This window comes from Chanodichthys erythropterus, chromosome 2 (genome assembly GCF_024489055.1).
Source record: "Chanodichthys erythropterus isolate Z2021 chromosome 2, ASM2448905v1, whole genome shotgun sequence".
NCBI lineage: Eukaryota > Metazoa > Chordata > Actinopteri > Cypriniformes > Xenocyprididae > Chanodichthys > Chanodichthys erythropterus.
In genome coordinates, this window is record NC_090222.1 from 22,811,984 (window position 1) to 22,943,825 (window position 131,842).

At 37.0% G+C, this 131,842-nt stretch overlaps 5 protein-coding genes across 9 annotated transcripts; 3 read left to right on the plus strand and 2 right to left on the minus strand.

Annotated features, from left to right (window-relative positions):
* The first annotated feature begins 2,304 nt into the window (after positions 1-2,304).
* pnp4b (purine nucleoside phosphorylase 4b) lies at positions 2,305-21,972 on the plus strand. The gene is made up of 6 exons (XM_067394033.1): positions 2,305-2,417; positions 3,275-3,447; positions 7,720-7,823; positions 18,416-18,591; positions 18,711-18,901; positions 20,754-21,972. Exons 1-6 carry the CDS (start codon positions 2,395-2,397, stop codon positions 20,999-21,001), a joined length of 915 nt encoding a protein of 304 aa, XP_067250134.1. The 5' UTR covers positions 2,305-2,394; the 3' UTR covers positions 21,002-21,972.
* Positions 21,973-26,729: 4,757 nt separating this feature from the next.
* Positions 26,730-47,705, plus strand: calb1 (calbindin 1). 2 transcript variants are annotated; one of them, XM_067394045.1, is made up of 11 exons: positions 26,730-26,834; positions 27,123-27,199; positions 38,776-38,850; positions 39,433-39,513; positions 41,248-41,304; positions 43,145-43,222; positions 43,304-43,359; positions 43,468-43,507; positions 43,589-43,642; positions 44,861-44,932; positions 47,016-47,705. In XM_067394045.1, exons 1-11 carry the CDS (start codon positions 26,756-26,758, stop codon positions 47,127-47,129), a joined length of 783 nt encoding a protein of 260 aa, XP_067250146.1. In that variant the 5' UTR covers positions 26,730-26,755; the 3' UTR covers positions 47,130-47,705. The 2 variants fall into 2 exon arrangements, with proteins under 2 accessions (XP_067250146.1, XP_067250155.1); XM_067394054.1 differs by lacking the exon at positions 38,776-38,850.
* Positions 47,706-49,484: 1,779 nt separating this feature from the next.
* decr1 (2,4-dienoyl CoA reductase 1, mitochondrial) lies at positions 49,485-60,169 on the minus strand. Its single transcript, XM_067405162.1, has 10 exons — positions 59,993-60,169; positions 59,418-59,614; positions 58,900-58,957; positions 58,718-58,804; positions 58,471-58,618; positions 54,370-54,469; positions 51,453-51,525; positions 51,050-51,196; positions 50,653-50,715; positions 49,485-50,554 (listed from the first exon to the last, which is right to left on the minus strand). The coding sequence occupies exons 1-10, from the start codon at positions 60,062-60,064 to the stop codon at positions 50,495-50,497; spliced, it is 1,005 nt and encodes a 334-aa protein (XP_067261263.1). The 5' UTR covers positions 60,065-60,169; the 3' UTR covers positions 49,485-50,494.
* Positions 60,170-60,252: 83 nt separating this feature from the next.
* Positions 60,253-71,901, plus strand: pik3r4 (phosphoinositide-3-kinase, regulatory subunit 4). Of its 4 annotated transcripts, none has more exons than XM_067405125.1 (21): positions 60,253-60,540; positions 60,877-61,637; positions 61,735-61,868; positions 62,505-63,114; positions 63,671-63,805; positions 63,985-64,204; positions 64,288-64,463; positions 64,550-64,695; positions 64,936-65,139; positions 65,441-65,642; positions 65,756-65,776; positions 66,876-67,096; positions 67,406-67,628; positions 68,455-68,620; positions 68,731-68,895; positions 69,037-69,248; positions 69,522-69,653; positions 70,038-70,138; positions 70,236-70,324; positions 70,902-71,022; positions 71,110-71,901. In XM_067405125.1, the coding sequence occupies exons 2-21, from the start codon at positions 60,920-60,922 to the stop codon at positions 71,278-71,280; spliced, it is 4,167 nt and encodes a 1,388-aa protein (XP_067261226.1). In that variant the 5' UTR covers positions 60,253-60,540; positions 60,877-60,919; the 3' UTR covers positions 71,281-71,901. The 4 variants fall into 4 exon arrangements, with proteins under 4 accessions (XP_067261226.1, XP_067261239.1, XP_067261232.1 ...); XM_067405138.1 differs by having other exon boundaries at positions 60,257-60,540; positions 66,876-66,973; positions 71,110-71,899; XM_067405131.1 differs by lacking the exon at positions 65,756-65,776 and having other exon boundaries at positions 60,258-60,540; positions 71,110-71,899.
* Positions 71,902-72,051: 150 nt separating this feature from the next.
* col6a4a (collagen, type VI, alpha 4a) lies at positions 72,052-112,198 on the minus strand. Its single transcript, XM_067405172.1, has 42 exons — positions 112,179-112,198; positions 111,539-111,684; positions 106,531-106,626; positions 105,069-105,659; positions 101,927-102,487; positions 100,862-101,479; positions 98,874-99,431; positions 97,627-98,181; positions 96,257-96,826; positions 95,591-96,154; positions 94,409-94,758; positions 91,471-91,549; positions 91,169-91,314; positions 90,713-90,805; positions 90,569-90,622; positions 89,865-89,936; positions 89,743-89,769; positions 89,429-89,473; positions 89,082-89,135; positions 88,532-88,594; positions 88,094-88,159; positions 87,905-87,958; positions 87,776-87,811; positions 87,623-87,685; positions 87,232-87,294; positions 84,727-84,789; positions 84,023-84,085; positions 83,188-83,238; positions 82,933-82,968; positions 82,776-82,838; positions 82,631-82,693; positions 82,520-82,555; positions 80,742-80,778; positions 80,613-80,624; positions 80,024-80,517; positions 79,112-79,208; positions 76,888-77,556; positions 76,360-76,462; positions 75,241-75,368; positions 74,884-75,054; positions 72,666-72,713; positions 72,052-72,489 (listed from the first exon to the last, which is right to left on the minus strand). Exons 3-42 carry the CDS (start codon positions 106,604-106,606, stop codon positions 72,317-72,319), a joined length of 7,665 nt encoding a protein of 2,554 aa, XP_067261273.1. The 5' UTR covers positions 106,607-106,626; positions 111,539-111,684; positions 112,179-112,198; the 3' UTR covers positions 72,052-72,316.
* Between the last annotated feature and the right edge of the window lie 19,644 nt (positions 112,199-131,842).

Genomic DNA, 131,842 nt, shown 5'->3' on the forward strand with positions numbered 1-131,842 from the left:
GAGGGTTATATTAGCTGTGTGAACTTTGTAAATGCGCTGTAATATATTCGACAGCTCATGTGGCAGGGAGCACGCGAATTAAAGGGGCGGTGCTGCCTAAATCAGTGCATTGATGCCCCAAAATAGGCAGTTAAAAAATGTAATAAAAAAAAATATATGGGGTATTTTGAGCTGAAACTTTACAGACACATTCAGGGGACACCTTAGACTTATATTACATCTTGTGAAAAAGCATTCGTGGGCACCTTTAAATAAGTTAGCGCAGCAGCTTGGCTTTCCAGGGGTAACCGCTGCATTCAGCTGTTCCATCAGCGCCCTCTGCTGTCAGAGAATGAACGTGCACTTTCATTCAGCGCATCTCCTTATCCCGTTCCGTCATGTGCTTCTCATGCACATTGGGCTTGTTTACATCTGAGTGGGCGTGTCCCTTTGACGCAGAATACAGTGGTGTTGTGCATTTTATACGGTTGATGGGGAAAGTATTCTTAAAATGCATTATAAAAATTTGAATAATTGGTAATAAATTATTATTTACAATATTTTGAAGTACCCGCGATAACAACATTGTGCATATTTATTATCGTGATATATCGTATTACCGAATATCGGCACATGTCTAATAGATACACAGATATGCTGCTGTGAACCTGTAAGATATGTTGCGGCTGCATAAGTAGACAGTAGACATACATAAATCCCATAGCAGATCCAGGCAGGTGGAGCTGGGGGAGGTGGAGGGTTTCAGAGGAACTCTGATAGCATGCTGCAGGACTAGCTTATAGCAAACAATGAAACAAACAAGACTGTTTAAATGTTGAGCAAGCAAGGATCAGCACAGGACAATCAGCTTGTGCCATGCGGTAATGATGTGACTGCTTGCAGATTGCATGTAAAGACCTATCAGCCTCTGCCCTCTGGAGTTTCACGACTGAACTATATATTCATAAAAAAAACCTTCACAAATTGAATAGTTAAACTTGTCAAATGGCAAAAATAAAGAGATCTGAGGTATTTACATGAGCTGTTAGTGAGTTGACCTATGCTAACAGAGCTAGGTTAATAGCGTATGTGTGTACAGATAGTCGTGATCTGTCCCTTTTCAGCTGAAAATATGTACTTGATAAAGGACAAGATAATCTCTGAACCATCTGAACTCAGTAAAAGTAGAATGAATGATTAATAGAATCACTTTTCTTTCACTGTTGGTCAGTTTATGCTTTGCCTGGACATATTGTAACTGTTATATAATTTAACATCTGGGTATGTTAATCATTTACAGGAACTACCTTGGACCCCTGGCACAAAAAAAGAGTCCAGATACTCTGTGAGAATAAAACTAGCTTCTTTCATTCAATAAATAATGTAAATACGTAAATAAAAAAGTCACAATTTTATGCAATTTAGTGGGAAACAATAAGTTACATATTTTGCTTAATTGTGGTTTCTCATATAATGTTCAAATTAAGTTATTTTCTTTATAATATTAAGTTCTGTCTATCTCTGGAATCAGCTTAATATCTCAGAGTAGAAATGATGTAAATGCATCAGCGTATTTAGATTTATACCTTTCCAATACTGAGTCTGCCAAACCATTTCCAAGCCACAGTATAAGGGCTTTAGAGAATTATAATGGACCCTGAATCTCTAAGATACTGTACTGTATAATGTATACAGTAATCACACAGCTCAGCAAAGTGCACAAACATGTAAACGTGCTCGCTATTTACCATAGTCTAAGTAACGCTACATCTTATGACAGTCTCATAGACTGGTGTGGGTAGACAATGTGTTTTCTCAAGCCAACGTCACTGTAGAAATGCAGCTTCTACAGAACAATACAGTATATAACAATATACTTATTTGGGGAAAAATTATTAGTATTTTAGCTGCCTTCAAGGGTCAGAACATTCCCTCTTGAAGACATAGTTCACCTGAAAAATGAAAAAATATTTTGAAAAATGAAAAACTAATTTCATTGCAGTTTAAAGTATCTTTTTTGTTTTTCCTAAAAGAAAGTCATACGATGGGAAGGGTGAGTAAATGATGACAGTATTTTTATTTCTATCCCTTTAAGACCCATTATCTAAGTGATAATTTCGATTTTTGATAAAAGTTACCAGTAGATCTAACATAAACAAAAGATATGCATTATAGCCTGTAAACTGTAGCTTTCTTCACAGTTCTCAGCATTTTGATTAAATTCTCAGCGGACAGAGTCATATAATTTCTTGGAAAGGATATGGAGATTTCCCACTCTCACCATTTATGCAGCCAATGAGATGAGACCTTATAGACCTTTGAGAGGTTATTCCCTCTCTCTATCTCTTTCTTATCGCTTCTCATAGAACAAGTACACACTATTTCCAGGTGCTGTGACTACGTGTGACTGAGATCATGCACACCAAGGAAAATTCATGGTAAATTTTAGTTTTATGTCATCAATATACTATACATACCAGAGGATATACAGTATAAATTAATATTATAGATGAAAACATATTTACATTCACTGTTTACAGAGCTAAAAGTGTTGATCATGTAATTTGGAATTGCAGCTGTTAGAGTAAGATTCTTTATGCATTTAATCAAATCGGTAAAGCCAATAAAAAATATATATCATCCCTGCCGAACACAGCTGAGTCACAATATGGTGCAGAATTGTCTTGCAAATTAAATAGAGCCTTGACAACTGCATGCTGTAAATTAGCATTTTGGACTCGTCAAAACTCCTTTTGGAAACTGCAAATGTGTCCACTGTTTGCATTTTCACTATAATTTCTACTAAGCTTTTTATCTATTCAGCTTTAACCACAATGCGCCAGCTTTATATTCTCAGCTTTTTGCTTCCAGCATGTTTTCAACTATCACGACGGTCTCTGTGGTTTCATTTATATTAGTTAATTTCCTGTGTTCTTTATATGTCATTATATTTTCATAACTGACTCTGAAATCTTGGGATGTAATAAAAATGATGTGGACTTTTACAGAGCAGTTTGATTGTTCTTACACTATGGTGGAATTTAATTTCCAAGTCTGTTCTGTATTTATATATGGTGTATTGATATCTGATCATGGACCATGATATAATGTTGATATTGCATAAAAATGTCTTGGTGATCATCAGAAGATTATCATGTTTCTTATTGTAAGCACTGGATGATAATCAGATGATTGTTTATTTTCACTTGGTGTCTTATCAGACACAATTTGAGCAGTTATCAATGTGACCTGCTCTAATGTATCTTGTCATCATTCTTTCTTTCTCCCGACTCAGCTGCTGTTCCTTTGATGACTGTAAACTGACTACAGAATGGCTGCTGAGCAGGACGAGACACCAGCCAAAGATAGCTATCGTGTGTGGCTCTGGACTGGGACTTCTTGCAGACAGTGTCTCAAATAAACAGATCATCCGCTATGAGGACATTCCCAATTTCCCAGTGAGCACAGGTACTGGATTTATGGAAGTGTATCAGAGCTGAATTAAATACAGCTTTCTTTCTTTCTTTCTTTATTATAAAAAGGTCTAGATAGATACAGGAGTTGTTGGAGTGAATCTGAAAGCACAGAGGTTTTCATTCTGTCCCTCATTGTATTGTATGGTTAACAAATTATGCCCAGCTCCTGGTAATATGAGCTACAAAATGAATAACTACTGCCTATGAATAAAATATCATGACTGGAGCAAAAATAGCCCCTAATATCTGCCACAGGGAGTTCATACTATGATATCTTGGACAGGTTTAAATATTTATATGGTGAGGTGAATAATCTTGAGAAGTGTTCAGATGCATCAAATGATATTTGCACTACCTGTAGCAGGTAGGTGTGTGTGTGTGTGTGTGTGCGCGTGTGTGTACAGATGACTGATGGCTGAGGAATAAGAGCCCTTGTAATTAAGGGAAAGTATAATAAGGGTCTTAGAATGCATTTGTGTTGTCATTCTTTCTCTAATCCGCTTCATAATTTAAATTAGCTGGTTTATGGACACTAACAGAGAAATGACTGACAGTTTGAATAATGAGAACTATGGATGCTCTGTGCTCATTTTTTAAATAATAAATTCTTCACATTGCGATTACATCATTCATATAAATCAGCAAGTGTCAAATCAAACTCACATCAATCAAAATCAAATTACATTATCATCCTTGCACCATATAGATGGATGCAAATAGTGTAAAATGATTGGGGTTGCGGTCTAAATATAAATATTTATATATAATTGTTATTATATTAATGTGTAATATATATATATATATATATATATATATATATATATATATATATATATATATATTAAAATATGCACTTCACTTATTTTTTCATTAAAACGAATTTCGATAATTAGTCATTTTTAAGCATTACTAAATTAATCTCAGAACTGTTCTCATTACACTCATTGTTTTGCCATTTTGTGTGACAATCTGATTTAAAAAAAAATAAATAAAAAAAAAATCAGGCGGCATGCTCTGAAACATTCATTTGCTCATTCATTTTTACAGTGTTGCTGGAAATACAATTCACGGTGAATGTAATAAGCCCCTCTCTGAGTGAGTTTTTTTCTCATAGCCATTCATCAATGCTCATGCAAGAAAAGAGGAATCGGCCCCTGGAAAAACAGAGCTATTATTCCAGCAGAACCTCATTACACTGCAGGTTTTAGGGCCAAACACATCTCATCAGCCAAAATTCAAGGTTATATTTACATAAGCTCCCATTCACTCGGCTTAGTTGGCCTGTTCCCATGTCAAAGTAAGTTCCTGAAGCCACAAACAAACTGTGGCCTCCTACTGGCTCATAATGTTAAAAAACAATGTTTGCTCCACCTGTTCGTACACTAATGATACACAATCAGTCTCACTAATGCCATCCTTGATGACATCAGCAGTCATCCCTAGCAGCAGATATCAACATTTTTTATGATGTTGAATGAGCAAAGTGAACATGCAAATGCAAATCAATGAACTCCCAAATACAGCCAAGCCAGCAGGATCTCTGAGACTTGGGGACAGTCATTAGTCAGTTAACGCTATATTATAGAAAAAGGATTAGATGTCATCTGTTATCAATGGCAGCATCTGACCCTTTATTTGCTCATTACAGAGAGGTTATGCATTAGATGAATAACCCCTTAGGTAGACGCAATATATTAGAAAGAGAGCAAAGAGTAAATGCTTTACAGCAGGAGGTTCTTTATCAAGTAAAGGCAGCTTTAGAGCCCAGGACACTGCATTTTATCATCAAACTGCTTCATACATCACACTATTTTAGAGTGGGGGGATTTACAGACTAAGGGCCAGATTTACTAATATCAAACCCTCTTTTCGCATTAAAAAACTACTTTCAGGATTTACTATAATTTGCTAAAATTAGAGATGGAAATGCATGGACACATTTGTAGGAGTTTCCCTTTCAGATGCAAAATCTATGGGAGGAGACTATATTAATAAATCATGCCATGTGATTTACTAAGGTTTGCTGTAGTCAATTTACTGCCACTTATTTAACAGCCAAAAACGCATGTCTGAACTATTAACCCATTTGGTGCTTGCTGTGGCTGCGCTAATTTGCCCAGTTTAGTCAATCTGGCCCTAAATGGTTTTATAGAGTTTGTCATGCTCAGTCATGTGAAATGCCTCAATTACAATTTGCAGAAACGAGGCCGCTGATGCGATTTGTTAATGAGAGACGAGCGCAACACACATCTCGAGAGCAGCGTAACTTTTATTATGCCACAGTCGCTACTTCCGTTACTTCGTTTCAAGCATATGTGGGGTAAAGCAGTGCTGTTTTATTATATTAGATACATCTGTGTGTTGAAAGTTGTTATAATGCTACTCTTTGTTCACTTAGCGGCTATATGAGACACTTGTTGCACACTGCAGTAAACTAGATCGATATTAGACATGGTAAAACATGGTACTTGCTGTAAATCAAGAAAATGAGATTTAAACAATAAGACTTACTATGTTGAGCTATAACATGATTCGTTTTGATGATGACGAATGTATCCAAACAGATGCTCACCTGTCAAATAAAACACATAATATATTAAAGTGTCTTTGGCGTTTCCATGGTTTCTACAAAATAAAACCAGAAACCGGGGGTAACGCGGGTATGATGTCATTGATAGGCGATGTTAAATTTGCTTATTTCTACATCTTGGAAACATTTGGGATAATGTAAGTACACAATTCAACAAAATATATAACATTTGTGTAGTGGTTTTTGGATATTTTAATCCAAACATCTTACATATTGTGCCTTTAAATGATGCAAAACAGTGTTGACCTACAATATGTTATATAATATTAATATACACTCACCTAAAGGATTATTAGGAACACCATACTAATACTGTGTTTGACCCCCTTTCGCCTTCAGAACTGCCTTAATTCTACGTGGCATTGATTCAACAAGGTGCTGAAAGCATTCTTTAGAAATGTTGGCCCATATTGATAGGATAGCATCTTGCAATTGATGGAGATTTGTGGGATGCACATCCAGGGCACGAAGCTCCCGTTCCACCACATCCCAAAGATGCTGATGACTGTGGGAGCCATTTTAGTACAGTGAACTCATTGTCATGTTCAAGAAACCATTTTGAAATGATTCGAGCTTTGTGACATGGTGCATTATCCTGCTGTAAGTAGCCATCAGAGGATGGATACATGGTGGTCATAAAGGGATGGACATGGTCAGAAACAATGCTCAGGTAGGCCGTGGCATTTAAACGATGCCCAATTGGCACTAAGGGGCCTAAAGTGTGCCAAGAAAACATCCCCCACACCATTACACCACCACCACCACCAGCCTGCACAGTGGTAACAAGGCATGATAGATCCATGTTCTCATTCTGTTTACGCCAAATTCTGACTCTACCATCTGAATGTCTCAACAGAAATCGAGACTCATCAGACCAGGCAACATTTTTCCAGTCTTCAACTGTCCAATTTTGGTGAGCTCGTGCAAATTGTAGCCTCTTTTTCCTATTTGTAGTGGAGATGAGCGGTACCCGGTGGGGTCTTCTGCTATTGTAGCCCATCCGCCTCAAGGTTGTGCGTGTTGTGGCTTCACAAATGCTTTGCTGCATACCTCGGTTGTAACGAGTGGTTATTTCAGTCAAAGTTGCTCTTCTATCAGCTTGAATCAGTCGGCCCATTCTCCTCTGACCTCTAGCATCAACAAGGCATTTTCGCCCACAGGACTGCCGCATACTGGATGTTTTTCCCTTTTCATACCATTCTTTGTAAACCCTAGAAATGGTTGTACGTGAAAATCTCAGTAACTGAGCAGATTGTGAAATACTCAGACCAGCCCGTCTGGCACCAACAACCATGCCACGCTCAAAATTGCTTAAATCGCCTTTCTTTCCCATTCTGACATTCAGTTTGGAGTTCAGGAGATTGTCTTGACCAGGACCACACCCCTAAATGCATTGAAGCAACTGCCATGTGATTGGCTGATTAGATAATTGCATTAATGAGAAATTGAACAGGTGTTCCTAATAATCCTTTAGGTGAGTGTATATTAATATTTTTAATTTAATATATATATATATATATATATATATATATATATATATATATATATATATATATATATATATATTTATTTATTTATTTATTTATTTATTTATTTATTTATTTATACACATTATATAATCCTAAAAACGTGTATGCATGGTTTTCACTAATATGTTTGTCTTTTTATGCATAGTTCCTGGTCATGAAGGGTGCCTAGTGTTTGGTCAAATCAAAGGCGAGTCTTGTGTCTTCATGCAAGGAAGGTTCCATCTCTACGAGGGTTACTCATTGTGTAAGGTGAGTTCAAATAAAAGGTTTGATGCCTCTTTTGCAGGTGCTGCACAGCCAACTTGTTTTTCTTGGCCTTAACTTATTTAACTTCATCTTGCCTTTCGATACAGTTCTTAGATGTATCCATTTATAATACTTAGAAGCTCAGTGGTTTCTTTACTTGAAGTAAAAGCTATATCACAAACACCATTTTTGTTAACTCAGTGGTGTCAATGTCTCGTAAAGTATTGCGGGGTGCGTTTTAAGCAGTGGCCTTGGTTCCTTTTAGCATCACCTCAAGGACAAGTGAACTCATTGTAAACAGCTCCCATTTGTAAAAACAGAGAGGAGCTGTTACCTCCAGTATGGGTCATTAACTTTATCTGTCAAAATCAGGAGCCGTACCGCATGAATACCGAGGCTGAATGCTGAGAATGCAGGTGTGGAGGAGGAACAAACGGTTCATTGACAATATTCAGCTTGCACTCGTATTCTGTTGTGACGTGAACAGGACAACAGTTTTGTTTTCCTTTATAAAGGATCTGAATACATTAGCATATTGACTATGAAAAAATATGATATTAATCATAGATTTTCACATCGGTTCAAAGTCCTTGTTAATTTAAGTTTTCCAATGTTAATTAACCCCTGAGTTCAACTAAGCAGCATGATTTGTGTGAGCTCTTGGCTTTCCCTCCATCAAAGTCTGTCCAGGGGAATAATTTATCTGTTTCACATAGGGGCCGGAGAGCCACTTTTTACTAAATTACCAAGATATCTACAACCTCTTGCCCTGGAGTGGGACTGTCACTGTAATTGCAGCCCTGACAGCATGACACAATGCATTACAATCAGTTGTCATGGCCACCATGCCCTCTACAGCCAGCCAAAAGCTTTTTACTCTTAATATGCTGCTAGGCATTAAATCCACCAGCCTCCTGTATTATCAAACCTGAGCCTTTCAAAACGCTATGTGTTAATGGCTGTGGCATATAAACACACATTGCATCCCAATTTGCATATCTGTCCTAAATAGGATGCAAAAATACAATTAGTGCATCTTAAATCAAATCAGGCAGATGTTAAAAATAGTGTGGCAAAGGTCCCTGCTTGGTGTAGTACTTTATCACACTGACATTAGCATTTCTAGCGTAACATCTAACATTCGGTTGGGGTTATAAAATATGTGTTATTTTAGTATTCATATAATATTATAGTATTTATTAATATTTTTTAGTTTTCATTCTAATTTTAGTTTATGTGCTTGTCACTTTTAGTTTTTGCTTTTATAATTAGCATAATTTTTTTTTGTTTTAGTAATTTTAATACAACTTAAACTTAATACAGTTCCCTTTCAGTCGGTCACGTTCGACGTACGTCAGTAGTGACCGACGAATTGGAATATCGCTTAGAGAGCCCTATCATCTTCGTGTAAACTAAAACAAGCCAATGGAACTCACGGCTGTGCTCTCCCGGGCCGCCTTGTGCGTCGGGCTTGAGTGGAACCCTCCACCCTGTCCCGGCCCATCTCGGTTGGACGATTGGTACTTGGCGGGGGGTCGCGCTGGTCAAATCCAGCGTCCCGCCCCAATGCCTTTCTTCCCGGAAGTACACGATGAGGTGACCAGGTCTTGGCAAGCTCCGCATGGGGCTCGTACAGGGCCTGGTCACTCGTCCGCCTTCACCTCCCTGGACGGCGGGCTAGCCAGGGGGTACGCGAAGATCCCGCCAGTCGAGCGGTCTGTTGCGACGCAGTTGTGTCCAACGGCCGCTGGCTGGCGCGGTGAGCCGCGTCTCCCGTCCCAGGCCTGTGAATTCTCAGCCGGTCTGACTGAGAAAGCTTACAGTGCCTGTGGGCAGGCTGCCTCTGCCCTGCACGCGATGGCCCTTTTGCAGGTCTATCAGGCAAAAGCGCTGTCGCAGATGCCCCAGGAAGGTCCTGACCAACAGCTGCTTGGGGAGCTGCGCGCTGCCACTGACCTTGCCCTCCGGGCAACGAAGGTGACAGCGCGTTCTGTTGGCCAGGCGATGTCTACTCTGGTAGCCCAGCAACGCCACCTCTGGCTGACCTTGGCAGACATGAGGGAGACCGACAAATATCGGTTCCTGGATTCCCCCGTGTCTCCGGTCGGCCTTTTCGGCGACGCGGCGGAGAACTGTGCCCAACAGTCCTCCGCTGCACAGAAGCAGGCTGAGGCTATCAGACATGTCATGCCACGGCGGTCCGCTGCTGCCTCCACCCAGCCGCCCGTGGCTCAGCCTCAGCCCGCTCGTCGCCGAGGGCGCCCGCCTGCGTCTTCCTCCGCCCCTGCTAAGTTGGCAAAGCAGCAGCCTACACCAGCCAAACAGCAGGGTGCCGGGCGCGGACGTGGTGCCCAGCCCTGACCTGGAGCGGAAGGTTCCTGCCCTTTGGGAGAGTATTCCATCTGCTCTCCCACCCCCGGAGGAGGGCCGGGGGGGATTTTGTGGCGGCTGTCCATCTACCGCCGCTGGCTCTCCGGAGTCCAGCGGTACCCACTTTGCCACAAAAAGAGCAGTTTCCTCAAACTCCAGGTCACAACAAGGGGTGTCTGCCAGTGTGCCAGGCTCCGCCTCGCTGCTGTCAGCTCCCTCCCCATTCGCCAGCAGGTGGCAGTGTGTTGGTGCAGACCGCGTCCCGTGCGCCGTCTCCCATGCACACTGCTGCCTCGCAGAGTCCGACCCCACTCCGGGCCGCCCTCAAGCCGTCGTAGTCGGGTCCCTCTCTGCCTTGCTGCCCTACCCCCGGTGCGTCTGTGGTGCCTTTGGTCCCGCTGGCTCAGTGTCTGGAAGCGTGGATAGCGCTCCCCAGCCTGTCCAGTTGGCTCATTCGTACTATCAGACTCGGCTATGCGATTCAGTTCGCCCGGCGTCCCCCGGTCTTCAGGGCTGTCCACTTCACTCAGGTGTCGTTGGACAGTGCTCCTGTTCTCCGGGTGGAGATTGCTGTCCTCCTGGCGAAGGGTACAATCAAGCCGGTCCCTCCAGCCGATATGAAGTCGGGGTTTTACAGCCCCTACTTCATTGTACCGTAAAAGGGCGGTGGGCTACGGCCAATCCTGGACCGTCCCCAGGATTGGTTTGCAGCAATAGACCTGAAGGACGCTACTTTCATGTCTCGATTCTGCCTCGACACAGACCCTTCCTAGGTCGGTCTGCGTTCGAGGGTCGGGCATGTCAGTACAAAGTCCTACCCGACATGGTTGTAGCTCCCAACCGGTTGGGTCTTCAGGTCAACTGGGACAAGAGCAAACTCGCCCCCGGGTAGAGGATCTCTTGTTTCGGTCTCGAGCTAGACTCGGTCGCACGGACTGCGCGTCTCACCGAGGTGCGCGTCCAGTCGGTGTTGAACTGCCTGAGCTCGCTCAAGTGCAGGACAGCGGCTCCACTGAAAGATTTTCAGAGGCTCCTGGGGCATATGGCATCTGCAGCCGCGGTACACCGCTCGGATTGCTTCATATGAGACCGCTTCAACACTGGCTCCGCGGCCGGGTCCCGAGATGGGCGTGGCAGTGCGGCACGCTCCGTGTCCCCGTGACACCGAGCTGCCGTCGCACCCTTGTCCGGTGGTTGGACCCTTCGTTCCTGTGGGCCGGAGTACCCCTCGAACGAGTGTCCAGGCACGCTGTGGTCTCCACAGATGTCTCTGCCACGGGATGGGGGGCCACGTACAACGGGCATGCAGTGACAGGTCTTTGGACGGGGCCTCAGCTGCATTGGCATACCAATTGCCTCGAGTTGCTAGCGGTTCGTCTTGCGCTGGCCCGCTTCAAGGAGCTGTTGTCAGGCAAGCACGTTGTAGTCCGCTCACTAAGCACTGCGGCCGTTGCGTACACCTACCATCAAGGTGGTCTACGCTTCCGTCGCATGTTGCAACTCGCCCGCCATCTCTTGTTGTGGAGTCAGAAGGATCTGAGGTCCCTTCGGGCCACTCGTGTCTCAGGTGTGCTCAACCGTGCAGCCGACGAGCTGTCACGGCAGCATCTACTTGCGGGCGAGTGGCGGCTCCACCCCCAGGCGGTCCAGCTGATTTGGCAGCGTTTCGGCGAGGCCCAGGTAGTCCTGCTTGCCTCCCCGGAAACTGCCCTCCGCCAGTGGTTTTATTCCCTGACCGGCGGCACGCTCGGCACGGATGCCCTGGCACACAGCTGGCCCCCGGGTCTGCGCAAACATGCGTTTCCCCCAGTGAGCCTTCTCGCACAACTCATGTGCAAGGTCAGGGAGGACGGGGAGCAGGTTCTGTTAGTGGCTCCGTACTGGCCCACTCGGACCTGATTCTCAGACCTCATTCTCCTCGTGACAGCACCTCCCTGGCCGATTCCTCTGAGGAAGGACCCCTGACTCAGAGACGGGGCACCCTGTGGCACCCGCGTCCCGATCTGTGGAACCTCCACGTGTGGTCCCTGGACGGGATGCGGAGGTTCTGAGTGATCTCCCGCAAGCGGTCGTAGACACCATCACTTCCGCTAGAGCTCCTTCCACTAGGAATCTCTACGCGCTGAAGTGGAACCTGTTCGTCGAATGGTGCGCCTCTCGCCGAGAGGACCCCCGATCATGTTCGGTCGGATCCGTGCTTTCCTTTCTGCAAGATGGGTTGGAGCGAAGGCTGTCTCCCTCCACCCTCAAGGTGTATGTTGCCGCCATTGCCGCACATCACCATGCAGTTGAGGGTAAGTCCCTGGGGAAACACGATCTGATCGTCAGATTCCTGAGGGGGCCAGGAGACTGAATCCTCCTCGCCCTTCCTCCGTACCCTCTTGGGATTGACCCTGATTCTCACAGCTCTCCGGGGTCATCCCTTCGAACCTTTGCAATCAGTCGACCTGAAACTAATGTCTCTTAAGACGGTTCTTCTGGTTGCATTGGCTTCCCTGAAGAGGGTAGGGGATCTGCATGCATTTTCGGTCGACGAAACGTGCCTAGAATTCGGGCCCGGTGCTTCTCACGTCATCCTGAGACCCCGGCCTGGATACGTGCCCAAGGTTCCTACCACTCCCTTCAGAGATCAGGTAGTGAACCTGCAAGCGCTGCCCTCGGAGGAGGCAGACCCAGCCCTAGCTTTGCTCTGTCCCGTCCGCGCTCTGCGCGTTTACGTGGACAGAACGCGAAGCTTCAGGACCTCAGATCAGCTCTTCATCTGTTACAGAGGCCAGCAGAAGGGAAAGGCTGTCTCCAAGCAGAGGATGGCCCACTGGATAGTGGATGCCATCGCCTTGGCGTACGAATCCCAGGGCGTGCCTTGCCCGCTCGGGTTGAGAGCCCACTCCACCAGAGGGGTGGCCTCTTCCTGGGCGCTGGCTCATGGCGCCTCGCTGACAGATATCTGTAGAGCTGCGGGCTGGGCGACACCAAACACGTTCGCTAGGTTTTATAGCCTACGTGTAGAGCCGGTATCCTCACGTGTACTCGCATCCACTAGTCGGTAGACGTGTTGTACCCACTCTAAGTGTCGGCTTGCAATGCCATTCCCGCCACTGGCCGGATACGTGCATACTTTCACTCCAGTCGTGTTCCCCGCTTGGCGAACCCTGTCGAGTTCCTCCGCCTCCCCCTTCGGCTCGGACATTGCGGAGTGTCTGATGCCAGGCCTACATCCGTCGCTGACGCTGTCTGTTGGCTGGGGCCCATATGTCGTGACCCCTCTACGTGAGCGGTCCCATATGTGTATTTTCCACGGTTTAAAACTCCCTACGGGCCGAGTCCGTGTCTTTCCCTTAGCAGAGCCAGCTCTGCTGTCACCTGTCAGATGAGTCTCCCCCTAACCAGGTGGAGCCATCCCAGGGACTCCATATGCGTACTGCCCCCCCGGGCCAGTCCATGTGTGTATTCCCACGTAAACTCCTCCCCCATTGGGTAGGTAGTGGTTTCCGCAGCGTCCCTTACGGGTTCGCTTCCCCAGTGTGTCTAGTTTACTTAGTGGGTAGTGGTTAGACAGCAGTAGACTCTCTCGGTGTAAGCTCGCCCCCTTCACCGCCAGCCGGTGCTATGGGCGGCTGAGCTTGTGCTGGGCACTGGAAGGGGTTTCGTAACTGTGGCGCTTTAGTTGGGATCCCAATTCGTCGGTCACTACTGACGTACGTCGAACGTGACCGACTGAAAGGGAACGTCTCGGTTACGTAAGTAACCCTCGTTCCCTGAAGGAGGGAACGGAGACGTACGTCCCGTCGCCACAGTTTCTGTACCCTCGCTGTAGTGCGGACACCAGTTGTCTCCTCAGCGAAAAACAGAGTGCGATTGCATCTGCTTCCTATTTATATACACCTGTCGGGGGCGGTGCGCATTATGCAAATATCGCACGCCAATTCCATTGGCTTGTTTTAGTTTACACGAAGATGATAGGGCTCTCTAAGCGATATCCCAATTCGTCGGTCACTACTGACGTACGTCTCCGTTCCCTCCTTCAGGGAACGAGGGTTACATACGTAACCGAGACGTTAGTTGCCAACATTTCTAATTAATTTTTTTAAGTTTTAAAATAAAATTAAAAAATAAGTTTTTCAGCCATTACCGAAAATGATATTTTATAGATTTTTAATAGGTTTAGTTAATTATACCAACACTGATGCTAATGCTAATGCAGACCAGAGGGTTTGTGATACGCAGATTCAGTTTTATGACATAAAATAAGTAGGCAAATTGGGACACAGACATGGTTAAAGGTATATGTTTCGGTACTTAACTTAATTCTGTTGTTATTTATAACAAACTGATATGCGTTGTTGTTGTTTTTTGTTTGTTTTTTGCGCTGTGGAACAAAAGCATACATTTTGAAGCCCTCGTGTAACAAGCAGGAGCTCAACCAATCTGGTTATTAAATCCTTTGTCATACTGTGACAGCTGGTTTGTAAATGCACCTTCAGTCCAGTTTTCATTTTGCTTTAGCTGACTCATATGTGTGAGTCACTGTGCAAATCTGTGCCAACTCACTGTATCCTAAAAGTGAACCCAACTCATTTCACTTACATTTTAGGATGCAAACATGCTTTCATGTTTGCCCTTGCTAACACAAACAGTTATTATGGCTTCTTTAAGTGATCTCTTTGTTGTGGAGAGATGTATGTGGAGGGTAATTGGACAGTCGAGCTTGGTTAGCCCTTCACTGACCTCTGTTTCTCTGCAGCAAGAAAAGCAGCTTTATGGTGTTCAGATGCATTTAGAGGGCTTGTCTGAAATGTAGGGGGCCATTCACACAAAATGAATTTTTGCATTCCACTGCATTGCTTTTCCATTGTTTTTATGTAAACATGAGCTAGACTGACATGTTTTGCAATGTCTCGTTTTAAAAATGCTGTGCTCAAGGTAAAAGTTCAATTTCCACTACCCTATTTCTACGTTCCTGCATTCTTTTGTTCAGAAATAAAAAGAGTGTTGACAGGTCATTATTGTGTGGCCTCGTAATATAAGGCCATTGTGCTGTTTAAGCTGTCTCATGTTTCCTAATATTTATGCTTTATGGCAGTCCATTCAATGGTAAACGTAACCGGAACGATTTTCATGTCTCTCATTTCACACCACAGACTTTCGCTCACTTGTTATATATACAAATGCAATTGCCACCATCTTGTGTCTCAGTTATTGATATAATGACAATGACCTCAAAGTATTTCAGTATTAATATTACTATAATATTGTTGCAGCAGTGTTCATCTTGTTACTATTACATTGTAATTGACTGTAATTTTTTAATGGATGTTTGAAAAAATTATACAGGCAAAATCATAAAATAATTACAACTCGCATCAATATTTCATGCACGTATTTATTTATTTGTCAATGTACAGTCGCAAATAAAAAATAAAAAAAACCCTGCTCATTATTCGCTAACCACCCACAGTCCAGTTTAAATTGGTGGTAAATACTCAATGAGTAGCCTATTTTAAAAATTCATTTTTTTTTTTTCATAAACACCTCTTTTCTATGCAGACTTATTATACATAACAGAAAACAGTTGGGTGTTGGGGAAAGTTACTTTTAAAAAGTAATGCATTACAATATTGTGTTACTCCCTAAAAAGTAACTTATTACGTTAGTTACTTTTTATGAAAAGTAATGTGCTACATTACTTTTGCAGTACCTCACCTGGGCTTGGCCCTTTTACATCGAAAGTGAGGTGAATAAGCTGACTGGCTGAAGGAAAAGCATATTTACGCCTGTACAAGTAGAGGGCGCAGCTCAAACAAACCATTCAGCTGTGCTGCCATTCTGGGTTAAAGAAGAAAAGGATACAGGAGAAGGAAGTTCAGCACTCTTATTTCTAAATCTAATCTAAAGTAATTTTTGCTTAAAGTGTTAGTTCACCCAAAAATGAAAAGTATGTCATTAATGACTCACCCTCATGTTGTTCCAAACCCGTAAGACCGTCGTTCATCTTCGGAACACAGTTTAAGATATTTTAGATTTAGTCCGAGAGCTTTCTGTCCCTCCATTGAAAATGTTTGTATGGTAGACTGTCCATGTACAGAAAGGTAATAAAAACATCATCAAAGTAGTCCATGTCACATCAGTGGGTTAGTTAGGAGTTTTTGAAGCATTGAAAATACATTTTGGTCCAAAAATAACAAAAACTATGACTTTATTCAGCATTGTATTCTCTTCCGGAATCCTTTCCATTGAATTGATTCCATTGAATCCTTTCATCTGTCGGCGTTGGTAATGCACTTTTACGTCATTGTTTTTGGCAATTAGGAAATCCGCGACATGCACACTTACGCACCATTTTAAAAAATATAGCAATACCAAAATACAAACAGTGTAGAATAGCTTGAATACAGTGTGCGTCTCCCTCAGACTGTAAACTTACATCAACAGCATCACTGCGGAGTCGTGAACCCGGATTGACAACTGACCCGGAAGAGAAGACAATGCTGAATAAAGTCGTAGTTTTTGTTATTTTTGGACCAAAATGTATTTTCGATGATTCAAAAACTTCTAACTAACCCACTGATGTCACATGGACTACTTTGATGATGTTTTTATTACCTTTCTGGACATGGACAGTATACCGTACAAACATTTTCAACGGAGGGGACAGAAAGCTCTCGGACTAAATCTAAAATATCTTAAACTGTGTTCTGAAGATGAACGGAGGTCTTACGGGTTTGGAACGACATGAGGGCGAGTCATTAATGACATAATTTTCATTTTTGGGTGAACTAACCCTTTAACAGTATGGTTGAATTAGATCACTGAAGGTCAGCATTAATTGATTAATACAGTGAGATTAAATACATAAAGTATATTTGTATAATTTAATATAGTCAATTATTACAGTTTGTGTAAAAATCTGAGATTGTATTTCACTGTTTTTATTCATTTTGAGTAATACTGAATATTTTTGTGCTAGTGAGATGAGTAAATCCATGTTTACATTTAGTCTAGAACTACAGTAATCATCATGTTCACACAGCGCCTCTGCACTTTATTTTCTCTCAACATGGAGACAGGAGAGCTGTCAGTCAATAAATGTGAAAAAGTAACTTACGTTAATTATTTGAAAAAGTCATTTAGATATTTTGTTGTAAATTGACTGTTACTTTACTAGTTACTTGAAAAAGTAATCTGATCACATAACTCAGGTTACTTGTAATGCGTTACCCCCAACACTGAAACCAGGTGTATAGAAATGTTATGATATTCTTATAATCAAATTTACATAATTACTTTAGTGAATCGGGTGCTAAAAGGACACAGACAGTGCGTGCAAATAGTCTATGATGCAATCAGCAAGTGCAATTCATTCTTAGTGAATTCCCTGAAATTGAAATATATGCCAATTCATGATACAGTGCCAAGACATACAAAATTCTCTTATAGACATATTCTCATTACTCTATAATAGTGCACATTAATCAAACCGCCAGTGACGGGTAATCAACAGACCATCTAATGCAGCACCTAGACCAATTCTCTCAGGAGAGTGAAAGACTCAAATATGAAGTGATCTGATCTCTGAGAGTTTACAATCCACAAAGAAGTCATTTTTGATTTAAAGGGTACCAAACTGTGGCGTATTTCCTGAGAATGCTGGTCCACCTTGATGACCTGTCTGTGTATAGCTGTAATGGCCATGTTGCTCGTGGCAGCCCCACACGTCCACCCTGATTCGTCAGCTGGAGAGCAGGCTGACAGACTGTGACATCCCTATTGAGCTGTGCTATACTGAGCCCGCAAGTTCATTATTCATCTCCTGCTTGCACTGACACCTCCCTTAATGGCTCCCTGCTCTACAATCCTATATTTATCCCATTTAGAATTACTAAAGCTTATTTAATACCAGCCTAAAACTGTGGTTAGGCACTGTGGGATACCATTGCACACCCATGTGGTCTTCTGAAATGAAAGGAGACTGTTTGTTAGTCCAATATAAATTTGATCAAATAAATTTAAATTACAAATAAATATATAAAAAATTTTGAGAAGGCGCACCTGCCGCATGATATTTTTATTCCATTTTATTCCATTAAATACGTCTGGCCATGGCTTAATTAACATTAAGAATCATTCATTTAATCATTTAAAAGTGAAAATAATATGTCTGAGGGTTTAGTCAGAGAGATCCCTGCTGTGTATAACAGTTTGTGTTTTCTGGGGAATTTTTCCAGGTCACGTTCCCCGTGCGGATTTTCAAGCTGATGGGTGTGGAGACCATTATCGTAACAAACGCCTCTGGAGGTCTTTGTCAGGATTTCAAAGTGGGAGACATTATGGTTATTAAGGACCATATTAACTTGCCAGGGTTTGCTGGACAGCACCCACTGTGTGGACCCAATGATGAACGGTACGCAGATAAGGGAGAGGAAAAGGCAGAATAAAGTGTGAAAGATATTAATATTATTTTACAGAACTGTTTCACATTTTATGGAAAGGATGGTGCATGTTCTCTCTTGTCTTCCTCAGATTTGGGATCCGGTTTCCTTGTATGTCTGACGCTTACAGCAAAGACCTGAGGAAATTAGTTTTGGACATCACTGCTGAGCTGGGCTACTCTAATTTTGTGCGCGAGGGGGTCTACTGTATGGTTAGTGGACCCAACTTTGAGACCATCGCAGAGGCACGCATGCTGCACATTTTGGGGAGCGACTCTGTTGGTATGGAAAGTCACAATACACAAGGGGGAAAATAGCAAAAACGCATATGAAAAATTATTGAAGACAGAGAACTTCTGGGAAAGTGCGCAAACCAAGTTGTCCAAAACATAGGAGTACTTGATATGAAACACTTAATCCTCAAGTAATCAACAGCTTAATTGATTATAATTGATTATCAAAATGACATGACATTTAATTTAATATTTAGATTTTCTGTCAGAACGTCTTTGACAATTCTAAACATGCCCAAGATTGCCATGCCACTATAGTACACTATAGATCCATTAGGTCACATTTAAAAAATAAGTCATAATCCTTTCTTAATGTATTGTTTTTCATCCTCGTAAATTACATTGTGCTGAAAAGTGCTGTTCTTACATGATTACAGTACTTTGAGGTAAAGTAAATACATCTTGTGAAATAAAATGGTTAAAAATGAAAATAAATAAATAAAAAAAACGTGAAAAAGAGATTCCACTCTTATTAAAACATCCATTAGCATATAGTTGCAGTTTTATTGCAATTGTATGTTAATAAAGTTCTAATTTTATGATTGTACTTGATACAAAATATAACACAAATAAATGCACTGACCCACTTTCAGTCTAAGTGGGAGGTTCTTGGTCAGAAAAAGCTGCAATGTTTAGCAGTGTTGTTATTATAAATTTGAAGGATTAGTTCACTTTCAAATGAAAATTAGCCCAAGCTTTACTCACCCTCAAGCCATCCTAGGTGTATTTGACTTTCTTCTTTCTGATGAACACAATCGGAGATATATTAATAAATATCCTGACGCATCCAAGCTTTATAATGGTCCATCCATCATAAACATACTTCACATGGCTCCGGGGTGGTTAACAAAGTCCTTCTGAAGCGAAGCAATTCATCTGTGTTAAAAAAAAACAAAAAACAAACAAAAAAAACCCCTGAAACTCCGCTTCACTTTGTGCCTAACAGCGCCTTTCAGCCATGACTTATTCATGATACACACAGCCCCTCGTACCTTATTGCTTACTTATGTTACTTTTAGTATTTTTAGCACTTCAACTTATTTATTTCAGTTACTTGCCAAAGCAAAATTTTAATTTTCAGAATCAAGGACAGGAACTAACCAGTTTATAATAATAAATAAAAGCTATATAGAGATATAAAAAACAAAAACTAAAATAACAGAAATCACTTAAACTGAAAACAAAAAGTGAATGCTAATTTAAAATGAAAAAAAAAACAAAACTATATAAATAGTATTATTTAGTATAAATAGTACAAAATGTGTAGTGAGTTCCTCGATGCTGCATCAGATTTCCTCTCTCTGAGGAGTTTGTGTGGTTTAACGTGCTGTTTTCTTTTGTGTGTAGTGCTTCTCCTTTAATTGGTGCTTCATGAAAATTATAGCTCGGTAATAATGGTGTGTCATATTAGCAGACCTGCCATATTAACTAATGAAGATTAGGCCCACCCAAAGGGCCAAAGTAGACCACTTTAATCAATGTGATTAGGTTAATCAGTGATCTGAATAACTCTTGTCCATATGATTGGCATAAACTATAGTCACTGCTGGTCCTCTGATGAGTTGAATGATGCCTTAGATAATTGGGCTCCGATTACCAAACGGCAGCACTGTGGGTTATGTGTTAAGTGGGCTCCTCTGGCTAGACCGGTCAGTGACTGGCTCCTGTGTGTGTTCTCCTTCCTGTGTATACAACAGGACCCCAATAGTCCTCATTAAGTATTAAGTGAGACCCAGACCCGGTCTGCTTTATTAATGAATCACCTACTGCGCCACAACGGAGATGACTGCCATTTAATTAAGAGTCTCTCTCTTTCTCTTTTCCTCCTGCTGCCCTCACAGGCATGAGCACGGTTCCTGAGGTGACAGTGGCAAAGCATTGTGGACTGCGGGTCCTGGGCCTGTCGCTCATCACCAACAAGGTTTCTCTTGACTACAGCCGTGAGGAGAAAGTGAATCATGAGGAGGTGCTGCAGATCAGCAAGATGAGAGCTGAGATGCTTCAGAACATGCTCATAACCTTCATCGCTCGCTCTCATCAAGTGGAGACCATCAACAACAACGACTGCATCTACTCAAATACTGTCTAGGGTCAATCAAACCAGTGGAATCAAGGGTGCTGTGGATGTTGTGTGATTTTGGAAGTCATGTGATATATTCAATAGATCTTAAAGGCTCCATGTTATGTTTTAGCCTTTATTTATCTGGTTGGTTAAAAATTTCCAATGTGAGACCTCACTGTGCCTTTGGAAAGGATGTATTTGATCTCCAGATTGAGATTGTTGTGTTGTAAATAAACCTCCCTATAGTTGAAATGAAGATGAGAGGATTTTTAAAACGTTTGACTTCTCAATTGGAACATGTTTCTAACCATGTTTATAAGTCAAAAACAATAAAATTCAGTTACAAAAGGTACAGTTCTTAATCTACACGCTAAGGAAATGATGGCACCCATTGACTTCCATTGTAGGAAAAAAATACTATGGAAGTCAATGGGTGCCATCTGGTTCCCAGCATTCTTTAAAATATTTTCTTTTGTGTTCAACAGAAGAAAGAAACTCTTACAGGTTTGGAACAACATGAGGGTGAGTAAATGATGACAAAATTTTCATTTTTATACCTTTAAGGGGTTAGTTCACCCAAAAATGAAAATTCTGTCATCAATTACTCATAGGTTTGGAATTGGAACAACACTATGACAAGACTTTCGTCCATCTTCGGAACACAAATGAAAATATTTAAGATATTTCAGTTTGATCAGCTAACATAAACAGAAGCTCAACCGTACTCAAGCATGTCTGAGCTTCCGTCAGAGTTTTGGGTGAATAGACTTTCAATGGAGGCACAGAAATATCTCAGATTTTATTAAAAAATATTGGTGTTCTAAAGATGAGCAAAAGTCTTCTGGATTGGAATCACATGAGGGTGTGTAAATAATGACAGAATCCTTATTTTTTGGGTGAACTAACCCTTTAATAGAAAGGATTTTTCTGTATTGAATTTTTAACAGGTGTCTTACCCATATTTTGAATAACGCATTGTCAGTGCCTTGTGTTTTAGGTTTGAAGGAAATTAAAAGGTACTGGTCATTTTCTGACATTGTCTGTTTTTCTACAGATTTTTATCTTACAGTGCAAAAGCACAGCAACAAATAGCTCTTGATATATTGTACATGTGACAGGATTAGTCTTACTTTGAACTACAAACTTAATACACCCGATGGGATTTTTAATGTAATTATGGACCAACATGTCAAAAACTGTTAGATGTAGTGTCAAACCACACTTTTCCATGCTCATTCAGATACTACTACACCAAGTGATCAATATTTAGCTGGTTTTCTCAATAGCTCCTGCTTGGAGATGCATGCAAGTAAAAAAAAAAAAGAAAAGCATCTTTCTCCATTGACACACATTCAAATCCGTAATACAACAAATCAGTGAATAATTAATCATTTTCTATGTTACTTCAGATTAGCTGAGTTTTCTTGTAATTGTAAATGTTCAGAGGAAGGTAAATTTAATTTATGAAGAATTCCTGACACATCAAAATGACTCGTGTCAGAGTGAGAGTTAAATGGCATAATTCAACACTTAAAGTATTAAACTGAATGATACAAAAGAATGTAAGCAGGCAATCATCTAAAAAGATTTTATTAATAATTAAGTGTTTACGACTTAATTATGTATTTAGCATTTTCGCATAACCATTTATTGCATCAGTGAGTTTTCTATTATTGTGAGCCTATGGACAAAGATTGATTTGTTTTCAAAGCAAAACAACTAAAAAAAAACTCAGTTTATTCATTCAAACTGATTTTGCTGACCTTTTTGACAGTCGCCTAATGTTAATCAAAAATTAATCAATCTAAATATTAATGACTATAATATTCAGATTAGCAGATTGAAATGATAAATCAGTGTTTTGGTTAGTCTTTTGAGAGCATATAGCGACCATGTTAACAAACACTTGTGAATTTGAATTTCTTGTCATACACTGTATCTCAACATCTGCAGTGTAGATTAGTTGTTTATATGCAGGATTTTATGTGATAATGTCATTTACAGTAAAAAATACTAGCTTGGGGCAAACTATTTTGAATAACTTATCATTTACAGACAAATACTTTAATTTTTGCTCTTCTAAGATGCAACTCTCAGGGTCAAAAGTTATTCATCTAATTAGCACCATCTTATAATGAGTATTCTTATCAATGAAATGGATTTTTACTTAATCAGTAGTTTTGACTGTGTTAATGTTGAGGGCACAACCTTCTTTGATTTTCCTTGAATGTCAAGTGCAGAAACCAAAAGTTCACTGGGCCCAAATTCGCATTAGTGTTTTTTTTTTGTTTTTTTTTTTGGAGTCAGCATGAAATATTGGTCCCCTCTGAACATTCTTTGGGTCTTTGAAAGTTCAGCTAGAAAGACGGATCTAAAACTCTATTCAGACTGTTAAATCGCTCACTAAACATAAGGCTGAACTTCGACCATTTAATCTCACACATACATTAGCAAGGACGAAACTGCTTATTGTGGAATAATCAGAGAAATCCAGACCTGCTACTTCCTCCCAAATGTCATTATGGATAGAAGGTGTTGCAAAATACCCAGGACAAAATGTCTGTGTGGTTGCTGATACACCTCAGCTGTCACAGATTTGATAATGCAGTAGTATTTGCTGCATCTTCAGGATCTGAAGGACAAAAAAAGTACTTTCTTTATGTTAGACGTCCAGGCTGAGGCCGGCTGTAATCTGACTTCCTAAAAATAGTTGGCAATTAATTTGGGTGCAAAGCTGAATTAGTTTGTGAGCGAGATACAAATTATTGGAAAATAGTAATGCAAGCATTTTTTTTACTCATTTCAATTAGGACATTTCTATTTTGAAAAACAAAAACAAAAAAACAGTCAAATTAGCAAGCAAGGAAGGTAATTTAAAATAGGCATATGAGTGATCATATTCCCTTTTCCCACTGGTTGCTCAATGATCTGCTTAATGGATAAATTGTTTTTCCATGAATAACATACACTGAGGCATCTTTTAGTGAGGAGAGTTTCTACAGCAATTATAAAAAGTTGTACGAACCACTAAACTGTGCAGCTGTGTTGAAAACTAGTTTTCTTATTAACGCAGTAGTGCAGTGTGAAATGGCTTCTTGAAGAAGAAAAAATGTTGGGCAGGACTTGATTTTGTCCATCGGGATTGGATCGTTGGATCATTATTGTTTGCTATTGCTTTGATATCATGTGATTGACAGGTCGTCCCACCCTCGCGTCATTAAACACATCATCAGAGAAGAGAAGAGAGCTGTGTCCGAAAAATTAGGCAAGTGTTGCCTCGCTGCCTTATCAGGCAATGACTTTGCAGGCAGCATTTTTGCACGAAGGTGAATTTCAGACAGACTTCATAAATTTCGGACAGACTTCTAAGGCAGCGTAACAGTTTAATAATCTACAGCAAAATAGAGAGCTTTGGTGAAAACTAAGCAAATATTTAATTATTACAATAGTAATTTCTCACTAGAAATGACATCAAAAGTGGAAAACGTCGGTCAAAAACGTTGGTACATTTACACACAAACTGAATTGCAACTTTCAGATGCCATCTTTCTTTTTTTAGCTTAAAGGGTTAAAGACTCACCCTCATGTCGTTCCACACCTGTAAGACCTTTGTTCATCTTCGCAACACAAATTAAGATATTTTTGATGAAATCCGAGAGCTTTCTGACCTCCAATAAGCCCAGTAAAGGCCCAGAAAGGTAGTAAAGACATTGTTAAAATAGTCCATGTGACTACAGTGGTTCAACTTTAATGTTATGAAGCGACGAGAATACTTTTTGTGTGCATGAAAACAAACAAAAATAACAAATTTATTAAATTTCTTCTCTTTCATGTCATTCTCCTAAACACAGTGCAGCGCTTCTGGGTTCAGAACGCCAGCTCCTGCGTCAGCATCACATGCATGTGTCATGGTGCTCACGTGACCAATACTGAGCCGGCTTTCTGACGTAGAATGGAAGTTTTCAACTCTGATTGCAGGTATCATATGGTGTATATCTCAGCATCTGAGGTGTAGATGAGTTGTTTTCATGTGCAGGTTTCACTGTTTACTTGCTAAGGCGTGATGTAAGCTCCTCACAACAATACTCAGCAGGAGTGTTTCATAATGGCCTAGGCTCACACTACAACTGCCAGCCAACCCATCTGTGTGTCTATACAGCAATTAGTGACCAACACCACAAACATATGCCACACTGTCCTGCTTCTCTCTCTCTCTCTAGAGTGTTATAGTAATTGTCACAACAGGTTGATCAGGAGTCTGTATACTCATTGGCTCTGTGTTGTGAACCACTAATGTTCTGAAAGCTAAGGGACCTAAGAAACAGCAGTTTTGTGACAACATCTGGATGCACCACATAGTCTAATTTAAGCCCATTTCACTCACTCTGCCAGACTACCAGGGAAGTTTATAATTGCATGAGGGTGACTGTGTGTGGTGAACTGTCTGTCTATCTGTCTGTCTGTGCCTGCCTACCTGCCAGGCAGGATGCCATGACAGAGGATCAGAGACCCAACCGTCATTTGTCTGGGCAGAGCCTCATTAATTAACATATGGAGAGCAATTATCTCATGGGTCATTGCTCATTTTAACAAATTAATGTTCTGTAAATATGAGAAAACTAACAAGACAACCAAACAAGGGGATAATTCCCACAGAGGCAAAAGAAAAATTAATTCTATAAGTTCAGCACTAAGAAAAAATACACAAAGCACATACACTGAGCACACAAAACTTCAAAGTTTTCCAACCCTGAATGGACTAGTCTGAATTGTGAAGGCCAAAGCCTTTGAACAAAAAAATTAACTCTATAATTATCCAAAGTAAAGTTCTGTAAAAAAAAAAAAAAAAAAAAAAAGAAAAAAAAGATGTACACTAGCTCACTAAACATCCAATTGGAAGCTAAGGAAGTCTAAGGACCCAACTGGCACACGATGCAATGATTAATCATTGTGACAGAACATTGACTTTCAGGGAGAAACTAGGAATTCCATCATTTTTAAAGCACTCTTAAACATTTGCCAAATTATTAAAAGCAAAATTAAAATTTCAGGGTGTAAACTCTCAAAGTTTTCGTCGCCTCACAGCAGCATATTGTATAGGTATCACTAGGACATGCCGTTAGTTAAACGTTATCTAAAATGATATTTAAATAACCCACAAAACGTTTCCTGAAATATTTATGATGTACAAATCTATAAATAATGACAATGACATTACTTGTCATGCTTTATCCTATTGCCCAAAATTGACTGCAATAGTAGCCTATCTCGCAGCACGTGTTGCAATGCTTATGTATTCAGGCGTAAAGTAGGCCTACTTAAAGGGTTAGTTCACCCAAAAATGAAAATTATGTAATTAATTACTCACCCTCATGTCGTTCCAAAACCGTAAGACACGTTTTTAGTCATTATGAGCGCATGGGTCACCGTTTCCATACAACGCATTTCATGCATGTCATGTCATGTTTTTTTTTTTTTTTTTTTTTTTTTTTTTTTGTCGACAGACGTTCCACAGTTCCTATTTTGAGTTTTATTAGTGTCAACGTGCTCTGTTGGAGTCTGTGACATCCGCGCAGAAGGAAGTCCTGATTTAAATGCATCTCACATCTGTGTAGCTCAGCACTACGTGCGCGCTACCTGCGGTGTGCGGAGACAGAGGTGTGCTGGGCGTTTGCCATCATCTGAGGGGAGGGTGAAACTTCACTTAAATACTGGAGACATCAGAGAGCCATTCTCACAGCATCGGTCTCACAGCATCAGCGCCTCACACACGGAGAGAACATGGCAAACGCGTACCTGCAAGGAGTAGAGATCTCAGCCTCTCAGTTCCTGGATATATTCCATCATTATGACAACGATGGTAATTTCTTTCCTTATTTTGTGGATTTCATGAACTGAAACATTTTTGGGGAAGACAAAAAATGGGATTATTATTGCCACCTGCTTTGCAAATGGTTTCCAAAAGTTTGGTTAAAATTATTTGCCTAATTTATCTGACATGCATTAACCTGTGGGGATGTCAAAATCTGACAAAATATAGATCGTTAGTCATTTCAGATGTTTTTGAAATATACTTTTGGGCAGACTGATGAAAGCACATCTGAATTGAAACTGTATTGTGTCTGATTTGGGGTGTAAATGCTCTCAGGTAATGGATATATCGAGGGGAAGGAGTTGCAGAATTTTATCAAAGAACTTCAACAAGCACGAAAACAAGCAGGATTGGTAAGTCACAGTTTGTTTGTTTAATCTAATGCTGTGTATTGATATCAGATGGATTTATGTGACACATCTCAAGAAAATATTGTGTTGATAACACATTACAATAATGACCGTAAAAATAATATGAATAACACTTAGTAGTAATTAATGAAAATTATGATTATTATTACCATAAATACAGCTGCCAGCATCAATTATTGGGGTCCAAGCAAAAAAAAAAAAAAAATGTATTTCTGGAGAAAATGACAAAATATAGATAATAATAGACAAATCTTTAAATAATGATCCTGTGTAAACAATTGTTTTTGTGAAAAATTTCAAATATCTTTATTGCATTTTGCACAGCTTTATTTATTTATTATTTTTCTTCACATATAACATCCCCTGACATAGGAAAATGATGAAATTTGTCATGTCCTCGTATTTTTCTGTATATAATTATATGTATGTGTATACATTTTAATTATGAGGACTCAGGAAATGTCCTCATAAACTATGCTTACATTGTAATACCAGTGTAATACCCATGTCATTATAGAAATTTGTGTCCTCGTAATTCATAAAAAACAAGCACACACACACACACACACACACACACACACACACACACACACACACACACACACACACACACACACATGTTTAAATAGTATTGACTCTTGATGGCCATTTGTTTGATTTGCAGGCAACTATCAGATTAATAGCAGATTGCAAACTTCCTCTGTTGTTTCTAATTCTGACCCCGCCAAATTATTACCCCCTAGTATTGGTAGGTTTAGGATTAGGTGTGGGGGAGGGGTTAGGATTAGGCAATAAAGTAGTGACTTCATAAATTCCTGCCGTTACTGGTTGTGCTATGTTGAATATTCTGATGAATTTTGAACCACTGAATTTGTGGAAGCAAATTTATAAAGAGAAATAAAATGGACTGGAATTTGCCTGTCAAATATTATAGGTGGTATTTTCAAACAGACTAAACTTTTATAGGTGAATTTTTAATAATGAAATTTTAGTCTCACTTTAGTTTAGGGTACAATTCTCACTATAAACTAACTATATGACTTTTGCCTCAATAAACTCCTAATTACTTCTTATTAATAGTTAAGTTTAGGTATTGGGTAGGATTAAAGGATGTAGAATATGGTCATGCAGAATAAGGAAATAATATACTTTATACTTTATAATATACTTTATTAGTACACTCTAAAAAATACTGGGTTAAAAACAACCCAAATTGGGTTGAAAATGGACAAACCAAGCGATTGGGTTGTTTTAACCCAGCGTTTGGGTTAAATGTTTGCCCAACCTGCTGGGTAGTTTTATTTAAACCAACTATTGTTTAAAAATTGCTATATGGCTAGCTTAAAATGAACCCAAAATAGTTGGGAAATTAAAAACCAGATGCAATTAGAGGCAACAATAATAGACAAAAGGTGAATGTTTATTAATAAGCTTTAATATTTTATTAATATAAATGTAATAGTTTAATAGTTTATTAATATAAATTTATTAATAAGAAATTTAATAAATGTTTATTGTTTAATAATTATTCATTGAACATTAATAAATGTTCATTTCCAACATACTTTGGGTTAATTTTAATTAAGCAATACAGTAATTTAAAAACTACCCAGCAGGTTGGGCAAACATTTAACCCTACCGCTGGGTTAAAACAACCCAATTGCTGGGTTTGTCCATTTTCAACCCAACTTGGGTTGTTTTTAACCCAGCATTTTTTAGAGTGTACTAATAAACAGCCAATATCCTAGTAAAATGCATACTAATAAGCAACTAGTTAATAGTGAGAATTGGACCCTAAACTAACTTGTGTTACCAAAATTCTGAATATTTTCAATGGAAAAATTAATAGTTTAAAAACACAAAGTTAAATTTCAGCCCCCAAAAATGCCCTGTTTTTTAGTTGTAGCTCCCCCTATGGCCAGAAGTAGACAAAATTTCATGCATTATCCTGGTGTTAGTCCAGTTTTATGAATGCTGGACTAGGCACTTAGAAAATATATGTCAGTAAGTGAAAATGGGCCACGCCCAAACATTTTACTTGTTTGTGTCTTTAAACTGCTTTGAAAAAAATCTTTTGACAACTTTTTAGAATATGATGATGCATAGCAAATGTCATGCGAGTTAGACTAACAGCCTAGAAGAAGTTTAAAACAGCTATTTTTTTTTTAGAAAATAAAAATAATGGAGAGCACATAAAGTTTCAGAATTAGAAAAACATAGAATTACATAAAATATGATTATTACGTAAAACTATTGGAGTGGGATGTACTGTATGCCTGTGTAAAGTGGTTGAAATATTGGACCATCCAACCTGGGGGGACCTATCTGGGATCTCTGTAATGTATGGCCTGTATTGGCCAAATAATAATAATAATTATAATAATAACAATGTGTAATAGTATAATATATAAGTATAATATACAATGCTTATTAAAATAAATGCTTATTATTGTATATTAAACATTATGTATACAAAGGAAAGAAAAAGATTAAAGAATTAATGAAAATTATAATAAACACAATAACAAGATAATAAAAGTAATAATACTTTTATTACACTGAAAAATAACTTCCGGCACCACAGCAAACCCAACAAGATTATATCCGTCTTTGCATTATATGAGGTTGTGAGGTGTTGGTTATGGTCACAGTCCATCTAAATGGATCTCATTTTGGTTCATCAAAATGACGCTTAAACTACATGACCTTTTTAGAAGATATTGCGGTTTTAGTTGCATACACATTGTCTCCAGGCTAGCATTTATAATAAATGATGGTGAATTCCTTTGCTGTATCATATGATGGAGTGGCTTGTTATCAGACCTGTTAAAAGCTCTGATAGAGGACAGAGACTTTGTCCCAGTTTGTCTCAGTCAGCACGTTAGAGTCAGTCTGTCTCTCCATCTGTGTCCATGCACATCTGCTGCTGGCTCCTCCCCTCATTTGCCTCATAGAGGATAAATCCTCATTTGCGTTTGTTTTACAATACCTCTGTAGTTGCAATCTGCTGGTTATGCTGTTATCTAAGAACAGCAATGCACAGTTTGTTGAAAACAAAGATAAAAGAACCAAAGCCTCATTGGAGGGAACTGCATGCAGACTTGATGTAGTGGAATGACCTTGGATGAAACTCATTACTGGTACGAATGATGGTTTGTTCTTGTCTGGAAAATGCACATGCTGAAATTGCCAAGTAAACAACATTCATAAGGGCCAAGAATGACTGAATAGATGCTGAATAATTGGTAACTGAATGACTGTAATGAATGTCATAATAATAAATGTGAAGTTTTCAGTTCTTCTATCATGAAGGTCAGAGTAGCAATTTATCAGTTAAACTACACTCACTATGGACACTCACTATACAATTCGCCCCAAGCAACCCAGATTAAGTGCCGTATTAAAGGTGTCAAGGTTTATGGGATCCGATTATAAACTACAAAGGTCCATTCACACCAAGAACAATAACTATAAAGATAACTATAATGATAACTATTGTCATGAACTGCACTGAGACACGAAGGCTGGGGATCCAAACGCAGTATTTATTTTAAGGGTAATCCACAATCTTAGTCCAAATCCAGACAACGGTCATACACAAACGAAACAATCCAAACAATAACTGAGTACAGGACTAAGGCAAAAAGAGAATTCTGAACAAACAGGCAGAGAATCAAGAGAAACAGAACATTGGAAAAACAGGATAGAAATAGTATAGACACATACAAGACTTAGCAATGAGTGACAGAATTGATCAGGCTTTTATAGGGAGCTAATGAGGCTAATGAGTAACAGCTGTAGGCAATCAGTGATGATGAAACAGGGCAGAGGATTATGGGGGGATGTAGTCTTTGATGGAATGAACAATAGGGGAGTGCCCTCTGGTGGACAACCAGGGCCCTTCAGCTGGTGATCGTGACAGGTATATTAGCTTCTACACCAGCGGACAACAACATTCTGTTTATTATATGCACGCGCTGCAATTTTGTCGTCTAGCGCTTTAAAAGTTCTACCTCTTTAAAGTCTGGTGGATACTGATTGGCTGTCATCGTTTTTATCGTTCATCAGCTAGTTATCGTTCATTGGGCCCTATAATACACCTGGCGCAATGCGACACAAGGCGCAGCACAAGTGTGTTTGCTAGTTTGCGTCCGGCGCCCTTCGCGTTTTCCCGTTCAGCGCCACATCCTTAAATTAGTAAATGCATTTGCGCCAGTTAGTGCGCCCATGCACGCCGCTGGTCTAAAAAAGAGGTGTGTTCAGGCGCATTGCCGGCGCATTGTTATTTTAAGGAGCTGAAAATAGACTGCGCCATAGACCAACTCAAACCTGGTCTAAAGTCTAAAGTCAATGGCGCAATATTTTTTTGTTAGAGCGCGTTGGTAGAAACTGCGCCTCTGGGCGTCCACAGTGTGCGTTGACTTTGCTTATTACACACAGGGATGCGCATCACACAAACATGCCAAATATTAAAAAAAAAAGGATTACAGTGTAAAAGAATATTATTGTGTAGGCTACATAAATATAAAAATGTAATGATGAATAGTCATTGCGTGTATTAGAATTAGGCTACCTATTTTGGTATTACTAAATGTACCTATACTACTTGATATTACTAAATGATGAATGAAAATGGTTAATTAATTGAACAATCGTGCCAATACACACACATATCATAGCTGCCCGATGAAACTCACGTATGTCCAAAACAGTTACTTTTCAGGAAGTGAAAAAAACACAGTATTTCAAAAGCAGTTGAATGTAGCGTTGTCATACTTGGTACGGCATCTTTACATGCAACCATATTCTTGCCAGTGTAATGATATAATCCACATTTGACCAAAACTGAGTTTAAATGGACATACGTGCATATTTTACAATAACGGTGGTCGATACGCGTTCTTCCGATCATTAATTAGAATGGCCAAGTCGCGTTTCATATTGACAGATGAATATGCTCAGTTTATTAAATAGCCTACGTCTTAGTTTATTAAATACGCTTAGTTTATTTAATATTAATTATAAATTTATTAAATGTCTCTTGCAAACTATGAAGGGACAATGAATCAATACACTGACATGGTAATGCTAGACAGATACTTTGTTTGCACAGTCCTACCATAATTTTGTCACTCCTAGACGTACGTCTGGCGTCAGGGGGGAAACGTTTACCTCGATAAAGGAAAGTCATTGTCTCACCAGGCTATGTTTATTTGGCAATGTAACCTCACAGTGTTATTCGGCTATCCAGTGCTGAGCTTCGATGAAAACTTCACGAGACCGGCGAGATGCTTCCACAGGGCGGGAGATACGCGGCGTGATTGACAGCTTTGACACCAAATGGATATACGTGAAAATCAGATGAAATGATTTGACAACTTTTCATTGACCATTTAGATATGTGAAGCATACTGTATACGGTAATGAACCTGGACATTCAATCCGTCGAAAAATCTCAAAATCGGCAAAATGGACATACGTGGTTTTTATCGGACAGCGACGATATATATTAACTGACTCAACGCGTGGAGCTATTTGAAAGCCTGCATTTGCAAGCCTGCTTTAAGAAATCCGCCATGGCGCGAGCGCATCTCACTCTTAAAGGGAATGGGAGATGACACTCTGATTGGTTTATTGAACGTTATGCCCATTACTCATTAAGAGAATAGGGACAACCCATTTCAAAAATGCACCCCGGCGCACGGACCGTTTTTCTGTTGTTAAAATAGCAAAAGTGGATTTGGACACGCCCTGCGCCGTGCGCTTTACACTTTGCGTTTAGATCGTTAAAATAGGGCCCTTGGTGTGATCGGGCCTTAAAGGTGCTACAGATGATGTTTTGTTTTACACATTTTTGCAATATTACTTGAAACTGTCTTCACTAACTGATAAAAGACTATTTATTAGGTGCACTGAAAGGAATAATATTAATATACATCATCTGTGCACGAGGTAGGGCCTTAAAAACATCAGCCAATCGTGATCATCACGTAAAGGATTGGCCCTCTGGCTTGTCAATCACTGCCATTACGTTCCATGTGAAAGACGTGCGCGCTCCAGTAACTTCCCACAGGCGTTGCATGCAATGTTTTTGTCAGGAGTAACAACTGCAGATTATGAGTTGCCTGCGGTGAGTCCGACATAATGAATCCACTAACACGACACAGCGAATGCCGGTGGTAAACACTCCTGTTCCAATACTCCTGCACGAGTTTTGGGAGGCGTTCCCTCGAAACGAGCTGTGAAGGAGAGGGGTTGTTCTTACGCATGCGCTCATTTCAAAAACTCACTAACAGTCTTTGGTTTCTCAGTCGATGAAAAGATCCTCTGTATCACCTTTAATATCTGCAGGAAGCATTTACATTCATCTCAATAGCAATTGCTCAGGTGGCTTAGGACGCTTGGAAGTAAAGGATTGGAAATGTTTGTTCAAGGGAACCACTGAATGTTTAAAAACTCATACTCAGGGGTGCCTTGCTCAAGGGCACCTCGGTTGTGGGTATTGAGGGTATGAAAGAGCACTGTTCATTCACTCTCCCACCAACATTTTCTTGTCAGTATTGAGGACCGAAACCGCAACCTTCGGTTTACAAGTGTGACTCTCTAACCATTAGGCCACGACTCCCCTCAACAACAATAAGCATAGTCTTTCTCTACCGGCTACAAAACAAAATAAAAAATAGTAGCGCACTGTTAATATAAAATTTAAATAAAACATTAATATAAATAATAAAACAAATTACTAAAGAAATGATAACAATACAAAATAATACCAATAGATGTTTCTTGCAATAAAATTCACCAGAAAACACACCTAATTTTAAATGGCCATGAATGGTGAAAGAGGACAAATCTGAACCACCAGTATATTACAGTATGACACTTTGCACAAACCTGCAACCTTCAGTTTTCCAGCAGTCCCACCATCTGTGTTTTGTAATTGCAGAATACAAATAGGTGTGCAGCTGTTCTGACATTATAAAACAGTGACTTTCTTGTCCTCCATGTTGTCCCTGAAGTGGTGTCCAGTGGTTTGCTTTATTGAGATTCCCATGTCATTGAGTTACGGCTCTATTAGGCGTAAAGAGATGGTGATGGACTGTGACAGGACTGAAGAAAAGCAGCCACTGGGTCATTTCACACTTCTAATGATATCTTGCTGTGCTTTTCTGCTCTCTAAATGTCTCTCATGGGCCTCTGCATATAACAATTTAATTTATTCAGACTTCTGTGCATGTGTCCAGGTGTCATTTGTGCCCACCTTACTTCAGGTTTTCTTGACTAACTCTCTTTGAATAAGGCCTACTTAAAATGCATTCATATGGACCTCAACACACAAACCTCGATAATGGCAAATGTCAAATGAGTAAAAATATGACCTCACCCAACAAATAGCTTACAATAATGTCAAAAACAATAACAACAGCATAAAGCATCAAAATAATAATTCTTGATCAATAACGGCATTAAGCTGACAAACACTGAACAAATCAAAAACATTTCTCAGTATGAAATTGCTTGTTCAGACTGGGATTACATTTATGGGTTTTTTTTTTTTTTTTTTGAGTAGACTCAAATTAATTCACACACCTTATATGTGTCCCATATTGTAATAAATACAATCTTTAACATTTTATTAACTTTTTTCATTCTTGTTTAATACTAAATAGAAAGAGAAGATGCAGCTGATTTATGTCAGGCCTCACTTTAAAAGTAGTCCACTACTATTACAACTAATCATTACTAAAATTGTAAACTCGCTCTGTTCGTCATCATCTGAAAGAGGAAAACTTGACCTAAACTGATTCATTTTCATTTCAATTCCTTTAAATTATGTTTTGATTTTATCCCTCCCTCACTGTCCTCACTGTCAGCAGAAGCAGAAGTTCTCCAGAATGAAACCACAGAGCACTAGAATTTCAGAATGGTTGTGCAATTAATCAATGAGCCTTTTTAGTCAATCATATGGAATTCTATATGCATTATATAGAAGAGAGTTTCACAAGTCTACCTTCATTAATCATTTAGTAGCCATTATAGATACCATCAGCAGTTCAGCAGTGTTGGGCTTATGGATAAAGAGAAAGAAAGGGTCCTGACAAAAGCATTGATAAGTAATAAGATTAATGCTTGTAAGTAAGAAATGACAAACTGCATTGTAATACAATAAATGAGTATAGATTTTTTTAAAAATAGGCCTTCATCACAGTCGCATGCGGCTTTGATTAGAAGCGTAAAGGAATTTCCACCTGTATTATTGTCAATGGACAGATGCCAGTTTTGAGAAGAAAATTACACTTGTTTCGTTTACCTTAAAAATAAACTCTAATATTAAAACAGTTTATTTAGACTTACATTATATCCTACCATGTATGTCATCTTTCATTTGAATGTGTAACATTGTTTATATTTGCAATATATATAAATTTTTATTATTGTCTATAGCATAATGCTATCCAATATTGCACTCAAGCATGGAGGATATGATTCGTTTACGATAATCAAACCTGTTATTTTTGAATAATTATTCTTATGTTTATATTCAACAGTATGGGTCACCAGTGTAATTTCATTAAAAACTAGCCATGTTTTCTGACAAAAAAATTAAAAAATAAAATTCCAGACAAATATTTCTATAATAGAAGCAAATAGACTTTAACTTTAAAAGACATTTTAACAATTTTAAATAAAAAATCTTATATATACACTGTGTGCAGAATTATTAGGCAATTTGATTTTCTGATCATATTCTTTTTCCAAGCACATTTTACCAATTCCAATCCACATCAATCTTAATAACTACTATTAATATTGTTTTTAATCATTTATAAGTGATATATAATTGTTCATGAAGGCTGGAAATAAAAAAAAAGCCTTATATTCAGGTGTGCAGATTATTAGGCAGGTTTTCTTTTACAGGCAAAATGAGCCAAAAAAGAGATTTAACTCAGACTGAAAAGTCAAAAATTATTAAAGGTGCCCTAGAACTTGTTTTTAAAAGATGTAATATAAGTCTAAGGTGTCCCCTGAATGTGTCTGTGAAGTTTCAGCTCAAAATACCCCATAGATTTTTTTTAATTCATTTTTTTAACTGGCTATTTTGGGGCATCATTAACTATGCACCGATTTAGCACATGGCCCTTTTAAATCGTGCGCTTCCTGAAAATAGCGACGGCTCTTGTCTCTGTGAATACAGTAATAAACGATGGTAACTTTAACCACATTTAACAGTACATTAGCAACATGCTAAACATTTAGAAAGACAATTCACAAATATCACTAAAAATATCATGTTATCATGGGTCATGTCAGTTATTATTGCTCCATCTGCCATTTTTCGCTATTGTTCTTGCTTGCTTACCTAGTCTGATGAATCTGCTGTGCACATCCAGATGTTTTGCCCTTGTCTAATGGCTTGAACATGGGCTGGCATATACAAATATTGGGGGCGTACATATTAATGATCCTGACTGTTACGTAACAGTCGGTGTTATGTTGAGATTCGCCTGTTCTTTGGAGGTCTTTTAAACAAATGAGATTTATATAAGAAGGAGGAAACAATGGAGTTTGAAACTCAGTGTATGTCTTTTCCATGTACTGAACTCTTGTTATTCAACTATGCCAAGGTAAATTCAATATTTAATTCTAGGGCATCTTTAAATACTCATGAGAAGGACGCAATACTAATGCAATACTAGAAATTGCAAAGTTAAAGCATGACCAAGGGACAGCAAAATGCTCATTGGGTCAGCGGGGTCATACAAAAACAAGTGGACATGTTAACTGCGAAAGAGTTAAGAATTAAGTGTGAAACCATCAGGAACCCTTTAGTCTCCAGCGCCACCATTTTCCAGAACTGCAACCTACTTGGAGTCTCCAGAAGTGCAAGGTGTCAGGATCTCAGAGACTTAGATTAGCTAAAGAATCTTAATAAGAATCACAAGCTGAAGTGTTATAAAATACATGAAGACTGGGTTTTTATAGGCCTTATAGACAGACAGATTGAGAGTGACTCTTGAAGGACCAGCACCACATCCTCTTGTACCACTGTTTGAAATATTTATCTTCCAGAATCTGGCAGTAAGTTTTGGAAGATCATTTTTAGTCCATCTCTGCAAGACAGACATTTCAGGATAAGAGATGGACTAAAAGTGAACTCCCACACCTTACTGCCAGATTCTGGAAGATAAATATTTCAAACAGTGGTACAAGAGGATGTGGTGCTGGTCCTTCAAGACTCACTCTCAATCTGTCTGTCTATAAAGCGTATTAAATAATAATAATAATAATAATAATAATAAAAACAGTATTCATGTATTTTATAACACTTCAGCTTGTGATTCTTATAAAGCCATTCTTATATAGGTCTTATTAGATTCTTTAGCTTACCTAAGTCTCTGAGATCCCGACACATTGCACTTCTGAAAAATGGTGTCACTGGAGACTAAAGGGTTCCTGATGGTTTCACACTTAATTCTTCACCTTAATTCTTAATTATTTTGGAGTGTCATGCTTTAACTTTGCAATTTCTAGTATTGCATTAGTATTGCATCTTTCTTGTGAGTATTTAATATTTTTTGACTTTTCAGTCTGAGTTAAATCTCTTTTTGGCTCATTTTTCATTTCCAGCCTTCATGAACAATTATATATCGCTTATAAATGATTAAATACAAAATGAATAGTAGTTATTAAGATTAATGTGGTTTAGAATTGGTAAAATGTGCTTGGGAAAAAATATGATCAGAAAATCAACTTGCCTAATAATTCTGCACACAGTGTATTGTATGACAGCCACACAATTTGGTATGTCATTGAATTATCACAATTAAAACAATTGTCTCCAAGCACAACTATGCAGTATGCTTTCAAAATCTTTAACCAATTTTAAACAATATTTGAATAAAGGAAGAAGATATCAATTTTCCTAGGCCGGACATCAGTTTGTTTTTTTTGTTTTTTTAATGACCCTATGTCTAATGCAATGCGAACATTTTATTTTAGTATACACTTGATTTTAAAGTCTGCAGTACACCAGTGCAATGTCCTCTCAGAGATGCGGGCTTGAGGATATGTTTTCATTTGTCTCAGCCACCCTATTGATTCTCACTGAATCTAACTCTTGGTAAACAGGCAAAAGTTTAGAAAACCTGGTGGGCTGCAGTTTATTGGCATATCAAGAACATGGAACAAACTCTGGAGTCTGGGGTCTAACTTTCATCAGAAACATCATGTGAATGAACTGAGGTGTTTCACATTATTTTACTGATTTTTGCACAGTCACCACTCTGCATCCTATGCCAAGATGGGCAGGCTTTTGTTGAGGAATGAGAACTCTGCTCGTCTGTATCAAAAGCAGTATGAAAACACAATCAGCATTGTGCAATGAGGGCTGAAGATAGCAGCATATCCCATCTGTCTGTGTGTTATTTGTTCTTACACATCAATGGCTTTTAGAAGGCAGAATAAATGTTTTGTTACAGCCGGAAGCTTGATTGTAACCACTGAAGTCTGTGGCAAACTGTATTGCATGAAAGTTCTTTGTTTTTTGTTTTTCCCAGGAACTAACAGACAAAATGAAGGCCTTTGTAGAGAAATATGAGCAAAAAACTGATGGGAAGATAGGTATCATTGAGGTAAGGAAGCTAAAACCGTATGCTATATTAAAATAATATATTTTTTTTATTTCAAGTATTTAATGAGATTTTTTGACTGTCCAAATGTCTGGCACCTGCAATATTGACTGGCAGACACAGTCTGTGGTGTTTAAGCTCCAAAAAAATGAGAAAGGTTTGTCATGTTGACATTGCAGTAAACTACACAAGCTTAACATTGCTCTGTGTTGATCTACCCGAGATCAAAAATGTTTGTTCATTTATATAATGCTTTCATCCAAGTACTGTGAGCCACATTTGACCATCAAAACACCAATTGTGAAAACAGATTTGTTTGTTCACATTGTCAGATCTGTAACCTGTTCAGAACAGTGAAATTATGTGGATTTACAGCAATCAGTGCAGCTGTCCGTGGCTCTCTGGGAGCATCATTTCAGAGATGTTATCTCTGAGCTGATATTCTCAGATCCAGCAGCCTTTGACACTTCATAAACTAACATTCCTTCATAGCTGACATGTCAACTTGTCTTTACCATAGGAATTTATGCACATTACATTAATCTGAAAGTGCAAAAATTAACTTTTTCTTTATGTCGTTCACAGCTGGTTCAAATACTACCCACAGAGGAAAACTTCTTGCTATTTTTCAGACAACAGCTGAAGTCTTGTGCAGAATTTATGGAGGTGATTCTAAAATGTACACCATTTAAAGGTCCCGTTCTTCGTTTTCCGATGTTTCAAACTTTAGTTAGTGTGTAATGTTGTTGTTAGAGTATAAATAAAATCTGTAAAATTTTAAAGCTCAAAGTTCAATGCCAAGCGAGATATTTTATTTAACAGAAGTCGCCTACATCGAACGGCCAGTTCGGACTACATCCCTCTACTTCCTTCTTTAATGACTTCACTAAAACAGTTTTTTGACTAACCTCCGCCCACAGGAATACACCAAAAAGGGGGCGTGGTCTTGTTGCGCTCCCACGGAGAAGAGCAAGAGTTGCGTTTGTAGAGTGTGTTTGTCGCCATGTCGTCGAAACGCTGCTATTTTCATCCCGTAGTCCAATCACCTTTGTTTGGCCTTCCCAGGGAAGCTGTACTTAGAGATCAATGGTTACAATTTATGTTTAACTCGGTTCCCGAAAATTATAATCCACATGTAAAACTATGTGCAGCACATTTTGCTGAGGACAGCTTCCTCAATCTCAATCAGTTTAATGCCGGATTCGCACAAAGATTATTCTTGAAAGATGGAGCAGTTCCCTCTTTGTCTGGCGAAGGCGTTGTTTATGGACCACAACCGGTAAGCTAAGCTGCTGTCGAATCACAACACAGGAACCGCTGGCACAATCAGAACTCGTTACGTATTTCTGAAGGAGGGACTTCATAGAACAAGGAAGTCATCAGCACGTTTTTATGACAGTGGAAACAGCGGTATACAGATAAGTAAATGATGTGAAAAATACTGTGTTTTTTTACACGCGAAACATGAACACATGTTATATTGCACACTATAAACACAATCAAAGCTTCAAAAAAACATGAAAAACGGGACCTTTAAACAACCTGTGCTGACTATAGGATAGATAATACCATTGTTTTTAAGTATACAAATAGTGCTTTTAAAAAACATGCAGAGCAATATATTTAGGTAAACATAATGTCTACACTACCATTTAAAAGTTTGGGGTCAGTAAGGTTTTTTTAAAGAAATCAATATTTTTATTCAGCAAGGATGCATTAAATTGATCAGGTGGCAGACATGTTCAGGTGATATTTTCTGGTGAAAATTCTTATATTGGTCATGCTTCCAAGACGTAGAATCTGTGATTCCGAAGTTCAGTATCCACACCGGCGTGGTGACTGACAGCAAAGATTAGATTCATCCGCGCTGAGGAGCCGTGCCAATGCACAACCCACGTAAAGATGATAATTCCGCAAATAACTGCAATTGCAGGTTTCAAACAGAGATGGCGACAAAGAGGCAAAACTTACAAACTGCAGCTTTAATTTACGCACCTGTTCTGTTTTCCATTGATTACTCTCTGTCTGTATTTAAGCCCTCAGTTTATTCGGTTCATTGTTCTGTCGTAAGTTTTATTTGGTTGTCAGTTATTTCTTATCTCCTATGTGCTTGTGGATTCTGCTCATTAAAAAAAATGTTTTTGTTACTCCTTGTTTTTTTACTTTTTGTTTTCTTCTTTGTGACTCTCTGCAACCAAACATTTTATTTACTGTATTTTTGATCAAATGATCAATTGGTTAGCATATAAGAGGCTTCTTTCAAATATATTACACAATCTTACAGACCCCAAACTTTTGAACAGTAGTGTAAATGTTATATGTCCTTTTTTCTTTTTTTTAAAAAGGTGGCTGAAGCTGCAGCTTTCTGTAACACATCCATGTCATTAATTTTTCTTCCAGGCCTGGAGAAATTATGATGCTGATCACAGTGGATACATTGAAGCTGATGAACTTAAGGTGAGAAGCAAACTTTTAACCTCTCAAATGATACTGTATATGCTCAGAGAGCAAACATCTCGGTTGAGGAATCTAACTATGTTCTGCTGAGATTGACTTTCTTATGCTCCTTACTGTATGTGTGAAGACCCCAATGCTGTTGGTGGAAATATAATAATAGTAATTTTAAACCTATAATTTTCTCTCCAAAACATATGTTGCTCTGACCTAACCAGGACACACTTACAGTAGCGCTTTAACCCTCTATTTTACCACAAAGTTGATATGCACTTTTCAAAAAAGTGACTCGTTATTCAGCACAGTAACATTTCTGGTTCTGTCTGAGCAAAAACACATTGTAGAAAAACACAATAAAACAAATCCAAATAAGCAATAAGCAGGAGTGTACTGCAGTCTTAATATGTAAAATGTTTTGCTGCTATTCAGTATAATCTGTTCTCATATGCTTAGAAAAAGTCATGAAGTATCACCCAGTTACTTAAAAGTTTGTTATTTAGGCTATTAATTTGGCCTTCAGATCTCAAACATGGACATGAGGGTTAAACCCTTTTAGGTTTGGCAAACAATAAAGCATTATGACACTTGGCACACAAACTTGCTGACCAGCATACTTAAAGTACAATTCCACCCTATTATCTTTTCACCATCTTGTCTAATAATATCACTCAGGACAAGCCTTGGCCTTTTAAAGTGTAAAACTAACAACAAATGATTGACCTAAATCACCTTGGAAGGCAATGCGTACCTTCTAAAATGTAAGAGACATAAGGTCAATCATAGCCATATGGGATTACCGGCACTGGAGCTTCCCTCTTAAGTAGTCAATCTAGGTCTTTCTCTAGCATGTGGACTGGAGGGTATGACAACAACTGAACAAAATATGCACCCTTCAAAGGGGCTTGTTTAAAGCAAGCACTGCAGATTTGGGCATTTAAATTAAAATGGAGAACGGTTTCTTTGAACATCTGCCAGATTTACAGTCAGTGATTTGATGAGTGCAATCTGTCAACACTGGGCCGCTTTTGGACCCACTAATGGACCTCCGGCAGGAAGAGGAAATGCTGAGAGCAAAAATACAGAACATAAAATGAATAGTTCTGGTCCTAGATGCTGATTGGTCAAAATTGGTTATATGCCACAATGGCCGCCCACTTTTTTCAGAAGCCTTAGTTACAAAGTATTTTTCCCCATAAGGATTTTTTTTTTGGTAACACTTTAGTATAGGGAACACATAAACTATTAACTACGACTTTTCCCTCAATAAACTCCTAATTTCCTGCTTATTAATAGTTAGTAATGTAGTTGTTAGGTTTAGTTATTGGGTAGGATTACGAATGTAAAATAAGTTCATGCAGAATAAGGCATTAATATGTGCTTTATAATTACTAATAAACAGCCAATATTCTAGTAATATGCATGCTAATAAGCAAATAGTTAAAAGAACCTAAAATAAAGTTTTTTTTTTTTTTTTTTTTTTTTTTTAAAAAAGCCTTTGTTCAAGAGTTATAAGCCATGAAATATACCAACCAGCTACAAGTGTACTTAACCAAAGTTTTTGTAGTTTTGTTGTTTATCTACCAGGATTTCTACTACTGAACATGATTATTTAAAAAAAAAAGTTAAAACAATGCAGGCTGATGGCTTCAACAAAAGCATATACCATCGATGAACAAAATCAAATGAATGGGATTTTTACTTTTGTAAAAATCCAACGTTTCATATGCGCAAAGCTGCATTTGTTAATCAAAAATACATTTTTGTGTACTTTTGTGTTTTGTTTAATCAAAAGTACACTTTTGATTAATTTAATACATCCTTGCTGAAATCTAATGTTTTTCAGAACTTTTTGAAAGATCTGCTTCAGAGGGCTAAAAAACCATATGATGAGAAGAAATTAGAGGAGTACACACTGACTACAGTAAGTGAACTACAGAGCTCAACAAATACATCTGTATCTTCCCCATTTTTAAGGGAATAAATATTGTTGTTTTTTTTACAGCTGAAAATTTTTGATTCAAATAAAGATGGGAAATTATGTCTGTCAGAAATGGCACGGTTAGTGAGCTTGCAAATTCGTTATGAATATTTATCATTGGCTATTAACTCTGATATATGAATTCGAAATATGGCATGTCTCTCTCTCTCTCTCACTCTTTTTAACAGGCTGTTACCAGACCAGGAAAACTTTCTACTAAAATTTCAGGTACATCTGCAGTAGTAATTAAGCCATAAATGCTCTGGATTTACCCATACCCACCTAAAACTGAACAAATCTTTTCATCAGGGGGTAAAAATGGCCAGAAAAGAGTTCAACAAGATTTTTGAGTTGTATGATCAGGTAAGTCTCTTGCATTGATCAATCATTCATTTAAATGATGTAATCATCAAAATACTCTATGCCTGGCCACCTTAAAATAAGTCAAGCCAAAACTTAATACTGGTTGATATTTTTGCATAACCAAGCATGCATAGATCAGCCAGAGTGTCTCCAATTGTATAAGGCCTGAGGAAAGCAGTCATTAGTATGCAAAGACAGTGCTCTTTCTGGATATCACCTCCAACACCATTGAAGCTTTTGGCCCTGGCTCCATTGTAATGTATTACTGTGTCCCTGAATAGGGCAAATTCCTCACTGCTGATGACAGCACCCCTGATCTTTATTGATTGGCAGGTTCGGGTTGCAAACTCACATGAAGACTGGCTCAAATGCACACATACGCATTTTTGGGCTATTAGAAAACACTGTGCGATGATGCAGCATTAGAGGAGGCATATGCTCAAAGCTCTGAGGCATTTCATTACAGACATACCGACTGCTGGTCTGCATTTAGCAGACATGTAGCTTGGCCACATACTGTTTGCCCTGGGTCAATGCAACAGGCTAGCTTGTTCTTTCATCTCATTAAGAGGTGATGTAAGGCCACATTCTGAAAATTATGGAGATTCATGGACTTATTTGTCTGATATATCTAAATGCCTACTAAAACAGTATAATGTCATGAAGTTTGTTTTTGATGCCATATGGATACAAGTAGTTAATTTTAATTTTAAACTGTGTTTAAATTTATATGTATTATTGTAAATTTAATATAATAATATATAATATAAGCATTAATATAAATTATATGTATTATTATTATTATTATTATTATTAAAATTACATTTATTTATGATGGTGAATAAAAATAAATTATAAAAAGAAAAAGAAAAGAACTGAGGGTGAACTTTTCCTTTAAACCAAAGCCATTACATACAGTATGTATACTACCTTTTCCATCTAAATGAAGTTACAGCCCACTTTCACTGACTATTATTTCTTCAGAGCACCAAATGTACACCCCGAGACCCAGCATGTCATTGCATTGACTCTGTGTGCAAAACCGATCCTTAATGCCCTGATTTCCAATCTCTCCCTAGAGAACATTGCATGAGGCGTCCCTAATGTCTGAATAGAGAATACAGGAAATGATGGTAAAGTGGCATGACGCTGAGTTTCCTCAGTGGCTGTCACACATCTGTGCTTGTTAATGTTCACTATGCTTGCTGCCTCTCCCAGGACAGGAACGGCTACATGGACGAAAATGAGCTTGACGCCCTCCTCAAAGACCTTTGTGAGAAAAACAACAAGGTACGTATCTAAAAACCAGGCTAATCTGAGGTTTCATACTTTCATTTGCTGAGATCTGTTGATGTATTCTGGCTCTCAGTTGAAGCCCATGATGGGCACAAACTAATTTCTTCAAGCACTCATAAATGATAATACTAGTCAGAAATCTAATCTCCCTCTGCTGCATGTGGTTTGCATACAAATTCTTCACTTTAGAGCAGGATAGAGAAACTTTACATGATGTAAGGGAGGAAACTACTGTGGTACACAACTATCAGTTTAAAAAAAGGAATAGTTTGGGTTCAGTACAAGTTCAGCTCTAAGAAAACTTCAGTCCCTCAGTTTGTAAAAAAAAATATATATATATTTCTAAAAGGTGCCCTAGAACCAGTTTTTACAAGATGTAATATAAGTCTAAGGTGTCCCCTGAATGTGTCTCTGAAGTTTTAGCTCAAAATACCCCATACATTTTTTAAATTAATTTTTTTAACTGCCTATTTTGAGGGATCATTAACTATGCACCGATTCAGGCTGCGGCCCCTTTAAATCCTCTCGCTCCCTGCACCTGAAGTTATGTTTATGAATTATACAGACTGCAAGTGTTTAAAAATAAAAATAGCGACGGCTCTCTTGTCTCTGTGAATACAGTAATAAACGATGGTAACTTTAACCACATTTAACAGTGCATTAGCAACATGCTAACGAAACATTTAGAAAGACAATTTACAAATATCACTAAAAATATCATGTAATCATGGATCATGACAGTTATTATTGCTCCATCTGCCATTTTTCGCTATTGTTCTTGCTTGCTTACCTAGTCTAATGATTCAGCTGTGCACAGATCAAGATGTTAATACTGGCTGCCCTTGTGTAATGCCTTGAACATGAGCTGGCATATGCAAATATTGGGGTCATACATATTAATGTTCCCGACTGTTACGCAACAGTCGGTGTTATGTTGAGATTCGCCTGTTTTGGTGTTTGAGACTCACTGTATGTCATTTCCATGTACTGAACTCTTGTTATTCAACTATGCCATGGTAAATTCAATTTTTGATGCTAGGGCACCTTTAACGCATATAGAAATGCACTTACAATGGATGTCTGTGCGGCAAAGCATTCAGCAAAGTTTGAAGATGCCAAGAAGTTTGCTATTCTTTCTCATGCCAATGTATTTCCTATTAAACATTATGTTTGAATATTTTTTTTTAAATAGCCAACAGGCTTTGTTTACATCACTATGAGCCATGATTAGCGACTTGCTAGTTGGTTGCAGGTTGATTTGGAGTAGGGGCATTTTCATTTTAGAGAGCATCTAATTTGACAAAAATCTGTGTAGTGCAGCATGAGTCATCAGTTTGTTTGTTTTTTGGTCCATTTTAATAGGAAAAGAAAGACTAATTTTTTATGATGAATTTTGTCAATCAGCATATAGCTAAGCTAACCTCAAAAATAATTACCAAAATCATGTTTTAGCAGTCTACTACTTTTTCTTGCCCCCTCAGATTTCTATTTCAAGTGCATAACTGCATTTTTTATTTTTACTAAATGAGGTATGGGTCAGTTTTCTGTGGGAATTAATAGCAGCCCAGATGCTGCCAATAGAGTCTGAGCATGGAATATACTTTTAAATAAAAAAAAAAACATAAAAAAAAATTACATATCTACACTACCATTAGGTATGTAGTTTGGGGTCGATATTTTATGGTTTTTGAAAGTCTTTTTCATTTGGCATTTATTTGATTGAAAATACAGTAAAAACAGTAGTATTATGGAAAATTACATATTAAATATATTTTAAAATATATTATAAAAGATATTTCAGCATCATTAGTTCAGTCTTCAGTGTCACATGATCCTTCAGAAATCATGTTTTTTTTTTTTTTTTCTCAAGATACTTTGCCAAATATAAAGTTCAAAGGAACCCCTATTTATGTGAAATAGAAAACATTTGCAACATTATAACTGTACTTATGTACATTTATAATGTACTTGCTGCATGTCTGAACAAAGCCTTTCAGACTACAATTATGCCACTGAATCTAATGCCACATTAAAGGACAATAAAATCATTAAACATCCTCTTCTGATCTCTTGACAGGTTCTAGAAGTCAACAAAATCCCGACGTATAAGAGTGCCATCATGGCTCTGTCTGACGGAGGCAAGCTCTACAGAACAGAGTTGGCGCTGGTGTTGTGCGCAGAGGAGATGTGAACGCCTCCGTCTGTACTCACACCATCTCAGAACCCCGTCCCAAGCTCACCTGTGATGTGTAATGTAGCTAGAACCTTCTTACGTTCTTTCATTTTGAACATGGATTTCACATAGGCAGGCAACCAGTGGCATATACTTTTCAATTTGTTGTTTCTATACTGTTTCTTAATGTACAGATTTTTTAACAATGACACACATACACTACTTACAACCTTCACTGCATAGATAAACACTACATCTGCCTCAACATGAGGAAGCCCCAAAAGATATCAAATCCCCATCCTGATTTCAAAATCCAAAATATTCACCAATACCTATTCAGCAAATATAAGAAGTAATGATTTATCTTACAATATCATAGACAAAAGCAATAATGTCCTCAAGGAATGCTGATGAAACACAGCCTGTTGGTGGGGGATCTATGTAAAATTCCAAAAGGCTACATTTACTTTTGCGATGCATGTTTATACTGTAGCTGATGGCAGGCCCTGCTAGTGGGGTATTTTTGACTGCAAGCACATGCCGAATGTAATGCATCGCCCCAGTCCTGTCTTTAATGTTAGATTTTGCACTGTAAAGAATGACATGCTCCTCTATGCTGAACACCACAGACACTGTGTAAGATGATATTAAACTTATTAAATGACTACTTGCATCCAGTTGTGTGTCATACATCCCTCAGTACTTAGAGATCAGCTTAAATTACAGTAGTAAAGCCCTCATCTGTATGACTTTCTTCTGTGGAAAAGTTTTTCACCATACAGTGAAAGTTAATTTAACAGTTGAAACATTCTTCTAAATATCTTCTTTTGTGTTCTCCAGTAGAAAGTAAGTTATGTTTGGAACAATATGAGTAAATGATGAAGCTCTCAAGGAGCTCATTGCGTGGTTTGGTCCAACATATTCACAGCATGCAAATGTTACTAAGTTCAGTAAATAAAATCATACGCAACTTGAATGCCTGGTTTGAAACAATACATGAAAATAAAGCTGGTGTTGGGGAGCTCTGGCAAAAACACAAAACAACTCTCAGTAGAGTTCTCCACCCCATTTAAAGTTTGAGCAGATCATGATCTTATCTTATAATTGAACAGTTGACCTTCACAAAGCGGACACTGCAAGACATAAAACTTGTGTCATTGTGAACAACCAGAAACAATCAGAGTCTAAACCTTTTATTTAGTTGGAACGTTGATAGCTTCATATTGAAATCAGATAGCCACATATTGAAAATTATTTGATTTACTTATTTTCTCATATCTGTCTCAAGATTTTATGCTTGGAATTTTCTATTAGATACCTTTGGACTGGAACACCAAGGATGAATGGCATTCGAGAGAAATGCCTTTCCCCTCAAGCGCTGTAGCCGGAAAATTGTTTTGATACCAGAATTTCCGTGCCAATTTATGAGCTATTTTAGCAACCTGCCAGTAATATCTAGTGATTTAGGCTGCCCTGAAAATGCCACATTAAGGCTAACTGATATTTAGCACTGATGACTATGAGGACATATTGAGGACTAAAAACTTCAAGACTCAGGCTTTGTTCACCAAATATATTAAATTACATATTAAACATTTATTTATTAAAATGTATAATATTATTTATTAAATATGTCTTATCTAATTTATGAAATAAATTACCTTTCAAAAGTTTGGGAGCAGCAAGTTTAGCAAGGACGCATTAAAAGAGACAGTAAATGCATTTACATTGTGCCAAAAGATTTCTATTTCAAATAAATGATCTTTTTAACTTTGTTCATTTAAGAATACTGACAAAAATGATCAGTTTCCACAAAAACATTAAGCAGCACTTATGTTGCCAACTTATCAACAGTGAAAAATATTTTTTTAAATATTTCTTGAGCACCAAATCAACATATTAGAATGATGAATGATTAGAATGAGAATCGTATGACATTAAAGACTGGAGTAATGATGCTGATGAAAATTCATCTTTGTCATCAAATACTAAAAAGAAAAGTTATCTTAAAATGTAATAATATTTTACAATATTACACAAGCATTATAATTCATTACATACTATAAACAAAAGCAGGTCATAAAGAAATATTATGTTTTCCCTGAGAGTACCACACCATATTTGTTTGTTTGTTTTTTTTAATGTACTGCACTCTCAGATGCTGTCAAGAGCAAAAAATGCTTTTGCACCACCACAAGCTGTAATGTAATCTAAACTGGGAACTACTAAAATGAATAAAAGGGCAGAAAAAAAGGAATATGGAGACTCCTCACTGGTCATTTTAAATGAAACCTGATTAAAAAAAAAAAACACTTTCAATAATAATAATAAAAAACCTCCAGAAATACAAAGCATTCAAAATTTATTTCCCTCATTTATTTCGTTTTTTATCCTCTAATTGGTATTTAACCAAGAATAAAGCAAGAAATAATGCAGAATTTATTCTGTATTTGCATAAATTAAATTTTAAGCATGAAACAATGTAATGTACACCAAATTTTCATTTCTACTTCGTCATTATAAGGCAGTTGAAAGTTGTTATAAGACTTCCAACGCTTGTGCTCACACAAGGATAGAGAAAATACATTCTTTTAAACGTGATATTTGTAGGAATCTTTGTGGGCTTTATCACAACAGGAGCAGTATCCATCCATCCACCCTTCTACTCTTCAAACCATTTATAATCTGTATGGTCGCAGGGTCACCGTGATTTTGCAAAGTAAGACATTTTCCTAGATCAACATTCCTATCCCTAAACCTAGTAACGTATCCATAAAACCAGAGGGAAAAGATAGGTGAATAACACTGATGTAGAAGCACCTAACCCTGATTCTAAGCCTAAACTTGACATCAACTGTAAACTTGTCCCTCAAACCTGGTTGGTTGATTGGAATGTTGTTCCGGGATCAACAAAATATGTTGATCTAGGAACAAAATCATGGTGACCCTGCGACCATACAGAGTTGTAACGTGGTACTTGGTGAAAATACGTTCACCATGGTCACAGGGATGCTGGAGCCTATTGAAGCGTATTGGGGCTTAAATATGTAATCTACATGTTTACAGCCTACAGAATGTAATTTTCATTGTTACAATGGATATTTAAGGCAGAAATGGCAGACAGGCCAACTTAAATGTCAAAAAGCAAAGAAAAATTTTAAAAACATTTTTTTAATTCAGTATGGCTCTAATACTCCAAACAACAATTCCTTACAGCCCACAATAAACATGTCACAGAACAAATATTTGTATGCGCTAGGACAATTTAAGTCTCAATTTATACAATCTACAAACCAAACCAATTTCAATTGATCGTTCTCTGTTACAATGGGAGATTGAGATTAGGACTGTCATTAGTGCAGAGTTACAGCAGTTTTAGAGGTTTACGATCCCTTTGTGCTTCTGATCATTGATTCCATCATGGCCCATTCCTCTTTTGTGACCTGGCAAATAAAATCAAGGTAAACATATAATAAATAAAGTAATGAAAACTCCCCATTGTAAATATCTGATTGACTGAGTTAAAAAAAAAAAAATTCACCTCCTTCAGACCATTGAACTCGCCAGCTAAGGAGACATATTCGCCACCATCCATTCGAATGATCTGTGAGGACAGAGGAGCTGTTAAAGCTGGAAATTTGTCTTTCACTGTGAAAAACATATTAGCTTCCCTGTCAGGGCTCCTTAACTTTATAAGTATAGAGCCATTTCAGTAATGCCGGACCATAATTCCATATTGATCTCTGGAGCACTATTTTTTCCCCTAATTTTTCACAAAATTCCCTCTGCTACCAATCACAGAGGGAAGGAGAGGTGTAGGTTGTGCCCTTGGCTCCGTTTCCATTTGGCTGTAAATGGAGAGGTCCTATGGGGAAGATTCTAGGTAAGCTCTTGCCCAGAGAGGCGAAGCCCTTTTCATGCAAGGTCATCGAACTCACCGCGCCTGATATCCAGCTGGCGTAGTCGCTGCAGAGGTAGGCGGCAAGGTTGGCGATCTCTCCAGGAGTGCCCAGACGACCTACGGATATCTTCTCAATCAACGACTTCTCAAACCGGCCAGTGGGATCCAGTCTGCTAAACGCACCCTTCAGAAAGATACTGGATGAGTCACTGTAAAGCTCTTTCCATATGGATTATAATGTTTGGAAAACTAAAGATTTAAAGATAGAAAATAATCCAAACTGGATTGAGTCAGTACGTTGAACTCGAGAACTGAATTGCTCTGATTTGTGAACAAATCATTCAGACTGGTTTTTATTGAAAAGATTCGACTAGAAAGTGTGATTCATGAGTGGGTGACAACATTTTCAGAGAAGAACAACTTAAAAACATGCACACTACCTTGGTTTTGATTGGTCCTGGTTGAATAACATTGAATCTCATGCCATATCTGCCCCACTCTGCTGCCAGAGATCTGTTGGTAGAGAGAATCAGTCAGACCTTTTACACATGCTCGGATTTGTCCCACTTTTTGGGGATATCTGGTCATCCTATCTATCAGACATTGCCACTACTGCTTCTAGTGTAATTATCTCTCTGAGACTGACCCTTTTCCATTAGGTTTATCACACAGGGGAAGCAATAACAAACATGGTGGCTCACGGTCAAGACAAGGAAAATGCAATCAAAGGGCTGTTAAGGCTCCGGAAATCTTATGTACAGAATGTATGGAACACGCCTGAAATCAGACAATCAGTAATTATGTGGACACTTTCCAATTAAGCAACAGATATTTTTGTAGAGTCTAAATCCTTACACAAATTACCGTAGGACCTAAAATGGAAACCACATTAAAAATCATATGCAGTATTTGTATTTTATTATATAATAATAATACAATATTTAAGATATATTTAAGATTCTGCAGTATTTATTACTCACAAATCATACCAAATGCTAAGAAATAAATCTTAAATTGGTAACACTTTAAAATAAGATACATTAGTTAACATGAACTAAGACTGAACAATATTTCTACAGCATATTAATCTTAGTTGAATTCAACAATTACTAATACATTATTAAAATCAAAAGTACTGTTACATGCTCATTGTTACATAATTTTAACAAACGAGACCTTATTGTAAAGCGTTACCTTTAACACTCTGAGGTCTGACGGTATCGCCGGCGATACCACCGTGGTTTTTTTCTTATCAGTGTGAAAGAGACTCAAAATACTCCGTCAATGTTGCACATACAATTAAGAGTTATACACCATTTTAATCTGTGGAATATCTTCTTTCATTTGTGTACACTCAGAGTAAAAACAGAATTTTGTGCTTTTTGTAAAATAAAGAAAACTAACATGATGCGTGATTTCTCCTCTCCCTCTGAACGAACTCCAATCTGATAGTTCTCAGAAAATGAACTGTAACTTAGTGAATACTAATGACAAAAAAATTACACTTATGTCTAAAAAAACGTTAAGATGTCAGGTTTTAAATCATGTAAGTCAAATCGAAAACAAACCTTCTTTGTTTATGTAATCTGTATGAAAAGAGAGCCATGTCAGAAATCCGTGATTCAGCTCATTATCTGCTAATGCGGCCACGCCCACGGAGCCAGCGCTATTCAGACGCTAATTCAGTCAATACATGCATTTATTATCTCAATCGTGTATTTATTGTCTTGAAAAGTGTTTATCTGGATGTAAAAGTCATGGTTAGCGATCTCTAGAAGACATGCAGTTACTTCCTGTTTACTTGTCTTCTACAGATGAATTTTAGATGAGTTTTTGTTTCTTTAGCGCCCTCCGGCTGCAGTATGTATTGGAAACTCCATTCATGGAATAGCCTCTTCTTCTTTTAGATGAATTTGTGGACTAAAATGCACAGAGCGCCCTCCGACTTCAAGGATGAATTGAAAACACCAGCGCTCATAGTAATGACAGTGAATATTAAATAAAAATAACTCCTCTGTATAGAAAATTGACATAAGCATATGAGAATCCAATATTTCTCCAAATGTGCATGCTTTTAAACTAAAAGCCTATATTCAGACTCTTTGCATCACAGAAATACATTATATTTTAAAGTATAATATAAAACCATTACTTTATATTGTAATAATATTTTTCTGTATGTTTCATATATCATAATGAGCTTGAGACATCAGAGAATCACAGACCTTTTTCACAGCCTACCTGACTGAAATGCCTCATTAATATGCAAGTCATTTCAGCTCATTACTATCCAATTCTTTTGTCTTCTCAGGTGAGAATGGCCCATTTTCAGTGGTGATTCACGCCTCCTCGCATACTGTGTTTCTTGGCAAAAAGTGTCTTACAAAAACTAAATCAATATATTGTTAAATATGAAGGATCAGGCAATCATAATTTTTACATAATTTTGAAGCAAAAACTCTAGTCTACAACCTCCAATACCCTAAAGTCTTATGAACACAGATTTATTATACTTTTTTTGGCCTTATTTCAGTGACTTAAGTTTTTTGTTTTTTCAACAACCACGCATAAATGTTATTCCTTCAAAAACACAAACATGTACATACATGTTCCTCACATATTATTGTAGCCTAGTTTGTGCTGAATACAGTGTAATGACACTTTTTCCATTAATATGTTTATGAACAACTGAAAAAAGCACAAATGTCAGGGCATGTCAAAAGTTCTCCAGGCCCCAAATCAGCCTCAGACTCCAGAGGGTTAAATTTTTTTTTTCTTTTTTTACTTTAAACTTTCACTCAAATTTGTAATGATTTTTTAAGGCAAGGCAATTGAGTCAGACAAGCAACTTCTTATGGAATAAAGATTATCTCTGTTCATCACTTTTAAAAAGCATAATATATAAATAAATATCACAGTGTTTATACTGTATACAAAGTATATGCTGTATGCATCATCCTGAAATAAGATATGTTTGGTTTAACTGAGCTCCTCATTTCAGTCTTCACATTAAAGGATAAAAATGTTTTATTTAAAGTAAATCCTATTAGTAAACTAAACATGTAAGCAGAGATATTTTTAATGAGCTGTTGGTCTAAAAATCATCAGTTAGATAGTGTGCTGTCCACCTCTCCCTATTGTATTTCCAGCATAGTTAACACTCCTTAAGGGGAGAGGATCAAGATCCTCATCTTACAATTAAAATGTGACTGAAACATAGCACACTGCACCTTTATTATGATAATATATGCAACCCTTCAAGAATATATTAGAAAGGCATTTGACAGGGGGACCTGATTTGCCAGGGGAATTACCTAAAAACCTAACCCAAAAAGGTGTCTGTAGTGTAACACATACGTGCACAGCTTCTCCACTCCAGATTTAGCCGCAGCACTTGGCACAACAAATCCTGAGCCACTCTCTGCATAGATAGTGGTGATGGCCAGAAAAGCAGCACCTTTATAAATTCAACAAGATTATCAGTTTCTGGTGCTTCAAATGAGATTAAACTAGGCTGCAGATCACCTGTGACAACATGACATGATCATATATAACTGAAATAGAAATGAAAATACAATAAACACACTGAGTTGTCAAGGTCATACTTGTTATCAGTAATATAATATCTTTGCACTTAGAGTTAATGGAGTAATTGAACAGTCTATAATCACTATGTTCAAGGAAGCAGAAAGAGGTCAAAATAATCAGGTGAGAGGCTGTATGTCTGAATCTGAGCAGCTAATTCATCAAATACACACACAACAAACACACAAATGTGACTGAGGCAATGAAAATGATCTTATCTTGCTAGTTGTCATCTTACTCACACACATACTTGGGTCTTATCATTGCAAAATGCAGCAAATATACATAAAGACTAATGATGTTTTAATTTACACTAGTAATTATGCTGCAGCTTACTTGTTACAGCCAGAAGCTGTTATCATAACGAAAAACAAAGAGAGCAGAAAACGGCGTGAATACACATAAATTAGCCCATTATAAAACAAGCTTGATTAGCAAAACAAATCCCACATTTTGACAACTTTTTGTTCCATTGTTCATGAAATGTGCAGGAAGCCACAGGCAACCTCATTACTGCAGAAGCATCAACACAACAAACGTGGATCATCTGGACAACTTAGTTAATCACCAACACATCGGCGACCAGTTTTCCACATTTCAGTTCATCACACTATAAAAGGATTGGCCACAATGTAACTTACAGAACAATAAAAAGCATAATCTTACTGAACCCAAACTTTTTAAAGAAGTCTGTTATGCTCACCAAGGCTGCTTTTTAATCAAAAATACAGTAAAAATACACTAGTGTTCAATACAATACAGTAATATTGTGAAATATTATTACAATTATTATTACAATTTTAATCTATTTTAAAGTGCAATTTATTCCTGTAAGGCAAAGCTAAATTTTCAGCTGCCATTACTCTAGTCTTTACATGTGTCACATGATTCAAAAGAACATTTATTATATATATATATATATATATATATATATATATATATATATATATATATATATATATATATATATATATATATATATATATATATATATATATATACACACACACATACATTATATATATATATATATATATATAGACAGTGGCATGAAAAAGTATGTGAACCCCTTGCAGAATCTGTGAAAATGAGAATTATTTTAATAAAATAAGAGGGATGATAAAAAACTGCATAATATTTTTTTGTTTAGTAAAGATATTTTACATAAAAGATGTTTGCATTTAGTTCACAAGACTAAACAATAGCTGAATTTATTAAAATAACCCCATTCATAAGTATGTGAACCACTGATTCTCAATACTGTGTGTGGTTACCTGATGATCCACGACTGTTTTTTTGTTTTGTGATGGTTGTTCATGAGTCTCTTGTTTGTCCTGAGCAGTTAAACTGAGCTCTGTTCTTCAGAAAAATCCTCCAGATCCTGCAGATTCATCAGTTTTCAAGCCTTTTTGCATATTTGAACCCTTTCCAGCAGTGACTGAAGGATTTTGAGATCTGTGTTTTCATAGGACAACTGAGGGACTCAAACACAACTATTAAAAAAGGTTTCAACATTCACTGATGCTTCAGAAGGAAACACGACGCATTAAGAGCCGGGGTGTGAAAACTTTTGAACAGGATGAAGATGTCACAATTTTTCTTATTTTGTTTAAATTTCATTGTTTTTCAGTTAGTACTGCCCTTCAGAACCAACAGAAGATACTTGCATGTTTCCTTTGCAGAAAAATTAAGTACAGTTTACCTTGATATTTGAATTCAAAAGTTTTCACCCCTCGGCTCTTAATGCATCGTGTTTCCTTCTGGAGCATCAGTGAATGTTTGAACCTTTTTTAATAGTTGAGTCTGAGTCCCTCAGTTGTCCTCAGTGTGAAAAGATGAATCTCAAAATCCTACAGTCACTGCTGGAAAGGGTTCAAATATGCAAAAATGCTTGAAAACTGATGAATCTGCAGGACCTGGAGGAATTTTCTGAAGAACAGAGCTCAGTTTAACTGCTCAGGACAAACAAGAGACTCATGAACAACCATCACAAAACAAAAAAACAGTCGTGGATCATCAGGTAACCACACACAGTACTGAGAATCAATGGTTCACATACTTATGAATGGGGTTATTTTAATAAATTCAGCTATTGTTTTGTCTTGTGAACTAAATGCAAACATCTTTTATGTAAAATATCTTACTCAGGACAGTACTAAACAAAAAATAACATGCATTTTTTATTATACCTCTTATTTTATTAAAATAATTCTCATTTTCACAGATTCTGCAAGGGGTTCACATACTTTTTCATGCCACTGTATGTATGTGTATGTGTATTTTATATATATATATATATATATATATATATATATATATATATATATATATATACACGTTATAAATGTCTTTACTGTCGCTTTTGATTAATTAAATGCATCCTTGTTGAAAAAAATGTATTTTTACACTGCCTTTTAAAGGTTAATAAATGTTCTCTATTTATCTCTATTGACAGCATCTGTGGCATACTGTCAGTTACCACAGATGTTAATTCTGATGTGTCCCTAAAAAACAAAAATCTTGTACTGTTGTGAACTTACAAGTATGGCATTGAGAGGACAGTCATTGTTGATGGTCTAAGAACAGAGATGTACAACTGGAATTTTGGTTCTTATTATAAATTCTTGTATTAAAAAATACAATTGCCTGAATGGGACTACATTTCTAGAGTGATGGACTTCTCGTTATGTATTGCTGATGTAATTTCATTGCTTACCATGTTTACAGGGAAATTGGGTAGTTTTGTGGCTATATGTGCATTTTAATTAAATAAATTTGAAGGAAAGTCCAGCTCCTGATATAAGGGCATGTACTTTCACACAATTTTTGCTTTTTACACACTTATGGCAAACACAATTGATTTCACAGATGTGAGTGATAGAGCTTTTTTTTTTTTTTTTTTAAATTATATCCAGAACATTTGTCTAATTATTAAAGGATCACTAGTAAGAGAAATAGCACAGATTATCAGTGACTTGAGCACTCTATGGGATGTTTTGCACTTACTGCCCTCTAGTGTACTCAAAATCAACCACTTCCAAGTTCCAACCAACCAATCAAACCATTTACATTTATCCATTTGGCAGATGTTTTTTATCCAAAGAGACTTTCAGGTAGACATTTTTTTTCACTCATTCCCTGGGAATCAAGCACCATGCTCTACTGTTTGTAACAGTGTTGCATACTATACTGGTCCCCGGCCCTAGTCCTGGAATACCCCCAGAACTGCACATTTTAGATGTCTGCCTAATCATAACTCATCAGCTCATTAGTGAAGACTCCAAGGCTGTGTTTGAAATTGCCCCCTACATACCCTCATTCACTATTCCCTACATTAGTCCACTTATATAGTCCACTTAAAGGAGACTATACTCTGAGTGTGCCGGAAGGGCTGCCACTTTTGCATAGTTTGTTCTTGCTGTTTAATAATCATTTGTAACATAAACTATCAGCTCCAGTTGTGATGAACAGATTTATCTTGAACTCTGTCATGGAAACTAGCATGTATAAACCTTAATTAAACAATTTAATAATTAAAAAGGGATTTATACCTGCATGATATTACATTGTACCCAGATTGGACCAGCAGTACACTCGTTATTGTGGTGCATTATGGGATTGAGTGAGTGCACTCGATAACGTCCACTATGGTTTTGCACACCACTACAAATGGCTGTCCCCTGAAATAGTGCCCTATTTAAGGGTATAGGGGGCAATTTCAGACAAAGCCCAAGATCTGAGATAAGTGTGTCAGATAAAAGAGACACCAAAATTTGCAGTGCTGAGGTTACTCCAGGACCAAAGATAGGAACGACTGGCATATTATATATAAGTAGATCTTTCATTCATAATTAAAAGTTGAAAAATAATCACCTTTCTCAGCTTTGATAAGGCGTTTTCCTATGTCTAGCGTGACATAAGCAGTGCCGTTCAACACTATGTCAGTGATGGTTCTCCAGGCATTGGGAGAGAGCTTCTCTGAAGGAGAGATGAAGTTTCCAGCGGCATTGTTTATCACCACCTGTGGGATGGCAAACAGAATCCCAATGCATATCAGAAAGAGTTTTGTGTGGAATCTATTGTATCACTTGCTGCTGTTAAGATGGAGACCTAAACCTACATCAGGTAGGCCGACATCATTGACAAGCTGGTCAACAGCAGCCTCCACTGAAGCAGGGTCTCGAACATTACACTGGACGGCATGGACCTGAAACATTAACACATTTATCAAACTCTCTATAAGGATGAAAACGAGTTCATAAACATGACATTGTTTGCATAGACTTTCTTAGGCAGAGGTACCTTGTTCCCTGTCTGTTGTGAGATTTCCTCCGCTGTTTTCTTCAAAACATCAAGATTTCTGGAAGTGACAACAGGAGATTTAACATGATTATTTAACATGATTATTTTAACATGAATAATCAGTCAAATTCAACATTAAGCTTTTGGCTTTGTTTGCAGGGCTAACAATTATTTAGTTACTGGAAGACCTACAAACACCATTAAGTATTTTAGTGTTTTTGAAAGAAGCCTCTTATTCTCACCAAGGCTGCATTGTTACTTTAACATAGACAGAAATATTATTACAATTTAAAATAACCATTTTCTATTTTAATATATTTTAAAATGTAATTTATTCATGTGATGGCAAAGCTGTATTTTCAGCATCATTACTCCAGTCTTCAGTGTCACATGATTCTTTAGAAATCATTCTAATATGCTGATTTGGTGCTCAAAAAACATTTCTTATTATTATCAATATTGGAAAAAGTTGTGCTGCTTAATACTTTATTGATGATCTTATGAGAGGGTTAACTAACCTGCTGGCTATCACACACTCTGCTCCCAGTGAAGACAGAGCAGTGGTCATGGCTTTTCCGAGTCCTGTTCCTCCTCCAGTGATGAAGGCCACTTTGTTTTTGTAAGTTCCTGGGAGAAGCATAACACTTTCAGAAGGTGGGAAGAATCTAGCTTGAGGACCACTCTGGTATAAAGTGTTTGTCCCATTTCCAAACAACTGTTAAAGGATGCAAAGAGGGTCATTTTATTTATTCAGACAATAAAAACTGGGTGAAAGGTCATAAGGACAATGACAGTATAAAGTACTTACTGCGTAAACTATGCATTTAGGGAAATACACACTATAAATAAAGCAACACGTCTCAAATATAGCCTAAATAATGTCACATTCAGTGTAAATAATTCAGTATAACAATTTAAAAAGTTTTACTGCACAAGCTATTTAAAATAAAATTCCCCAAAATGCTGTTAAAAACGTAGCCTATATTTTATATAACTAAAAGTTCCAGATATAAATGATTTGTCTTGGTTGCAGCTTATGAGATTTTGAAAACTAAATTGCAATTTAATTCATGCACAAAAAAAAAATTCTTACTCGAGCTGGTGTTAAACACTTGTTTGGAGTTAAAACTCTATTAAACACGGTCAGTCCTCTGAGCAGCGCCATAACGTCAAAAGAAAAAATGCCTTTTTAGAGGGACAAAACGTGTTGCAACAATGTCAAAATCATGCAAACAAATTAGTGAAGTCAGACTCAGTAAAGTCTGGTCAACTGAAATGACTCTACAACTAAAGTCCGAAAATCCTGAATGATATCTTCCGGTTTCCGGTTTGCTGGCTGATTTGAGATCAGTCAAGGCAAGCTTTTCATCCAATAGCGTGTCGCGCATGAACCGACGAACAGATCTCAGATCAGTAATTTGAGACGCACACATCTAGTTCACTCTTGAGACATAACAAACGGAGCGGTTCTTTAATGTAAATGGCTGTTTAATGTACCGTTTGTATGATTTTACAGTTTTGCTAGTATTGTTCATTTTTACGTAGGCAAAATGTAGAATGTCATTTTATGTAAAGTGGAAGAAAATAACTGTAGTTAACGAGTCGGTCAGTTGACAGCGCGCTGGGGGCTCAAAGAATCAGGTAAACAACCGTTTATTTTTACATCAGTGCTATAAACAAACACTATATACCCACATGTATTTGACATATTACGTTAAAACTAGTAGTTTATATGGATAGAAAATGCCAATAATGTAAATATTTGAGTTAAATTTTCTAGCTAGTTTTGCTAACAGATATGATGCAGCATTTCATATCTCATGACACCGTGTGATGTGAAAAGACGTTATATTGGATTTCAAAAGTTTTGCCATAAATAATCTTCAAGTATTTACTCTAAATGCAGATAATTATAAGTAAACATTTTAAGAAAATTAGATTTTTGTTATAAACTGTAGATCTATCTATCTATCATAGGAATAGATTTGTCTTTTGGGACAACCATCTCTGATCCAGTGAGATGGGGAACCAGCTGGCTGGAATTGCTCCATCACAGATACTTTCAGTGGACAGTTACTTTTCTGACATCCATGATTATGAATATGACAAAAGTCTGGGCAGTACACGATTTTTCAAAGTGGCCCGGGCGAAACATAGGGAAGGATTGGTTGTGGTTAAGGTCTTTGCGATCCAGGACCCCTCTCTGCCCCTGACCAGCTACAAGCAAGAGCTAGAGGAGCTGAAAATAAGACTTCACTCCTGTCAGAACTGTCTGCCTTTTCAAAAAGCCACACTTACTGAAAAAGCAGCCATACTATTTCGGCAGTATGTTCGAGATAACTTGTATGACCGTATCAGCACTCGGCCGTTTCTTAACAACGTGGAGAAGAAGTGGATTGCCTTCCAGCTCCTCAATGCTGTGGACCAGGCCCATAAATCTGGCGTGCGTCATGGTGACATTAAAACAGAGAATGTTATGGTGACAAGCTGGAACTGGGTGCTTCTCACAGACTTTGCTAGTTTTAAACCCACATACTTGCCTGAAGACAACCCTGCAGATTTCAACTACTTCTTTGACACATCCAGAAGGAGAACGTGCTACATTGCTCCGGAGAGATTTGTGGATGGCAGCATGTTTGCCACCGAAAGTGACCAGACAACACCGCTTGTGGATCTCTCAAGCAATAGCCAAAGGACCAGGGGAGAACTCAAACAGCCCATGGACATCTTCTCAGCTGGTATCCATTATATTGTTTTCTGTTTTCTTAAAGAGGGTGCTGTATAATATATGAAATATTTTTCAAAGACCTTTCTTTTTTCATTTTCTTTTGTTAGGTTGTGTGATTGCAGAATTGTTCACAGAGGGTGTCCCACTCTTCGACCTCTCACAACTGCTGGCTTACCGTAAAGGACATTTCCAGACTGAACATGTGCTGATGAAAATTGAGGATCACAGTATTAGAGAACTGGTAGAATTTCTATTCATTTGAGATTTTAGAGATTTAGAGATTTTTAGTTTATAGGTTTTACAAACTTATAAACTACCATGCAAAAGTTTGAGGTCCGTAAGATTTTTAAACGTTTTTGAAATAAGTCATTTATTCTCACCAAAGCTGCATTTATTTGATCAAAAATACAGTAAAACAGTAATATTGTGAAATATTATTACAATTTAAAATGGCTCTTTTCCATTTTAATATATTCTAAAATGCAGTTTATTCCTGTGATGGTAAAGCTAATCACTCAGCCTTCAAGTATCACACGTGACACAATCCTTCAGAAATCAATCTAATATGCTGATTTGGTGCTTAAGAACATTTATTATTATTATCAATGCTGAAAACAGTTGTGCTGCTTAATATACTTTTTTTTCAAAATTCTTTGATGAATAGAAGTTCAAAAGAACAGTATTTATGTGAAATAGAAACATTAGTCTTTACTGTCAGTTTTGATCAATTTAATGCATCCTTTTTGAATAAAAGTATTAATTTCTTTCAGACAAAATCTTACTGACTCAACAATAATTAATAAATAATATGATACTAGTTAGTATTCTTAATTATATTCTAGGTTGTACCTTATATCATTTCATCCACTTTATGTAGGTAGCACAAATGGTGCAGCGAGAGCCAGAAAAGCGCCTGACAGCTGAAGAATACCTGAAGCAGCAGCGAGGCAAAGCTTTCCCAGAAATCTTCTACACCTTCCTTCAGCCCTACATGGCCCAATTTGCCAAAGAGACCTTCCAGTCTGCTGACGAAAGGGTGTTGGTGATCCGTAAGAACCTGGAGAACATCCTCAATAACCTGTGCAGTGGCGGGCAGACGGGGAAGGCTGAAAAGCAGGAGAAGGCATCTCAGGAGCTTATTTCATCCAAAGAGCAAGGGTTGGTGGTGCTGGTGTCAGTGATTACATCCTGCCTGCAAACGCTGCGTTTTTGCGACTCCAAACTGGCAGCTCTGGAGCTCATCCTTCATCTGGCAGGCCGGCTGAATGTGGAGATCCTGCTGGACAGGATCACACCGTACTTGCTGCATTTCTGCAATGACTCAATGCCGCGTGTCAGGGCCGAGGCTGTTCGCACACTGACTAAAGTGCTGGCGCTAGTCAAGGAGGTTCCTCGCAATGATGTCAATATCTACCCAGAATACATTTTACCTGGAATTGCCCACTTGGCTCAAGATGAAGCAACGATTGTCAGACTTGCTTATGCAGGTATGCTAGAGCTAGAAATCTCTGGAGTAAATTGTCTGCTTTCTAAATGTGTAAATAGTTTTAACAGTCTAATAAGTTTCTGGTTTTAATAAAAAAAACATTTAAATTGGAAATTACTTAAGGTTACGGAGGCAAAATGGATCATGAAAGCCATTTCATATTGATTTAAATATATATTACATTATATTATTATATTAATGTTCAAAAGTTTGGGCTCTGTAAAATTTTTTGAAACAACTGTTTTCAACTTGATGATGATAAGAAGTTGTTTTATGAGCACCAAATAAGTATATTATAATGATTTCAGAAGAATCATGTGACACTAAAGACTGGAGTAATGATGCCGAAAATGTAGCCATCTCAGCAATAAATGCCATTTTAAAATATATTAACATAGAAAAAAAGAGTTATTTTAATTTGTAATATTTCACAATATTAGTGTTTTACTGTGTTTTTGACCAAATAAATGCTGCCTTGGTGAGCAAAATCTTACAGACTCAAAACTTTCGAACAGTAGTGCATGATATATTATATTATGTTATATTAAAATTTATAGAGAACATAGCACACTTGGCTGAGACAGCACTGCGTTTTCTGGAGCTGGTGCAGGAGAATAATTTGAGCTCTGAACAAGACCTCAATGGAGAGGACACAGAAGAAACTCTTCACCCCAATGAAAACTATGATTCAGGTAAATGTTTGTCCTTCATTTAAAGCTCACTTTTATGGAAGTTTTGAAACAAGGTTAATTGATATTGTGTATATATATTCCAATGTAACTTGGAACATTTATCGACTCCAGTTTGCATGAAAATATTTTTTTACGATATCATTAAAACGCTGTGGATATGATCCATCTATTGTCCAAAGAGCTGCAGGCCTTGCATGAGATGGTTCAGCAGAAGGTGGTGACTTTACTGAGCGACCCTGAGAACATTGTCAAACAGACACTGATGGAGAACGGCATCACGCGCCTCTGTGTGTTCTTCGGCAGACAGAAAGCCAACGATGTCCTCCTCTCCCACATGATCACTTTCCTCAATGACAAGAATGACTGGCACCTCCGTGGAGCTTTCTTTGACAGCATAGTAGGAAAGTTGCCACCACAGTCACTTCATATAATATATAAAGATAGTCTTTCGCAAGATGGTAACCAAATCTCCTCCTCTCTGCAGGTGTAGCAGCATATGTGGGCTGGCAGAGCTCCTCCATCCTCAAACCTCTTCTGCAGCAAGGCCTGAGTGACGCTGAGGAGTTTGTCATTTATAAAGCTCTCAATGCTCTCACTTGCATGTGTCAGCTGGGGCTATTGCAGAAGCCTCACATCTACGAGTTCGTCAGTGATATTGGTTAGAAAAACTATTTTCATTTATAGTCCACTGTATAATGTGCTTCGTATATATCATTTATTATTTAAAATGTTACTATCCCACAGCTCCTTTCTTGTGTCACCCCAATCTGTGGATCCGCTATGGAGCCGTCGGTTTCATCACTGTTGTCGCTCAGCACTTAAACATTGCTGATGTCTACTGCAAACTTATGCCCCATCTCAACCCCTTTATCACACAGCCGATTATACAGGTGAGGTTACATTAGTGTGGGCTTCAGATCTAGTGTATTATATTAGTTGCGACTTATTTGTATCATTTCCTGTTTACGCTGAACATAAAAGGTGAGTTTTTGATGAATATGCTGACCTTTCTTTTCATATACAGCAATAAAAGTAATTGAAGACTATCATAAAAATAGTTCATATGACAGACATACAGACAGAAATGTAAGTTATTATGGCTTGAATTTTTTTTTTCTGCCTTTGGACAGATCGATAAGGAGATTGTGTTGCTCAGTGTGCTGAAAGAGCCTGTTAGTCGCTCCATCTTTGACTATGCGCTGCGTTCCAAAGACATCGGTAGCCTCTTCAGACACCTGTTGCTCCGCCAAAAAAAGCGCAATGGCTCCATCCCAGAATGCCCTATTCCTGAGGATCCCGCCATTGCACAGCTCCTTAAGAAACTTCTCTCACAGGTTAGGAAAAGAAATGTATTTTATTTTTAATTATTTATTTATAGTTTTTTCTAGTTGTGTAGTTTTGTTTACATAAATGTATAAGATTGCTACTGTAGTTATAAGTTTTTAATGAGTAAATAATTACTATATAGTTTTAGAACAACTTTTCTATGAAATAACCATAGCCCTGACCCTAAAACTAGGCCTGAGTAATGACTGGTTAATAGAAATGTAATTTTAGGAACAATAAGTCATGTTGCCCGCCCCATGTTACACTTGTATAAATGAAGTTGAGCCATTATCATGTGATTTCTTTCAGGGAATGACGGAATCTGAGGAGGACAAGCTCTTGGCTCTGAAAGACTTCATGCTCAAGTCCAACAAGGCCAAAGCCAACATCATAGACCAGAGCCACCTGAGTGATGGAGCCCTCAGTGGAGTCATTGATCTCGGTACACTGGGCATCACTGGCCGACAGGTGGACCTGATCAAGCCCAAGCAAGAGTCTGAAGACAAGAGAGGTGGGTGACACACTTTTTGTGGTCATTTTACTTTGACTGAAGATATATACGCTTCTCATGTCGTTGGTTTACCATTTAAAATTAACGCATTATATTTTTCCGTTTGTTTACAGACTTCATCCCTTCTTCCTCTGGTATATTGTTTAGGTCTCAAGCAGCTAAGCTCTGTTTGAAGTTGTAATCACTCACTTTGACTAACACAGAGGCTTTGTGCGGCTAGATCTGAGAATTCATAATAACAGGCAGATGTGATGTGAATAGATGCAGTGCAGCACATGTGGGCTAAATATGCTTTTTGTTGCAGTCAGTTTGTTACCAACCCATGGGATTGGATTATTTTAATCATAAATAAGGAACATATTTCCTGGTATACATTACCATTCAAAACTTAGTTTTTTTCTAAAGAAATTAATACTTTTATTCAGCAAGGATGTTTTCTTTTTTTGGTTTTTTGATCAAATAAATTCAGCCTTGGTGAGCATAAGAAACTTCTTTAAAAAAAAATAAAAAATAAAAAATCTTACGACTCCAAACTTTTGAATGATAGTGTACAGTATGTATATATTTGTTCTCATAGATTCCCTTATAGCATATAATTGCAGAAGGTGAAATTGAGATAAAAGCAGGGGTTTTCAAACTTTTTTGATGCCAAGGACCCCCAAATATGATGATCTCTTTGCAAGGGATCCCCTTCCTATAATACAAAGGCAGTTATAAATGGCTATTTATCCATGGAAAATATATATCTAGTTTTAAAATGTTTTTAATTTTCCTAATGTTTCAAACTAGAGCTGTCTTTAGAAAGTTGAGAAATATTAGTTACATTTATACTATTTTACTGCATTGCAAGCATTATTATTCCTCACACAATTTTTGAGCTAGTGCGAGAAATAAAAAATTGAAGCTGGACTATGAAGTTGCACGTGGTTTGAAACATTACTGATTTATTTGCTGAGAGTTAGTGATCTCAACACACTGTAGTCCCCTTCAGTTCAATTGTATTTGGGAAGTAAAGTTTTATTCTGTTTGCTATAATATTTTAAACTAATATTAAATTACTTGATTTTTAAATACTGTGTCACTGCACTGACTAAATCCTTTGCCTGATTTCTTTTTCATGTGTCAGTTCGCGTGTTAACACTGTAACTGAGAGCAGAGTGTTTTAGAAAGCAGAAATGCATAATTTATCAGAACCACATTTAAAATAGGTCCGTTTTGTTTCTGTTTTGGCAGCTCGCAAACATACGAAACAGGACTCCAACTTGAACGAAGAGTGGAAGAGCATGTTTGGTTCTCTGGACCCTCCCAGCTCTGCGGCGACTCCCTCGACGGTACCTAATGTTCTAGTTCCAAGCGGTGGTGGGGAGCCAAATGGAGCTCTGGCTGGAGAGCGCCTGCGATCTGAGAGTTCCTCACAGACTCTTAACCTCCCTCATGTTCCATCCTCAGCCCAGGTCGACCGCTGAGCCGACAGTGTGCTATCATCCCTCCCCTGCTCTCTTTCTCTGTCCTCTCTCCTTCTCGTCCATCATCCTTTCTTCATCAACACCTTTCTTAGTGTGCATTTGTCCATGTTACAGCTTTGTAGTCTGTAAAGCCTTTGAATATCAGTCACCTGATATTTTCCGTCATGATTACACAAACATGCGGGAATGTCCTGGATTTTCCTTAGATTAAAAATACTAGTATGTTGTTCCTCAATGGTGGTGATAAAAGTCTAAAATCTTTATCTTAAACCTCTCCCCGTTGCTCTTCAACCGCAGGTGCCTGAGGCCGGATCCGTGCAGCCCAGGAAAACCACAGCGCTCCCTACCATTCAAGTGGTACAGTCTGTAACCGGAGCGTCTACGTACCAGCGGCGCATCACCACGTGCAAGGCTGAGCTGCAACAGCTGGTGCAGCAGAAAAGAGAGCAATGCAATGCAGAGCGCATGGCCAAACAGATGATGGAGAGTGCAGAGTGGGAGAGCAGGCCTCCGCTGCCAGGTACAGCAGTCTCCACGCTAATATATCATGTGGCTGTCTAGTCTTTGCTTGCTCGATCTCATACTGAAATCAGCAGCTGCAGCTGACCTTTTTGTAGACTTCTTGTTATTTTTCATTTGTTTAAAATGCAAAGACATTTTCATAATTACGGACTGGGCAACTAAAAGTAGCTTTTTCACATATTATGTAAATAAGATGGTTCAAATTGTGACAGCATTTTAAATCTTTTTATAATAATTAGCCAAATGCAGTGGATTATTATTATGTTGTTTGACTCAGAGGATTTCAAACTTTACTCAAAGGCCCAAATTTCTTATATATATATATATATATATATATATATATATATATATATATATATAATATTATATGTGTTAAATAATAATTATAATATATTATTAACAGAAACCTAAATTAATTGACATAGGGCAGTGGTTCTCAACTTTCTTTACTCCAGTTAATTTTAATTTAATATAAGGATTTTTAAGGACTTTTTGCCCAATTAAGTATTTGTTTTTTGATTTTTGATAAGCCAAAAAAAAAAAAGTGTTTTTATTTAATTATTTTATAATTAAATAAAAACACTTTTTTTTTTTAAATCAACTCCATACTTTTGTTTGATGCTTTCACCCTGAGGTAATTCCAAATCATTTTTTTCTAGTAAAATATGCTTTTGTTTAAAGTATGAACAATATCATAAAGATATTTTGAAAGACACTGCTTTTTGAAAAGAATGGCTTTACTGTAGTTGAACTACTTCAAATTATGAGTTGCTTGACATTTTTCTAGTTTTCCCACTTTGTTAACTGTAGCTTTTTCATTGCAGGGTGGCATCCAAAAGGTCTTCTAGTGGCCCATCTCCACGAGCACAAATCCGCTGTGAACCGAATCCGAGTCTCCGATGAGCACTCCATCTTTGCTACATGCTCCAATGATGGAACTGTAAAGATCTGGGACAGCCAGAAAATGGAGGGCAAGACAACCACCACAAGGTATATAATATCTTAATGTCAATATTTTGACTCTTTTGCATCAATACATTTTCTGAGTTGTTGTTTTACTGTTATGTGAACCAGAAAGATTGAAAATGTGATTGTTTCAGGTCTGTGCTGACGTATTCTCGGATTGGAGGACATGTGAAAACGCTGACCTTTTGTCAGGGGTCGCATTACCTTGCTGTCGCATCGGATAATGGTTCCATCCAGCTTCTTGCAGTTGAGGCAAACAAGCCACCCAAATCACCCAAAGTCCAGCCCTGTCAGACCAGGTGTGTAAATACTTACTCCACTTGTAGCTTCCTGACTTTGTATGCTGCCATACAACAGTACAAATAATTAAATCAAGAGCACCACACTCAGGTCAGTGTCACTCAAGCAGTTAGATCAGTGAGTCACTGAGTCTCTTTCAGGTTCTTGGATCCAAAGGATGAAGGCTGTGTGGTGGACGTACATCACTTTAACTCGGGGGCACAGACGGTTCTAGCCTACGCCACTGTGAACGGCTTTTTGGTGGGTTGGGACCTCCGCAGCAACAGCAATGCTTGGACTCTCCGCCATGACCTGCGCCTAGGCCTCATCACTTCCTTTGCTGTGGACATGCACCAGTGTTGGCTGTGTGTGGGTAAGATAGCTGCATAGCTCTACTGATGATGTTTAGTGGTGAACATCGTCACTTTAATTTATATAACACTTTATACAATACAGATTGTTACAAAGAAGTTTTGCAGTGATAAACAGGAAATTAATGATCAATTATGCAAACAAAATTGAATTCTGCTGATCAAAACCCAAATTACAGAAGGCGGCTTTCAGGAGATTCCTAGACTATGAAAGCAATTGATAAACTAGGTTTGCTCTGTCAAGCTTGGATTTATTTTATGTCCTACTGACATAGGTACAAGTAATGGCACAATGGCATGCTGGGATATGCGGTTTCAACTACCAATTTCCAGCCACTCACACCCAGCCCGAGCTCGAATCAGACGCCTGCTGATGCATCCACTCTACCAGTCCTCTGTCATTGCAGGTGAAAAGTCTCTTAAGCTCAGAAATGCTGCATTTACGTGATAATTGAAAATACAGTAACAACAGTAATATTCTGAAATATCTTTTCAATATAAAATACCAATTTTCTTTTTTAATATATTTTAAAATGTAATTTATTCCTGTGATGCTGAATATTTTTTTGAGGATTTTTTAAAAATAAACTAACAATGCAAGACTTTACTGTCACTTTTGAAGAATTTAATGTAACCTTGCTAAATAAAATTATTAATTTCTTTCAAAAAAAAAATTATAATAAAACACACAGTATATTACATATCTTTCCCCGTGTATACTGTATGTATATATAGATTTCTAAATATATAATATAGAGTATGTTCATGAAGATTTTCCTCATTCTCTTCAGCTGTACAAGGTAACAATGAGGTGTCCATGTGGGATATGGAGACTGGAGACAGGAAGTTCACCCTGTGGGCCAGCTCTGCACCTCCGCTTTCAGAGATGCAGGTTGTTGCATGTAGTCACTTCTTCATCACAAAACACATTCACAATAATGAATAAATTCAAACCTGCTGTCATCATACTGGACTGTTGTCCTCCACAGCCCTCTCCTCACAGTGTACATGGGATATACTGCAGCCCTGCCGATGGCAACCCTCTCCTACTTACAGCAGGATCTGACATGAGAATCAGGTGTGGCTAATTTGTTGATTTGTTAATAGATATATTGGAAAAAATACAGGCTGTCAATCTCAGGCAGCATCCACAGGTTTGTCTGTATCAGGGATGTCCAGTCCTGCTCCTGGAGGGCCACTGTCCAACAGAGTTTAGCTTCAACCGGAATTAAACACACCTGAATTAATCAAGGTCTCACTAGGCATACTATAAACTTCCAGGTGTTCGCAGGTGTGTTAAGGCAAGTTAGAGCTAAACTATGCAGGACAGTGAGCAGGTTTGGATATATGTATTCTTGGTCACCTGTGAAATCCCACAATTCTTGTGTGGTTTAAAGAACATCAGTTAAAAATTGGACATTTTTTTCAGTTCCAGACTATATTTATTCCATATAGTCATTTAATATCTCCAGTTGAATTTGTTTTTGAAGGTACCTTTATACGTAAACCGCTGCCTTTCGGACACAGCCACAACATTTCCACAAGCAAATATCATGTAGTTGGATGCAAAAGTTTGATAACCCAAGGTTCTGAGTGCATATGAACTTATATTGAATTTGTTATGAATTTGAGTGTGTTCTAAATGACATCTACAGGTTTTGGGATTTGGCCTACCCTGAGAGGTCATACATTGTCGCAGGCGGTGCTAATGACTCTCTTCACTGCCCTTCTGTGTTCTACAATCGCAAGATCATAGAAGGAACAGAAGTAGTACAGGTCTGAAACTCTTTAACATCAGATTTTTGGTTTCTGCATGCTTATATTTAGCTGATCTTCACACCTACCTCTCTTCAACCTCACCAGGAGATCCACAGTAAGCAGAAGAGCGGATCCACTGAGGACACGCCTCGCCGTGGCCCAGAATCCCTTCCCGTGGGCCACCACGACATCATTACTGATATTGCGACTTTCCAGACCACCCAGGGCTTTATAGTCACCTCCTCTAGAGATGGCATTGTCAAAGTCTGGAAGTGAGAGACACACTGTGCCAAGGTGGGACGCCATTGTTTGTATAGAAGTCCAATCAAGTGCAATGTAAATTTAAATATAATGCCAATTAATATAATTCAGTCATTTAGGATCAAATCCACTTTAAAAAAAAATGAAATGTAACTATATGAAACAGTGTAATTCAGCAGTTTTTGTGTGAACAGTTTGTTTTTTGTTTTTGTTCTTTTGTGCAACTGCTTCATGCGATATCAAAGATATACAATATGGCCACACTGTAGAAAACAGGACATTGCATAGCTAAAAAGTATTTGTAGGTTGTTTCACACAGTAGTTACACTTATAGTGTTATTTCTGCACAGCTATGAAAACAGTTTTGTTTTAAGGCCTGAATGCAAGACAAGGAATGAAACTTCCATTGTAATCACTGTGTAATAGTTATGGATATTACTGAATAAATGTGATGAGAAATGCATATTTTCTTGATGTTTTTGCTGAAAAACTATGTAGTACAGCATTTTTAGCCTTTTTTAAAGTGAACATAAAACTCTAAATTGACTCATGGATTCTAACGGAGTAAAATTAAGTCCTAACCTACTTTTTTATTTTGCTCAAACAATGCGTCAAGTTACAGATGTAAAATGGGTTGCGAGCAGTTTTTCACAATTTTTAAAGATTAAAAATGCACAGACTTCAACAAATGTATAGTTATTAAAAATTGTTTTAATATCAAAAAATGTGATTGCACATTATTGGTGTTGTCACAGAACTTCTTCAATAAAAACCTTTATGTACATTGAAATTTTAATCTACACACTTAAAGTGTGATTTAGCTGATGTATAACTTCATAAAAGTACTATGAACAAAAAATAAAAAGTGCTTATTTGCTTTTGCATTGGGATGCCGGTGGGTAATTATTGGCTTTTTTTGTAGTAAAAACCTGCACAAATACAGTTTTCTAGCTTAGTGAAAAATGCGAGGGTGAACATTTGTTCTGAAAAATGCTAAACATTTGTTCAAATGTAAAAAAAAATAAAAGTGTAATTTTGAACATCATCCAGGTTAAATGTCCCTTACACAAAGGTCTTCACAATCCACCTGTGTGTTGAACCTGTTTTTGTTTCCTCCACATCCTCCAAACCAGAATTGAATGCATTCATTCTGCTGGATGTCATAGTACCAGCTTAAAATGTAGTTACTGCAGGGACCCTCATCCTGTTTCATGAGGCACGCATCTGTGAGTGGAAAAAATCAGGAAAGAGTTGATGCTTAACACTTCAGGCGATATTGTATTTGCCATATTAAATACTTTTACTGGCTTTACTGAGAAAATAAAAGCTTAATATTGGTCCAAATTTAGAAGAATCTTCCAAAGACAGACAAGCAATTACAGAGGTGGCTCATTTCTCACCATCAAGTACTGCTGTTTCCTCTTTTGCCTGCAGGGTTAGTTTAGGATCTGGAGATGGAATAAATAATCCAAATGTTTCAGCATTCTTTTTATATTAACAAGGTACTTTGTGTGATTGTTAAAGGTGCAGTTTGTCATTTCTGTGCCACTAGTGGCACCAAATGGAACTGCAATCTGTTTACACGGCTTGACATACAGTAGCAACTAATGGTGTGAGGTTTTTTTTTTTTTTTTCAACCTTGCTGAAAAAAATACATCTTAAACTACCCTAAGCTGGTTTGCTGGTCATAGTTGGTCTCTCAGACTCATCATACTGGTCTGCTGGCTAGTTTTAGAGAGGTTTTGGGCAACTTTTTTTTTTTGCTTTTCAGACTGAAAGACCAGCTAGACTATAATAGCTAAAGGGGAGTTTGTTTGGCCGGGCTGGGAGACCAGCTTAAACTTGATTTACAATGATTTATGAACCAGTGCAGTGTTAGGGGTAACGCATTACAAGAAACACGAGTTATGTAATCAGATTACTTTTTCAAGTAACTAGTAAAGTAATGCATTACTTTTAAATTTACAACAAAATATTGGAGTTACTTTGTTTCCCTTTTGTTGACTGACACCTCAAGGGACCCATGATGAGAGAAATTAGGAGCAAGTGCAAAGGCGTTGTGTGCGCTGTATGAACATGATGGTTATTATAGTTCTAGACTAAATGTGAACATGCATTTACTCATTCAGATTAAAAACTGAAATGCAAATGCTGAATATAACGTGAACATGTAATAATTAAATATGTTAAGTAATACAAATATACTTTATGGATTAAATATCACATTATTAAAGGTGCCATCAAATGAAAAATTGAATTTACCTTGGCATAGTTGAATAACAAGAGTTCAGTACATGGAAATGACATACAGTGGGTTTCAAACTCCACTGTTTCCGCCTTCTTTCTAAATCTCATTTGTTTAAAAGACCTCTGAAGAACAGGCGAATCTCAACATAACACCAACTGTTACATAACAGTCAGGATCATTAATATGTATGACCCCAATATTTGCATATGCCAGCCCATGATCGAGGCATTACACAAGGGCAGCCAGTATTAACGTCTGGATCTGTGCAAAGCTGAATCATCAGACTAGGTAGAGCAAGCAAGAACAACAGCGAAAAATGGCATATGGAGCAATAATAACTGACATGATCCATGATATCATGATATTTTTAGTGATATTTGTAAATTGTCTTTTAAATGTTGCGTTAGCATGTTGCTAATGTACTGTTAAATGTGGTTAAAGTTACCATCGTTTCTTACTGTATTCACGGAGACAAGAGCCGTTGCTATTTTCATCTTTTTTAAACACTGTATAATTCATAAACAACTTAATTCTTTATAAAACTCTCCAACAGTGTAGCATTAGCCATTAGCCACGGAGCACTATCAAACTCATTCAGAATCAAATGTAAACATCCAAATAAATACTATACTCACATGATCCGACGCATGCATGCAGTATGCATGACGAACATCTTGTAAAGATCCATTTGAGGGTTATATTAGCTGTGTGAACTTTGTAAATGCGCTGTATAGGATTTAAAGGGGCCGCACATGCTTAATCGGTGCATAGTTATTGATTCTTCAAAATAGGCAGTTAAAAAAAAATAATTAAAAAAAATCTATGGGGTATTTTGAGCTGAAACTTCACATACACAATCAGGGGACACCTTAGACTTATATTACATCTTGTAAAAACTGGTTCTAGGGCTCCTTTAACTGCTTTGCTGCTGACCTTCGATGTTCCAATTCAACCATCTAATAAGTAAAAATGACTTCGGTTAAACATCACATTTGTGTTTCTGTTTTTGTTTTATTGCTGAAGTAAGAGCGTTCAACTTTCTTCTCGTGTATCCTATTCTTCTGGAATCCAGAATGGCAGCACAGCTGAAAGATTTGTTTGAGCTGCGCCCTCTACTGTACAGGTGAGAATTTGCATTTCGTTTTTGGCATGAAAGGGCCTTTACAATTGCCAAAAATAGAATGTTTGTTTTTGTTTTTTCATTGAAAAGAAAAATAAAAAAAAACCAGTAAGCCCAGATCAGGTGAGAAGCAACACAAAAGTAAAATAAAACATATTGAAGAAAATAACTATATTGAAACGCATTACTTTTACAGGTAATTTTCAACAACACTGCCAGTGCATAGTTGTCGCAAAGACAAAGAACTTACTTTGTTTGCCACAGGTCTGAAGGCACTCCTTTTCTGAACTAAAACGGTTACTGTTACCATCACAGCCTCCGTACCAGAAGGGTAAACATGCACCAACTGCTTCATTATAATACCACCGCTGCATATATTCACCACAGACGGTGCCACGGTCATTGTTTAGGTGACACAGACCTGAAAGCAAAATGCTTATTTACTAATAAGCCTTGATGATGATGCTAGAAAATCATTTAAATAAGTAACTTATTTTTTAAATAAAACTACCTAAGTTTAAAGTAAAGTCAAATTGTTATCCTTTTTGTTGCATACTTTTAAGCCCTAGAGGCACTGTGATGTGAGCAGAGATTTGAAAGAACATACGGTCTGTGTTGTCAATTGGAGTCTCGACTATTGAGTATCCATAGCCTAAGGTCTGCTGGCCCTCAGTCTCTTCCACCATTTCCTCTTCCACCACTATGTTTGGGTATACACCGGATGGCACAGGAACACTAGGAAATAGCATTTGTTTTGACAATGGGCACATAATGGAAATTCACAAAGAGTTGAGCTAACAGGCACCTGCCTCATTTTTATGTAATTACAATATTTCTGCAATCAAAGAAAGACAGACAGACAGAAAGAAAGATTTTATTAACCTGCACCTGTCTCCGTCCTTTCTAGGTAAATTACATTCATATTAAATTAATAAATAATTCTATATATAATTGAAATAAAAATATATAAATAAATGTATTGAAGGTTTATTTTATTAAGCTGCATTTAATCAAAATCTTATAAAATAACCACCTGCCTCTTTTTAAAGTAAAATACATTCATTTATAAATACATTTATTGTATTTATTTATATTTGTTGTTATTGTTAAATAACCAATTCCCTCTTTTCTATGTAAATAATTTTTTGTAAATTTCATTATTAATAAATTAATTAAATTAAATAAATACATTTATATATAAATGATTTTTTTTTTACTCATTTATTGCAGGTTTATTTTATTAAGCGGTATCTTTTTAAATATGCACCTGTCTCCTTACAATGTAAATGACATTCATGATAAGTAACTTACATTCATTATAAATAAATACATTAAAACACAAATAAAATAAATTTATTTATTTATTGCAGGTTTATTTTATTAACCAGCATCTAATTAAATAAGCACCTCTCCTTCCTATGTAAATTAAATAATAAATAAATAATTTGTTTCAAGTTTATTTTAATAACCTGCATCTAATTAAATAAGCACTTGTCTCCTTCCCATGTAAATTCCATAATATATAAATCAATTCTAAATAAATAATGTATTTAGTATTGCAGGTTTATTTTATTAACCTGCAGCTTCTTAAATAAGCACCTGCATCTTTTATAAATAAATAAATAAATACAGAGGTTAATGCTCAGTGTTACTGCCAAAATACTGATTTCAAACAAACAGATGTTTCACATTAGATGATGACAGAGCAGGTTTAGTCATTTGATACCTGTACACAGGTCTCTCTGCAGCTTCGTAGTCAAAAGGCCGACCTTGACCTTGACCTCTACATTGACTCTGGAGTGATGGATGAGGGTAGGAGTTCACATTCTCTGCATTCACAAAAAAAACATTAACACACGAGTCCCTCAAAATGAACACATGCAATGTCGTCCTTAAAGGGACAGTTCACCCAAAAGCAAAAATTCTGTCATCATTTACTCCCTCCTGTTGCTCAAAAATTTTTGATATGTTTTGGAACACAAAAAGCTCCAAAAGGGATGTAAATATGTCCTTCAAAAATGAACAAAAAGTGACAGTTTAACTGACATCAAACCTGATGTTATCAGTTTATTATAATAAATTTAGGCTTGTTCCTCACATAAATCTATTTTATGGCTTCAGAAGAGGTGGAATATAGTGAACAGGTCATATCAATTATTTGTATGGTGTTTTTTGTGCTTTTTGAGCGACATGAGGGTGAGCCGTTGCAATACTTAGGCCCTCAAATCTGTACTTAATGATGAGAAACACTTACTGCTCAGAATGTGGAAGAATGTCCTCATGAAGCGCTGCGTGTACTCCTGCTCTCCGTGTTTCAAGTGGCCCAGGTGAATGATGTGCTGTTCTAAGGGATAGCTGGCAAGCTCTTCCACCTGAGTAACGCTGATATGGTCACCCACCATCAGGGTGAAGAAAACAATGCCTTCGCACTTTGCCGTCCTGGAAATCAACTCCAGCTTTGCTCTGTCCTGAGATGCCGTGTCCTCCCCGATAATAGCCAGTACCATCTTGTTCTTGCGAGCCTTAGGAGCCGTGAGGATGCCCTGCATCACGGCGTATTCCATCGCAAGGCCGAGTCTGGAAGAGCCTCCGGTTTGCTTTAGATCCTGGTAGATGCTTCTCTTCATTAGACTGCGATCAGTGAACTGTTGGAAGCCAAATATCACTTTGACAGCAGACTGGGCTTCACTGTATGTGGAGCTCTGCTGGTAGATGGCCACTCTTGCTTGTCTGTCGACCCCGCTGGGTCGGTTGCTCACAACAATCTGATCGAGCACACTGCCGAGGACCTCTTTCACACCCTCGTATTCATCAGCCAGGATGCTACGGGAGCCGTCCACAATCACCGCCAAGTCCATGTCTAACTCCTGAGGAGCAGGTGCCAGGTTGGTGCCATCACATTCTCTAGCTGGTCTGCAGGGATCTTAGACGAGAAAAGAGTGTAGATATGACCACAAAGAAACTGCGGCCATAGACCTTCATAGGATGTTTTGCAGAATTCAGAATTGTTCAACACATATTTCATTCTTTGCATGTACGTTTATTAAATATTTTTGTTTAATTTAAAGGGTTATTTCAGCCAAAAATGAAAATTCTGTCATTTACTCATACTCATGTCGTTCCACACCTGTAAGACCTTTCCTTCGGAACACAAATTAAGATATTTTTTGATGAAATCCAAGAGGTATATGACTCATCCATACATAGATAGCAATATTATCACCAATTTCAAGGTCCAGAAAGGTACTGAAGACATCATTAAAACCGTCGACATGACTGCAGTGGTTCAACCTTAATTTTATAAAGCGACAAGAATACATTTCTCATACGTTGTTTATGTCCAGCACTTCCAGGTTCTAAGTCAGAACGACGACTCATTATTGGCCGGCTCCTGCGGCAGCGTCACAGCCATGCATTGTGCTGCTCACATGTGCAGCTTTGGCCAATACTGAGCCGGCATTTGGACATAAACAAAGAAACCTTCACTGTGCTTACTGCGTTACCTGCCTAAGGATAATGACAGGAAGAGAAGAGATTGTTGAATAAAGTCGCTATTTTTGTTTTGTTTTTGCACACAAAAAGTATTCTTATCACTTCATAAAATGAAGGTTGAACTTTTAACAATGTCCTTAGTACCCTTCTGGACCTTGAAAGTCTTGATTATATTGCTCTCTATGGATGATTCATATACCTGTCAGATTTCATCAAAAATATCTTAATTTGTGTTCCGAAGATGAATGAAGATCTTACGAGTGTGGACGACATGAGGGTGAGTAATAAATGACTGAGTTTTCATTTTTGGGTGAACTAACCCTTTAATACTTTCAGCAACCTTTAAGAGTGCAGTACTCATGAATCATGAAATCTTTGTCTTTATTTGCAGACTTTTTGCAAATATAAACACGGTTTGAGAAATTGTACAACCCAAAAAATAATCTGATACTTAAAAAAAGTTTCCATTAGTACTAAATAAAAAATGATTATATTATGTAAAATAGTAATATATATATATATTTATATACACACACACACACACACACACATACAAAAACAATATATATATTTTATATTATAAGATAAAAAATAAAATACAAATATTCTTTTATATAAAATTATATTATATTTATTATATTATAGTGGGTCAGTACGTTTTTTTTTTTTTTTTTTAAATAAAATGCTATATTATTCAGCACGGACACATTAAATTGATCAAAAGTGACAGTAAAGACATTTAGAATTTTTACAAAAGATTTCTATTTCATATTCATACCATTCTTTTGAACTTTCTACTCATTAGAACCCTGAAAAAAATGCATCACAGTGTCCACAAAAATAATGAAAAATATTATTAAATGACTTTTCAACATAATAATAATAATAATAATAATAATAATAATAATAATACACAAGGTCACCAAATCAGCATATTAGAATCATTTCGGTTGTGAGAGGAAGGGAGAGAAATAACTGGTGCTTACCAAAGCAGATAACACAACTCTGGATCTTACTGAGAGCAGTACTCAGGTCTTGCACTCTACCCAGCACAGTTAAGATAAAACTCTGGGTTTCATCTGCCTGCACACAACAAAACATCACACGAATGAATAGCTCTACACACTGGGAAAAAAAAAAAAAAAAAACTGTGATTTGTATTCAAACTTTCTTTGTTAGTCACACATTATTTAATAATTAAAGGAACAGTACACTTAAAAACATTGACTAATATATTTCAGTGAGCAACTTAACATCAGCTTTGGTAAGTTAAATCGATTCATGCGAGTACAGTGGCTCAATATTAATATTATAAAGCGACGAGAATATTTTTGGTGCGGCAAAAAAACAAAATAACGACTTATATAGTGATGGCCGAATTCAAAACACTGCTTCAGGAAGCATCGGAGCATTATGAATCATTGTATCGATTCATGAATCGGATCGCGGTTCAAACCCGCCAAACGGCTGAAATCACGTGACTTTGGCGCTCCGAACTGCAGATTCGATACACTGATTCACTGTGCTCCGATGCTTCCTGAAGCAGTGTTTTGAAATCGGCCATCACTAAATAAGTCGTTATTTAGTTTTTTTTGGTGCACCAAAAATATTCTTGCCGCTTTATAATATTAATATTGAACCACTGTACGCACATGAACTGATTTAGATGTTTTTTTTAGTACCTTTATGGATCTTGACAGAAGAAGTGACATTACTCCCTATGAAGGCCTCACGGAGCCATCGGATTTGAACTAAAATATCTTAATTTGTGTTCCGAAGATTAATGAAGGTCTTACGGGTGTGAAACGGCATGAGGGTGAGTAATAAATGACAGAATTTTCATTTTTGGGTGAACTAACCCTTTAAATTATTAAAAAATAAAGTGTGCTTAATTTTACCTCAAGAGCTTTTCTAACATTAGGGACATTCCTTAATGCGATGACCCCGAATTTAATGTTCAGCGCTTTGTACTCTAGAATGGCCGTGGTGAGGGAGGTCAAATCCTGAGATTCTCCAGCAGAGAGGAAGATCACTACTTTCCTCATCAGGACACCCTTTCGCACACGCTTCAGGACGTTCCTCCCCACGAACCGCATGGCAGCACCCATGTTACGCCGATTTGAAGTGCGTTCCCAGCCAATGTTTTTCACAGCTTCAATAAGCTGCTTCTTGCGTTGATAGTCATTGAAGCGGATCTTGTAACTGGTGTAGGAGTTGTAGGTGACCACAGCCACCCGGGCCCCCGTCGGACAGCTGCTCTCTGCAACATTGATATTGTCCAGCAGTCTCAGGACTACAGAACGCATGCGTTCAAAGCCTTGAAGAGTCACATCTTCAGACATGTCCAAGCCAATCACAAGTTCAGTGGGGTAGGCAGGGCATTTTGTGTTATCTAGAGAGACAAATATGAGTGAGACATTCATATTTAATAATGGACAGTTAATTCAAAAATTAATTTCATATTTTTTGATTTTCATTTTCACCTACCTTTGCAGCACACTGTTAAATAATAAAAAAAAACATAAAAATGTCATCATCATCATAATGCAAGAAAATCTGAGTCTATTATCTATTTCAAGAAGAAAAAATAAAGAATCTTAAATAAAGATTTCTTACAACACTTGTCTCGAACATATGAGATCAGTTGACAGTCCTACAAAAGATCATATATTATTTATATATATATTACAAAACATGCTTTGTATTTAGACACAAATCAAATAAAAACACTTGACTTGGGGTCAGTAGGTTTTTTTTTTTCAAATTTTTTTAAAAAAGAAATTACAACTTCTATTCAGCAAGGACAAATTCAGTTGATCAAAAGGAACAGAATTCTATTCATCAAAGAATTCTGGGAAAAAAATGCATCACGGTTTCCACAATAATAACAACTGTTTCAACTGTTTTCAACACTGATTAGTTAAAGGGGACCTATTATGCAAAATTTTGTGTTTGAACACAGATGTGTGTCCACAGTGTGTAAACAACCAGCCTATTATGGTAAAAATCCACCCACTCCTTTTTTAACAGTCTCTCCAAACAAGCGGTTCCAGATTTCCCCGCCAATGACTGGCAATGGAATCTGCCCTGTTAGCTTAGCTCCTACCCTTAATGAGCTGTACACAGTACGCCATGTTTATCTTCTTATTAAAGCTACTTAAGTTATTAATTAAGAGCAGTGAGTGATTTTCTGTTTTTCTTTTGTTGTTTTGTTCACATTAACAGCATATACAACAGTAGGTACTGTATATATTACACTGCTTTCACCTTAATGCACAGATCTACAGTAATATACACATATGATTTCTTTCCCTGACGTTCACAGACATAACAGACTGTGTTTGTGAACTCTGTGCATAACGTTGTGTGTATTTGACAGCACAATAAGACGCAAAAGGAGAAATCAGTTCAATACTCGCAAGATGTGCCGTCAAACAGGATGCTTTCTGTGTGCGCGTGAAGTTTAAATCAGAAGTTTACATAGTTATGGCTTTAAAACGCATTCAAATAATAACTTTCATGATGGTGCAGTACTGCAATGTCACATGAGTGTGGTCACGATAGAGATATTAGATGTGTTCAACATCGGCTGCAGCTGGATGCAACCGATCGGTGTGAGTAGTTCAACAAAAGCATATTTAAATACCAATGTAGTTGGGGTCTACGTTTATCAGTTTTATTTTGATAAATATGACACAATACAACATCGTGACTACACGAGAAGAGCTTTAACTTTTTTAAAAAAATACAGATTTTTGAGCATTAGTGTAACTGAAGGCGTGAGAATAACCACGAAACACACGTGATCGTTGTCGTGCGGTGAATCCGACCAATCGTGGAACAGCTGTGTCGTCACCAGAGCTTGTGTAGCTGCTCTTGAGAAACTGCACTGGCTGACTCAGCTGGCTGCTCTTGTTAACAACATGATATAATAAATGATCTGTGGGGTATTTTGAGCTGAAACTTCACAGACACATTCTGGGGACACCTGAGCCTTATATTACACCATGTATAAAGGGGCATCAAATATTAGCAAATCAAAATGATTTCTTAAAGGATCATGTGACACTGAGTGGACTTGAGTAATGGCTGCTGAAAATTCAACTTTGACATCACATTAATAAATTATAATATATTAAAATAGAAAATAGTTATTTTAAAATATTTTAAATTATATTGTATATATATTGTATTTTGTCTGTTTTATAATAATTTAAATAATCTTTTTAATCACACTAATCACATTATGGGAACTAAAATGGTATTTTCAAAATGTCTTTCCTACAATTTCTTTCCAGGTTCATGTATACATTAATCATTTCACATGCAGTATATATATATATATATATATATATAAATAACTACTGCAGTAGTTAAGAAAATCAGAAACTTACAGACTTGTCTCTGGTTCCCCGTGGTCCTTTTGGGCCCTATGTGAAGAAGAAGACATTCTGTACCCCTGATCAAATTCCCATGATCACATGATGTAAATAATACACACATACCCTGTGTCCAGGCACCCCATCACTGCCAGGATCTCCAGCTGGTCCTGCCCTGCCAGCATTGCCCTGTTATCAGACATCCACTTAAGTCTGCTTAAGGTTCACAGAATGACTAAGAAAATAAAGCCTGAAAAATTTTATTACATACCCCTCTTCCCCTGTTGCCTTTTGGACCACCACCTCCATTTACTCCTTTAAAGCCCAGTTCACCCTTAATTTCAAAGAAGAAACAATGTTGATTATTTTATGAACCAACTGCTTCATAGTTACAATATTGTACTGGCAAGTTTTGGATGTGAAATCACCTGAAGTCCAGGATAACCTGGGAAACCAGAATCTCCCTTAAAGAAAAGTAAAAAATAAATAAACAAACATGAATACATATGCAGTTATGCTGCTTTCTTTACCCAATAAATGGCAAGTAAAGTTTCAAAAGAGCTATGTCTAAAATCTCAAAGATAACTTGTTGTTTTAAGTGAAATAATATCACGTTGTATATTGTAGCATAGCCCATATTTGCTATTTGAGAACAAATTATTGCAGTATAATTCTATATAAACCTTCTGTCCTTTGGGTCCTGGGAATCCAAAGCCATCTGCACCATCTTTTCCCTGTTAATAATAAATAAATGCTGCTATTAGTTGGTTTATTTGTGTCTAAAATCAAATAAACAGGTTATTAGACAAATTGTTGAATTGTTACTTTTAAAGGATTAGTTCACTTTCAAATAAAATTTTTCCTGATAATTTAAAATAACATCAATAAAATAACATCACCCCCATGTCATCCAAGATCCATGTCTTTCTTTCTTCAGTCGAAAAGAAATTTTTTGATGAAAACATTCCAGGATTATTCTCCTTATAGTGGACTTCAGACGGTTGAAGGTCAAAGTTACAGTTTTAGTGCAGCTTCAAAGGGCTTTAAACGACACCAGACCAGGAATAAGGGTCTTATCTAGCGAAACGATCGGTCATTTTCAAAAAAAAAAAATGTAAATGTATATGCTTTATATAAACAAATGATCGCCTTCTAAGTGGTTCCGCCAAAACCGCATTTTCGTATTCTTCAAAAAGCTTATGCTGTATGTCCTACACCTTCCTTATTCTACTTACGGAAAAAATGGAACTGGTGCTGCGTTCGTTCCGTAAGTTGAATACAGAACTATAAGGACAATAATCCTGGAATATTTTCATCAAAAACCTTCATTTCTTTTCGACTAAAGAAAGAAAGACATGAACATCTTGGATGACATGGGAGTGAATAAATTATTAGGAAAATTTTATTTGAAAGTGAACTATTCCTTTAAGAACAAAATAGCTTTTTGAATGATGATGGATCAGGCCTGACATTACAGGTTTTTAGTAGCTTTTAAAAAAAGAAAGTAAGAGAAGTAACCGGCAGTCCTCTGGGGCCTGGAGGTCCCAAAGCTCCCTTATTTCCAGGATCACCTGGCTGGCCCTGTAAGGCAAAAGCATGATGCATAGGTTCAGCATTAAAGGAACAATAAACTCAAAAATGAAAATCCCTTATGTATATGACTTTCTTTGTTTAGATCAACACAAAGATTTTTAAGAAAATAATCCATCTCTGCAAGTCCATATAATACAAGTGAATGGGTGCAGCTCGGTTGACGCATGAAAAAACGACACACAGTGATTGTGATGGTAATCCATGCAACCCCAGTGGATAAATCAATGTCTTCTGTAGTGAAACGATAAGAAAAATACAAATGTTTTTAACTTTTTTAACTCCTACTGTCTTTCGAGTGTTCATGAGAGAGACATTGTGACATGTGAATTAGAACTGAAGCAATGATTTAGTTTTAAAAAAATAAAAAATATATACAAGCTTCAGCCAAGCACCACCAATTCAATGGCATTTTATGGACTCACAGAAATTGATTATTTTCCTGAAAATTTTCGTTTGTGTCTATCTGAATAAAGAAAGTCATATACAATGGGGGTGGCATGAGGGTGAGTAAATGATAATAATAATCTCTAATAAAGAGATAATGACAATTTTCATTTTGGGGTGAACTATCCCTTTAAAAAAGCAGAGATTTATAAATAAAGAGGATGGTATTAAAAGAGGTCACTCACCTTCTGTCCCATGGACCCAATGCTTCCTCTAGTTCCAGGCCTTCCTGGAAAGCCAGGAGATCCCTGTGTAAAAGAAAACAAAATCCCATTGATGGCCAGATGTGGTTTATTAGATATTAATGACAGTAGTAAACAAAAAAGGTGGTCAATTCATTCTATTCCTGGTATTAAATTGCCAACCATATTATTTGCCCAGAGAGTTATTCATCTATCAGGCAATGGAAGGTTGGCCACAGAAACAATTTTGAAAAATTACCCACAATATGCAACACTCTTCCCTGGATGCATTGGTTATAATTAATTGGGATTTTAATCAAAGCTCTTTTAGGCAAATAGTGTCCTACGAGGAAGGGAAAAAAGTATTGACCTGTTTTATACGAACATTAAAGACATAAATAGTGCAAAGTTGCTTCCACCACTGGGGCAATAAGACCACAATTTAATATCTTTGGCATCTCCTGTAATTCAAAATCAGCCGATCTAAGACAGTGTGTGTGTGGTCGGAGGATGCCCATGAAAGGTTAAAAGGATGTTTTGATTGTACAGACTGGTCAGTGTTTTTCTGACAAAGTCACTTGTTATATAAATTACGGTGTTGAGTCTGTATTTCCACGTCAACAAATTAAAATTTTTCTAATAATAAACCATGGGTGACCAGGGAGGTTAAAGCAGCTACCCACGTAGAGGGTGACGTTCATGTGACTTTGCACAGCGTTCCCTAAAAGTTCTCAAAAGGTGGCGAAAATTTCGAACCTTTACAGAACATTAGGGACGTTCCTCCGATATGAGTATAGGGAGATGTTCTATTTTGGTTATTTTATGGTCATGCAAGAACGTTACAAAGAGGACATTTGGGAAGTTCAGTACATGTGTGTTTTATAGAAAATAATCAAGTTTGAAGTCACCATTATAGAGGTGAGCGTTTGCTTTAGATGGGCTCTTGATTCTTGTTTTTTTAACATTAGATTTTCTCTGGCTGCTTTAACTGTGTTTTCAAAACACACTTATTATAGCAAAATATGGAAGAGAAATTCTGATCTGATGAATTGTGTTTGTGCTGGTGATTCAATAATCATCACCAGTGTCTAAACTATGAGTATATTATATATTAGTTTTTTTAAAGTTCATTATACAGACTTGAGTATAAGTATGATCCTCAACAATGGTGACACTAAATAAAAATCTTTGTGACTTTAGTAGCTTGTTTTGTGATACTCAGAGTTAATCTGTTATTCTGAAAATTACTGAATAAAACTACTGTATGATAACATATTCACCAACAATGTGCAACCAAATCTATTTGATCAGTTTTTTTCTCACAATTATTTTTTGTAACAAATGTGCTTTAGAAACACACAGTTACAACAATTGGAGAAAAAATAAAGTCAAAACGTCAAGGGTCAGGAGCCCAACTAAAGCAAGTGCTTACCTCCGTAACGGTGACATTTATACATTTTGATAAAACATCAACACCTCATTAAGAAGATTTGTATGAAATAAATAAAGTCAAGAGTGGTTTGTGATAAGTGAAGATGCTGAGATCTAGAGAGATCGGTTAGTGTTTAACGTTCTGTTTCTGTTATCTGAGATTTGTGAGGTTACCATTGTGCTGGAGAGTAGCGATGATTCGGAAACACTGATGTTCTGCTGCATGTTGCTTTATTTAAAGGCAGTAACTGTGTAGTTGCTGATGCATTGATACAGCAGTTACATTAGCTCATGCATGTGCTGTTGTCAGCTAATGACTTACTGCAAGAGTTTTTTTGTTTGAACAGCTACTTTTGTTAATCAATTTAGCTCTAATTTTCAACTCAATTTTTTGAAAAGGGCAGCAGGGACATTCTGAGAACATTTCCAAATAAAGTATGGTTCCCTAAATGTTCAGAGAACATCCTGAATGTTCTGTGAAGGTCTGCCAAATAACGTCCCCCAAACCTTAAAAGAACTCCACATCGTGACCGTCTCTGGACGTACTGGGAACGTTACTAGGCAACGTCCTTAACACCAGTGGGGATGTTCTCAGAATGTTCTTGAAATGTAAAATTTCTAGCGGGGTACTAATAGGAAAAAAGCAGCTTTTTTCATTGGTGACAGGGACCAAATTAAAATTGCTCAAAATGAGCTGAAAAGAGTTATTAAACAGAGTAAGTTCTAATATAAGGAAAGATGGGGCCTTTGGAATGGTTTAAAATCTCTTGCTGTTTATGGAAATAAAAATAACAGTATTAAAATAACAGAATGTGAATGAGGTAAATCAGTGCCTTAAGACCAGCAAAGCAGCAGGCCCTGATGGTATCCACCCATGTACCAAACTGAAAGTCTGTGCTGAGCGATTTAGAAGGTCTTTTATTCCAATTGCACTTAGTTTTTTTAACGAAGTTGTGTAATTCTTTGCATGGATTGATTGTATTGTTTTTAATGTTCAATTGTCTGTTTGTGTCGTTTTTAATGTGCATGAGTTTGGGATTAATAAAGTTTTCTAATCTAATTTATTACAACATATACCTGAGGTCCAGGTAGACCAATATAACCTCTCTGCCCAACTGGACCAGGAGGACCGAAAGCACCCTGAACAGAGACAGAAAGACTCAAATTATAAATGAAACAAGCTCAAACTATTAATAGTTAAGGAAATAAATGGTACATCTATTTGAGATCAAATTAATTTTGAATGGGGTTGGTAATCAAAAATACATTTCACATTGCATATTTAATGCTACTCTAACACAAATGTTATCTTTAATGCCATCTTTTCTCACTTTTAACAAACTGGCAAGCAAATCAGATACAGCTTTACATGGTTTTGGTAGTTTTTTTTTTTTTTTTTGGCTGTGTCATTATAGGGTCCACTTAGTATTTATTGATAGATTTAAAAATAGGATCATTTTTACATTACCCGTGGACCTGAGCCACCAGGGAGTCCTTGCAGTCCTTGTTCTCCTGGAGACCCTCTGAGACCCTGAACGCACAAGCAAACTAAGTCATTTGGTATAACTTCTGTAGCTGCTTAATTATTATTATTTTAATTATTATTTCTACAGTACTGTACCGGTACACCCGCTGAGCCTCTTCTGCCATTAGGACCCTGAAAATAAAGATAAAAATATCAACATAGAAAAAAATAGGCTTCACAAGTTAATGCTTCTGCCTTCTGTACTATAATTATATATTAACTTACTGGTCTGCCATTATCACCAATTTGGCCTTGAAGACCATCTGAGCCTGGTTCACCCTGTTAAAAGAGCACATAGAAAGAGAAAAAAATGATCCAGAACAATGGAATATATATGATAATAAAAAAATAGTCAATAATTAATTTCACCATCAATTAGTCAGGTAAATAATAAAAGTAAGTAATGTCCCATACTGTTATGCCTGGACTGCCGATGTCACCTTTAGGACCGCGGATGTTGTTGTCCAATCCTGAATTTCCCTAATTATGACAATTCAGGGGTCAAAATTCTCTATTGGAACAAAAATTTATCAGTGGCTGATCGTGCATCTGGTTGCCATTTCCCATCAATACCCCACAATTCACTAATTTGCTTCAAAGCCCTAGAGATATTCTTTGCTAAATTTGATAACAAAGAAAGAATGTTAGCTGCAAACCATTCCTTTAAAATAGAGGAACCTACAGTAGACAAAGTAACAAAATTATGCATGATTGATTTGATTTGATATGAATTATATGCTTTTCAATAAACAGTGAAAAAAATCACAATTTTTCATAAACAGTATGAACAGTGTTGTGTTACCTGAGTGGGTAATCTATTAAGATTATTATGTGCAGCTAAAGCCTACTAACCGGATCTCCTCTCAGGCCTCGTTCTCCTGGGGTTCCAGAGCTTCCTCTGATACCTCTTGGACCCTGTGGTTTGGGCATAATGAAAATAATATACATATGAATGAATCAATGAATTTGGAGAACTAAAGAGAGACTGGTGCTGCGTCCAAAATCGCATACTGTCTGAGTAGGTACTATATTTGAATTTACTTCACGACCGTTAAAAAAGTATGCTCTATATAGTATGAATACGCGTAGTAGGAACTACATCCGCCATGTTGTTACTGTCATGTGACCTACCAGCATGAGTTACATTACTTCACTGCCATTCATAAAACCTCTCCGGCGGATAGTAAAGCATCCATCACATGTGCTCTTCAGAATCGCAGCAGAAGTAGTTGGTCATCCGGGGACTTTTCGCATACTGTTTTTCAAATACTATGTATTCGGACATACTTCTCTTTTGGCATACTGTTTTTTGCATAGTATATAGCAGGGAAGTATTCGATTTCGGACGCAGTGTGGATCATTGTTGAGAAGTATAAAGAAGAATATGTGTAATGGATTTTACTGGGCTGCCTGGATCTCCTCGCTCTCCTGCACTTCCTGCTGCTCCAGTTTCACCCTAAGAGGTACAGACAGAAACAGAAATGCATGACTTCAAAAGTTAATAACAAAATGTGTGTGGTGCTTGCTGCCACAATTCTAAGGTGTTGTGGGTGGTTGCCAGGGTGTTGCTATGCAATTGGGCATTCAGTGAGGCTGCAAGGTCATTGTTACACTATTGAGACTTGCAAGCATTTAAGATATTATATAGATAATATATATTTTAAATATTTTTAATGTAGTTTGCATTATATTTACATATTGTACTTTGTTTACTCACAAGACGTTAAAAGTGCGTCATATTTTTCTTACCTGTTCACCATCTATCCCATTTAAACCATCTTCTCCTTCCTCTCCCTGTGTAAGAAGATTAAAGAAACGCAAGCCATTAATAAAAAACTGTGGTTAGATTACTTTCAACCTCAAAAAAACAACACTAACCACAGGCTAAAACAAACCTTTTCCAGATGACAATCAAAGACAGTAATCCAAAAACAGATGCTGGGTAATAACAGCTGTCTGGTAATAATTAAGTAGCCACTAAGCCACTAAGTCATCTCTCTCTCTCCCCAAAGCTTAAATGTTTATGTAAACATCAGTGTCCATAGCCTTATGAAAGAACTCACATTGTCACCTCTGTAGCCTCTGCCACCCTGAAGAACAGAAAAACAGCCAAAGATTAATGTTGCAATGTTTCAGCACCCAAAAAAACTCAAAGACTCAATAAGAGAAGACATTGCACTGTTACCTTTATACCTCTACTTCCAATGCATCCCTGATGTCCTCGAGTTCCATTCAAACCAGGAAGCCCTCTCTCACCCTGAAACACACATGCATTGCACATGAAGGTCATAGGATGTCAGTATTTTAGTATACTCATTATATATTTATGTATTAAAAGAGGTTACATAGTTTAAAGGTGCGCTAAGTGACTTTATTGTTTAAAACTAATTCTACACTAAATGAATAGTACTTCTCACAAATACATGACCATTCAAAAGTATGGAGATGGTAAGGTTTTTTAATGATTTTGAAAGACGTATCTTATTCTCATCAAGGCTGCATTTATTTGATCAAACATTCAGTGAAAAACAGTAACATTGTGAAATATTATTAACATTTAAATGACTGTTTCTGCTTTAATGTATATATATAAAAAAATAAAAATAAAAAAATGTAATTTATTTCTGTGATGCAAAGCTGAATGATCCTTCAGAAATCATTCTAATTTGCCGATTTGGTACACAAGTAAGATTTCTAATTATTATCAATTTTTTTTTTTATTTAATGAATAGAAACTTCAAAAGAACAGCATTTATTTGAAATAGAAGTGTAATATTATTACAACAAAATGTGTTACCACTTTATGAACACAAACACCACCAAAGGCTCAAAGGGCATTGTCTCATGAAATTCAGTAAAAATATTACAAATGTAAATTGAAGAACTTACAGGCCCTCCTTCTTCTCCAGGGTAACCAGGAAGCCCGCTCATTCCGGGAAACCCCTGATCAGCAGTACAGTAAGACAAATTAAACACGTATCTGCATTTTCACATATTGTTCAGTAAATCTTCAGTCATAAGTCTTCTTATCACCTTAAACCCTGGACGACCCAGATTTCCATGTGGTCCCTCATGACCAATGCATTTACACAACACGTTACAGCACTCCCTTGAGAGAATTGTATCCTGCGAATTGGAAGAAAGCAATCGAAAGAGAAAAACTCAGAAGAATGTGTTTTATGTTACAAAATGACTGTTGATATGTTAAACCAGGCACTTGACATCCTGATATCTTTCTTTAGCACTCTTTAAAACTCAAATTTCCCTTTCCTCTTAGAGAGCCTCACACTCCCACCCACAGGAAGCCATTTATTTACACAGCAGTCAAAACACTGTTGGAATTACTAAGACAACCCATAAGGCAGCTAATCTGCTTCAATACAGTATATTTCATGTGACAAATAATACATTTCTCATAGCAGTAAAAATGCTCTCAAAGTGTCATCCTTTTGTCTATGATTTGGTTTATTGCCATTTAAACTGACTTACAATCTCTTTCTGCATGACACTGGCCACATTCTGCATGCCGATAGAGAGAAGATTCTTGTAGTGCATCCCTCGTCCAAACTCCAGTCTCTGCAGGTCAGCAGTGCTTTTAAATCCATCCAACGCCACAGTCAGCAGTGCTTTTACACCTGTGTATATAACAAAAGGAATTTTAGCAAACATAATTAGCCTTTAATTTGAACCAGGCTCTTCTGGAAAAGTTTAACATACTGTATGAAGTTGTTTTTGTTGAAAAGCTATTGAACAAAGTAAAGAGTTTCTGAAGAAATTAAATGTCACTGTACCACTCGTCCTGAGGTTTTTGACAGCAGGCAGAAGTCTATCAACAGGCTCATCCAACCCATCTGTAAAGATGATCAGCACCTAAGAACAGAAATCAAAGAAAAACTTTCTTCCTTGATGAAAGTACCAAGTTTCTGAATATGAATATCCATGTTGGTTCAGGTTGGTTTAGGTTGGTTTATAGTGGTTGGTCGGTCTCGGTCTAGCATAATGTCTATCTAATGTCTATGTCTATCACTATCAATTCCAGTGGTATCCTTAAAGGGTTAATTCACCCAGAAATGAAAATTCTGTCATTAATTACTCACCCTCATGTCGTTCCAAACCCGTAAGACTTTTGTTCATCTTCAGAACACAAATGAAGATCTTTTTTGATAAAATCTAAGAGCTTTCTGTCCCTCCATTGACAGCTACACAATTACCACTTCATATTTAAAAAGTTCATAAAGACATCATAAAACTAATCCATATGAAATTAATGGTTTAGTCAAAATTTTCTGAAGAGACTCGATCGCTTTATATGATGAACAGATTTAATTTAGGCACTTATTTACAAATAAACATTGATCAGCAAACAAAAACAGAAGCTCCCTTCCACCTGCTTGACACGCAAGAACAAAACTCATTGGTTGTTGCAGAATCTCAAAGGTGCTGCATAACACGAGAATGAACCTCATTGGTTCTTGCACATCAAGCAAACATTGAAGTTTATATGTGAATGAAAGCATAAATTTAATCTGTTTATCATATAAAGCGATTATTATGTCTCTTCAGATAATTAAAGGGATAGTTCACCCAAAAATGAAAATTTGATGTTTGTCTGCTTACCCCCAGGGCATCCAAGATGTAGAGGACTTTCTTTCTTCAGTCGAACGCAAATTATGATTTTTAACTGCAACCGCTGCCGTCTGTCAGTCAAATAATAGCAGTGATTGGGAACTTGAACAATAAGAGTCGAAAAAACTTCCATAGACAAATCCAAATTAAACCCTGCGACTCGTGACGGCACAATGATGTCCTAAGACACGAAACGATCGGTTTGTGCGAGAAACCGAACAGTATTTATATCATTTTTTACCTCTAATACACCACTATGTCCAACTTCGTTCGTTCCGGCTAGTGAGGTCTGATCGCGCTCTGACAACGGAAGTGATGTCTCGCGCTCATTGAAGTATATGGGCGAGACATCACTTCCGTCATCACAACGCGTTTTTTGACCTCACTAACAGGAAGCTGAACGAAGTTGGACATAGTGGTGTATTAGAGGTAAAAATTATATAAATAATGTTCGGTTTCTCGCACAAACCGATCGCTTCGTGTCTTAAGACATCAATGTGTCGTCACGAGCCGCAGGGTTTAATTTGGACTTGTCTATGGAAGTTTTTTCGACTCTTATTGTTCAAGTTCCCATCTACTGCTATTATTCGACTGACAGAGGGCAGCGGTTGCAGTTAAAAATCATAATTTGCGTTCGACTGAAGAAAAAAAGTCACCTACATCTTGGATGCACTGGGGGTAAGCAGATAAACATCAAATTTTCATTTTTGGGTGAACTATTCCTTTAATTAGTAATTAAAGGTACAATATGTACAATTTTTGCAGTAAAATATCCAAAAACCACTAGGCTAGTGTTATATATTTTGTCCAGCTGATTACTAACAATATCTCTAATGTTTTCAACTACTTGTAAATCATGTGGAAATTCCCATTCTAAACCGTGACACGGGGCAGTGCAGTCGCCTGTCAATGACGTCAGTTAACTTTGTTACCGCTTTTACTGACGTAGAAACCACATGACAACAGTGCCGTGGACAAATGCGGAAGTAGTGTCTAACGTCCAGCTAACTACTACCTTGCTTCAAGCAGTTCCTTATTTACTTCTTGCACGTTTTATGGTGGATTATGTTACTTATTTATGGAACATAATTACTGTTTACCATCTGCCGCTGGTTCTGTCGACAAGGACAGCTCCCGTAAACTCATGACCGGAAAAGCGGAAGCGGCGCCGGCGACTATGTCATAATAAAAGTCCCGCTGCTCGTGAGGCGTGTGTTGATCAATCGCTCCAGCAACACTCGGTCCTGCTCTGCTTCATACTACAGTAACGTTAATAATCGCATCCACGAACATGAGTTCTTCCAGACTCCAATCCCTATTCTTTTGCACCGTCTGTTGAGATGGAGACCACGGCTGCGTCCGAAAACTGGTAAATGCTGCCTTACAAGGACACATTTCAAGGTAGTAAGGCATCAAGGCACGTCCGAATCCAATGTTAGCTTCACTTCCTGTCTCATGAGATACCTTCATCTGATCGATTTTTGAAGGAAGCATAGATGTATCCTTAGCTGCTTTTGATATCCCACAATCCTGTGCTTTCCATTCTGTGACAATTGAGCTAGAAAAATAAAGATGGCGTCCGAAAGTTGCGTTTGCTGCTCAGTTTTTGTACAAATGTACGATTTTGATCAACATATTTCAATGTTGATATCATTTCTTTTGAGAAATTATTACTGTAATAATTAAATATTTGTTTAGTCCTCACCAAAGCTCACGCTATATTGCTGGAGATCATTAAAATGTTACACTGCCTCAGAAGTCTGTCCGAAATCAGTTTCGTGAGGCACCTTCATGCACAAACGCTGCTGTACAAGTCATTCTCTTATAAGATAGCGAGGCAGCAAGACAGCTACCTAGGTTTTCAGACGCAGCCCTTATGTCTCAAGTTTCCGCTCTAAAACTTGGCGTCATCAATCTACGCCTTTGTTTTGAATAGGCTTCTAGCGACCTCTAGCGGAAAAAAAATATCACAAATTGTACCTTTAACACCAGATTTTTTTTTTTTTTTTTAATTTTTGGGTGAACTATCCCTTTAAGAAATTACAGCCTGTTCAATTAGTGTATTTTTTCAGATATGGAAGGTTTTCTTACTGCTATTCTCACCTTTGTATAAGAAGTGGACGCTCTGAACTTCTCCTCAAAAGAGCTTAAAAGCTGAGTGTTGAATTTCAGAGATTTGGAAGTTTGCAGTTTCATCACTTTTTGTACCACACCTTCATTGTACTCTTCGAAGGAAAAATCATCCAGCTTCTCTCCATTAGCATCAACCAATCGAAAGCCTACATTGGTATTGAGGGTTGGTTGGGTGACACAGCACAACTTGTGCACAACTGAAATGTAGCGGATGATCTCAGGCAGGTAGGCCTGCAGCCTTTTCTGGTCTTTAAAGATTGATCGAGAGCTTGAACTGGTGCGGGAGTTATCAAATCCGATGCCAATGTCAATAGTACAACCTATAAAAAGAGAAATAGAATTCATGTGTTATAATAAGGATAAGTTGAACGCTATCAATGCTCAAATTCACAATTCATAAACCAACAATTATTTTCCATGGCTAATAAGTGGCTGATAATAAAATTCTATCCTATTTTGTCTAATTTAATCAAAAATAAACATAAAAAAACTTTAATCAATCGTTCTAAATGCTAAAAGTGAATTTAGGTATCACAACATTATAATGTGCAGTGTGAAAAATCTATTTAGATATTTGCTAAAGATTACATTTAACAGTAAATTACTTGTTATTGGAACTTTAAGTGATAATTAAGATAAATGTAAAAACTGAAGACACAAACATGCATAATTAAATATCAATATCAACCAATGAAGTAAAAAAATATTGACCTATAACCAGTATGGTATAAATATACTTTGCATTCCTAGTTTGGTGTTTCTCTTAAAGGTAAACTCCAGGTTATTTTCAACATGCTACAATTTAGATTTTTGTCGACCAATTAAAAAAATCTCTAATATGGGCCAGTAACCAAAATGGTATCATATACTGTGAATTCTAGTTTGGTGTATTCCAGGTTATTTTCAATGTCCTATCAATATCAACAAATAAAGTAAAAAATTATTATAATAATGATAAACATTCTCTTGAAGGTATATTCCAGATTATTTTCAGTGTGCTACAATTTAATTTGGTGTCGACCGATACATTAAAAAAAATATATATATAATATCAGCCCATATCCAATATGCCACAAGTTTACAATATTTCTAGTTGGTGTTTCAACGTGCTACAATTTAATATCACACAGAAACACTGGCACCTCTACTCACTTGTTGGTGCATCACAAATGGAATCAACAAATGGTGCTGTTGCCAGATTAAGGTAGTTGAAGCTATGCACTGTGAATAACCTATCCTGTGACCCGGCAATATAGGTGAGCTGTGACTGCGAGAAAGCCCCAATTGCAATCACAAAAACATTAATTTGGTTGCGTCGGAGATCATCAGCTGCTTTGTTCACTTTGTCTGATGAAACGCCATCAGTGATGAGTACGAGATTCTGTGGTACGCGTCTCTTTTTGCGACTCCCTTTGCTTTCCTGGAAGAATTCCACAACGTTACGCAGAGCTTGTCCAATGAATGTTTTTCCTTTCATTTGGCTAATTCTTTGAATTGCTGATTTCACCCCATCTACATCTTCATACTCATTCAAGTAGAACTCTTTCTGATATGAGGTGCTGAACTGGGCTACACCGATTCTGAAGCGTTCTGGAGTAATACGGAGGTTGTTCACAACATTTAGCAAGAATGTAATCATAGTATTCCATGACTTATTGCTGATGCTTTTAGATCCATCAATCAGAAACACCAGGTCAGCTCCTTCGTTCCGGCATTCTGCAAGACAGAACAATCAAACTGAGACGATCCAGTACTGATCATTTCGATAAATCTAAATAAGTCATTCAAGTTCTTAAGGTCTGAAGAAAAAGCTTTTACCTGGTTTGGATGCATTGCAGAGCACTCCTGAGATGTTCTTCTGCAGATCCTGAAGGCCCTTGTAATTGTCAACATGAAAGATTTTGTTTTTGTTCTTGGTAATCATCTCCAGCTCACTATCTTGAGCTCTGGCCACTCCAATTCCATATACATTTATACGGTTGGCAGCAAACTCCTCAGCCCTTGCAGGTAGGTTTTCTCTGTCTTTAGCATCACCGTCCGTGATCACAAATAGCATTTGAGTGATGCCTTGTTTCGAACGCCCACCATTTGCATCATTGAAATAAGCAAGCGAGTATCCAAGAGCTTTCGCTGTATCTCTGTTTCCAGTTGGGGACTTCAAGTTTGTTATGGCCTCCAGTACCTGACGTTTAGTGTTGTGCTGGTTTAAAGAGAATTGATTTGGAGTGTCTGAGTAGACAATAACACCAAAGCGAACTAGACGGTCCCCAATCTGTGTGCTGTTCACCACGGAAATTAAAAAGTTTTTAATGATTTCCAAATCTTGAAAAGGAATCCGTCTGGTGCACTGCACCAAGAAGATCACATCTGCCTGTTTCCTCGGACAACCTACAGGTAAAATGAGAAAAAGTTTATCGATATTCCAAAAAGGTATCATGTACACCAAGACTAGCTTAAAGCAGCATGAATTACTGGTCCAAGTTGGTTTATTCTCGTGCTTGCTTGATGCTGGTCATTGCTTTGTTGTTCACCAGCAAAATGTTTTATTCAACCAGGGGTGCATTTCCTGAAAGCATCGTTAGTCAACTATGGTCATAAGTCCCAATAAACTCTATTGGTAACGACGGAACTTATGACCACAGTTCGCTTTGGGAAAGGCACCCCAGAATGTTTGAATTTTAGTGAATTTTAAATGGGTAACTAACAGGATGCAGAATTGCAATTCAAATGTGAATTTAAGGAAGTAAAATTCATATAATTAAAATATATATTTTTTTTAACTAGAAGGTTAATCAAGATAAACTCTGAATGATGGATTGACAGAGTCTTGTCTGAAAGTTTAAAACTGTTTACAAAATAGACCTAAAGAATTTAATACTTGTACATTTGATGAATTAACTTTAACTCAATTAATTAATCAAGGTGGAAAACTCTTAATTTCCCAGAATGCCATTACCTGTTGCATTTCTTGGAATTATAAATCAGCAAATTCCACTTCCTCTCAATCCAATTCAAATTCTAATTCAACTTCCTGTGGAATGCACATTCCAACTAATGAAATAAATAGATCAATTCTAAATTTTGCCAAACCTTGAATAAACAGCATACAAAACTTTTACTTACTTTTCAACAGAGATGTGCAATATATGTGGCATACAGTAGCATTTTAGTAACATTTAATGATTCACCTGTCTCAGGGCTGCAGAGCTTGAATTGGAGGTTTTTTTCTATGGACTGGAGTGCATCAAAATTCTTCTCCGTGTACACTTTTTCTCGAGTTCCACTGATTTCCTCCAACTGTTCGGTGACTGCTTCGCCCACACCTATTGAGAAGATGCTGACACCCTTGTCTCTGATGGCCTTGGCAGGCATGGCGACAGCATCATGAGCTTCCCCATCTGTGATAACTATAAGGAACTGTGGAACGTCAGGCCGACCGCTGGGTGCATCGAAATACTTTGAAATGAACTCGAGTGCTTTTCCTGTGTATGTGTTCCCTGTCATCTGTGTAATGTTCTTTATCTTCTTCTCTACTTTATCTTTGTCATAGAACCGATCCAGGGCAAATTCATCCTTTGGATTATCACTATACTGAACAACGCCAATGCGCACACTATCTTTGCCGATAACGGTACCATTTGCAACTTTGGTAATAAAAGTCTTCATTAATTTAAAGTCATTTTCACGAATGCTAGTAGAACCATCAATCAAAAACATGACATCGGCCACCCTGTTCTTGCAGGCTAAAGAAAGAAAAGATAGAAAAGAAAGGAAAAAAATTAGTTAGAGTTTCTTCTTGTTTTCCAGTAAATATATCTAACATACTTAAAATTTAAAATAAAATAATTGATAACATAAATTGTGTGAGATAAGACTTGGATGTCAAACTATATCAGCAACTATATTAAAAATGTTGGGTCGGAAGGATTTTTAAATGTTTATAATTCAAATTTCTTATAAGGCTGCATTTATTTGATCAAAAATACAGTAAAAACAGTATTATTCTGAAATATTATTGCAATTTAAAATAAGTTTTCTAATTTAAAACTAATTTCTAAAAACTTGTTTTAATATATATATATATATATATATATATATATATATATATGGTTATATTTTTGTGGAAACAGTGATAATTTTTTTAATTCTTTGATAAACAGAAAGTTGAAAAGAGCATTTATTTGAAATAGAAATCTTTTGTAACATTTGCAAATGCCTTTACTGTCAATTTTAATCAAATTAATGCATCCCTGGTTAATTTAATCATTTATTTATTTAAAAAAAAAATCTGACTTCAAAGTTTTGAATGTGTAGTGTATCTTTAATTAAACTTTTCATATGTTTGTCTAAATTGAGCTTGTTTTAATCCAATTAAAAAATAGACACAATTTGTTTTTTTGCTTGTTGCAGTATATCTATGATTGATTAGTCTTACCCTCTTGTGAGCAAATATCTGTGACAATTTCACTCTTGATGGAATTCAGGGCATCATAGGTGGGCACATAGAAGTTCTTTGTTTCGTCAGTTGCCATCATCAAGAGCTCATCCTGGCTGGCATTCTTAACTCCAATGGCATAGACTGAAACACCCTGAATCCTCAGCTCTGCCGCTGGTACACTCACGTCATCTTGGGATTTCTTATCAGTAATGACAATGAGAATCTCCTGCACCTTAGTCGGACGGGATGCTTTAGCCTGATTGAAAAGATCAGCCACATAAGTTAGTGCTTTGCCTGTCTCTGTGCCTCCACTAGGTCGAATGATGTTCTTCACAGCTGTTTCTAAAGAGGCTCTGTTTTTGTGCTCCATCAGGCTGAATTGTAGAGTCGGATCACGGTTGACTTTAGCAACTCCCACGCGTACTCGATCTGGTCCGATGTTGAATGATTGCAGGAAGCCCAAGATAAATTTCTTCACATCTTCTAAGTCGGCACGAGTGCTGACAGAGTGGTCCAACAAGAAATAAATGTCTGCTTCCTCCGTGTTCACACATCCTAAAAGTGAGAATTGAATTACGAGAAATTATAAGTAGGGGAAAACAAAGGCATAACATACTTGTAACATACTAAATTTCTTTATGAACTCTGTAACTCTGTAAAGTTAAGTGTATTATAATATTAAAAATAATAAACCAATAAAAAAGTTTGAAAAAAGTAATAAATTATGAATAATGTTATTGGTATCATTTACAAGATTCTCCCCTGACCATTCCATAAAACGTTTGTAAAATGCATATAGTTAAAAATCTGGCACAGCCTACATTACCAGAGAGAAGTCTGAAGCTTCAATGGAAGATCGAGTTATGACATTTTGAATAAAAATTATGAGGTAAACACTTATTTTTTTAAAAATTTCATACTCATGGAATCATTCAAAATAAGACTGATATCATAGATTTAGAAAATGGATAGTGTGAAATTTCTAATTTATCAACCAGTCACATCAAACAAACACATTGATAGGGGAGCGCGGGGCACAAAGTAACCCAGGGTTAGATGTAACACACATGGTTTAAAACTTTCCACACATGCCAGCATGACGAAACGCAGTGTATTTACTAGTTGCCATATCAACACTATATCGAGAAAAATCTTTGGAAGATATTACTGAACATTTATTTAACCATAGCACAACTAAGTTAACCAAGTACATTTCTAAGTTAATTTTCCATCTCTATTTTTTGTGTTTATTTAAAATTAGACAAATCTGATATTATTTTAATCTTATATCTGTTATTTAACAGTTGAGATGGTTCTTTAATGCTGATCTAACCAGCAGAAGATAACACTACGTTACAATGTGCCGCTATTGGAACTATGCCACTCTATTCTATACTTTAATGAATTCTACTGACAAACCATGAGATGTTCAGAAATTAATAATTATTATTATGTTTGTATGACTGTGTTGTATAGCTGTATTTTGCAGTGTTTGTTGTCAAATAATTAATGTTTTTAATAATTAAAAAATGTAATTATTTTATATGAAAAATAATTGTATTTTATTGACAAAATGTTTTAGTTTTTGTTGTATATTTCTTTGATTAGATCAGATAACATTTTAAGCTGTTGTATGGTCATGTTACAATGTGTCCCTCACATGTTACAGTGTATCCCACACGTGGGGCATGTTGTCACATTTCACTTCCATTTTTTTGGGGCAAATGAAGAAAAAAGTTACACTGTATTAATAAAACAAAACACATAATTGTACTGGACATGTGTGAAATCAATGTGGGAAAAAATAAAAACTCTCAACCCCAAGTAAATTTACACAAACTGAGAAAGTCAAAAGGTGTTACTTTGTGCCCCGCACTCCCCCTATGTCATGCTTCAGCAATGTAGGAAGTTAAAGAGTAGCATGCACAACGAACTTTTAACTAATGACAAATTTAACTCATTATCACACATTTACTTAAGTTTACCTTGTTTTAAGAGGAATCTATCATTCTTGTCAAAACCTCTATTGACCACAACCTTACAAAGGCTCTTTCTGAGGTTTTTCTCCAGTGAACCAAGCATCAGAAAACTTTCCACATTGAACATAAACTCCCTTTCAGGGTGGGATGCAATTTTTGTGAGCTCCTCCACACTAGCATCCTTCACCCCAAGGGCATATACAGTGACTCCCGAGCGCCTCAGCTCAGCAGCTGTGTCGGTTACATCATCTTGTGACTTGCCATCAGTGAGGACAACAGCAATCTGCTTAACACCAAGATATTTCCTGCTGCCCCTGTTCTTAGTAAAGAGATTGTCCTTTGCAAACTTCAGGGCTGCACCTGTTGCGGTTCCTCCGCCTCTGTATGGTATGATTTTAACATAGTTCAGAATGTCATTCTTGTTATCAAATGTATCCAGGTAGAATTCAGCACTGGGTCTTTCATGGTAAAGTACCAATCCCACCCTCACACTGTCAGGGTTCACCTCTAGACCACTAATTGTGCGGTCGAGGAAGCGTTTCATCAGTTCAAAGTTGGGTGTGGTGATACTACCCGATTCGTCCACAATAAACACAATATCCGCCACTTGGGCTGATTTGCAGTCTGTTTGAAGACAATAGAAATTCATTAATATATGTAAACTAGTGGAAAAATACTGTGGTAAAATTGAACAGTAATGAAGAAAATTCAAAAGTGCATGAAGTAATAAAATTTTTAAGGCAATGTTCAGAATACGATAGTATTCGTTATAATGCTGACTTACATAAATAGGTCAACGTAAATAGGTCATGTCATGTATTGTTTTTTTTGTTTTTGTTTTTTTTTAGAATTGTTGTATTCTGTGTGCACTGTTAACGTTTTTTGGTAAATATCGAAGTTTGAGTTGAAGTTTGATCTGGTTGAACTGCAAAATATTGTCAGGATCTTAACATTGTATCCACTATGAGGGGCATGACCCACTATTTCTTATGTCAAACTTACTTAATGCACCTTTAATAACCTATAATTCATAATTATAGTTAAAATAAAGGAAATCTAAGGCAAACTAACCTCCTGTAACATTGAAAATTTCTGTTTCCTGAATAATTTTTATGATGTCTGAAGCAACATTATCAATTGCAGCACTCTGGTCAACATAGAAAGCATTTATATAAGGTGACAGGTATTGTAAATCTGCTTCAAATCTGATATCAATAACTTTCATATCCTCATTATTCATTGTTTGTATGGACCTCACAGTGGAGTCGTATGAGTTCCCTGTTCTCAGCACTAGCAGAAATTGCTTGTAGCCTTCAGCAATTCTGCTGCCAGACTTTGTGTTACGAATATAATCGTGAACAAAATCTATGGCTTTTCCTATTTTTCGCTCTCCTTTGGGCCTGGGCTCGAACCGATTTATGTATTCTATGGCTTTATCCGTGTCTTGGTAGTCATTGAACATAAAATGGTTGACAACATCCTCGCCAAACTGAGCCACCGCGATCTTATGAGATGCATCGCCCACTTGGAGCTGGTCAGCCATTAGGGTGAGAAGATCCTTCATCTGCTGTGTCTTACTCTGGGCAGAACTATCCACAAGGACAAATATATCAGCAAACTTTGGGGCAAGAGCTGAAACAGAGAAACAATGAAGAATCAACAATTATTTTATGTATTTGCACATATATACATGAATATGAAATATATTACACAGTAAACCACCATCAGCAGTGATGATCATTTTCTCAAGGATAAGATAAAAGTCAATAAGGGGCCATTAACACAGAATGCTTTTAAAAACACATTTAAGAATGCTTTGTCATGCACAAGATGGCACAAGATGCACAAGATGACCCTTGCTGCAGCCATGATACGGCAGCAAAGTTCCTTGATTATTACGCCGGAATGAGAGTATAGTTCCTAGCCATATCAGCCTAGAAAATAGCAACTTTTCATTTTCTGTCGGTCTTAGCACACGATTTAACTACAGAAGAGTCAAGTTTTAAATAGGAAAAATATCAAAACTCTTTGGTCATTTTTAAGCGCGATGCTAACGGTCTAATCAGATTCAATGAACTATGCTAAGCTATGCTAAAAGTGGTACCGCCAGAACCGGAGATCGGCTGAATGGATTCGAAAACGGTAAAACTCAACTGTTTAACTCTAGGGGAGTTGGAAAATGAGCCTATTTTCAAAAAAAGTGGAGTGTTCCTTTAAGATGTTTTGTGAATATGGCCCCAGAATACCAAACAACTTGGTTACGGATCAAAATATAGTAATCGAGAATAGAAAAATTAAAAGTGCATTTAAAAAAATAACCAGCATGAATTAAAACTTTAAACACATTAATCTTAAACTTGTGTTTGTGTGTTCTTGAAAGTTTTCCTTGATTTTATTACTCTGTACTTTGTGCTTTCTTACATTTTCTGCTCATATTTTACTCTTTTGTATGCTTGTGCTGTTTTTCTCTTTGCTGTTCTTTCTACGTTCTTGCTTTTCCAAATGTTGCAGTTTGAGTTTCATGTAAATTAGGGCGGGCTAAAGCGTCACTATTGGTCCACTAGTTGTAGATTGACAGCTCCTCCTCTAGCTAATCAATCGAAGAGAGGGAGATGACATCACTTTAATGTGACTCATGTCTACTGATGCTCACACATACAATATAAGATAACCGTCACAGCAGGCAATTTCTGAGCTGGGGTAAAAGTATCGTTATACTGTATATGTGCCTGCAACTCGACCTGTTGCCGGTATATACGTCTACCTGGACAATCTTTTATTGTTAAATTCACCATCTTAATGACAAACTGTCACAGTTGTGCCTGCCTGATGATCCATCACTGTTATATTCACCTTTAATGCACCTACCACTGGACATGGCACCGCGAAACGCAACTGCCACTATGCTGCATATTTTTAGTATTCATATAATAATAATATGCTTGCTTGTTGTCTTTTGCACAAGAGAATATAACATATAAGGCCTAATATATCTTCTCGTGAATTACAGTTAAAGTAAGATGTGCCATCGCAGTTGTTTAGATCATGGTATATTGCTCGTAATTGTAAACTGTCTCCATATTTTGTCATGTATTTTTTTCCTTTAAACAATTTTATAGATTTTGTCTTCCATGTACAGTATGTCATTGACAAGGGTGTTGGTTTATATATTTTATCACATTTTAGCACTGAGATTATAAAATTATAAAGCACACCCCATTATCGATTGCAAATGTTTATTGAGCTGTTGTATAAATCAATATAGCAATAAATATAACTCATCTCCGAGCAACACAAGAGTGTATTCCCATTTGAACGAGATGTTTGAATGAATGACTAACTCGTAAAGACAGTAACTTGCCGCCACCTATTGGCCATTTAACTTCAACCCTAATCAAAAACATCTTAACCAGCTAATCAGTGTCTTAAGGATTATTAATACTACAGACGGGTGAGTTTTTTAAAAAAAAAAATCAGGGTTATTAAGAAGTACATTAGCTACAGTAGCCTTAGCATGATACCACAGCAACCAATCAGCTGCGCTATGTAGATAATAATATGATCGCTACCAAATGAGTTAAGGACCTATCAGCCAGTGCCATCTAGAGTTTCATGCAAAAACTTTGTATTTCCTCCTGAAATAAAATAAACTTATGCTGTGTTCACATAATTAGGAGATGGCAACACGCTCTCAGTCTCAGGATTTGTGCGTTTCTATGTCAGTACTATCAAGACTGAAATTAATCCAGAGCAGAGCTCTTACTTGTACCAGCAGTCAGATGGTACAAGTAAGAGCTCTGTAAGTTGTTTATGTTAATTTTTATTCTAATATTATGTGCTTTGAGACATGAGGTAATTTAACACCATCTCTTGCGATGCTTTGCAGACTCTGCTGTGTGCGTTTGTGTTTTTTGAAGGAGGCGTGGCTTTGGAAAGAACTCTGAAAGGAGGGTGGGATCTCATGCTTTTTTTTTTCTGAAATTCTAAAGTTACTAAAACCAAAATAAAAAAAAATATATCAAAGCTATATAGAACTCTTAAAAAAACCCCAAAAAAAACAAATACAATAAACAAAATTACTAAAACTTAAACTAAAATTAAACTTAAAATTAAACTAAAATTAAACCACTTGTGATTAGATCACCAGAGACAGATTTAGATATCAGATGTAAACAGACTTGTTGACTTTTATGAACAGAATTCATTAACTTACCTTTCCCCTGATCCCTCATCAAGATACAGACTATCTCTTTCATGGTGGTTGTCAGTCCTTGCAGTGCTTGGTAATTGTCGATATTAACCACAAAACGCTCAGGTGGGCTGCTGGCTATAGTCTTCAACTCAGTCATATTGGTGGGACCGACACCAATAGCAAACATAATAATACCCTTCTGTTGCAGATCTCTGGCCGGTCCCTTTATATCATCGGTTGATTCTCCATCTGTGATCACGATAACAATCTGAGGCACATTTTCATTGATACGGCTTCCACCCGCACTTGTGAAATAACTGTCCTTAAGGGAATTCATGGCTTTTCCCATATACGTGCCTCCTGTTCGGTATGGAAGGTTATCGATTTTCTTAATTAGATCTGCTTTGTTTGCATAGTCCCCCAACAGAAACTCTTTGTAGGTATCGCTGCTGAATTGAGCAAGGCCAACTTGTACATTATTAGGGTCAATATCCAAACCATCCACAAAAGTGTGCATGAACGTCTTAACCTCCTGGAAGTCTCGATTACCGATGCTGCTAGAACTATCCACAAGGAATACAATATCATACGGCGGTTTTTCATCCAGGCAATCTATTAATGAGAGTACAATAGACAACACATGACAATCTAGACATATATATTTGTATATATATATATATATATATATATATATATATATATATATATATATATATATATATATATATATATATATATATATATATATATATATATATTCATTTATATATTCATTTATAATTCTGGGGGTCAGTAAGATTTTTTAATGCTTTTTATATATATATATATATATATATATATATATATATATATATATATATATATATATATATATATATATATACCATTACTCCAGCCTTCAGTGTCACATGATCCTTCAGAAATCATTCTAATATGTTGAGTTGGTGTTCAAGAAACATTATTATCAATATTATATTATTATTATATAATATTTTTGGAGAAACGATGATACATTTTTTCAAGATTTTTGATGAAAAAAAAAAATTCAAAGGAACAGCTTTTTTTCTAAATAGAATTGTTTTGTAACAATGTAAAAATCTTTACTGACAATTCTATTAAATTTATTGCAGCCTTGCTGAATAAAATCATTAGTTTCTTTCAAAAAGAAAAATATTACTGACCCCAAACTTTTGAATGGTAGAAAAAACGATGATGATTATGATTCTCTAATTGGTCGAAAACACAAAAGTACAAAACATTCAGCATTTGTATCAATTACATTTTCTGTGGTATTTTGTCCATAATAGTCTATCCAAAAGTGACTTAAATTATTTTGTATGGCTTTAGAGGACTATTCCTTTTTTTAAAGAATAATAATAGCCGAAAACAAACCTTTTTTGTATAATTCATTATAAAAAACATAGTTTGCCTCATATTATTCCATAAATTAGTCATAGCATGTATTTGTCTGGAAAGTGTTTACCTGTTTGCTGTGCAGTGCTTACAAGGAAACATGATGTAATGAATAAAGCAGAAAGAAATGCCTGTGCCTTCCCCATTGTCTAAGCGTCCCGAAAGCCTTAACAGAAGAAAAAAAAAATGAATGTTGCAAGATAACACCAGTAAATGTTATTTTATTTATGGAATTTTTAAAGAAATCAATTACAACACGAATTTTGGAAATGTTGAAAATGTTTTTTAAATTTTAATAAAATTAAAATTTAAATCACATCAGGAAATATTTAATTCACAATAGAACATAGATATCATATAACAAATGTTTGATCAGAGAAATGTTACACTTTTATACACTAAATGAGCTCATTTCAAATTTGACGCCTGCTAAAAGTGTGTGCAAGTTGGCACGGGGGCAACAAATGGCTGAAAAAACAAGAAATTTTGAAAAGGTTCAGCTGGGAGAACATCTATCAACTAATTAAGTTAATTGATATCAGGTCTGTAACATGATTAGCTATAAAAGGGATGTCTTAGAGAGGCAGAGTCAATGACATTACTAAATGGGCCCAGAAATACTTTCAGAAACCACTGTCGGTAAACACAATCCGCCGTGCCATCTGCAGATGCCAACGAAAGCTCTATCATGCAAAAAGGAAGCCATATGTGAACATGGTCCAGAAGCGTTGTCGTATCCTGTGGGCCAAGGCTCATTTAAAATGAACTGTTTCAAAGTGGAAAAGTGTTCTATGGTCAGACAAGTCTAAATTTGACATTCTTGTTGGAAATCACGGACGCCATGTCCTCCAGTCTAAAGAGGAGGGAGATCTTCCAACGTGTTATCAGTGTTCAGTTTAAAAGCCAACATCTCTGATGGTAGGGGGGTGTATAAGTGCATACGGTATGGGCAGCTTGCATGTTTTGCAAGGCACTATGAATGCTGAAAGGTATATAAAGGTTTCCAGATGACGTCTATTTCAGGGAAGGCCTTGTGTATTTCAGCAGGACAATGCAAAACCACATACTGCAGCTATTACAACAGCATGGCTTTGTTTTAGAAGAGTCTGTGTGCTGAATGCATGCAGTCCAGATTTATCTATAGAGAAAAATATGTCAAAGACGACCACAAACTCTTCAGCAGTTGGAAACCTATATCAGGCAAGAATGGGACCAAATTTCAACACCAAAACTCCAGAATCTCATAACCTTGATGCCCAGATGTCTTCACACTGTTTTGAAAAGAGCTCATTTTGTGCATATAATTGTAAAATTGTTCAGTTTAAACATTTGTTATTTTATCTATGTTCTATTGTGAATAAAATATTGGCTCATGTGATTTGAAAATCTTTTAGGGTTCAATTTAATCAAATTTAAAAAAACGTCCCAACATTTCCAGAATTCGGGGTTGTAATAAATTCTATGCGATTAGTTCCCAGATCACTAATAAACATTGTCAAAAAATGACATCCACTAATCACAAATTCTTCTGATTGAATAAATCGCACAAATGTTATTCAGATAAAAATGTCAAAATGAAGAAAAGCATAACAATTGTGTTGAAATGTGTCTGTCAGTTTGTCTGCTACCCAAATGAACTGAAAACATAAAAACAACCAAATAAATTATCTGCTGTTACCATTAAGGGTAAACAAAAGTGGTTATTCTCAATCCTGTTGAGAAATGTTTGTGTTGGACTGACAGCATAGATCATGTTTCACATGCAGAGCAGCTGTGAAATTTAAGGTCAGATGAGGACCTGTCTAGACCATCAAGCTCTCATTGCCCTAGACCCAAACTCTTTCATGTGGTGAGAAGAAAGGAATACCAATCTGTTATTGGCATGAAGAACACAACCTCAAACCTTAATGACCCAACAACCACATAAATGGCAGACTTCCCATAGTCCCATGTAATGATTTCAGATGCTAAGAGCAAAAATAAATACAAAATGTAATAAATGTTTATATCATTTATATCCTTTATGTGATGCCACACTCTGACTCCAGATGGCAGTAGTGGCACCACCAAACAAACATTGTTTGCAAACAGGTTTCAAACACTGCCCCCCCAGCTGCCATTCGTCAAATAGCACATAGTTACACTCTAACTCACGCCATTGGTTGGTGAAACATTACTATATTGGGCTGGACAGGATGGGAGACAGAGAATGCTCAATAAATTTTATTGTTCTTTTTTATGAATCAAATTCAGTTACGTTCTGCTGTCCCATCTGTGAGCCAATCTGTGTCTGTTTGCTTCTATCTAGCTCTATTCATGTTTGTGAGCGGTACAAATGGCCTACGCAGACAAAGTCACAAACGTGCCTGCCGTCCCAAAGCAAGAGCTCAAAGGAAATCGCATCTAATCTGTATTCTGCTCTTTTTCTCTCATACTAAATAAAATGGCCTTCATGAGAGACACATGGTGTCCATGTCAGTTCCAGGCGCTCTAACAGAGTGACTTGCTTTATTACTAAATTCTCTCTAACAGAAGTCTTTCATTAAGAATTTCCACCAAAATTCCCCAAAATAGCCTTTGAAGTTTTTATATCTTGTGTTTTACTATGCTATTACTTCCTATACCAGGAGTAGACAACCTAGGCACGCTGTGCATTAAGATTTAAGAAAGATTAATATTATATGCATTAATATGTATTTTATTGAGTTGTTTATTCAAATTATTTGCATCTGCTGCCAAACATCTTCTTTCAGTAATCCTACAGCTTCAGGCTGGATCACATGCTTTGATGTGATCCACTGTTCTTGAAACACTTTTGCCTAAGTGTAAAGGAAGAGGAAAATTAAGAACATTTCTGACAAATCTGGGTTTTTTTTAAAAGCAAAAAGATGTTTTTCATCACAAAGAAAAAAAATATCTTACTTATTTTAGTAACTTACTTAACTTACAAAAACTTCTGCCAAATAAAGTCTGCACATTTAGATTCCAAATGCTTCTCTTATTTTGTTGCTCGAATTCACTGCAAACTGGTAATCACACTAAACCACACAAAAAGAAAATTTAATTTTTTATGGATGTTTTATGCCAAGTCAACAGTTTTGATAAAAAGATTGAACAGAAAAACAAATAATGTCCAAAACTTTCCATTTTAAACCCCACTGCGAGAACAAATACATTGAGTGAAAAATCTGTTGTGGGGCCCATATATTTAAGGGTATCAGGAAAGGGGGATCAAATAATGTGCACATGGTAGTGATTAAACTGTGAAGAAAGAGTTGACAGACTGAGAAAACCAAAGCCAGAGAGGTCATGACGGGTCACCTCACTGAGGCAAATCTTTGAGTGCATATTCATTTCAAGCATGTTTCCTGGCTTATGATCTCAGAAGTCAGGCCATGTTTGACACAAATATTATTACAACAACATATCAAATGGATAAAATCATCCCATTACAATATTTCTCTAATATGAGTAACTGAAAGCATTTAGACAGCTCTTTTAGGTAATGATTATTTTATTTTATTTTATTATTTTATTTAAGTGTTATGTATTATTGATTGATTGATTTTAAAGTCTCCATGTTGTCAATAATTTTATCCCTTAAAACTCATCTTTAATCACCAAAATTACATATTTAAACATTTTTTTCCTGTGAAATTCTTTTTTCTTCATGCCCTTTAGAATAGCTAGAATGTAATTCTACAACCTTGCCTCATTTAGTACACACGGATCAATGAATATGTAAATTGGCCCGGCCTCCACTCGCTTGCGCCATTTCAGTAATGAACTCGCTCAACTTACTGAGCTTAACACAGCGCAATGGTATCGTTCTTTATAACATTGGACACATAACGGTAATTATTATATGATAAGCCTTTTGCTTATGTTATCAAACAGCTGCTAATAATGTGTTGCTAATGTTACACAAACCATATTACCGTTCGCCATTTCAGAGTCAGACAGCTTCGTTCTAACAATCTGTATTCTCACAAACGCTTTGAACAACTCAGAATGTCAGTGGAGAAAGGCTTATAGTTTATCATAACATCGTAATATACATCATGATACAACCACCATATTGCTAAAGTGTTGACATGAATTTGCACTGTGGTTTGTCTTAAAGCATTTTAATAACACGGCATAGACATATAAACAACATTAAAAATGTGATTTTCACACAGGGGGGAATTTATAAGTCAAAGTGATTTTGGAAATAGTTAACATGCCACTAGATCAGGCATCAAAAACCATTATCATGCATGCCACCACTGGAACATGGAACAGTCCAGGTTCATAAAGTAAAAGTCCTCCTCAGTATTTTGTTCCAGTCACCTGGATTTGCTAATTAGCACAGTTTTTCAGCCAGGAGGTAGAACTAATTAGTGAAATCAGCTGGCTGAGTTCATGGGTGGAATAAACATATGGCAGGACTTTTACTTTCTGACACCTGGACTTTACACCTCACCTCTGAACATGAAAAATAAACATTGGCACACAAGTGACAAGGGAGATACAGGAATATTGTGCCCCTATGCTATAGTTGTATAATATAAACAATATGAATGAAGTCACGGAGAATAAGAAAAATGAGTCAAAAAAAAGTCAAAACCAAACTTTTAAACTCCATGCACTAGATCTGGCTCCAATCCAGAGTTACTTTCTTGGTAATGGTGTAATCTGGACCTCAACCAGGACTGTATTCCCCAATGGCAAAAGTTCAATTACTGACAGACATGTGGCAATGCACAACACATGGTAAACACATGGGTTTGATACTCTTTTAATTACTCTGACTTATTTTACAAACAGACCCTCAGCTGCATGTTACATACCATAAACAATCTATGGTCTCATGTTTTTTGTTTGATCAAGCATGATGACAGAATAGAGCATATGGATATGATCATCTCTAACTAAATCTCCAGATGTGCAATTATGTTGTGTTCTAAATCCCAAGAGCAATTTTTTTGGCCTTTATACACCAAATTAACTAACTAACAAGCAAACACATTAGAAGCTCCTCTGAACACCTTAGTTACCAATTAGGATCATTCTAGTCACCACTCAAAATAACAAACCTTAAAGATGAAGAATATATTTCGTATTTGAGAAGTTTCAGTCATGTGCCTCAGGAACTGTTGCAACAACACTTCATTTCCCCCTCATTTCCAAATCAGACCCGGCTCTTATCTGATTGGCGACACTGCTATGCAAGCCTTCAGAGCTGAAGGAAATTCCTGTTAATGGATTATCTTAGAGCATTCCTGAACAAGCAAATGCATTATATTCATGCAAGCATGGGACATACAACAGACATATCCCCCAGCGTCGGTTGAATGTAGCCTATATGTTGATTTCAGGTTTATTAACCACATATCAACAGACCTCATAACATTTTTCTACTTTTTCATCATCTTAGTATTTTCCCCAATTCATCACATTTGATTTTGAAACAAAATATAATTAAAAATCAGAAAAAATAAACTGTTATGGCATTATTAAATGTTCTCATTATAATTATTATTTGTTATAGTATATTACACTAACTCCCGAAAAATAAATATTGATATTGATATAAAAGTTACCTTAAACTCTCATACCTCTCCACACACCACACAGGACAACCCCGCAACTCTTACTTAAAAAAAACTCAGATATTTTCAACAACACGATGCAGCTTAATGCCTCTGCATGCAAGAATGAAGCGCGTGTACTTACAGTGCATCTGTCGGTGCGCGAGGCAACAATCCCACTGCACGAGCACATCTGTACATGGATTGTGTGACCACTCCTCAGTGAACCCCCTCCCCCGCCATATCTTCTTTCTTTTTCATGCATTAGTTAATTTCTACTCTGAGTTCTTAAACATTTTGGAATATTATTTTCAAACTTTACAAATATCATAATAATAAACAAATTCCCATCAATGTTACATTTCGTTTTATGAGAAGAATGAAGCTCCAAATGCAACTGACAAAACATATAATAAAAAATAATTATAGTACATTAGTAATTGTACTTTATAAGATTATATTGAATTAGCTCGTAAACATCAGATCCAGCTGCATTTGAGGATGCAATGAAAACAGTTTTTCCTCTTTGTCGCCATCTCTGTTTGAAACATGCGATTGCAGTCATATGCGGAACAGTTATCTGTACGTGCGTTGTGCTTTGGCACAGCTCGTCAGCGCGGATTAATCTAATGTTTGCTGTCAATCACCGCACCGGTGTGGATACTGAACTTCAGAATCACAGACTCTACGTCTTGAAAGTATGACCAATATAAGAATTTTCACTGGAAAATATCATCTGAACAAGTAAGTTACATTTCTGCCACTTTTGTTTTGACCAACTGAGGAAAAAAGCATTAGGCCTACAATAAATCACGCTGCCAATGATGATTAAATCTAACGATCGCTTAGCTCGGATTATGCCAAACCGTGCAAATTATTATTACGGTTATATTGTTCTTAAATTGTTAATGTTAACAACATCAGCATTGCGTGACTGTGTATTTAGTGTGTATTAGCGTGTATTAGCGTTACTGTAGATTTCAATTTCTGTATCCACTCCACAGTCCGAAGTCTTTTGCTTTTTGTCTACGGGTGAATCTGCAGTTGTCATTTGGACCTTTCTGGATTACAATCCGCCATCAAAATAAGTTTAATTATTTCAACTGCTGTGAGAAAAGGCTATAAACTTGCCGCTACCGGCAGCATCCTCACATGATTTAACTGAGCCTCTCGACGGGACTCCTTTCTGTTTACGGACGTGACGTACGCACAGAGGAACTGCTGCATGCTTGAATTTCCCGCGGAAATCCGCCAGTTCGTTCTTATTATAAAACATTATTACAAGCTAACCGTCGTGAATCGAGACAAGATAATTAGATAGTTTTGAACACTGGGTGGTTATGTACTTGTTAAAAAGTTCATTTTGGATAATTTTTAACCAAAAAAACTTGCGGACTGCAGCTTTAAAGGGTAAGTTCACCCAAAAATGAAAATGATGTAATTAATGACTCACCCTCATGTCGTTCCAAACCTGTACGACCTCCGTTCTTCTTCGGAACACCGTTTAAGATATTTTAGATTTAGTCCGAGAGCTTTCTGTCCCTCCATTGAAAGTGTATGTACAAGACTGTAACAAAAACTACGACTTTATTCAGCATTGTATTCTCTTCCGGGTCTGTTGTCAATCCGGGTTCACAACTCCGCAGTGACGCTGCTGACGTATGACGCTGATGACGTGTTATCCGGTGCGTTTACAGTCTGAGGGAGACGCACGCTGTATTCAAGCTATTCTACAATGTTTGTATTTTGGTATTATATTTTAAAATGGTGCGTAAGTGTGCATGTCGCGGATGTCCTAATCGCCAAAAACGACGTTAAAGTGTATTACCAACGCCAACAGATGAAAGGATTCAATGGAATCAATTCAATGAAAAGGAATAAAGTCGTCGTTTTTGTTATTTTTGGACCAAAATGTATTTTTGATGCTTCAAAAACTTCTTACTAATCCACTGATGTCACATGGACTACTTTGATGATGTATTTATTACCTTTCTGGACATGGACAGTCTACCATACATACATTTTCAATGGAGGGACAGAAAGCTCTCGGACTAAATCTAAAATATCTTAAACTGTGTTCTGAAGATTAACAAAGGTCTTACGGGTGTGGAACGACATGAGGGTGAGTCATTAATGACAATTTTCATTTTTGGGTGAACTAACCCTTTAAGATCATTGTTAGTAATGATCTTGACATGGCAAAATTTTATCTTGCATGTTACAGGTTACCACAATATTAATTACACAGATGTAAGGAATTCATATAATCATATGGTGACATAATAATGAATAGATGGTCTTGTCACCAGGGACCACATTTTAGTTACATGGAAACACAGTCATCGCCTCTCACACTCCCCAACTATATCTTGGGAACAATCCCAGACAGTCACACATGGGCCTTCACCTCAAGCTGTGCTGGCTTAAATCAACTCCCAAACCAAGCCCTGGAAGTTATCTTGGAGCAATGTAGAGCCAAACACTTGTGCGACTGGATCAAATATATATATATATATATATATATATATATATATATATATATATATATATATATATATATATATATATAGCTCACTGGTTTTAAATTGTAATTTTGGGTGCATCCTGTGCATACCCGTTTTACCATATCTTAACTCTGAACATGAGCTCTTTCAGAACAGACAACTCCTACACATAGTTAACATACCATACCAGCTTGCTATTTCAGATTGCCAATTTACCTTTTTTTATCAATTCTTTTTATTAAACATTATCAAGAATGAGCAGTGGTTTCTCACATGCTCTAAATTCAAGGCAATTCTTCAAGTTCTTCAGAAATTCTCTGAAACAAGCAGGGTTCCTGTTTAAAGGGAAGTTTGTTTCCTCTGGCATATATTCTTAATTTTTTCTTCTGTCACAGTGAAAGTACAGAATGTTATCAGCTTCAGCTGTATTTTTATATGAGAGCATATTTTGTAGACTATAAAAAAACATAGCTAATTATTACATCTGCTGATTGGTATTTATTTACCATCAACATTTTCAATGAAAGAAAACACTGACTCGTCAGCATCAAGATTTAAGTTCTTTAAAATATCTCAATAGCTCAGTCACACAAAGCTTAGTCTCGCGTAGCCAGACCTTCAATCTGATGGCAGAAGGTCTGGACTCTATCGCAGCTTTCACTGGCCAAGGACCGCCCAAGAGGACGGTAACTGACATGTAACGGCACCAATCACAGTTAGTTTTTGTTTAGGGGCGTGAAAATGTAAAGTCGATATGCATGCACTCTTAAAACAGATGTGTTAAAAACAACACAACTTGTGTTATATTTTAACACACCCGTGTGTCTAGTTAAGGACAACACATTTTGTGTTACTTTTAACTCAACCGTATGCTATTCCTGCTCCTTTTCTACACACTAATGTGTTTTATTTACACAATGTGTCAATTATGTACACAAAATTACACAAAAGGTGTCATAAAAAAAATGTGTTAATTAATTAATGCAGGAACAAACAAAAAAAGATTGTTGGATCTGGTACTTGTCTTGCATCAATCCATTCTTGTCAGAGGGTTGCAATGAAAAGCAGATGTTTCTCAAAGATCTACATTCAAGGGAAATTCTAAGGAACTCTAAGTTCCTTGGAAATTGATTGAAACTAGTCAGAAAAATATATACAGGTGCTGGTCATATAATTAGAATATCATCAAAAAGTTGATTTATTTCACTAATTCCATTCAAAAAGTGAAACTTGTATATTATATTCATTCATTACACACAGACTGATATATTTCAAATGTTTATTTCTTTTAATTTTGATGATTATAACTGACAACTAAGGAAAATCCCAAATTCAGTATCTCAGAAAATTAGAATATTGTGAAAAGGTTCAATATTGAAGACACCTGGTGCCACACTCTTATCAGCTAATTAGCCTTTCGCCGAGCCCCGCCCCCCTTAGTTACTGTTGCTTTGTCCGACAAGCCGTGGCGCTGTCACTCCACACGCAGTGAAAAATACATCGCGGAACAAAGAGGATACTGACACACATAGACAGAGCAGGTTACTTATGATATTAAACAAAGTCCCAGCTTTCAAGTTAAAGTTTAAGTTTTAGTTATTAAAGAAATTCAAACAATAAAAAACGTTTTGTTGCTCTTTAATGTGTCGTGACCATGGTCGTGACAGATTGCTGTAGATCCTCAGCTCAACCGCTCGTAAAAACCGATCATCTCTTCCTATTAGTCCATAAACATGAGAATGAATGTTGTTTCAAACGCGGAAAGACGTCAAGTTTAACTCCACCGAGGTTAATCTTTTAACTACTGGCTGCTTTGTCGGACAAAATGGCGGATGCGGCGTTCTGATTGGTTAGATCGCTTGTCAATCAAACTCCCGGCGAAAGGTCAATTAACTCAAAACACCTGCAAAGGCATTTAAATGGTCTCTCAGTCTAGTTCTGTAGGCTACACAATCATGGGGAAGACTGCTGACTTGACAGTTGTCCAGAAGACGATCATTGACACCTTGCACAAGGAGAGCAAGACACAAAAGGTCATTGCAAAAGAGGCTGGCTGTTCACAGAGCTCTGAGTCCAAGCACATTAATAGAGAGGCGAAGGGAAGGAAAAGATGTGGTAGAAAAAAAGTGTACAAGCAATAGGGATAACTGCACCTTGGAGAGGATTGTGAAACAAAACCCATTCAAAAATGTCCCCACAGATTCACAAAGAGTGGACTGCAGCTGGAGTCAGTGCTTCAAGAACCACTACGCACAGATGTATGCAAGACATGGGTTTTAGCTGTCGCATTCCTTGTGTCAAGCCACTCTTGAACAACAGACAGCGTCTCGCCTGGGCTAAAGACAAAAAGGACTGGACTGCTGCTGAGTGGTCCAAAGTTATGTTCTCTGATGAAAGTAAAATCTAGCGTTAGCGTCAGTTCTGGCAGGTCACGTCAGTCAAGCTTGCATCAGCTGACTCCCAGGTGACTTGCGTCTACCTATAGGAATACAACGCCTATTATGGCATCTATATATAAGCTCCTCAGTATTATTAGCAGCTATTGCATTTCTCAGGAGCAATTACCCTCCTCCATCCCCAGCTCCTCCTCTCTTCAGTCAGGATTGGCCTTATTATTTCCCCGGAATCAGACTAATTCTCGAAAAATGTTAAATCATGACATTTAATGATATCTGCATGTTGGTCCTGTTCTGTTTACCCTGGGGGGTTTATTGCTGCTCTCCCTGCTCTTATCCATGCTACGCTGTATGGATGCACAGGGAGTTCTTGCCCAGAACAGAACCATACCGCCAATACAAACTCTATGCATTATCTATCATATTTGACGATAGTGGTCCTGACAGAATTTTGCATTTCCTTTGGAAATCAGGGTCCCAGAGTCTGGAGGAAGAGAGGAGAGGCACACAATCCACGTTGCTTGTGGTCCAGTGTAAAGTTTCCACAGTCAGTGATGGTTTGGGGTGCCATGTCATCTGCTGGTGTTGGTCCACTGTGTTTTCTGAGGTCCAAGGTCAACACAGCCGTATACCAGGAAGTTTTAGAGCACTTCATGCTTCCTGCTGCTGACCAACTTTATGGAGATGCAGATTTCATTTTCCAACAGGACTTGGCACCTGCACACAGTGCCAAAGCTACCAGTACCTGGTTTAAGGACCATGGTATCCCTGTTCTTAATTGGCCAGCAAACTCGCCTGACCTTAACCCCATAGAAAATCTATGGGGTATTGTGAAGAGGAAGATGTGATATGCCAGACCCAACAATGCAGAAAAGCTGAAGGCCACTATCAGAGCAACCTGGGCTCTCATAACACCTGAGCAGTGCCACAGACTGATCGACTCCATGCCACGTCGCATTGCTGCAGTAATTCAGGCAAAAGTATTGAGTGCTGTACATGCTCATACATTTCATGTTCATAATTTTCAGTTGGCCAAGATTTCTAAAAATCTTTTCTTTGTATTGGTCTTAAGTAATATTCTAATTTTCTGAGATACTGAATTTGGGATTTTCCTTAGTTGTCAGTTATAATCATCAAAATTAAAATAAATAAACATTTGAAATATCAGTTTTTGAATGGAATTAGTGAAATAAATCAAATTTTTGATGATATTCTAATTATATGACCAGCACCTGTATTATCCCTGCTTCTGCTGGTTTCAAACTGGAACATGTAGCAATCAAGCATAGCGTTAGTTCTGGCAGGTCACATTAGTCAAGCTTGCATCAGCTGACTCAAAGCTGATCCACGTCTACGTATAGGAATACAACGCCTATCACAGTATCCCTATATAATGTCCATTCAGTATCAGCAGCTTTATTGTGTTGCTCAGGAGCTAATTACCCTTCTCCATCCCCAGCTCATCCAGTCAGGACTTGGCCTTCTGATATTTCTCTTCGAATCAGACTCATTTTCTTTAATTATGTTGTTACACTAAATTATTGTCATTAAGAACATTAATGATATCAGAATACCTTTATGTTGGTTCAGTTCTGTTTACCCTAAGGGGGATATCGCTGCTCTCCCTGCTCTTATCCATCCAAACTGTCAGTCATTTTTGAAGATAGTGGTCCTTACGCAAATCACATTTTGTCAGGAGTTCTATAGTTCAATTAATAGAACATGGCGCTAACTGTACCAATGTCATTGGCTCAAAGGACATTCACGCTCCTCCTCCTTAATGACATCCAATATATATCAGGAAAAATTGTGTCTATGAATAGATAAAACAAAAATGCTTTTACAGATGGTGTTCAAAATCAGGCTTAATATCTCTTCTTCAGATTTACGTTCCCCCCTATTCCCTACCCATGGAAAACATTTTAATCAGTTCATGCATTTCCTGGTAATCCCATGATTACCTGGTAAACCCATTATCTTGGTGTAGCTAGTGCAATGCGTCAATCATTTTGCCCTTTTTGATCTTACATTTCTACTCTGGTTCTATTATTATCTTAAAGGAAATCCTATTATTTACTAGTTAACTTTTCCATTTTGATTTTTTCAAAACAGAAACTCCTACATCTTTTACTGTAGTTACTGGTTAGTGTCAACAAAGGGTCAAAAAAACATGTTTATGTCATATATGTGTATGAATACTAACTCCTCAAGTTGTAAACTGGTGCTAAAGTGTTTTGTTTACATCAAGTTGATTTCATACATCTGTGCACCTGGTTCTCCTTCAACCACAACCTACATTTACTGAAATTAAAAGAAATGTTAGAAAATACCAAACCGCCTGTTAATCATTGACATATGAACCCCCATTTACATAAACCCAAACTTGATTGTAAAAGAGTGTTGCAAGCACATCTCTAATTATCTGATTAGCTTCAGTGAAGTCTGAACCCACTGTTCAGTTTTGCAAGACTCACAAAGTTGTAGTAAGAAACATCTTTCAGCCAGTCAGTATCAAGAATTCAACAATGTTCTTTTATAACTAAAAAAAAGCCCCATGAGGCCATGTGTTACAGTGAATTTACATGTAGGTGGTTTGTGTAAATGGTGGTTATGTCTGGTTTTAGTTTGGCTAACTACAAGTAAACAGCTTGTTTTTAATAATAATTACCTCTCAGTGAGCTGATTAGTATAAAAGGCCCATTCACACCAAGGAGAATAACCATAAAGATGACTATAACATAGATCATAGAACCATTGCCACCAATTCACGTGATGTGCAGTATGTAACTCTGATATTTTTTAACAGCTTTAAATGCGCCTCATCAGAATTCAGAACAGTTCAATTTAAAATAGACATTGACAAAAAAGACTGTCTGACAGGACTCTTTATTCGGGAAAGTGAAGCAGATTTTTTGTTTGTTTGTCTTGTTCATAGTTTCCCTGATTTATAGTTTTATTTTGTTGCTTTTGTGGCATGGAAACCCATCTGAACAAACTAAGAAAACATTAGTGGACAACATCCATACAACATCCATCTCTTTTAAGAATGCTGATGTAAGATTGCAGATGTAGTTTAGATATTAGAGTTTGATGCAGTTATTAATAGTAATAGTTTATTTGTATAGGGACAGTACAAACAAAAACTGAACATACTTGGAAATAACAATGATTTAAAAAAAAAAAAAAAGTTTTGTAAAGAAGTAAAAATTACTAAAAACTCTGGTTTCCTTTATACCATATCTTAGCCACTGTCACAAAAGACTTTATATAATTTATTACTCTATGGCTGTAACAGTTGTAAAATAGACCCAAAGTCTATTTTAGAGATTTCCTCTAGTCTCAAATTGGGAATTGTACTGTAGCTCTCACACAGAAGCATGTGAGGAAGAAGACCTTGGAAGTATGTTTCTGATTTAGCAGTACTTTATTTACTGCCATCAAAAATAATAATAAAGTCTTCCACAAGTGTTTAATATCACTCTGTCATACAGCTCATAAACACATCACTCAAATTAAATGACTTGTATCTTCCAGAGAAGAGTTTCTCTGTCTGGCATGAGGCCTTGTAATGGGCCAGAACTAATAAGAAATAAAATTCAGCGCACAATGCTCAGTTATCTTACATTCACAAGTTCACCAGTATAAGTAAATAGATTAAAGTTATCCGTATTTTGCATGCAGTCTTGGGCGAGGGCTCTGAGCTAGGAATTTTGGCCCAAACCCAGAGTACTCTTCCTAGTTTTGGTAAGAAAAGTTAGCACTAGAAGTGAGGAGATGGGGTGGAAGAGGGATGCTGATAAACTGTCAAACGAACAAAGGTAAGTCTGAGATTATATTATATATATATATATATATATATATATATATATATATATATATATATATATATATATATATAATAGCTTATATATAAAAATATATAATCATATATGTTTCTCTGCTCCCTTGTCATTGTAGCTTTGTTGTTCATTTTTACTTCATGGTCTGTCTTTCTTAGCCACTGCTTGCTGAGCAGTTCCTGGAAATTTACTCTTGAACTCCCAAATTGCAAAGTCTTTAACCCAGAAAAAGCCCAAACTTTGTCTCTGTATCTCATAATAGTTCTTGTTTGTCTTTTTGGCTTTAGCCCATAATTTACAGATAATCTTCAAGCCAACTGAATGACTTAATACTTTAAATGTGTCTGATTGGAGAACCAGAATATTAATTACTCAAAGTCTGGCGCCGTGCATCTCCCCTCTTAGAGTCTGCTGCCAATTTTAACTTGGCAGCTAAAGGATAACACTCCTTTCAAACATCCTTGGCCTAGAATGTGCTGTTATTTACTGTACTGTTACAGCACAGTGGATACTACATCAGCAATAACCATTTCCGCACTGTTTCTTGTTATACGATACTACAGAGGGCCTTCTCCTTCAAAGCTGGTCCAGTTTAAACAATATAAACTTTTATCATGCGGCCCAGAGGAGCAATTGATTTGTAGATCACAGATGTTGTATGCTGTTACTGTTGCAATGTGGAGTAATTTGTGCAAATAAAACGTCTGGCTCTGTCCAGAATTTGGAAGTTTTGTAGAGAATATTTTAAGTTCACCTCTTATACGCAAGTTTTTGTCTGGATTTAAAATAGCTGGGACTTAAATTTAGGTCTAAAATGAGGCCAGTAGTGAACCAGTGAATTGAATGAACGGTAATTACTTGAATAAATAATTGCTTGTCCCAAAATCTGGAAATTAGAGCTAGAAAGGCAATACTGACTGATACTGTTACGGGTTCTTGCAGGCAGACAGAAGATGAAGAATAGGTGAAGAATAAGTTCTAATATGAAGTTTATTGATCATATCCAACACAGAAGGTAGACAGGCAGGGCAACACACACATAAAGGTAAACACTGAGTGAACAGGAGGAACTTAAATACACAATGGTGATTATCTAAAAGACAAACAGCTGTGGTGTTAGTGTCCATGACAACTGATGAGTTGCGGGAAACTAATACAAAGAAACATGTGACTGATGAAAGCAAACTGAAAATCCATGATAACTAAGACAAACTAAAAATAACTGTGATAGTACTCCCCCCTCCAGCAAGGTGCGACCTTGTGCCGTAACAGAACAACATAGGGAGGTATGGAAAGGGTTTTGGAGGTGGATGAGGAGATGGTGAAAGGATGGTGAGAGGCAGGAGTAACGGGATGGTGATGGAAGGATGACGAAATCACTGAAGCGAAGATGCCTGATAGCACAGACCCAGAGCTTGCCAGTGCCGACAGCCCACGGCAGAGTCGAGAAAGGGAGAAGCCAAGATGATGTTGTGGTGGCTGACGGCATCTGGTGGACAACGGACTGAGACTGGGCCAATGGATCCATAAACACAGAGAGTCAATGGAAACAACGACTTCGCTGGTACTGGAGACCTCGGAGCCAGTGTGACGGAGGACTGAAGCGACGGCGAAGGGAAGTAGGAACCCGCCGCCGGGTGGAGGGACGGAGTGCAGCGGACGGCCCGTAGCTCTGTGGTGGAAGTAGAATGACGACTGACCAAGGGGGAGCCAGTGAGATGAGGGAACCCAGTGGAGCCGCAAGGCCGAGGGTCTCCAGTGGTGCAGAAGGTGGGAGGAGCCAAGACGGAGCCGACAGGTCGACAGGCTAAGATGGAGCAAAGAGATCAAAGGCGGAGCCACAGGATCCTTTCACATGGGCACTGCAGGTGGATTCACGACCTGCGGCTCAATGTCACAGGGACTCCTCGGAGATGGTGGTAGGGTGTAGGCATCTGGTAGCGGCGGGGCTGGAGGACTGGCTGAGCTTCACTGTGCCACAAAATTTGACAAAAACGGTAAGAATAACAGTCCATGTAGTCTGATGAAATGAAATCATAGTTCATACAGTTATTAGTGCTGTTCAGAAACCAAGACATGGGCCCACATCCCCGGTCAGACTCATGATGGAGCTTCAAGGTCAGCTCTGTCCACTAGCTCTCCATCTGCGGAGGGCACACACAAGTTCTCAGTGATCAAAAGGTGGTGATTCTGGCTCTGGCTGTGTCTGTATCAGAACGCTCTCCAGACACAGGATGATGGCTTCTTTCCAGTTTAGTCCAGTGGTGTCTGGGAGGTCTATGGAGTGATGGTAATTAGCCCAAATCCAGAACAGTGACTTCAGGGTTTCATCGTTGTAAGGGCAGGTGACGGCAAGATGACAAAAACACTTGGTAAAATCAAAAAAGTTGGCTCAAAAGTGGCACATTTTTCTCATGCTTTATTTTGATGATTTTGATGTCCACCAGGCTTCCCTTTATAATTTGAATGTTAAGTTTCTAAATGTTTTTTTTTTATTTTTTTTTTACTTTTGATGTCATTCTCTTGACCACCAATCACTGCACTAAAACAAATCGTGGACCATGTTTATTCTCATTGCAAATTAATCTGTATTTAATGTGATCTGGGTTGCATTTATTTTTAGAGGATGAAGGCATGACATGCAACACAATCATGCTGGATACATTGTATAATTTGGCTAGCATTTAGCAAGGGAGAAATAATTTTTTAATTTAAAAAGGTGAGAAGTGTGTTCTTCTCCCTTAATACATGTATTTTCAAAGCATCTTTTCAGAAAATGCATGTTTTACTAATGCAATGTCACTGGGACCTAATGAACAGGGAATCTGGCATTAAATCAAGAAATTTCTCTGTGGCTGTGTCAAGGAAATGATTCTGTAGTGAGGTGTTAAACTATATGGGGCCCATCCTATAGCAACAAAATAAGGTCATATAACAATAACATTTCATCAGAGATGGAGAGGTTATTAGATGCAGTTTATGAAAGCTTTTAAGTTGTCTTTAATCTATAGTTAGGAGCTCCATTTCCTTTTATGGATTTCAATATGCAATGCACTCTTTTTTTTTTTCTTTTTTTCTTTTCTGTCAAAAATGATGTTGCATTTTTTTATATTTAACTTTTTTTTTTGCCAGACTTTCAGCCTTTCATGTGAGAAACACTGTTCTAGATCATTAAACATGATGTTATGGTGCCTTGAAGCCTGTCTGAAACCAATTAAGAGGAAGCTTTACAAAAAACTGCCTGTGAAGTCAGTGAATGAATGTGCAGCACAGCTGTGATTGTTGCCTTTTAGTACCATAGTAGAGCAACTACATTTTATATTTTAAAGAGTGAAATTTCTCAAAATTATTTTAAGTTATGAGCAAAACTTTTTTTTAACACCATTATGCAACTAAGTTCACTCAGAGTAAGTGATAACCTCAGCTTTTGGTTACAAAGCCTTCAGTAACTTTCAGGGTATGTAGCCATTGCAACTTATATTCTGAACATAACCTGCTCCAGAGCATCCTTACGAAAAAAAGAAGTATACTTCAAGTTCATTTTATCAAGTATATACTTAAGTAATGTTCAATTATGTTTTAAGGATACTTTATGTAGTAAGTAGCTATACTAGTATAAATGTACTAGTGGTAAACTTTAAGCGTACTATTTTAATACTGGTTGGGACTAAATTGGCCCAACTGAAGTATATGTTTAAGTGTACTATAAGTTTCACAGTATAAACTTTAAGTACACAGCTAGTTCACAGATACATTTCTCATTTGTACTGCATCTGTACTACAAGTGAACTTAAAATAGTAAACTACTAGTAGCCTATACTTATAATACTAGTAGTACATTTTTAGTATATGAAAGTACACCTGGAAATATATTTTCAGTATAGTTTAGTGCAAGTATACTTGTAAGTGTTCTTTAAGTGAACGTAACATCACACTTACGGTTTACTTTTTATATGTATTATTTTTGCACTTTAAGTATACTACTATGTTCCTATTTAAGTATTTTTTATACTTGAAATACCTTAAACTGTACTTTAACGCTTTCCATTTAAAATGTATTCAAGCTTCATGAATCCTTTTTTATTAACACTTAAATGTGGGTACGTTACATTAAAAAAAGGAAACTATTTAAACAAAAAGCTGAGAAAATTGCATTTTTGTTAAACATAAAATTCAGAACGATGATCAAACACAGGTGGAGTATATAGAGTCCATAAACACCCCCAAATCTTCATAGTCCTCATTCAGTAATGTTACGCAGTTTTGATTTATATGCTGTTTAATGTTTGATGTTCGTTTTATTATGTTTGCATGAGTAATAATCTTCTATCGCTTGTTTCAGCTTCTTCTCACGCATTTTGATCCGGAGATTCTGTACTTTTTCAGAAGATGCGTAACAGCGCCCCCTACCGTATAGCCTGAAAATTCAGTCACGAGGAAAGAGTAGATTTGAAGATTAAGTAAATTTCTATGGTCCTATGTTGAAGTAAATTCCTATGTTCGCTACTAGTGGACTAGCCTACTCAAATTCAGAATTAGGAATATATCTGTTTTCATTATAAATCAATATTTTCAAACAATGTACTTTTATACTACACTTTTATAAATATACTTTTATTTATATATATCGATCAAAAGTCTGAGTCCAAGTACATATTTATTTATAAAGCACTATTATAACATAAAGTAATATTTACTCTATTTTATTCTCATCTCACACATCGTGGATCTCAAAAGGTTTATCTTTTTTTCCAGTAGGACGTTTTCTATATAATGTAGGCCTATTTGTAATAAAAATACATGTGATACATCTCACTTCCAAGAAATGTGGAAACAAAATGGCTAAACAAACATAGCCAAATTATCTTTGCAAGCATTTATGATTAGCATCAAAACAAACAATATAATTCTTGTTCACAGCAATAAAAAAAAGTGATTAAAGATTACATTAAAAATGATTGCATAATTGTCCCATTGTGGCAATATGCACTGAGAATGTAAATCGCCATTAAACAAAAGAGAAGAAGCGCGCCATTCTTTTAGCATCTGTTTTAATGGTGACTCCTGTATTCTGTGCTCAGTTGAGAATGTCTTTGTGTGGTGACCGTTAGCTCATACTGCGGGTTAACTGAATGTACTCCAAGCGGCAGTTTTGGAACGCGCATACCTGGAGGAAGCAAGATTTGGGTTAATAAACTGAGCATTCAGATGTGTGAATATGTGCTTTCTGGAATACCTTGTTACATATCTTGTTACAGTTGCTTTTGGTTACTGTAGCCATGTTATTAGGCTCGGGATGCCAACGGAGTCTTGTTGAATTTACTTTTTTCACACAACAGAGACTCCATTGTATAATAACACCCGTGCATAGCCAAAAAAAACAGTGAGAAATGGATTACTGTGGCCAGAATCTAGCTGTGATTCTTCGGAATTTTGCTAATGCACCATCTGGCCTTCACCATCACTCATAAGCTTTTGTTTTACACTCTTGAAATATCACAGAAGAAAGAAAGTCATACAGCTTTGAAATGACACGAAGAATAACATTAATGGATGAACTGTTCTTCTAACAAATTAAAAATAGTTAACATTATATTCCATATTCTCTGTACAAATGAATTAAGACTGAGTGTCTCATTAACAAAGGTGGCTTTATTTGGTCTATTAAATAAAATAATATATTACTTTTAAGGGATATTTTTGTTACATATATGTTTCTGACACAAAAATGTGTTTCTTGGCTAAACCATTGTTAGAACATTGCTTTGACGACAAGATGATAATACACATCAGAATGCATTCCAGATGTCTCCATTTCCGCATACAAGCCAAATATGAATAAAAGTTAAATGTGGTGCTTTGATGGAGAGCTGCAGAACAAGATTGGAAATGAACATTAAAAATGATCACTGTCTGGCCAAAAAAAAAAAAAAAAAGTCACTGTTTTGGATTTTAATAAGCAAGTTTTATTGTCAGGACACAGATGGAGGCAGACAGGTAAGTCATCAACATGTTCATTATTTAGACAGAGGCACTGACACTGGCAAACTGAATGCAGATGAGTAAATGAAAAGGGCACTTTTGAAGTCACTTACCTAGAGTATTAAAAGATGATTGTTGAACGACATGTTTCCTGGGGCCTGTACCATGTTGATGATCAGCATCATGGTACCAACAAAGTGGAGTGGTTTTGTCAACTCGAAACTAATCCTATAACCCTGAGTTTGTTCATCTACCATCATGGTACAGGCCCCTGGAAACGGTGTGCAACCAGAGAGTGCGTCCCAATTCGCGTACTTGTGCACTATTCTATGAAGTTTTTAAGTACAAATAGTGCAGTAGTGCGTTCACACTGAAAATTCCAAAAAGAAAAATTACACTTTAAATACCCGGATGATGCACTAAATTAACGTAAAAAACGAAGTGTGGAATGTTGGACACTTCGTGCACTCAACTGTCACAGCTTTAATTACGTAGTGGAGGGGAAGGGAATGACAAAATAACCTTATACAATTCACACACTACATGGATGAGTGCATAGTGCACAAGTACATAGTGTATAATTGCATAGTGTATAGTGCGTCATTTGGGACGCAACTATTGTATATAATGGGGAGATAAGAGGGTCGTAACGGCTAACTTAATCACGTGCGGCACCTCCCAGCCTATCATGTAATGGCAGTGACATCAGTGACTTCATCAGGCTTCGAAAATTCTTCAAAAAACACAAAGAATGGCCTTCTCAGCTGCCGTAGTTGCAACTCTTGCGTCATCAGAACAGGGTGTTCAACGCAACACCGTTTCTGTTTAAAAAAACGTTTTGCAACATTTTGTCTGAGCTGAACGCAGCCCTGCTGACGATGTGTTGGTGTTGGTGGGTGCTGGATGTGACTCTGTGTCTTTTTTTATTCTTAATTGATGGAGTGTGCAACTTTTCATTTCTTAAACAACCAATGTAAGCAGGCACATCATGGCTATATTCCAGGATGACGAAGGCAAGACTCATTAGGCTCAAACTGTTAAAAATTGATGCACCTTGATAGAAATAACACAACATTTATTTCCATCAAGAGGTACATTTTGGGTAAAGATCTTGTATTGACAATGCAAGAGTCAAGCACTCTGTAAAGTCTAGTCCAGCACATCCCAAAGACTTTCAATGAATTTAAGGTCTGGACTCAGAGGTGCCAATTCATTTGTGAAAATGATTCTTAGGAATCTTTGGAAGCTTTGTTTTATTTTTGCGCACAAAAAGGATTCTCGTCACTTCATAACATTAAGGCCCCGTTATAATTCAAATGAAATTGAAAAACGAACTGATGTGACGTAATTTCGAACAAAAACAGGCCAAAACGAAGTTCTTTTTGTGTTCATTTTGGGAGTTTGAAACAGCTTGCCAAAGCGAATTTTCAGGAAAAGTTTGCTCCAGCTGCAAAACACCTTCATACTTCCATTGGTCCGTGACGATAACGTAACAGGAGGTGTGCTCTGAGGCTCCGCCTTCTTTCACGTGGAACCCTTCTCTCTGACTCATTTCATTACTCGAGCTCGTTGAGATAAGATCTCCTTGGGTGAAAACATGAACATGCTGGATAGCCGCTTTATAGAACAAAATGAGGTTGTGCTTCCGATGAATGAGGCACTGGTAAGAAATCTATTGAATAAAGTGCTATATACATGACTGGAGTGCTATATTGCAGAGTGCTAATTTGCTAACACACCAATGTTATGATCAGATGTTTTGTGCTTTCTATGCTCTTTATAAAAATGCTTGCTGTTTTCTCATTTTTGTTGTGTTTATTTTGTTACTGAGAAGAAAGTGTAAAGCACATATTTAAATAATCATCTAAAAAAAAAAATTCATGTAAAGCCACTCTCAGCAGTGTGGGCGGCGTCAGATGTTCAATTACAGTATATCGCTGCTCACGTGTTTCGAACTTCGTTTTACCCCTAAACGAAGAACGAAAAAGAACTTTGCTTGAAGTATATCGGGGCCTTTAAGTTTGAACCACTGTAGTCATAAGGATTATTTTAATGATGTCTTTACTACCTTTCTGGGCCTTAAAGGTTGCAATGATGTTGTTGCCTATGTGTGGTTCAGATATCTCTCAGATTTCATCCAAAAATATCTTAATTTGTGTTTTGAAGATGAACGAAGGTCTTACGGGTTTGGACAACATGAGGGTGAGTAATAAACGACAGAAATTTCATTTTTGGGTGAATTAACCCTTTAAGATGGCTCAATTACATCAATTATCCACTGCGGAAATTAGTTTCCTTTGGGAAAAACACTGAAAAGGGCAAGAAACTTCACTTTATTTACATTTCCAGTTTACAGCAAATAGACTAAAGATTTTGTTTTCAGTCTAAAGTTTTAATAAAGTACAAAATCCATCATGTTTGAGAGCTCTAATAACAAGGATTAGGAAGACATTATAATCTCAAACCCTTACTCTCTTTGTGAAAATGAAAGTCTTGAAACTCAGTTGGACATTTAATCTTATTTAAAGTCATAATAAAGTCGGTTTTGCTTTAAAAGGAGTAATTCCTTTAGTATTGAATGTTCTCTCATTTCAGTAACTGTTGATATTGGCTTTGGGTTTTGAACAGTGCAGTAACATTGTGTCAGTTAGACCGATGAAATGTCCTGAAATGACCGATATGATGCTTTGTGTTGAAAATAAAGTTCAGTTTTTTAAACTGAACTTGTAGTTACCTTAACTTGAAGTCACTGCATTTAATTGATATGTCTGCTGTAACTTTCTGTTTTTTTCTAACAGTTTAGTGAGTCAGAATTGTGACATAAGAAAACATTTTTTCATGGTTTCTTTTTGTTTTTCTCACAGTCCTCAGAGTGCTGGATGCTCGGTCCAAACTAAGCACCAAAACATCAAATTTCAAGAACAGGGTCAGATAACTAGTTTTGGATCAAAAATGTTAACTTGTGCAGATCACAGAACAGAATTACAATCTGGCAAAAAAAAAAAAGACAACCGAAAAAGTATAAATAGTACAGATGAAAGAGGGATAAAGGCCAAAGACGTAAGTTAATTAAAATGTCATTTATTCATGTGAATTCCTGCTCAATTTTAAGCAGTCATGTCTTCTGTGTCACACGATCCTTCAAAAATCAAGGTAATATGCTCAGAATTTCTTATTATCAATGATAAAAACAGTTGTGCTGCTTTATATTTTTGTGGAAAATTATGAAAATTAAACAGCATTATTTGAAATAATTTTTTACAACAATGGAAAATATTTTACTGTCACTTTTGATCAATTTAATACATCCTTGCTAAATAAAAGTATTCATTTCTTTCAGGATTTTTTTTTTTATTATTATTTCTTTCATTAGGCCTCTTCAGGTGTCCACTTTTTAAAACTGATTTTCACTCTTGTTTAAATGTATGATGTACATTCTAAGACACTCGAAGGCCACCCAGAGAGTGCATGCTAACAGAAATGATCCAAGATGTCGACCATATGGCGCTATAAACTCTTCTAGATTAGTGGAGGCACTGACTGGAGATAATCCTCCCTCTAAGTCACTCTATCTTTCTGTTTTTACTGAGAAAGTCACACAGCGGTTTGCCAAAGTAATTTTCATGCCTAACCAGCAAGACGTTTATATGGTGCAAACAATTTCCGGCAGTTTGATGTTTCTCACACAGTTAAATATAGCTTTTTGTTTTGTGGTAATTTTTGATTAGGATGCACAGAACAAAACAGTCTGTTTCAAATGCACAATGGATTGTGAAAAGCAATTCAATAATTTTTTTTACATAAAGCAAGCAACATTTTTTTGTTTGCTTTTTTGTAGCTTTGCTCTGAGTGCAAAAATAAAAGAGAGAAAAAGCAGAATGTTTGGACATATTTACAACATGTCAAATCATTATGTCTCTTTAAGTCAGAGGGAAAATGTATACAAACCCTTTTTTCTCAGTGACATGTTTACAATCTGTAGGACAGACACATTTTACTGTCTGCATTTAATGCACTGTAGACTTTAATGTCCAACTGTAATGGTCAAATGTCTTATCTTGGGGGTGGCCCTAAAGTGCAGGTCCCAGTGCGGCCACACCAGTTGCACCACCCTGTGAGTCCATCTGCTGTATACGTTATAAAAGAAGAAAAAAAAACCCTGACACTTAATTATTATTTTTTATTTATTTTTTTTGTCATAAGCAATAAAGTCACGCTATGTATTTTCCTTTCCTTCCTTCAACAACAAAGTCCAGACAGACTTGATTAACATTTTTGTAACACTAGGGGTCGGGGTTTAAAAGTATGTTTTATAGCCAATAGCACATTGATATCAACAGCTTCAAAAGTACACAGCATCAGATGAGTTTGTTTATATGTATGTATGTAAACCACTTCTTATTTGGAGAGTTATAATACAATATATATTAGAACCTAATAATATAATATATGGAATAAGTGTGTTACACGCTACTATAAATCATTGCATGTGTAGTGTTGTTGCATGTTCAAAAACATTTACGTCCGGATTTTATATTGTTTTAAGCTCTAGGCATCATCTCGGAAATAAACACACACAGATTTAGGTTTTATCAATTTTTATGGGGCATAGTTAAACTAAATGGTTTGCACGTGCATGCTTGTGCACAGCTATTTTTCAACAGCTACAATGAGCGTAAAATTTCCAGTCAAAGGGGAAAGTTTTAAGAATTGCGAGAATAATTCCAGAACATTTTACTCATTTCATTTCTGAGCGAGACTCTGGATTTTCCCACACTCTGCTACGCGAATCACGACGATGTCCGATTCGTAAAAGAATCGTTCTTTTGATCGGATCTTTTCAGTGGATTTGCTTTACAAAAACGATATTGTTCACTCAACGTTTTGTTCACAAATCGGAGTGTAGTTATTACCTTCTCAAATTAACAAACAACTAATTAAACTGACAGACATTTTCTGTCAGACATGTCCTTTTCGTCAGAAGCCAAGAAGCGATAAGTTAAGTGATCTGGACTAGTTCGGAGTGAACCGAGGATAAAAACGTTTTTCAGACTATACGTGCTAACTTTTTTTTTTATTATTATTATT

Bases quoted from the DNA above. Each gene is read 5' to 3' on its own strand.
- pnp4b (XM_067394033.1), top strand. From the start codon at position 2,395: ATGCACACCAAGGAAAATTCATG. The intron at 7,824-18,415 runs GTGAGTTCAAAT...GAATTTTTCCAG, and splicing joins AGGGTTACTCATTGTGTAAG to GTCACGTTCCCCGTGCGGAT. The intron at 18,902-20,753 runs GTATGGAAAGTC...CTGCCCTCACAG, and splicing joins TTTGGGGAGCGACTCTGTTG to GCATGAGCACGGTTCCTGAG.
- calb1 (XM_067394045.1), top strand. From the start codon at position 26,756: ATGGCAAACGCGTACCTGCAAGGAGTAGAGATCTCAGCCTCTCAGTTC. The intron at 26,835-27,122 runs GTAATTTCTTTC...AAATGCTCTCAG, and splicing joins CCATCATTATGACAACGATG to GTAATGGATATATCGAGGGG. The intron at 39,514-41,247 runs GTGATTCTAAAA...TTTTTCTTCCAG, and splicing joins CTTGTGCAGAATTTATGGAG to GCCTGGAGAAATTATGATGC.
- col6a4a (XM_067405172.1), bottom strand. From the start codon at position 106,606: ATGGGGAAGGCACAGGCATTTCTTTCTGCTTTATTCATTACATCATGT. The intron at 89,937-90,568 runs GTAAGTTCTTCA...TGTGTGTTTCAG, and splicing joins CTGGAGAAGAAGGAGGGCCT to GGTGAGAGAGGGCTTCCTGG. The intron at 77,557-79,111 runs GTAAGCACCAGT...TTCTCGTCTAAG, and splicing joins GAGTTGTGTTATCTGCTTTG to ATCCCTGCAGACCAGCTAGA.
- decr1 (XM_067405162.1), bottom strand. From the start codon at position 60,064: ATGGCGCTGCTCAGAGGACTGACCGTGTTTAATAGAGTTTTAACTCCA. The intron at 58,805-58,899 runs GTACCTCTGCCT...TTAATGTTTCAG, and splicing joins CACAACAGACAGGGAACAAG to GTCCATGCCGTCCAGTGTAA. The intron at 51,197-51,452 runs GTAGTGTGCATG...ATCTTTCTGAAG, and splicing joins CAGGACCAATCAAAACCAAG to GGTGCGTTTAGCAGACTGGA.
- pik3r4 (XM_067405125.1), top strand. From the start codon at position 60,920: ATGGGGAACCAGCTGGCTGGAATTGCTCCATCACAGATACTTTCAGTG. The intron at 68,621-68,730 runs GTATATAATATC...TGATTGTTTCAG, and splicing joins GGCAAGACAACCACCACAAG to GTCTGTGCTGACGTATTCTC. The intron at 70,139-70,235 runs GTTGTTGCATGT...TGTCCTCCACAG, and splicing joins CTCCGCTTTCAGAGATGCAG to CCCTCTCCTCACAGTGTACA.